The sequence below is a fragment of the Esox lucius genome, chromosome 11, assembly GCF_011004845.1.
Source record: "Esox lucius isolate fEsoLuc1 chromosome 11, fEsoLuc1.pri, whole genome shotgun sequence".
NCBI classification, from domain to species: Eukaryota; Metazoa; Chordata; class Actinopteri; order Esociformes; family Esocidae; genus Esox; species Esox lucius.
Window position 1 is genome coordinate 17,176,548 of NC_047579.1, and position 144,179 is coordinate 17,320,726.

At 41.6% G+C, this 144,179-nt stretch overlaps 3 protein-coding genes across 7 annotated transcripts; all 3 read left to right on the forward strand.

The window, feature by feature from the left end:
- Positions 1-14,188: 14,188 nt before the first annotated feature.
- Positions 14,189-40,179, forward strand: LOC105008852 (NLR family CARD domain-containing protein 3-like). Of its 3 annotated transcripts, XM_034295267.1 has the most exons (11): positions 14,189-14,284; positions 15,962-16,094; positions 17,223-17,365; positions 19,083-19,199; positions 19,709-19,793; positions 19,906-19,984; positions 27,927-29,919; positions 35,306-35,479; positions 39,207-39,380; positions 39,593-39,766; positions 39,862-40,179. In XM_034295267.1, the coding sequence occupies exons 3-11, from the start codon at positions 17,241-17,243 to the stop codon at positions 40,046-40,048; spliced, it is 3,108 nt and encodes a 1,035-aa protein (XP_034151158.1). In that variant the 5' UTR covers positions 14,189-14,284; positions 15,962-16,094; positions 17,223-17,240; the 3' UTR covers positions 40,049-40,179. The 3 variants fall into 3 exon arrangements, with proteins under 3 accessions (XP_034151158.1, XP_034151159.1, XP_034151160.1); XM_034295268.1 differs by lacking the exon at positions 17,223-17,365 and having other exon boundaries at positions 39,862-40,175; XM_034295269.1 differs by lacking the exons at positions 14,189-14,284; positions 15,962-16,094; positions 17,223-17,365 and adding an exon at positions 18,147-18,226 and having other exon boundaries at positions 39,862-40,175.
- Positions 40,180-42,971: 2,792 nt separating this feature from the next.
- Positions 42,972-47,379, forward strand: LOC117595150 (stonustoxin subunit beta-like). The gene is made up of 3 exons (XM_034294949.1): positions 42,972-42,981; positions 45,588-46,062; positions 47,367-47,379. Exons 1-3 carry the CDS (start codon positions 42,972-42,974, stop codon positions 47,377-47,379), a joined length of 498 nt encoding a protein of 165 aa, XP_034150840.1.
- Positions 47,380-59,998: 12,619 nt separating this feature from the next.
- Positions 59,999-99,093, forward strand: LOC105009479 (NLR family CARD domain-containing protein 3-like). 3 transcript variants are annotated; one of them, XM_034295607.1, is made up of 11 exons: positions 60,001-60,128; positions 61,554-61,711; positions 73,302-73,418; positions 74,909-75,025; positions 76,169-76,407; positions 76,565-78,362; positions 78,641-78,814; positions 81,891-82,064; positions 91,688-91,861; positions 97,087-97,133; positions 97,415-99,093. In XM_034295607.1, exons 2-11 carry the CDS (start codon positions 61,644-61,646, stop codon positions 97,966-97,968), a joined length of 3,462 nt encoding a protein of 1,153 aa, XP_034151498.1. In that variant the 5' UTR covers positions 60,001-60,128; positions 61,554-61,643; the 3' UTR covers positions 97,969-99,093. The 3 variants fall into 3 exon arrangements, with proteins under 3 accessions (XP_034151496.1, XP_034151497.1, XP_034151498.1); XM_034295605.1 differs by lacking the exons at positions 91,688-91,861; positions 97,087-97,133; positions 97,415-99,093 and adding an exon at positions 85,656-86,196 and having other exon boundaries at positions 59,999-60,128; XM_034295606.1 differs by lacking the exons at positions 91,688-91,861; positions 97,087-97,133; positions 97,415-99,093 and adding an exon at positions 82,194-82,506 and having other exon boundaries at positions 59,999-60,128.
- Positions 99,094-144,179: the final 45,086 nt, after the last annotated feature.

Below are 144,179 nucleotides of genomic sequence, written 5' to 3' on the forward strand. Positions count from 1 at the left end.
GGACAAAGTAAGTCAGTAGGGAGTTGGAGATTGATTAATCATGTGGCATTTGTAAGAAAAAGGAAAATATCTACTAAAAGGAAAGAAAATGGTTGCAAAGAAACACAAATAATAAGGATTTTTGTCAGTCATCACAAGGTGTTTTCCTTCTATTATCTTTTACTTATTGTGGTTTTCTTACTTTCAATTTCAAACTGTTTCATTGAGTCTTTGAAAATGGGATCTTTAAGTATGAATGGTGGTAGAGATCAGATTCTGAGAGCCGTGGTTAGAGTTTAGTAGACAAAACATTTTGGGAGGGGCAGTGTCCTACAGGAGACCCATAGTGATAGTGTTAATGAGATAACATGGGGTATGGAGTGGGAGGGGCAGTGTCCCACAGGAGACCCATAGTGATAGTGTTAATGAGATAACATGGGGTATGGAGTGGGAGGTTCAGTGTCCCACAGGAGACCCATAGTTATAGTGTTAATGAGATAACATGGGGTATGGAGTGGGAGGTTCAGTGTCCTACAGGAGACCCATAGTGATAGTGTTAATGAGATAACATGGGGTATGGAGTGGGAGGGGCTGTGTCCTACAGGAGACCCATAATGATAGTGTTAATGAGATAACATGGGGTATGGAGTGGGAGGGGCATTGTCCTACAGGAGACCCATAATGATAGTGTTAATGAGATAACATGGGGTATGGAGTGGGAGGGGCAGTGTTTTCTCATGACTCCAATGTGACTGTGGGTGTGGTGATTCTGTTTCCACCTGGTTTAGTCCTTAAGGAGACCTCCACCTGTGAGGTGTAGAAGGGTAGAGTGTTGGTGGTCCTGGTGGAGGTGTTTTTTCTTTCCAGTTTGTTAATGTCTCTGCTCCCTGTAAAGGGGCTGAAAGGGTCCAGCTGTTTGAGAACTGAGACAGGACCAGAGGGGTATACTACGAATGGAGTTCAACCTACTCAGATTTAACTCAGGTTTATCAAGGAAAGTCAGGGTTGACAAACTCTGATTGCCTAAAGTGGTGTTAAATGGTACTACATGATGTTTGTTAGTTGACTTTGTGTTAACTTACTGGAGTTTGTGCACATACCCCAAAAAGGGGTGCATTCAACAACACAGGCTGAGTTTTTCACAATGGCTCGTGCTCTGTATTCTTCCCCGGGAGAATGCAAGTTTATAATGTCAGGATATGAGGAGTTTAAAACAAAGATACAGACTAAATCTCACACTGTGGTGACCAACTAAGTCAGGGAGGCTTGTTGGCAGTACATTGCAGACAGAGTAAACTTGTAAGATCAGTGTTCTTGTAAAATATTCTCTATTTTATCTTACAGACTTATTTAATTTGTAGTATGATTGTGATGTAAAGTAGAGGACAAGTTAAATAGTCTATCTAAATATGTGAAAAATGCTAAGAATATTCAGTTATGGCCTGCACAATGGGCTACATCTCTGAAATTGACCCATTGCTCACTGTTAATGGTTTAAGATATAGGCTAATCCATAAAGCATCTAGGTTGTAGGGCTACCTGTATGAATTTAATGATCAAATACCTCAACATGAATGCTGTGAAATGACTTCCTATTCACATAACTCCCTCATGTTCTCTCAGGGGCTCTAATGGGATATGTGTATAGTCAATCACACCAATCTGGATTCCTATGGAAAACAATGTGTTCTGTATATGGCATATAGGTCCAGGCTATGCATATTAAAAATAGACCAAGTACTGTTTGTGAATCTATTGATATCGCATAAAAAGCATATTTTATCTTTAGAATGCTTAAATGCCAGAGAACAAATGCATCAGGCAGTTCAGTGAGAGCTTCCACCTTGTGAACTGCATGGCTTACAGTATTATTGCTCAGATCTTCAGCATCATCGTTGGAGTACATTAAATATCCACTGGCAAAATATGGCAAAGCAAGACACCCTGTTCATAAATGAGGGCATTACTCTGATGAGTGGCATTAGACACGTCTGGCCCTAAAAACAGGTTAATATATTGAATTCCCTCAGATGAGAATCGTTATCTTTATTAGAGAACATTATCAGGGTAAACTAAAGGAGTTACACAGTCTTTACACACCCTAACCCTGTGGAGTGAGCCTCTCACAATCCGTGCAGGAATGTCGATTGGGTCTTTCAAATGTGCCTTAATGTGGGCGGATGGGCGGTGCTTATGTTGGGTAACATCGAGTTAACCATGAAGATAACCTGCTCAGGGCAGTTTAGAGGTGCAGTGTAAATTGCCATTGCAGCATACCTCGGGTAAAATGTATTCACCTTTAGTAGTACGGGTTAATCGGGAAGTTACACCTGATGTCACTAACTAACCTGAATCTACCTTGATAAGCCAGTTACCTGGATTTGTAGTATACACCTCTGCTGCAGTATGACAGGGATTCTGGTTTTGTATTTGGGATGATTGGAACTGTACCACAGATTATACTGTGGAGAGAAACAGGGACGAGACTCATCCACAGTCGGGGGGGGGGGGGGTTAAAAAATCTGTTGGACCATCAATTAGTGGATGTGTGGAGGGACAGGAATCAGGGTGGTAGGAGATACACCATTACAGGACGGACATGAAAAAGAAAATCGATAGTTGGGAGGAATCTAACATTCATTCAGTAAAATGTTGCAAACTGAAGACCCAAAAAAACAAATGAAAATGATTAAAACATCCACAAAGAAATCAAAAAACATGTCGTGGAGGGCAGGGTTAGTGTGGTTACATAGGATTTATGTCAGTAGGGGTGTTGTAACAGGAGATACACGTGGGTAAAGGTTATGGAGGGTAGGGTTAGTGTTGTTACATAGGATTTATGTCAGTAGGGGTGTTGTAACAGGAGATACACGTGGGTAAAGGTTGTGGAGGGTAGGGTTAGTGTTGTTACATAGGATTTATGTCAGTAGGGGTGTTGTAACAGGAGATACACGTGGGTAAAGGTTGTGGAGGGTAGGGTTAGTGTTGTTACATAGGATTTATGTCAGTAGGGGTGTTGTAACAGGAGATACACGTGGGTAAAGGTTGTGGAGGGTAGGGTTAGTGTTGTTACATAGGATTTATGTCAGTAGGGGTGTTGTAACAGGAGATACACATGGGTAAAGGTTGTGGAGGGTAGGGTTAGTGTTGTTACATAGGATTTATGTCAGTAGGGGTGTTGTAACAGGAGATACACGTGGGTAAAGGTTGTGGAGGGTAGGGTTAGTGTTGTTACATAGGATTTATGTCAGTAGGGGTGTTGTAACAGGAGATACACGTGGGTAAAGGTTGTGGAGGGTAGGGTTAGTGTTGTTACATAGGATTTATGTCAGTAGGGGTGTTGTAACAGGAGATACACGTGGGTAAAGGTTGTGGAGGGTAGGGTTAGTGTTGTTACATAGGATTTATTTCAGTAGGGGTGTTGTAACAGGAGATACACGTGGGTAAAGGTTGTGGAGGGTAGGGTTAGTGTTGTTACATAGGATTTATGTCAGTAGGGGTGTTGTAACAGGAGATACACGTGGGTAAAGGCTGTGGAGGGTAGGGTTAGTGTTGTTACATAGGATTTATGTCAGTAGGGGTGTTGTAACAGGAGATACACGTGGGTAAAGGTTGTGGAGGGTAGGGTTAGTGTTGTTACATAGGATTTATTTCAGTAGGGGTGTTGTAACAGGAGATACACGTGGGTAAAGGTTGTGGAGGGTAGGGTTAGTGTTGTTACATAGGATTTATGTCAGTAGGGGTGTTGTAACAGGAGATACACGTGGGTAAAGGTTGTGGAGGGTAGGGTTAGTGTTGTTACATAGGATTTATTTCAGTAGGGGTGTTGTAACAGGAGATACACGTGGGTAAAGGTTGTGGAGGGTAGGGTTAGTGTTGTTACATAGGATTTATGTCAGTAGGGGTGTTGTAACAGGAGATACACGTGGGTAAAGGTTGTGGAGGGTAGGGTTAGTGTTGTTACATAGGATTTATGTCAGTAGGGGTGTTGTAACAGGAGATACACGTGGGTAAAGGTTGTGGAGGGTAGGGTTAGTGTTGTTACATAGGATTTATGTCAGTAGGGGTGTTGTAACAGGAGATACACGTGGGTAAAGGTTGTGGAGGGTAGGGTTAGTGTTGTTACATAGGATTTATTTCAGTAGGGGTGTTGTAACAGGAGATACACGTGGGTAAAGGTTGTGGAGGGTAGGGTTAGTGTTGTTACATAGGATTTATGTCAGTAGGGGTGTTGTAACAGGAGATACACGTGGGTAAAGGTTGTGGAGGGTAGGGTTAGTGTTGTTACATAGGATTTATTTCAGTAGGGGTGTTGTAACAGGAGATACACGTGGGTAAAGGTTGTGGAGGGTAGGGTTAGTGTTGTTACATAGGATTTATGTCAGTAGGGGTGTTGTAACAGGAGATACACGTGGGTAAAGGCTGTGGAGGGTAGGGTTAGTGTTGTTACATAGGATTTATGTCAGTAGGGGTGTTGTAACAGGAGATACACGTGGGTAAAGGTTGTGGAGGGTAGGGTTAGTGTTGTTACATAGGATTTATTTCAGTAGGGGTGTTGTAACAGGAGATACACGTGGGTAAAGGTTGTGGAGGGTAGGGTTAGTGTTGTTACATAGGATTTATGTCAGTAGGGGTGTTGTAACAGGAGATACACGTGGGTAAAGGTTGTGGAGGGTAGGGTTAGTGTTGTTACATAGGATTTATTTCAGTAGGGGTGTTGTAACAGGAGATACACGTGGGTAAAGGTTGTGGAGGGTAGGGTTAGTGTTGTTACATAGGATTTATGTCAGTAGGGGTGTTGTAACAGGAGATACACGTGGGTAAAGGTTGTGGAGGGTAGGGTTAGTGTTGTTACATAGGATTTATGTCAGTAGGGGTGTTGTAACAGGAGATACACGTGGGTAAAGGTTGTGGAGGGTAGGGTTAGTGTTGTTACATAGGATTTATGTCAGTAGGGGTGTTGTAACAGGAGATACACGTGGGTAAAGGTTGTGGAGGGTAGGGTTAGTGTTGTTACATAGGATTTATTTCAGTAGGGGTGTTGTAACAGGAGATACACGTGGGTAAAGGTTGTGGAGGGTAGGGTTAGTGTTGTTACATAGGATTTATGTCAGTAGGGGTGTTGTAACAGGAGATACACGTGGGTAAAGGTTGTGGAGGGTAGGGTTAGTGTTGTTACATAGGATTTATGTCAGTAGGGGTGTTGTAACAGGAGGTACACGTGGGTAAAGGTTGTGGAGGGTAGGGTTTGTGTTGTTACATAGGATTTATGTCAGTAGGGGTGTTGTAACAGGAGATACACGTGGGTAAAGGTTGTGGAGGGTAGGGTTTGTGTTGTTACATAGGATTTATGTCAGTAGGGGTGTTGTAACAGGGTTCTGGCAGGGTTCTCAGATCTGCCCCAGTGGTTTCTCAGACCATCATATATTTACAGTGGAGTACAGAATACCTCGTCGTACTGGTGTTTTGATGGTAAGTTGGTCCATGATGTGTCCTTTTGTGAGGCGTTCAGTGTTTTCTGGGACAGTTGGAGAGGAAGGTAAGCAGAGTCTAAAGCAGAGGTGGGAGTTCTTTTTAGCAGTACTCTGCCAATGGCAGAGCTCAGTGTTGGCCTAGGAGTTGAAGGGCAAGTGGACCCAGTTAGGGGCTTTTTTACAGGAAGAGGTGAAGGGGCTCATTAGATCTCGGTTCATAACCCTGAAGGACTTGGACGCTCTGACGGCTTTTTCCTTCAGTCTGGTGAGGAAATCAGCACAGCAGAATTAAATGTTCTGTGTCGTCCTTCTGGGTCACTTCTCATCCGGTGGAGATGAGGTCACTGACTGTGAATTTCTATGAGGACCTTTATGGTGACAGCAACACTGACCCTCAGTGTGTCCAGGAGATTCTACTGGATGGTCATATTTCACTTCTGGAACTGATGGCAGCAGTGCAGCAGCTTTTCCCAGACTTTACTCTGATGGTCTCTCTACTAGTACTCTGTCTTGTTTTGATGGCTGTTCCCGTGGATCCATGAAATTAAACCTGAAGTCATCAACTGTTATATGGATAACTGAACATTTTACATCTTCCAAAATCTGCCACCCCAGATGGGACTTTGCTGTGGAATATCTCCACGGCAACATTGTTTGCTATTCAACTCTGGCTGACTGTATAGAGGTCTTTCATGAAATCATGACATTATTTCACATTTACCTGATGAAGAGTAAACAGAACAATTCTATATATCATGGAATCACTTGTATATTAACTGGGTGTTAATTAATTAAACATTTAACCAGGTAAGCTGAGCCTAAGGCCTCATATTATTATTTTTCCAAACATTCTGTCTGTCTTTGATTCTTCCACATTTGATTTCTGAGAAGGAGAGGTTGATGAACAATATGGTTTGTATTTCTGTGTGTTGGTCAAGGACAGTGGGTGCATCTTCTTATCTGTACTCTTGTTCCGGCTCCACTACTGTTCCCATGATCAGTATAATGAGTGGATGGTGATTGCATATTGGGCGGCAGGGGGCGCTGGAAACACCCAGCACCTTGGGGCTGGCACCGGACGTAAGCCAGGCGTTGGCTGCACCAAGCTGGCCTGGGACTCTTCCTCTGGTGGCGAGAACCGGTACGGCGGGTCCCTGAAGCCCCACCAGTCCTCACTCCGCCCAACCTCCGGGAAGGCCTCTGGGGATGGTAGCCGCGCCTCGGGTTCCTCCAACCACCCCCACAGCACCCACCAAAAAAATTATTGGTGCTGACTCACGGAAGGTTGAGTATGTCGCCTTCGTCGTTGTGCAGGACTTTGAGGCACATTACTCCCCTTGGTATGTTGCCACATGTTGTGACTTGCATGGTTGTGAAACATGGGAACAGAGCGTTTGTTTAATATCCGTCTTTACTAGTACTCATCCACCATTTTCTTTTTTGATTCTTCCAGAACTATCTTTTAATAACTCTCTCTACTGGCACTTGTACATGGCCACTGAATACTTGCAATGCATAACAGTGAAAACAACACCACAGATATTGACAAATTCCTTGTGTGCCAAAACAAGGCCCTGTCCTAAAATACAATTAATAATAAATTAAATTATAAATTAATGGTAAATTAAAATATTTTATATTCAATAAGCTATATGTGAGGTTACCCAAGAGAATTTAGGTGAGAGGTATAAATCTGTATACTTTTGACAGAAGTTTGAATGGCCTGCACTGAATGGGTGTTTGAATGAGTGAACAAATGAATGTGTGTGTGTGCTCAATAAAGTGAATGATTGGGTTTTGTTTCTTATTACTACAAATTCACCGCTTGTGTTTTCTTTTGATCTGATGATAAGCCATAGCAATGGAAACATACCATACATTCCCTGTAATTATTAGACAATAAACCATTGACCTTGTTCAATATTTTGACCTTGTTCAGAATAGTGTTTTCAGAACTACATGATGAAATCTACTGACTAGAACACTATGCTATATCTATGCTGTATGCTGTATCTCACAAATGCCTTCCTACAAACTCTGACAACAGGTTGATGTCATTATTATGTCATTTCCTTTCCTGATCTGAGGTCACAGAATGGGTTGAGCATTTCATAAATGACATAATGACTCCCGACTGTAGAGAAGAATTCCTGCTTTATTATGAAGTTACTCATCCAAGTGTTGTTGGGATGATAGGATTTGGGGTTGTCATCCTCACCCACATCAAAGCAAACCTGCAGGCAAAAGACAGATGGACACATCAAGAGCATGAGTAGGCCTGGTGTTTATGTAAATGTAGCCATCATGATCCTCACAAGATGAAATGCAGAGCTGATGTTGTACAATGTAAATGTATTCTCTGTATTTCAGTGTAAAGCATCTCTGAGGACGCTACCTGCTGCGCTGGGGAGTGACATGTCACCATATCATGCTCTTTCCTCTGGCAGTCTGTTCAGAACTGGGAGGGGTTAACCAATACAATGGATTTAACCTAGATATTGTAGAGAAGTGGGGTGAGGGTTGGAGTGGAGGAGTGTGTTAGAAAGATAATGTCGTCGGAGACAAAGTCTTCCAGAGTAACCAGTGTATGTGTCCGTCCTTACCTGGTGCCCAGGACAGTACCCTTACCAGAACAACAACCTTACCTGAACAACACCCTTACCTGAACAACACCCTTACCTGAACAACACCCTTACCTCAACAACACCTTCACCTGAACAACACCCTTACCTGAACAACACCCTCACCTGAACAACTCCCTCACCTGAACAACGCCCTTACCTGAAAAACACCCTCACTTGAACAACACCCTCACCTGAACAACACCCTCACCTGAACAACACCCTTACCTGAACAACACCCTCACCTGAACAACACCCTCACCTGAACAACACCCTTACCTGAACAACACCCTCACCTGAACAACACCCTCACCTGAACAACACCCTCACCTCAACAACACCCTCACCTGAACAACAGCCTCACCTGAACAACACCCTTACCAGAACAACACCCTCACCTGAACAACACCCTCACCTGAACAACACCCTCACCTGAACAACACCCTCACCTGAGCAACACCCTCACCTGAACAACACCATTACCTGAACAACTCCCTCACCTGAACAACACCCTTACCTGAACAACTCCCTCACCTGAACAACACCCCCACCTGAACATCACCCTTACCTGAACAACACTGTTATGTCCCCAGTGCTTTCTTTTGCTCTGTGTTCGTATGTGGTTTTGTCCCTTTGTGTTCTATGTGGTGGTTGCAGGCTAATTGGCTTCCTGATCGCCGGTTGCAGCTGATTGGTCGGATTTGGGCTGATTGGAGAGCCCCTATTCCAGCTCGTCAGTGGTTGCAGCTGGTTTTGCCTGCTTATAAGCCACAGTTCTAGAGTCTCAGAGTCACACATGCTGTTGCTATCGGTCTGTGTTGCTGGCTAGAGGTAGAAAGAACATTTGTGATTTGTGATTAAGTGTATTGTGTGTTGTGGCAAGTGTCTGTGTTCAGTTTTAACCACATTGTGTGTTGTGGCAATTGTTTGTGTTAAAATCCTTTTCATTTGTTTCCAGGGGGAAGGGGAAAGCCATTGTGCTTTAGGCAAGAGGCCCTGGGGCATACTCCTCCTATAGCTTTACTCTGTCTAAAACCACTAGGTCAGACCTGGGGCCTACACCACCCATAGCTTTACTCTGTCTAAAACCACTAGGTCAGACCTGGGGCCTACACCACCCATAGCTTTACTCTGTCTAAAACCACTAGGTCAGACCTGGGGCCTACACCTCCCATAGCTTTACTCTGTCTAAAACCACTAGGTCAGACCTGGGGCATACACCACCCATAGCTTTACTCTGTCTAAAACCACTAGGTAAGACCTGGGGCCTACACCTCCCATAGCTTTACTCTGTCTAAAACCACTAGGTCAGACCTGGGAGGACCCCCACCTGTAGTTTGGTTAGAGCACCGGCGCAAGAGGTGCTAGTTAGGTAAGATCTTGGTTTGACAGGTAAGGTAGGTTTAGAGGGTTTGGGTTTACCTTTATGTTCTTTGCTTTGGTTCCGTCCAGCCCCTTTTCCCTGAATTAACGTTACGTTCATTAAATAGTCCTGAAAACGGTAGTCCTGTCTCTGTCATTCATTCTCGCACCCACGACCCCATACCCATTCTGTCAAGCCCTAGGGTGCTTTACGTGTAGCGGGGTGTTGCGCTCTCTCCTCCGGGAGGCGTGCGTAACAAACACCCTCACCTGAATAACACCCTCACCTGAACAACACCCTCACCTGAATAACACCCTCACCTGAACAACACCCTCACCTGAACAACCCCATTAACTGAACAACACCTCACCTGAACAACACCCTCACCTGAACAACCCCATTAACTGAACAACACCTCACCTGAACAACACCCTCACCTGAACAACACCCTCACCTGAACAACACCATTAACTGAACAACACCTCACCTGAACAACACCCTCACCTGAACAACACCCTCACCTGAATAACACCCTTACCTGAACAACACCCTCACCTGAACAACACCCTCACCTGAACAACACCCTCACCTGAGTAGAAGAAATCAAAGGCAGAGGAATGGGGAATTGAGGAACTGCAGCTAGCAATGTAAAGTAAATGGAAAACTGCTCTTTTAGGACTCTGTGGAAGACTCTTAAAAGAGCCTTTTGTTGTGCATGATGGAGATCATGGAGCCAGGTGTTGCCAAGGCGATGTACCCTCCTCCATGAAGTAGGAGGCAAAGTTCTCCAGCACGCGGATAACCTCCCGTTCTGTGTTGGTAGCACCCATCCTGGTCAAGTCCTGTAGAGCAGCACATCTCTCCAGCATACGGCTGTGAGTTGCAGGTCCACTTCTGGTGTTTATTCACATGAGGTTATGCAGGACACAGGTTACCTTCACAGATGCCTCTGTGTTTGCAGGGTGGGCTCCGATAACTCTATGGTACATCCACCACTGGGAAGTAGAAAGGCCAAAATGCCCTTGACCATCAGCCTGACTGAAGAGAACCGGTAGCTGAACACCCTCCAGGGAATGGTCACATTAGTGTTCTCCAGAGAGAAGAAGCTTTGTCTCCCACAAACACATAAGGCAGGGGTCCTCGGTGCTCTGCTCCAGTAATCAGACAATCTTCTGGGAGGTCCAGAGGGCCATCTCTGAGGGCCCGACGAAAGGCCAGGGTCCTGCTGTAGCAACTGATGTACACAACCTGGAACAGGTACTGGAATGTACAACAGACCAGAGGACAACAGAGGCGTAATTTCCACTATTTTTAGTGAATTTGGTACACATCCAGAGGAAAGGGAGCAATTTATTATGTTCAACATTGGCTGACTTGAATGCTGGCTTTTTTGCAGAAAGCCAGTATTTGACACATGGTTCAGGATCAAACTGTTCAAGTGATGAGCCCTCTATGCTGATCCTGATCAAGTCTTCCAAGGTTGACACATGGAGTGAACTGCGTACTTTTGATTTTATCCTGTTTTATAACTGAAAAGCCACGTTCGCACTGAGAAGCTGAAATTGGTAGGACAATCAATATCTCAGCTAGATGTAAAACATTCTGGAAATCTGAGCAGTAGGGCTCTTTTGTCAGTTGGATTTCCCACAAACTGCAAAAGGATTTATCTGAAAACTGTCCTTTTACAAGATTTTTCAGCAATCTCCATTTGGCTGGTACAGCACTGATGTTACATCCATTTTTCAGCAAGATGCCTTGATACCATTTCAGCAGCTTGTCAATTTCATTTTCTCCATAAGTGTGGACGTCGTCTGGCCAGGAATCATGACAAAAGACAGAAGCATTGAATGATCTCTGCCCCTTGCGTGTTTCTGTGCTGTGTGTTGTCTCAATTTCAAACCTAAAGTTCCTTTACTGTAATGTCTAGAGTTTCTTCACTGAGGTGGTTTAGTTCTTCACTGAAACCCGAGAGACCACAGCCTTTAAGTGGTATGTTCTGAAAGGAAATGCCCATGTTGTCAGATGAGGCTGCCTTTTTCTGCCTTCTATTTAGTTTTTCTCTTTGAGCTTCGTCCTGCTGCACGACATTCTCATGCTGAGAAACTTTGTGACTGAGAAATTCCTCCAACTTTCCATTCCTCACTGGTTTGTCCCTCATTCCCTCGATTGTACAAACACAGGTGTCAATTGATGCTACAGCCTGATAAGAATAAGTGAGTTCTTCTGAAGCACTGGACTCTTTGATATTTCACTAAACAGGTCATGGTGAAAGTGACAAAACGCCACAAAAGACACATTTTCCATTTGTTGCGAGATGCATTTTGCTCTTCCTCTAATTTCTGTATTTTTGGGTGATGTGACAAGGTGCTGCATGTGGATGTACACAGCTGTATATTGGCCCTGACCTACAGTGTGATCAGAAGCAAAAAAATACAGAAAGAGCCCAGTAAATGTGAGACAACCAGCGCTGGTTCTTCACTGCAGAAGGTGTTCGCATGGTGCAGCCTAACTCCATATCGATGGCTTTCAACTCACGCTTGCTTTTGGGGCTGAAATGGTATGTTTCCATAGCAGCTGTAGTTCCATAACATAGACATTATCTACCACTGGACTTCTGAACACCCAAAATGTGTCTCATTCCAGTCCTGTGGCAAACAGTGAAAAGAGAGAATGTGCCTGTTTCTCCCTTTAGGCATGTACCTACTCCACATGAGACACCATGTTAACCCATGTGCCTGTTTCTCCCCTTAGGCATGCATCTACTCCACATGAGACACCATGTTAACCCATGTGCCTGTTTCTCCCCTTAGGCATGCACCCACTCTACATGAGACACCATGTTAACCCATGTGCCTGTTTCTCCCCTTAGGCATGCATCTACTCCACATGAGACACCATGTTAACCCATGTGCCTGTTTCTCCCCTTAGGCATGCACCTACTCCACGTGAGACACCATGTTAACCCATGTGCCTGTTTCTCCCCTTAGGCATGCACCTACTCCACATGAGACACCATGTTAACCCATGTGCCTGTTTCTCCCCTTAGGCATGCACCTACTCCACATGAGACACCATGTTAACCCATGTGCCTGTTTCTCCCCTTAGGCATGCACCTACTCCACGTGAGACACCATGTTAACCCATGTGCCTGTTTCTCCCCTTAGGCATGCACCTACTCCACATGAGACACCATGTTAACCCATGTGCCTGTTTCTCCCCTTAGGCATGCACCTACTCCACGTGAGGCACCATGTTAACGCTGGTTAATCTGCTCCAAAGGCTGTCGTTTTCTCCTGCCACCAATCATGATCAGTTTGTTTAGCGTCACCAAATAAGCATTTTATTTTATCTAATACTCCAGGCCCACGGCAGGGTTCAAGCTCAGCTAAACCAATAAACCGGTTCACTGCAACACCTGAAGAAATGTGCCTGTAGTACACAATAACATTGTCCTTCCCAGAGACGTCTGTGCCACAGTCAGTGATATAGAGACATTTATCTGTTAGTGCTTTTTCTTTGATCTCCCCTGCCATTTTTAGCTCATTCCATTCTCTCATTTTATTACATGAACTCAATAAATGTGGTGATAGGGTACTCCTCTCAGGACAAGTAAAAAGTCATTTATATGCACATTTTTAAACCATAACGTGTACATTTATATTGTTGCCACTGGTGAGTTGAGCAAAAATGGCAGTCGCAAGTAAATATTTTCTGGTTGCAAATGTGATCCTTTTCGGCGCAGTCTGGAGCCCTGATTTGTGCACAGGCCTTGTAATGGATGTGCTTAAGCAGCCTACTGTATTTAACAAATAAATTAAAGCACAATATTTAGCAGAAGATAAGCCTTTTGGAGAAAGATGCTAGTGTGTCCTTAGGCTACGACAGACCACTTGTCTCTACGTTTAAAATTTGAGAACGTGAAAATAAAATGCAACATAGGTTAACAATGTAACAAAAGCATGTGGAAAGTAAACGTTAGTTGTCAGATCCTGCGGGTGATTTGGATAGGAAGTTGAGGGCCTACATGTCGGCTTGGATATAGACTACTGTACGTTTCAGATGCCTACTGGCTTCCATAATTATTTTTGAAATTATAGTTATTCAGTGGATTGTGATGAAAGAGTTTGCATTCCGACTTCACAGCGGCCTAAAGCTCTGTCATTCTCTTGTGCAAAAGTGATTCACCGATAGAACTAATCTTCTAGAGCAGTGATTCAGTATACCCAGTTCACTGAAAAGATTAGTTCAAAAAGAACGAATCGTTCATGATACACACATCACTGAACATAAGTACACTTCTGCGGCTTAAGAACACGTCATTAATCAGGCGTAGACCTTTTCTTAGGAGCTTTCTAAAGAAAACATTTAAGAAAAAACTTAGATTGATATTGGTGAATGATGCCCAATGTGATGAATATGTTGGATAAATCCAAGTCATGCACCACAGACAACACACAGTAGACACTCCGACTGTCTCTGAAGCCCAATGTTACAAGGCAAAAGCAGTATTCCGGTGTTTCAAAACACAGTAAAGCTTATAAACAATGCTTGATCTGAATTGTTTTATATATATATGGTACATGTGAGACACAGTGCTGCTCTTTTAAGGGTTACAAACAGAACCTGTACAATATGATTGTAGTGTGGTTACAGCAGGTGTTTGGTGCCATCTAGTGGATGGACGGATGTGTTTTTGGAAGACGGCTGAACTGAAATCGAAAGCAACTTTTTGTTTTTGTTTCAGGCTCCATTTTGAGATATCGCAGCAAAAAACACAAGGGAAGATACAATAATAACGTAACGTATTTGAAGGACAAATGATATTTTCTAAAGGACATAAAATTAGAGTGAGTACTGGAATTGAGATGTTGTTAGTACTTGAGCTTTAAAAGTTAATGATACTGTACCTGCTGATATCAGGAGACTAATAAATACTGTTGTGTACAGGAACATATTTCCTGAAAAATCACCAGCAAGGGCCTTGACGGTGCTTCCTCATACAACAAACAATGACCAGTAACTTACGTTGTGATTGTTTATGTTTGCGAATCATTTGGTCTCTGTTATGAGTAAACTTTTGGAGTAAGTTTGCCACAACGGTTGTAATCATAAAACCGGTAGTAAAGGGAGCACTTTTTTAGCGTGAGTAAAAAATGTTGATCTTCTTTAGGTGTTAAATGTTATTCCATAATTTCAAAGTTTTTATTCAATATGATTATATATTCTGTACAATATACAGTTATAAGACGGGTTTATTCTACAAAATACCCAATATGGTGCGTTACAATCTCCCCTATTGTGCATGGGTCTATTTATAGAGTCCAAGACAGTCACATGGACAGCTTCTAGCAGGTGTGTGGACAGGATGTGTGGGGCCCCTCAGTAACAGGCATCACCTCCTACCAACTGTCCTTTGATCAGAGTTATTGATACGTTTTCTCATAATCTATCTCACACAAACACAAACAAACACTACGAAAGGTGGAGAGGTTTTACTCAAGGCATGCTGTTGTGGCAATTTATGCTGCATCTCTATACTGCTCCGAAACAGGTTATCTTCATGGTTAACTCAATGTATAGGACAAATAATATTTTCTAAAGGACAGAAAATTAGAATGAGTACTCTTTAAGGGCCAATTTATTCGCTTTGAACTCTCAGTTCAGCTCCTTTCCATCATAATTAATCATAGCCTACAGTGGATGCTGTGATTATTTACAGTGCATACAGTCAATCAGCCTTTTTCCCTCCTACCTGGTTCTAAGCCAACCTCCCAGCACTCAGGGTAATGTCTGCCCAGACTCAGGGTCAGAGGTTGGATCTTTTTATGGCAAGTGCTTAAGGTTCCATAACCCGTCTCTGTGAAAGGGTTCCTCTGTCGACTCACATTTTTGACCCTATATTTAACTAAACCAGTAATTAAACCAAACCAGTATTTATCCTTATCTAACTAATGCTGACCTTCTGATAGTCCAGGTGTTATCCTCTTAGACTTTATCAGAGATCAGATCTTTTTATGGCAAGGAATTAAGTTTCTGTAATTCGTCTCAGAAACGATTTCATGGTCAACTCGCTTCTTTTCACCCTATCATATGCTATACCAAAATGAAGATAAACCAGTATTTATCCATGGTCAACTCACTTCATTTGACCCTATCATATGCTATATCAAAATTAAGATAAACCAGTATTTATCCATGGTCAACTCACTTCTTTTGATACTACCATTAACTAAACCAAATACTCCCCCTATATGAACAATTAGCCAGCCTTTTGACGCTCAAGGTCACTTCTCACTCTACCTTAGAGTTAACACTTGAGAAAATATACTTCCCTTTACCCTGTCTTAGAATAAACACCTCAGAGAGTTAATTAATTATTTACCCCACCTTAGAGTAAACACCTCAGAAAATGTGCTTACCTTTAACCTGTTTTAGAATAAGCACCTCAGAGAGTTAATTTATTACGTTTTTATGTCCCGCTAGAAGTTAATCCAAGCGTGTTGTTTTTCCATTTTATTGTCCAGGGAGTGAACATTTGCAGTGTCTGATTTGAGAACTACGAAGGATAGCGGTGAATCTGTCCCTCTTCTTCCTCCTCCGTCGGCGTATTGGTCAACAAATCAGCAGAAGGACAAAGGAATCACAGCAACTGCTGTAGTAAGTAGAGAAACAGTCAGTATTCAGTGATGAACGAACTTACAGAAATGCAAGCTGGTCAGACTGTATGAGCTACAGTGCAGCATGAACAAAAATATAAACAATTTAAACAGTAAATAAGGAAAAAACTACGTAGCATTGCAGATTGTCAGTGCGACCTTCTTCTACGGCGCACCAGCACAGGATTGTATTGTTGTAGGCTATAATTGAATAATTTTAATTGTTTTAACATATTTAGGCTAGATAGACTATTTTACGTGTCCATACATCTCAGTCATATTACAGATTAAAGAGTCTGTAATACAAAATAGAGAACGTACGACAGGAACACTGTTCTTACAAATGTACTGTCTGCAATGTGCTGCCAATGTCTCCCTGGCTTTGTTGGTCGCCACGGAGTTAGATTTAGCAGTTAACTTTTCTTTGAACTTCTCATATCCTGACATTATAAATGGGGAAAAGTACAGGGCATGAGACATTATGCAAAATCTCAGCCTGCATTTCCTAAAGCACCCATTTTAAGCAAATGCACAGAAACTCCAATTCAGTTCACACTGAATCAACTAAACAACATCTTCATCACCCTCATAGTACCGTTTAACACCAGTTTAAGCAATCAGAGTTTGTCAACCCTGACTTTCCTTAATAACCCCAAGTTAAATCTGAGTAGGTTAAACTCCCTTCGTAGTTCGGCCCTCTGGAGTTGTGTTCATGTTGGTTTTTGATGGTATGTGTTTACTCAAGTCAATTTGTCATGTGACTCATCTAGATATTGTGTGTCTCCGTAGTATTTGCAATATGAGGTTTGATCCAGGAAGTGTGTTTCCATTATGTTTACAGGTCTAAGCAGAGATTAGAGGGTCTAAGGCTCTAGAATATGTTTGTATGGAGAGAGAGAGAAGGGCACTGCCTCTAAAATGAGTCTCTCTAGGGAGAGAGAGAAGAGCACTGCCTCTAAAATGAGTCTCTCTAGGGAGAGAGAGAAGGGCACTGCCTGTAAAATGAGTCTCTCTAGGGAGAGAGAGAAGGGAACTGCCTCTAAAATGAGTCTCTCTAGGGAGAGAGAGAAGCATGATAGCAAAGCGTAGATGTGAGATCAAAATGTAAAGAATGATGTTTCCCCATCAGGGTTCAGCAAAGAAAAGTATGAAGAACCAAATTCAGCCGGAGAGACCAGCCTCCCCTGTACCCAGCTGTGTGTCCATGAAGAGTGACAAGTCTATGAATCATTCTACTGAGTTCAGAAAGGGAGACTTTTCTATTGAACAAAGGTAGGAAGAAGTCATGGGTCATGATCAGTGAATGTCAACATTATCTTATTTGTTTATTTGGTTCCCCATTATCTGACGCCATGACAACAGGTAGGGTCATGAGCTGTTCTGAGGCACAATGCCAATTAACAATGATGATGCTAACAGTTATGATGGTAAAAATGATTATAAATACCACCAGGTATGGTGTCATTTTCATTAATATGCATTAAATGAAGCTGGCATAATGGCAGTATAATGCATTATACACCAACAGGATTGGTGACAAAGCGCAGCCCTGGCGGAGGCCAACCCCCACCTGGACTGAGAACCCGAACACAGCTCTCACTTTGGATATACAGGGATTGGATTGCCCTCAAAAGGGACCTCCTCACCCCATACTCCCGCAGCACCTCCCACAGTATCTCCCGGGGGACCCGGCCATACGCCTTCTCCAGAACCACAAAACACATGTGGACTGGATGGCCATATTCCCAGGCCCCCTCCAGGATCCTTGCAAGAGTAAAGAGCTGGTCGGTTGTTCCGCGACCAGGACGGAATCCGCATTGTTCCTCTTCAATCTGAGGTTCGACTATCTGCCGAACCCTCCTTTCCAGTACCTTTGAGTAGACTTTCCCAGGGAGGCTGAGAAGTGTGATACCCCTGTAATTGGCACACACCCTCTGGTCCCCCTTTTTGAACAGGGAACCACCACCCCGGTCTGCCACTCCTTAGGCACTTTCCCCGACTCCCACACAAAGTTGAAGAGGCGTGTCATCAAAGACATCCCCCTCCACACCCAAAGCTTTCAACATTTCTGGACGGATCTCGTCAATCCCCGGAGCTTTGCCACAGCTAACTTATTGGTTCTCATTTGTGAATGTACGGATGATTGATGCAACTGTGTGGCGGCTCAGGTTGGGCTGAACTCTCTGCCCAGCCTCCTTCATACTTAATAAATTGTTCAGGACCTGGTCAACCACTGTGGCCCTGATCTCATCTGAGACAACTGTCCTTCCTTGTCCTCGTCTTCCTCCTCTTCCTCTCAGTCCTTGATCTCTAGATCTTGCTTCACCATAGACTTCCAATTTCCTCCAAAACAAGAGAGCTCATCTGTGGCCTCATAGTGTTAAAGCTGTGATTGTGCACGAATCAGCAACTAGTGTTTACACCTCTGAGGAGGGGGTGTTGCCACTTGGTGTATAGAGCTTGGCATTGTGATTGGTGTTGCTTTCCAAAGGGACTACAGAGATTTTCTTTTAACTGTTGTGCCAAATGTAGACGAATGTGTGTCGTGTTTTGCAAAAAGTGTGATACAAAATAAGAGACTGAGTGTAATGCAGGAATTGTGCTTGCAGTTTTGCAGACTTGGTTTAGGGATTTGGTACATGAGTTTCAGGTTTCGGTGATTGCGTTTCAAGTTCCAATTTTGGTGTGTAAACAATTGGGAAAAAACAAAAAAATTATCGGGTATGACTATATTAATGAACGTTATTTACATAGTTACCATTGACTGAATGTAATACTATTTATTTTGAACCAATGATGTTAGATGGACAAAACCAACATTAATTCTAATGGTATGAATTTCCCAACTTCAGTCCTAAATTTTTTGAATGTAAACAAGCTCGCAAGCCCCTTGCATTTACTTCTGTAAATGTTTCTTTAGTTTTAAGATCGATGTTTCCCCATCCTGGTTCAGTAAAGATACATAATGTTTGTCTCTGTTCTTTTGAAGCCCAATTCAGCGGAATAGACCAGTCTCCCCTGTACCCAGCTGTGTGTCCATGAAGAGTGACATGTCTATGGAGCCTCCTTTACACTTCAGAGAGGGAGACTTTTCTACTAATCAAAGGTAAGAAGTCATGGGTCATGGTCAGTGATTGTCAATATTTTCTCTTGTTTGTTTGGTTCCCCATTATCTGACGCCATGACAACAAGTAGGGTTGTGTTCTGCTCTGAGGCACAATGCCTAGTAACAATTATGATGGTAACAGTTATGATAAATACCACAATGTAGGGTGTTGTTTTTATTGAGAAGCATTAAATGAAGCTGGCATAATGGCAGTATAATGCATTATATTAATAAACCCACTAAAGTCTGAATAGGGTTGGTTTATTGTTACATATTTTGCATTATAGGCATTTGCGTTTCTTCATGTACACGCAGGCCCCTTTTTTGTATTAATTATTTTTGGCGTTGCCAACCAGTAAGTCTGAAGAACATGAGCTGCTTTTGATTCTTATTTGGTGAGTGGTGTTGATCTTGTCAAAGCCAGCAGAGGGAAGCACTGAGTCTATTGGCTGCTTTACATGTTATTTCATACGCTGTAAATTGTAGACGTAATGTAATTTTGTCCACAGAGACCAACAGGAGAGATCAGAGTCTGAGATTCTCAGTGGTCAATCTGTCCAGAGTCATCAAACAAACCTGTCCTCTATATTCAGTGTATGTGGTCCTCTTATGTACACTTGTTACTATTTACCACAAGTAAAGATCATCTGTGAGTCATTCACAAATGTGTTAATATTGTTCTGATATTTCATTAACTTTGATTCAGTCCGATGAGAAGGAGGAGAGCAGTGCCAAAGACGCGACGAACATGAACCAGAAGGAGCTTGCTGACACACTGGAGAGAAGTAAGACTTTATGATTGAATCTGTGTTGAATTAACATAGAAGAAAGAGAAGAGACAGATCTTACAATACTGTCAGCACCGTACACAGACCTTCCAAAGGGCATGTGCTGAATCTGAAAAAGTGGGCGGAGTTGTCGGCTCACACAGAAGGATGATGTTGGAGTGAGTGACAACATGTCACCAAGGCAGACGGACACTAGATAGTAAAGGGGCACTAGATAGTTAAGGGGCACTAGGTAGTAACGGGGCACTAGATAGTAAAGGGCCACTGGACAGTAAAGGGGCACTAGGTAGTAAAGGGCACTAGATAGTGAAGGGGCACTAGGTAGTAAAGGGCACTAGATAGTACAGGGCACTAGATAGTAAAGGGGCACTAGGTAGTAAAGGGCACTAAATAGTAAAGGGGCACTAGTTAGTAAAGGGCACTAAATATTTAAGGGGCACTAGATAGTAAAGGGGCACTAAATAGTAAAGGGGCACTAGATAGTAAAGGGGCACTAGATAGTAAAGGGCCACTAGATAGTAAAGGGGCACTAGATAGTAAAGGGCACTAGATATTTAAGGGGCACTAGATAGTAAAGGGCACTAGATATTTAAGGGGCACTAGATAGTAAAGGGCCACTAAATAGTAAAGGGGCACTAGATAGTAAAGGGGCACTAGGTAGTAAAGGGGCATTAGGTAGTAAAGGTCACTAGATAGTAAAGGGCCACTAGATAGTAAAGGGCCACTAGATAGTAAAGCAGCACTAGATAGTAAAGGGCCACTAGATAGTAAAGGGCCACTAGATAGTAAAGGGGCACTAAATAGTAAAGGGGCACTAGATAGTAAAGGGCACTAGATTTTTAAGGGGCACTAGATAGTAAAGGGCACTAGATATTTAAGGGGCACTAGATAGTAAAGGGGCACTAGATAGTAAAAGGGCACTAGATATTAAAAGGGCCACTAGATAGTAAAGGGGCACCAGATAGTAAAGGGGCACCAGATAGTAAAAGGGGCACTAGATAGTAAAGGGCCACTAGATAGTAAAGGGCCACTAGATAGTAAAGGGCCTCTAGATAGTAAAGGGCCACTAGATAGTAAAGGGCACTAGATAGTAAGTGGGCACTAGATAGTAAAGGCCACTAGATAGTAAAGGGCACTAGATAGTAAGTGGGCACTAGATAGTAAAGGCCACTAGATAGTAAAGGGCACTAGATAGTAAGTGGGCACTAGATAGTAAAGGCCACTAGATAGTAAAGGGCACTAGATAGTAAAGACAGTATTCAGGCACGTGAGACTTACCCGTGCACGTGCCTGAATACTGTCATTCTTTAAAGGAACATTCATATTCTCTGTGTTATTTATTAATTAATACAATACTGTAGGCATTTAAAAAGACAGTCAATATAATCTATGATATTTATTAATTAAGATGAGCTTGCTATGATTTGCCAACCTGATCTTAAATCTAATCTGATGAAGAGGTTTCTGTATTTGAGGGTATCGCTAAACATGGGAACCCAACACTCAATAAGATCTACACAGAGCTCTACATCACAGAGGGAGGAAAGGGAGAGGTCAGTAATGAGCATGAGGTGAGACAGATTGAGACAAGAATCAGGAAACAAGCAAGATCAGAGACGGCAATCAAATGTAATGACATCTTCATGCCCATATATATACAAGACAAACCTATCAGAACTGTTCTGAAAAATGGTCTCACTGGAATTGGAAAAACAGTATCTGTGCAGAAGTTCTGGACTTGGCTGAAGGAAAAACCTATCCGGATGTCCAATTTGTATTTTCCATGCCTCGTAAGGGGCTGAATTTAATGAAAGGGGAAGAAATCAGTTTAATTCAACTCCTCAATAATTTTTCAGTTAAGACCTAGAAAGCAAGAATCTTCAACTACAACAAATATAAAGTTCTGTTTATATTTGATGGTCTGGATGAATGCTGACTGCCTCTTAACTTCAAGAAACATTCAATAATCAAAGTTAAAGATACATTTGACAGATAGCGTTATTCTTTTTTTTTTCTATATCGTGATAATATCGTTATCGTAAATTATTTTGGCCACGATAATCGTGTAGTGGATATCTGATATTGTGACAGCTCTAATGCCTACACTCATTGGCGTTTGAGTTTCTAATTGAAATTAAACTGACATTTTGAAAGTGACACCCTCCTCCTTCCATGACTTTTCCTAAATAGGTGTATAATAAATTGTTTCCGTTGTCAGAATTATAAACTCACAAACTCACAACTATTTAGAGACTATTTACCTGTTTTTTTAATCCTGTTTTCCTACTTAATCCGCCCAAAGCGCACGCCACTTGGGGTTACCGGAGCAGGCGTAATCACCCCTCACTGAATGAATGACGTCAATGGATGTATGGTTGATACTCCCAGATAAAAGGGTCTTGATTGAATTTAAATGACCTTACAAAATAAATACTGTTTTTCAATAGAAGAGAAACAAAATATCAAACATCCTATCATCTGTCTATGAATTTGTGTTGATTATTTTACCAGAGATTCAGATTCTTATGTAATTAATCCAATGTATATACAAACAATCGTGAAATACATATGATAGTCTTGACTATTCAACAAATACATTTTTATTGGAACATAATACAAATTATGTCTTGACAATTCAACAATGTATTAGGCTACTCATGCCTTTTTTATTAGGAGAGTAACAAAATATCAAACATGGCCTAATCTGTATGAATTTGGCAGATTATTTTACAGAAGATTCAGCTTCATATGTAATTCATCAGTTGTATTACATTGAATATACATTTGCAACGATATCCTAAGTTTATCAAATGCACCCAATAACACAGTGTCATCCTGTGTTATTTTAGTATTTTTCTATAGGATGGGAGGAGCCTAATCGATGAGTGACCAGCCTTACCTAAAGCCTGACCGGGGAGGGGTTTTGTAGCCATTTCATATTTGTGAATAACAATGGTCAAGTGTCTGATCACCACGGCTAGAAAATGTAATGTGCTGGGGGTAATTCGGCAAAACCTACTTCATATTTGCCTTATTTAAATTGCCAACAACTATAAAAGCTGCTTCAGGGTGAGCAGTCCATTTATTACTCTGTATAGGTCCTCCAGTGCGTGCGTTTTATCCACCTGCGGGGTATATAGACTGCTGTGATTATAGCGGACCTGAATTCCAGCGGAAGGTAGAAGGGCTGTACCTTTACAGTCAGTAGCTCCAGGTCTGGTGAACAGTGTGTTGAAAGCACTGCAACATCCGTCTCCCAGCAAGAGTTGTAGACCCGTTTGCCTGACTTCAAAGTTCTGTCCTGCCAGTAGATAGAAAAGACAGCAGGGTTGATGCCTGACTCGGGCACTGTAGAATCCAACCAGGTCTTTACAAATGCAACCGCTCGCAATGTCCCACTGAAAGTTAATGCGTGCATGTAGTTTGTCCAATTCTTTGTCCAGTAGACAAGTCAGTGCAAAAACTAAGAGCTAAATAAATAAACAACAGGAAGAATAAAGAGGTAATCTGCAGTGTAACCCCCAAATGGTGTAGTGGATGTAAGTAATTAAGCAAAAGTAAGATGTTGGAAAACAAATAATATAAAAAGGCAATATGAAACTAGCAGTACATTTCCTGAAGAAAATGTGGTGTGCTTGCTAGCTTCCCAACAATTTGCCTCGATTGCAAATTCAGAATGCCGTTGAGAATTGCCACTTGTACCCACACAACTACTTATACGACTTTTACATACATTATGTACATTTCCTCTAAGTTTGTATATTTTCCACTGCAACTTCAGAATACATTATACTTGTACATTTCCTGTAAGTTTGTATATTTTCCACTGCACATTCAGAATAGCATTTGCATTAATTGCACATCCATACATTCCACTTGTACGTACATATACTTAATACGTTTTCTCCCCTCCTCTATATGCACTAATGGTTAGATGCAAACTGCAATTTGTTGTACTGTACTTGTACTGTTCAATGACAAAGTTGAATCTAATCTAATATCTGTTTAAAAAAGTATTTATGGTTCAAAATAGTGTTTACCTATCGAAAGGTCTGTATTTTTTTAAGCTTCAAGAGATACTATTGGTGATGGTTTTAGCATACATGACAGTTAAAGTTCATATGTGTTACAAACAACAGGTCATGTGTCTAGCTCGAACCGTTCAAATATACAGGCTAATAGTTATTTAATGCTCATTATCCTAAATAGCATATTTAAAATGTGTAGTGGGGATAGCTTAAACATGTAAAACAAAGTTTCTGTGTCTGTAGCTTGAATGGTTAAATAGATGCAGCCTAGTAGTTAGGTAACGCTAATTATCATAAATGAAATCAATAAACATTTCATTATTTGAACTGGGGATAGCTAAACTGGCGAAACAAAGTTGGTTTCCGGTCTGTAGCTCAAAATGACTCAAAAGATACAGCCTAATAGTTAATTAACGCTATTTACGGTAATTAACATCCAAAGATCATCAAACTTTTCTTCATATGAACTGGGGATAGCCTAAACATGTACAACAAAGTCGGACTTTACCAGAGATGTCAGTGACCTCTTCCTCTGCAGACACCAGTAAGCATCAACACCTTCCTCTCCATCCTTCTCCACCTACATATACACAATATATTAAAACATACTGTAATTAGTAGCATTGTTTTATAAATCCATAACACATAAAACAAAGGATTTACAGAACAGTCTTTCACATGTTGTTTGTGTCTAGATAGTCTTGTCTATTACATGGACACAAGCATCTGTGAAAGTGATACAGTAGTGGACAAAAACATAATATGACATCTTATAGGCACAATTTGGATTTAGTAATGAATAAACTATCCCAGCACAGTAACAGAGCCATACTGTAGAACTTAGAAATATATAAATATATATAACCACGTCAGACTGATGATGACTGTAACTGTTTCCTAATTTGTAGATTTATTTTACATTGATTTTAGATAGTTAGGTATAATCAGACTTGCTTTTTCTAAAAGATTATTTACATCATAGAGACAAACACATGATGCACACCTCATTTAATGAATTATATATGCAAAATGTCAGATGTAACATTTACTAGCAAGCCAGCACGGTGAAACAGAAAGTGAATTATCTCCCATTCTGGTTCAGTTTTTAGCTTGCGGCTACAGTACCTATTTTGTGTCTTTACTTTATACTGGTAACAAATGTAGCTGTTATCAACAAATTGCTGTGCACAAACAAATACTCACATATTAATTCAGATACTGAGTAAGTGGGTAGCTACACAGCAAGCAACACGCCAGTGGCCCACCGGCGGCCCACTAGCTTTTTGCCGTTGCGGCCACCGAGCGTTTCTGCAAAGCGTCCAGACAGCGGTTTTTTATAGCGTACCGCCGGTGGCCCGCATTCGTTACAATGCCTTCTAACAATCCCCTGATCAGTGGCTCACCAGCGGCCCGACGACGGCTAGCCGCTTTTATGCAATAAACCCAGCGGGGTGCCTCACGCCCCAATATTAGGTTTTATTTATAATAATCCTTTATAATAATTTTTCAAATGACAAGGAACTGAATAAAATCTAAATTTTTTAATTCAAATAGTGCAAGATGCATACAAAAAAAACATGCATTATACAGCAAGCATACAAAATAAACATGTGCAAATGAATTGAAATAAAAATGTTACAAAATCAAATGTGCAAGAAAACGTGTCCAGCAACAAATAGTAAAATTACAGTATTTGAATGTGAAAGTACCAAATAAACATAACACAATACAAAATAAACAAGGGCTAGAATGGCAGTAATATACATAAGTATGACCTAGCAGCAATCAATAGTTATTGAATATCATAGATACAACAGTGCAATAAGCTTATGAATGGTGGCATAACACTACAACTACTGTCAGAATTAAGAAAATTAGAAGTCTCTGGCTGGAAATGATTAACGTTAGAATAGTTAGCCGAAGTTGCACTGCGTAAGGGGACTTTGCTAGCTACAAAAGCAATGCCAAATAGTTTATGCTGCACCATTTTGCATTGATTGAGTGACCACCAGCAGTAGTTTCACTTTATGATAGCGATGACAATTATCTTATATAATCATCACCATCATGGGCGCACACACACTACGTTTTTAAGTTATACCGGCCCCAAAAGTGCCTCGGCCCACCGGACAAATGCCTGGTATGCCAGATTACCAGTCAAGGCCTGTTCAAAAGATACAGCCTATTAGTTAATTAACGCTATTTACGCTAATTAGCATACGTAAAATCTATAAAAAAAAATCATCACATGAACTGGGGATGGCTAAACGTGTAAAACTTAGTTGCTTTCGTGTCTGTAGCTCTAACAGTTCAAACGGTACAGCCTAATAGGTAATTAACGCTATTGGTCATTAGAGTTAGCATAAAGGGCTAACTTTGTGAAGTCATTGTTCAGTTGATTTTTGACATAGCAACTAGTTTCATTGTCAGCCCTGTTCAGAAATATGGCTGGCAAGTAAATACGATATATGGTTCAGGGGGGGGAAAAATTATCCTACTGGAGAACCCCTAATAAACAACTATAAGTGTATATTTTGTTATGTGGGCTACTGTAAATCATTATTTGAAATTGTTTACATGCATAGCATTAATGGGCACAAATATGGCTATTTGTGTTATTCATCCTTTGCAATTAATCATGTTTATCAAGTTTCCTTGCTTTATGCCTGTATATATAGCTAATCATGTGTAAATCCTCTGATCTTTAAGCAGATTTGCTTACAATTTGAGGGTTTTAGGTCGCAGCATCTTGATTGGGTTCAAGTCAGGACCTTAACTAGGCCACTTCAAAACCTTAACAACTGAACTTGAAGCAGATGGCATGTTTCGATTGCAGTCTGTCCAGACAATTAGCTTACCATGTATTCAGGGAACAGCACGTATCTCTGAGCAGTCCTAGAAACCCACCTAGTTTCTCCCTTCCACAACCTGCCTTGGTGAACTATCTTCATCACCAGCTGACATAAACAACAGCGATGGACACCCCTGTTAGGGTGACTACATGGATCGACTGTCACAACAACAAAAACAACTACAGGGTCTATAAAACAATAGTGGCTGTAAAACATCTGCAGCAGCCAACAGCATCACCAGGTCTTTTTGACTGGTGGATCTAAGACAGGGCTGGATGGAGGACAGGGGGTCTTGTCACCAGGGGTACCAGGTCTTTTTGACTGGTGGATCTAAGACAGGGCTGGGTGGAGGACAGGGGGTCTTGTCACCAGGGGTACCAGGTCTTTTTGACTGGTGGATCTAAGACAGGGCTGGATGGAGGACAGGGGGGCTTGTCACCAGGGGTGCTGATCACTTGTGTACGACTGTTTGAACTGGAATCACGTTGGTCTAATTGGAGATTTGACTCGACAGCCGCCCGTCTCCTTCACAGGCCTTCCTGAATTCTTCTCCCCCGTTCCTTCTCGATGTTCTCCCGGCTAGGGCCTTTTATCATTCTCTCCTTAACTTTTGTATCAGTCCATGAGACACACAAAGCAAATGGAGGAAAGGTGTATCAGTACTAAGTGAATCCATACCGTAGTTATCGAACATGAACCACGAAATGTATAGTGGAAAGGGAAAATGTTCACCTTGTGTTACAGCCTGAAATGAAAACACATAAAAGTCTGAGGGAGGAGAGAAAGGAGAGAGATGGGAGAAAGGGAGGGAATAAGGGAGAGATCTCTTCTAACTGCTTCCCAGAGAGACTCATTTTAGAGGAAGTTTCCCAACAACATGTCTCTCTAATGAGTCTCTCCAGACAGACATACATTAACCCACCTAAGATATTGTGTTATTTAAAGGGCTTTTAAATACCAGATAGTGTATATCTGTTTTAACATTCAAAGGTTGTCATTGAGTCTAAGATCATTTGAGAATTGTATCTTACTATTTTCATTCTCAACTTTTTCTTATAGGTCCAACTCTTCTGAGGTTCCAAAAAGAAATGAAGACTAAACTGAAAAAGAAGTATCAAATCCTGTGTGAAGGAACTGGACAGCATGTAAACCAAACTCTGTTAAAGGACATCTACACAGAGCTCTACATCACAGAGGGTGGAAGTAAAGGAGTTAATGAAGAACATGAGGTCAGACAGATCGAGATGGCGTCCAAAAGACAAACAAGACCAGAGACACCAATCACTTGCAATGACATCTTCAAGCCAATAAATCAACATCAGAAGCACAATGGGAGCCTGGCTCTGTTGATCAGAAAACCAACATCTACATCATTGAACCATGAAGACATGTTCTCAGACAGGACTAGCTCATCACAAGAGCATATGTCAGAATCACCTCTGGTAGATTTACATGGTCACGACAAACATTTGAAAAGGAAAGGTTTGAGAAACTTGACTAAAGGAATCGCTGGCATTGGAAAAACAGTTTGTGTGCAGAAGGTCATCCTTGACTGGGCAGAGGGAAAAGTGAATCAGGACATTCATTTTATATTTCCTCTTCCGTTTCGTGATTTAAACATGAAAAAGGACCAATGTAGTCTAATGCAACTTCTTACCCACTACTTCCCAGAGCTAAAAGCGATTGATAGTATTGAAGATGGTTTAACAAAAACTGTTTTTATTTTTGATGGTCTAGATGAGTGTCGACTTCCTCTAGACTTTAAAAACAATAAGAAGTGCTGTGATGTCACAGAACCAACCTCAGTGGACGTGTTGCTGACAAACCTTATCGAGGGGAATCTGCTTCCCTCTGCTCTCCTCTGGATAACCACACGACCTGCAGCAGCCAATCGGATCCCTCCTGAGTGTGTTGACCAAGTAACAGAGATACGAGGGTTCAATGAGCCACAGAAAGAGGAGTACTTCAGGAAGAAAATCACAGACCAGAATCTGGCCAATGAAATCATCAACCACATAAAAACATCCAGAAGCCTCCACATCATGTGTCACATACCAGTCTTCTGTTGGATATCAGCCACTGTCCTTGAGTCGATGCTGAAACAAACAAATAAGGATGAAATCCCCAAAACTCTGACTCAGATGTACGAACACTTCCTGCTCATCCAAACCAGTATGAAAAACAAAAAGTACAACAAATCCACTGAAACAAATCCAAAGGAACTGTCTCAGTCAGACAAAGACATGATCCTGAAGTTGTCAAAGCTGGCTTTCCAACAGCTTCAGAAGGGCATCCTGATCTTCTATGAGGAGGACCTGAGAGAGTGTGGCATTGATGTCAAAAAGGCATCAGAGTACTCAGCACTGTGTACAGAGATCTTTAAAGAAGAATCTGGGCTTTACCAAGAGAAGGTATTTTGCTTTGTTCATTTGAGTATTCAGGAGTTTCTAGCAGCAGTACATGCCTTAGAATCTTGTCTGGGTAAGGAGGAAAATGTCTTACAACATGTAGATTGTTTTATTAAAGCCTCACTCAAGTTTGATGATGATGACGATGATGAAGTGAGGAAGTCAGACAAGTTATCTGACTTGTACAGGAGAGCAGTAGACCAGGCCTTGAACAGTGATAATGGACACCTGGACCTGTTCCTCCGTTTCCTTCTGGGTCTCTCACTGGAGTCCAATCAGAATCTCTTACAAGGGGTTCTGACACAGACAGGAAGTACAACACAGAGCAATGAGGAAACAGTTAAGAGAACAGTAAAGTACCTGTCAGAGATGATCAGGATAGAATCCTCACCAGAAAGGATCATCAACTTGTTCCACTGTCTGAATGAACTTGGTGCCAACTCTCTAGTTGAAGAGATTCAGACCTTCCTACGATCAGGGACTGTTTCAAAAACAGTGCTTGAACCTCACCAATGTTCAGCTCTGGCCTACCTGTTACTGATGTCAGAGGAGATACTGGAGGAGTTTGACATGAAAATATACAAGACATCAAAGGAAGGTTATCTGAGGTTGCTGCCGGTAGTGAAAACCTGTAAGAGAGCAATGTAAGTCCTGGTAATGTTTTGATGTATACAGTTTTATAATGCTGGAGGCCTTGTACATCTGGTACATCATCTCCTGTTTCCAGACTGGATGACTGTAACCTCAGATCTTATTGCTTTAAGACTGGACAATGAGCTACATTATAAGTTAATTAACTTCAGATGCACATATTTATATACATATATGTTATCTAGGAGTTGCTCTTTTACAGTAAAACACACACACAATCTTGTTTTTATGTCCATATTGCAGCTAACAGTTATGCCTTAAATAAAATTTGCTAACCCTAACACTAACACTAACCCTAAAAGTATCCAAAGTTCTGAGAGTATGCATAATATTTTACTACAAACCTAACCCCTAAGCTGGAAATCTAATTTTCCATAGTGGGGACCTGCCACTATGAAAATCAGGGACCACATCCTTAAATATTTTATGCCTCAAAGTAAATCCTAACTTGCTGATTTTGAAGGAACTCTTTAAAACAATGGGCATGTAAGTCCTAAAATTAGGAATTTAACGCTAAAACCAGCTCCTAAATCTGTGAAAAGTTAACGGTAGTCAAGACTCATAAGTCAGTAAGACCAAATCACAAACTATCACAAACTAACTGCCGGCAATCCGCCTCGTAATCAGGACAACATGTTAGAAACATTTAATGATACTGAGCTTTTAAAAGGGTATTCTCTGCTTTTAAGAGGCCTCTCCTCCTGGTTATACTAGTGATCATATCCCTTGTGCGTCCCGAAAAGGAGGGGGTGTTGCTAATATTTATGACAGTAAATATAGATTTACTCTCAAACATATCACTGAGTTTCATTCTTTCGAATTTTTTCTCATGAAAGTTAACCAGGCCGATAAATCGTTTTACATAGCTACTATTTGTAGGCCCACCGGGCCATACACAATGTTCCTCAATGAGTTTCCAGAATTCTTGTCTAACCTTGTAGTCATGGCAGATAGTATTCAAATTTTGGGCGATTTCAATATTCTTGTGGAAAAGTCCAATGATCCTCTTCAAAAAGCCTTTGAAGCCATAATTTACTCAATGGGTTTCATCCAACATGTCTCAGGTCCAACACATTGCCAAAATCATACCTTAGATTTATTCCTTTCACGAGAAATAGATATTGTAGATTTAATAATTTACCCCCAAAATCCTGGATTATGGGATCACTGTCTTATTACATTTACCGTTAAAACAAGAAATCCACTTGCCCCCCAAACAATGAGTTTCAAAAGCCGTACTATAAATTCTCGGACTACAAATAAATTCCTTGATATTCTTACAAGTTCGCTCATTAACGACAGAGTAAATAAATCTGTAAACGATCAAATCGAGGATCTAAACTCAATACTGCGAAATACATTAGACACAGTTGCACCACTAAAAACAAAAGAAATACGCAACAAGAAACTTGCTCCCTGGTACACAGACAATACTAGAGCACTTAAGCAAGCCTCCAGAAAATTGGAGCAAAAGTGGCTCTCCACCAAGTTGGAAGTATTTAGACTCGCCTGGATAGACAGTACACTACAATACCGAAAATCACTCACGTCTGCTCGATCAGCTTATTTCTCCAACCTGATTGAGGCGAACAAAAACAATCCAAAATTTCTCTTTAATACAGTTGCGAAGTTAACAAAAAAGCAAAGCTTAGCAAGTGAAGTGGGTCTTCACTTTAGTTGTAATGAATACATTAACTACTTTGATGAAAAGATTGTCACCATTAGAAAACAAATAACTGACTCCTTAAATAGTTATGGTCCTCAAAATCTCAGTTGTCCAAAACATTTCCTGGGGACACTTGAATTTTTTGATACCGTATCGCTCGACACATTTACAAAATTTGTAATGAGTTCTAAACCCACAAACTCTCAGCTAGACCCGATTCCAACAACATTACTTAAGGAGCTATTTCCTGTGCTAGGTCAGCCAATGCTGAACATAAAAATTGCTCCCTTTCCTCCGGATGCATACCAAACTCACTAAAAATAGCGGATATTAAGCCTCTTCTAAAAAAATCTAATCTGGATCTCGACATATTAAACAATTATAGGCCATTATCGAACTGAATGCCTTCCTAAGGACAAATTATATTTATGAAATACTCCAGTCCGGTTTCAGATCCCATCATAGTACTGAGACTGCACTTGTGAAGGTAACAAATGACCTTCTAATGGCCTCAGACAAAGGTTCCGCATCCGTCCTGTTGCTTCTTGATCTTAGTGCTGCTTTTGACACTATTGATCACTCCCTTCTCTTAGAGAGACTGGAATCCCATATTGGGCTACGTGGACATGTTCTAGCCTGGTTTAAATCTTATTTATTTGAAAGATATCAGTTTGTTAGTGTGGATGGCATATCCTCTGACAAGTCAAAGGTATGCTTTGGAGTTCCTCAAGGCTCGGTTCTGGGCCCATTATTGTTCTCACTATATATGCTCCCTCTGGGCGATGTAATCCGAAATCACAATATTAAATTTCACTGTTATGCTGATGACACACAGTTATATATTTCAATGAAGCATGGAGAAGCCCCTAAATTAGCTACTTCAGAAGCATGCATTTCAGATATTAGGAAATGGATGACAGAGAATTTCTTGCTCTTAAACTCAACTAAAACAGAAATGCTTGTTTTAGGACCCAAAAAACAAAGAGCGTTGTTAGCAGATCTCACTGTGAACCTCGACGGCTGCATGGTCGTATCCCAAAAAACTGTAAAAAACCTTGGCGTTACCCTTGACACTGACCTCTCCTTTGAAGAACATATAAAATATGTCTCAAGAGTTGCTTATTCATCGAAACATCGCTTATTCATCGAAACATCGCAAAAATTTGAAACTTTCTAACAAAAACTGATGCAGAAAAATGTATCCCTGCTTTCGTTACTTCTAGATTAGATTACTGCAATGCTCTTCTCTCTGGTTACCCTGACAAATTAATTAGTAAACTTCAATTAGTTTTGCACACGGCTGGTTAGAATCCAAACTAGAACAAAAAAATTTGAACACATTACTCCTGTCCTGGCATCCTTACACTGGCTGCCTGTTAGGGTTAGGGCTGGTTTTAAGGTTTTACTCTTAACCTACAAATCAATACATGGACTTGCTCCTACTTACCTTGCTGAAATGATCCAGCCATACATACCTACACGTAACCTACGATCGCAAGATGCAGGCCTTTTAATTGTACCTATAATTTCTAAACAAACAGCTAGCGGCAGGGCCTTTTCTCATAGAGCTCCACTCCTGTGGTATGATCTGCCAATTAAGGTTAGAAATGCAAACTCAGTGCAAACTTTCAAGTGTCTACTAAAAACTCATCTCTACAGCACGGTTTATGATTAGGTGTAGCCTGGCCCGGGGGCGTGAAGGTGACCAGTAGGCTTGGTACTGTCCACCCTTGCTGTCTTGCCAGCTGGGCTCTCGTCGCCACTGGGATGCCCTCCCTCCAATGCCTTTCGGTGGAAGAGTCACTGTCTTGTTGTTGACTCTCTGTTGCGCACTTGTGCAATTGGGCTGTACGCTGCTAGCAATACTTGGCCCTCATTCAGGGGGGTTGCGGTTGGTGGGGTGTCCCTTTGGTTGATGCATGGCAATGTGGGTGGATTGATTTCCTGCCTGTTGGGCCCTGTCCGGGGCCTCCCCCGGGTAGGGCCACAGTGTCACCGGACCCCCCCGTCTCAGTTCCAAGGTGTTACGCTGCTATATTATTGTGCTGGGGGATATGAGGAATGCACTACTAACTTTTCTCAGTCTCCTCCAGTTTAAAATTTTAGGAGGAGATGAGGTCCTGGTCCACACCTGCGTATTACCTGGTTTGGGGGGCCCGTTGCTGTCCCTGTCCTTGTCCACCTGGTCATACTTCTGACCTAAAATCAAATAGACTCTGGATTTAGCCCAGAGAAATGTATTTATTATTCCAATTGGACTCTTAATATCTCACCCGGCACAGCCAGAAGAGGACTGGTCACCCCTCTGAGCCTGGGTCCTCTCTAGGTTTCTTCCTAAAATTCGACCTTTCTAGGGAGTTTTTCCTAGCCACTGAAATTCAACACTACTGTTGTTTGCTCCTTGGGGTTTAAGGCAGGTTGTCTCTGTAAAGCACTTTGTGACAACTGCTGTTGTAAAAAGGGCTTTATAAATACATTTGATTGATTGAAATTTGATTGATTTTAATCATAGTAGAGCCAGTCAGGGATGCAGTCACTTCACCAACAAACAGAAACATCCTAATAACACCAGAGATCAAGGTTGTGACAAAATAACTTGGCAGCAGGGAAAAGGCAGCTATGCAGCACAGACAAACTACGTATATCTCAATCATCTGTCAGTAGAATATTACATCAATTAAATGCCCTCCCCAGAACCAACATCGTTCAACAAATAATTAAATTTCCTCTAGATATTCGACAACTACAACAAAACAAAGCCAAATTCATGGTCATAACTTGACCACCTGGTGTAGTTGGTGCTATAGATGGAACATATAATTGCACAAATTATTGCACCATCAAAAGAAGAACAAGCATTTGTTTACGAGCTGCCAGACATGAAAGTGGCTGAAAATTAGATGAACATATTATGACTTGTCTGTATCATTCTTGGTTTCATGTTTAATCAGTAACACTTGGCCTACATTTTTATTTGAATATTTTTATTTCAATATGGCCTCATGACACACTCCTTCTACACTATTGCTATAATTAATTCACTGACATAGACCCCTCACCTGTCAGCCAGTTACTGAGGGAATATTAAGTACTGTAGGCTTGTTAGTGGAACATGACATCATCCATAGCAACGGGGTCAACCCCGCCCTTTCTCTTAGCTTAAGACTTCTCCCCATTTCTTAGTAAAAGTCTTAGCAGCTTAGTGAAAAGGTTTTAAGAGGAAACTCTTAGCTAGATACTTTTACTGCTGTTTAGGAGTCCTCCTAGTGGTAAGATAAAGTGTTTTGTGAATATGGCCCCAAGTTTATAAACCATTCAAACTAATATTCATGTCAGCAAAATCCTACTAGAACAGCTGAACTTTATTTGTGATTAATCAGAGTCACTTTAAATTATGGCAGGTGTGTAATGACTTCTATTTAACATGAGTTAAAGTGATTGGTTAATTCTGAACACAGCCACATCCCCAGTTATAAGAGGATGTGCACACTTATGCAACCAGTTTTCTTTACCCCTCAAAGATTTCAGTTTGTTTTTCAATTGATTTGTTCACGTTATAGGTCACATTAAAGGTGGGAAAAGTTCTGACATGATTTATCTTTGTCTCATTCTTTTACATCACAAAAACCAGGCATTTTTATATCCACTGTAGATGCTATTCTAATGTAATTCAGAACTGTTTCATTTCTGACATGACCATTATCTCTTTACAGACTGTCTAGTTGTGGAATCACTGAGGAAGACTGTGCTTCTCTGGTCTCAGCTGTGAAGTCAAACCCCTCAAATCTGAAAGACCTGGATCTGAGTTACAATCAGCTAGAGGATTCAGGAGTGATTCAGCTCTCTGCTATTCTGAAGGAGCCACAATGTAGACTGGAGACTCTGAAGTGAGTAATAGTAGTTCATTTTTATTTTTAATATGAGATGGTGATAATTAATATTATAATTAGTTATGGCCATTTGAGGCTTCATTACCGTTCTTCTAGCAGCAGGATATTATGCTAGCAGTGCTAACTCAGATTTTCCTTTTCAAAATAAAAGCCGTAACTGAACCCATTGACAACAGCAGATGTTTTTAGTCCCTTGTTGTAGTGTAACTCTGCTGTGGTATTATTATAATTAGTGATGGCCATTAAGGCTTTATTAGCATTATTTAAGGCAATATAGTTAACAATCTAGTCTGCTCATTTTATGTTTTTCTGTTCTTTTTCACAGACTAGATTAACTGTATTGCCATATACATTTATTGTGAAAACAAAAATCTGAGTGCTGCCAGCAAAACATCCTGCTGCTAAAATAATGCTAATAAAGCCTTAATGGCCATCACTAATTATAATAATACCACAGCAGAGTTACACTACAACAAGGGACTAAAAACATCTGCTGTTGTCAATGGGTGAACCTCCACCAGCCCTGAGTTCCCAGCAGGACAAAGTCCCCAACCACCTGGTACAGTCCAACAGAGGTGTTGCTAGGATCACAATACAGGTGCTGGTCATATAATTAGAATATCATCAAAAAGTTGATTTATTTCAGTAATTCCATTCAAAAAGTGAAGCTTGTATAATGTATACATTCATTCCACACAGACTGATATATTTCAAGTGTTGAAAAACCCAAATTCAGTATCTCAGAAAATTTGAATATTGTGAAAAGGTTCAATATTGAAGACACCTGGTGCCACACTCTAATCAGCTAATTAACTCAAAACACCTGCAAAGGCTTTTAAATGGTCTCTCAGTCTAGTTCTGTAGGCAACACAATCATGGGGAAGACTGCTGACTTGACAGCTGTCCAAAAGACGACCATTGACACCTTGCACAAGGAGGGCAAGACACAAAAGGTGATTGCTAAAGAGGCTGGCTGTCCAAGCACATTAATAGAGAGGCAAAGGGAAGGAAAAGATGTGGTAGAAAAAAGTGTACAAGCAATAGGGATAACTGCACCCTGGAGAGGATTGTGAAACAAAACCCATTCAAAAATGTGGGGGAGATTCACAAAGAGTGGACTGCAGCTGGAGTCAGTGCTTCAAGAACCACCACACACAGACGTATGCAAGACATGGGTTTCAGCTGTCGCATTCCTTGTGTCAAGCCACTCTTGAACAAGACAGAAGCGTCTCGCCTGGGCTAAAGACTAAAAGGACTGGACTGCTGCTGAGTGGTCCAGAGTTATGTTCTCTGATGAAAGAAAATGTTGCATTTCCTTTGGAAATCAAGGTCCCAGAGTCTGGAGGAAGAGAGGAGAGGCACAGAATCCATGTTGCCTGAAGTCCAGTGTAAAGTTTCCACAGTCAGTGATGGTTTGGAGTGCCATGTCATCTGCTGGTGTTGGTCCACTGTGTTTTCTGAGGTCCAAGGTCAACGCAGCTGTCTACCAGGAAGTTTTAGAGCACTTCATGCTTCCTGCTGCTGACCAACTTTATGGAGATGCAGATTTCATTTTCCAACAGGACTTGGCCCCTGCACACAGTGCCAAAGCTACCAGTACCTGGTTTAAGGACCATGGTATCCCTGTTCTTAATTGGCCAGCAAACTCGCCTGACCTTAACCCTTGTGATGGCAATTTCTAAAATCCAAATAGTTGTATGAAAATGGTAGGTAAGACAGGAGAAATCAATTGCGCAATAAACGGTTTTAATGAAACTTGCAAGGAGAAAGTATACAGGTTACAAAGTAACAGTGGATAGTTTCTGAATAAAAACAGGCAATCGACAGTATTTAAAGACAGGAGAGGGGTGTGACAAATCCTGGACATTCCAGATCAATCAGGACACATTCCCTTTGTTCTATCACACAAGTCAAATGCTATCTTCCCCCACCTTATCCTTCCTGCCATAATGTTTACTGTAGTGTTTACCCAAAGCTTCACACCAAGGACAGCTCTCCTTCCCGCCATAAATACCTTCTTCAACTTTAAGAGTTCTTACAGTATCTGGACAGACAATAGATGCCCTGGTGAGTTCAAACAGATAAGGAGATAAAGAGTAACCCTTTCATCAGCTGACACCAGTCAATGATGCCCCCTAAGCAAATGCCAGATCCCCCACATTCATCTACCTATCTAAACAGTGGGACTTTGTCCTTTAATCAGTGAGAATACATTGTATTAAGAAATTTCCACAACACCCTATAGAAAATCTATGGTGTATTGTGAAGAGGAAGATGCAATAATGCAGAAGAGCTGAAGGCCCCTATCAGAGCAACCTGGGCTCTCATAACACCTGAGCAGTGCCACAGACTGATCGACTCCATGCCACGCTGCATTGCTGCAGTAATTCAGGCAAAAGGAGCCCCAACTAAGTATTGAGTGCTGTACATGCTCATACTTTTCATGTTCATACTTTTTAGTGGGCCAACATTTCTAAAAATCCTTTTTTTGTATTGGTCTTAAGTAATATTCAAATTTTCAGAGATTCTGAATTTGGGATTTTCATTAGTTGTCAGTTATAATCATCACAATGAAAAGAAAAAACATTTGAAATATATCAGTCTGTGTGGAATGAATGTATACACTATAAAAGTTTCACTTTTTTAATGGAATTACTGAAATAAATAAACTTTTTTATTATATTCTAATTATATGACCAGCACCTGTATATTCGGGGCTTAGCCCACCCCCCCCCCCGCCAAGCCCGGGACAGAAAGTACAGGGTTTTGAGTGTTCATGCGGAAAATATTACCAATGATTCAGTCATCTTTTTGATCACCTGGCCACTTATTTTATGGCATTAAACTTTGAGTTCATGAAAATTACGTGATATATAACTAAGGAACGTAATCAGGTAAACTGCTCTGCAGTCTCAGGCAGCTAGTTTGCCTATATATTCATACCTTTGAACATACAGTGTCCAAACTCAACCACCAACGAAGGTCTACTACATCTGGGTTATTTAGACAATATTTTTGTTAGTGATAACATCTGAATCCATCAGCTAGTTCTTCTTTTTTGGACCATCGGTCCCAGAGTCTGAGGTAGTTAGACAAGGTCTGCCTTTCCATACAGCTGTGAGGGAGAGTGAATAACTATTACATAAATTCATGTGATAGTGTTTCGACTGTGTTAAATAGTGGATGTGTCCACAGAGAAAGACATTTCTGTGTGTGTGTGTGTGAGTGAAGGTTGTGCAGTGGTGTCTGTCTGGTTCTTAAATTCAGAATTTCCAAACATACTGATTGTAAGCTAATAGGCAATATAAACAACTAATCAATGTCTGAAACGGAACAGATTTTACTATAAAAATAATTTATTTTCCAGACCTACTTTCCAGGTTTATCAACCATTCAAACTAATCTTCATTTGAACCCTCTTTGGTCCAAAGATTCACCCCTCTTTTTCAGTTTTTTTATCATTCATGCTACTCCCCTCCTCACGCACACACTCTTTTGAATTCTATCATATATTTATTGACTGAAAACATTAATTATTTTCTGCAAAAGAACTTAAGTAGTTTCTTTTCTGAATAGGACTTTAAGTAGTTTCTTTATATATACTTTCATTCTAGTGTTGTTTATTGGCAATGTCAGTTTTGAAAGTGTGCACCAGTGTTACAATAATATAATCCATAGACTCTATTCTAAAGTTATTCTAAACAGTATAATAATATTTTTCCAGACTGTCAGGTTGTGGAATCACTGAGAAAGGTGGTGGTTCTCTGGTCTCAGCTCTGAAGTCAAACCCCTCACATCTGAAAGAGCTGGATCTGAGTAACAATGTCCTTAAGGATTCAGGAGTGAAGCTGCTCTCTGCTATGTTGGATGATCCACAATGTAGACTGGAGACTCTGAGGTGAGGAGGCTAGTAGTTTGTATTTGTCACACTAGTCCAGAACACCAAACTTTGTCTGTCTGGCTCATTTGGGGTGACCATGACTCATGACCAAGATTTGTACTAAACTAGAGACATTGAGGTCTGTAATGTACTATTTGTTAGTCATATACTGCATCCATTCTCTCTATTTACCTCCTGGTGGTGTTAAAGTTATGTTTAACTGTCCACAGGCTGTCATTCTGTGGAGTCACAAAGGAAGGCTGTGATTGGCTGGCTTCAGCTCTGATGTCAAACTCCTGCCACCTAAGAGAGCTTGACCTGAGTAACAATGACCTGGGGAATTCAGGAGTGAAGCGTCTCACTTCTGGACTGGGAAATCCACATTGTAAACTAGAAACACTGAGGTCAGTATTATGTTATTTTTAAGAAATATACAACTGATGTTTGCTCTTTTTACCTGCTGCTTAGTATTTATGAAATCATGATCAACTCTATGCAGGCTGTCAGGCTGTCTGGTCTCAGAGGAAGGCTGTGATTCTCTGGTCTCAGCTCTGAAGTCAAACCCCTCACACCTGAAAGAACTGGATCTTAGCTACAATCACCCAGGAGACTCAGGAGTCAGACTGCTCTCTGCTGGACTGGAGGATCCACACTGGAGACTGGAGAATCTCAAGTATGTCCTGTAGATGTTTTCTGAATCAGTAATGTGGTATTAAGTTGTCATGTTGTTTTGCATTATGTAATGTGTCAAATACAGACCTGTCTACTTGTACTTTTTTTTGGCATGAACACAGTTTCAAAATCAAAGTACACTGATGTGATGTCAAGCTGGGTAACTGTGAATTGGAGGAAAATGCAAATATTACTACACCATCAATGTTAATGAACTAGATGGAGCTCATTGACTAGCATGGAAATTGGTAGTTATTTCGGTTGGGTGGTAGTTAGTTCATTCTGGTGTTAATTTTGTGTTGGTTAGTTCAGCGTTCTTCACTTACGTGGAGGGAAACATCTGAGTGGTTAAGAGAGCTGTTCAGGTAATACTGTTCTTCACTGAATGTTTGATTTTGAAATTTTAGGAGGCCCATGTTATCAAAGTCTTTTAATAATCAAATGCATCAAATAACATCATGTCATTCTGAACCATGACATTTTTGTCTACGCAGTAGGCATTAAGACTAGAGACTAGCAGCAGTTCCAGACAATGTAGAAATGGGAATATGGATAGCATGAAAAAATCTTACATTTTATAAACATAAGTGTTGGAGTGTCTATAAATGTCTATAAATACATGTACATAGAAAGTGACCAGTGCAAATGAAGTTGCTGGTTGAGAAGCCTTATGGGCTGGGGTGAAAAAACTGTTTTTGAGTCTGAAAGTCCGTTCCTTGATACTCTAATAAGGTCTACCAGAAGGCAGCAGTGTGAACAGACCAGAGCCTGGGTGGGAATTACCACAATTGTTTGCCTTTCTCGTTCCAACATTGCATTGCTGTTATTGGTGGAAAAGAAATGTCATGTCCAGATCATTCCAGAATCACCTCAGATTTTTCTCTAATCTGGCGACAACTGATTGACTGGGTTCATTCAAGCTCTTCCCCCAGTACAAATTACTGCCAAAAAAACCAGACATTTGGAGGCACTTTAAATATCACGTACTGTAGACTCAAACAAGATGGAATGCAAAGTTTCCACTGGAAACCACAGCGTTTGCAACCACAAGTTGACGGAAAAATACTACAAACATTAAAACACATCTGAAAGTGCATTATCCCAAATTCCCAATATAAAGCCTATGCACAGGTAAAATCAGTGGTGTGGTGCCTGGAGAAGTGGGTATTTTCTAACTTCTCAACTACAGTATTTAAACATTTTTGAATATTCTGTTCCCTTGTTCTTACATTTCTAACTGTTATTGGTTAGTGGATGCCCACAATGTCATGTGTCCCTGGGACCAACCTAGACCCAGAACTCAGGGATGCCCACAATGACATGTGTTCCTGGGCCTACCCAGAGACCCAGAACTCAGGGATGCCCACAATGACATGTGTTCCTGGGCCTACCCAGAGACCCAGAACTCAGGGATGCCCACAATGACACGTTCCTGGGCCTACCCAGAGACCCAGAACTCAGGGATGCCCACAATGACATGTGTTCCTGGGCCTACCCAGAGACCCAGAACTCAGGGATGCCCACAATGACATGTGTTCCTGGGCCTACCCAGAGACCCAGAACTCAGGGATGCCCACAATGACATGTGTTCCTGGGCCTACCCAGAGACCCAGAACTCAGGGATGCCCACAATGACATGTGTTCCTGGGCCGACCCAGAGACCCAGAACTCAGGGATGCCCACAATGACATGTGTTCCTGGGCCTACCCAGAGACCCAGAACTCAGGGATGCCCACAATGACATGTGTTCCTGGGCCTACCCAGAGACCCAGAACTCAGGGATGCCCACAATGACATGTGTTGCTGGGCCTACCCAGAGACCCAGAACTCAGGGATGCCCACAATGACATGTTCCCGGGCCTACCCAGAGACCAGGAACTCAGGGATGCCCACAATGACATGTGTTCCTGGGCCTATCCAGAGACCCAGAACTCAGGGATGCCCACCAATGACATGTTATTGGGCCTACCCAGAGACCCAGAAATCCAGGATGCTCACAATGACATGTTCTTGGGCCTACCCAGAGACCCAGAACTCAGGGATGCCCACCAATGACTTGTTCCTGGGCCTACCCAGAGACCCAGAACTCAGGGATGCCCACAATGACATGTGTTCCTGGTCCTACCCAGAGACCCAGAACTCAGGGATGCCTACAATGGCATGTTTCCCTGGGACCACCCAGACCGTTCAGAGACCCAGATTTACGTATGTGTGTGTCCCTATATCAGTTATCCTAAGCTCCTATAACTTGTAGGTTGTTTAACACGAACCGTACAATAAGTCATAGTTTATTTTCTTTAATTTGGGTATTGAAAATCTATCACTGGTGGCCTTAGTAATCACAGGCTACTTTTGCGCGGGTAACACTTATTTGAGTGTGGGTGTTCATGATTGGGAACCTACATTTACATGAATGGGGTTTCTGCAACGTTTTGACAATGTTGGTGGTTGTAGAGCAAAACATCAAGCTGCTGCAAATTTAGTGTATGTGTGAAAAGCTACGCATATCTTGGTTTTATATACAATCATGTCAATACCCTTTAAAAAAAACCCATTTATTTTTCAACAAATGACAGAATAAGATAATGTCCTTAGATTTGGAGTTCAGATAAAGTCAAATCCTGGAAGATCATGGGTTATTGGATAAATTGGCATGACTGAATATCTGACAGACATTTAGTGTGTAATGTAGGGATGTAGCCCAACCATATTGAAGTAGAAAGCTACTTTGGAAACCCTTTCCAAAGGCACTGTACAAAACCCATAAGGTAAAATGCTAATTCTGTTTTCGGCCAGCTGTGTAAACTTAAACATTGATTGATCCCGCTAAAGTTGTCAGTTGGTTCTATTGCTATTTGTGTTCTAGTGGCTCTTAATATGAAAGTAATCTTAATCAGATTACGTTACTGAGTTTCAGTTACATTACTAACATAACAAATGTGGACAGGTAACTTGTAACTAACAGATTACATTTGAAAAGTAACCTACCCAACAACTACCCGTTTGGGGCAGTTGATGTAGGCTCTGGTATTATATGCAGTGTAGTATATGCTAATTTACTGAATAATATCGACTATGTGTACCTTACTAGTGATTTTTTCATGGTTGATTGTTTTCTGAAAGATAGGTTTCATGTTAGCTAGTAACTTTCAAGGACCTTTTGATGCTGTAATGTGTGACAGGTGGACAGACTGACACTCAGTCTCCTCATGGACACGATTACCCACGAGAAAACATCAGCCATAATTCAACGTACAACAACACTGATTACAGATTGTTTTGAAAAACTCAAATTGGCCCTAATTAATATTCCAGGCCAATCAATCGGTCAACTTCTAGTTTTTGTGGTTGTGTGATGGGAGGAGGGGTTGTGTGTGATGGGAGGAGGGGTTGTGTGTGGTGTGTGATGGGAGGAGGGGTTGTTTGTGATGGGAGGAGGGGTTGTTTGTGATGGGAGGAGGGGTTGTTTGTGATGGGAGGAGGGGTTGTGTGTGGTGTGTGATGGGAGGAGGGGTTGTTTGTGATGGGAGGAGGGGTTGTGTGTGGTGTGTGATGGGAGGAGGGGTTGTGTATGGTGTGTGATGGGAGGAGGGGTTGTGATTAAAATATAAAAATATTGACAATTTATATCACAATTTGAATCATAATTTGATCAATTGTCCAACCCTAGTGTGGTGTGTGTATGATGGGGATGGGTGTTCTGTGTGTGTGTGTGTGTGTGTGTGTGTAAGACAGGTTGTGTATCACTGAATGACAGTCTGCTCCTCTGCTTCTTCCACAGTGTGGATCATGGTGGAGAGTGGAGGTTGAAATCAGGACTGAAGAAATGTAAGTGATTTATTATACAGAACACATACAGCTGGAGTGTGTGTGTGTGTTTGCATGTCTGCATGTCACAGTTTGTGCATGTTTTTTTCATTCTGTGTGTGTGTGTTTTATCTGAGTGTCTTAACCTTTTCACGCATGAGTTTCCCTCAACGGTCCCCTAGCGTGAGTTTTTTTGCGTGTGATTTCAGTACTCATTCCAGAATGTGATTATGACTTCACAATACATTTAATCTGCAGCTTCCCAAAAACACCACTCTGCTTACTAGTTATGCATAATTTTTTATTTCAGTTACATTAGAAAACCTCTACCGGTACAAACTTTTAAATGTGTATTGAATAATTATTGACCAATCTTAAAAAGATCGTGGCGCAAAACATACTGAAACGCTTCACTTGTTGTATCAATAAAACATGCTAACTATAAGGCAATAGGTGGTGTGTACATCATTTATTTACGTAATTATTCAGAAGCTCTCAAAAGCTCACAAATTATGAATTCCAATTCTTGCATTTAGTAATGGTCAAATACGATCAGTGAAAAGATGATTTTTGAAGATTACGTTGAGCTTTTTTCCTGATGGGGACAACAAAAGTAGTGCTGTCATACTGTTTTAGTGTGACCTGTAATTCAGTGCAGCGAAAAAGAAGATTAATGACGGTTCTAAATGTGTCTTATTGTATTGAGCGGTAGAAGTAAAAAAAGTCTGACATTTTAGTTATGTAGTATCTGCATGATGTGTCACTTCTGAGCACTGGATCAAACTATTGTGCGGCAAAGGGCGGTGGGTCGCAATCATTTTAAACTTAGAGATGCGCTATTAAGTGTCTATATCCAGCACACGTGCTTTCATTGCGTGTTATAAATATTATTGAAATTACATAGTTATTTTTACCCTGATATATTGGGGAGGGAAAAATCATAGTTTTCCCAGGATGGCAAATCTGTCTGAAAGACTGTAAATGTAAATGACCATCAGGTCTCAGAGTTAGTCACCTTTCCTTATCTTTGGTTGATAAAAAAAAAAAGCATAGCGGTGCCCACAAACGGTTAACATAACTTCTAGAAATGTTTTACACAATGATTTTGACCAGTTGTCAGCTCTTCCAGGAAATGGTAAGATGCTCTACAGTAGTCACTAATATCATTTGGTTTTGTGTATCTTATTTATTTTAGAAAAATATAACTGCTAGTGTTGGCTGCCTGTTGGTACGTAAGTAACCCTTCTTGTCCCGATTTGAATGCTTGCTACCTGGTTAATATCATAGTGTGGTCTTCAAACAATTACAATGAGGAAATAAAGTTATAAACACTGTTTGAGCTAAATGTGAGTAAATAAAAGCGCGGTCTGACCAGCGATTGTAACATCACTCGTACCTAGACGTTCTAATGGTGCGTTCTAACAATACGTTCTAATGGTGCATTCTAAACTATACGTTCTAATTGTGCATTCTAAACAATACGTTCTGATGGTGCGTTCTAAACAATACGTTCTAATGGTGCATTCTAAACAATACGTTCTAATGGTGCGTTCTAAACAATACGTTCTAATGGTGCATTCTAAACAATACGTTCTAATTGTGCGTTCTAAACAATACGTTCTAATCACACTGGTGTTATCCTACACGTGAAAGGGTTGATATCCAGAACATGAGACATGCATGTGTGTGTATAATGAATGATGATGATGTGTAATATTGTGTCTTGGTCTCATCCATCAGATGTCTGTGATCTCACACTGGACCCAAACACAGTTATCAGAAACCTCTCTCTGTCTGAGGAGAACAGAAAGGTGTCATTGGGAGGAGGAGACCCGCAGTATCCTGATCTCCCAGAGAGATTTGAGTATGAGCCACCGATGTTGTGTAGAGAGGGTCTGTCTGGACGCTGTTACTGGGAGGTAGAGTGGAGGAGGGGAGGGGCTAGGATAGGAGTGACATATAAAGGAATCAACAGGAGAGGTGTTGACTGTTGTCTTGGAGACAATGACAAGTCCTGGAGTCTGGACTGTTATGGTGACAATTACTCTGCCTGCCACAATAACAATACAACTGACATACCTGTCACCTCCTCAGACTCCCACAGAGTAGGAGTGTATCTGGACTGGCCAGCCGGCACTCTATCCTTCTACAGGGTCTCCTCTGACACACTGACCCACCTGCACACATTCAACACCACATTCACTGAGCCCCTCTATCCAGGGTTTGGAGTTTATTATTCTGACTCCTCAGTGTCTCTGTGTCAGATGGTCCCTGTGTCAAACACAACATGATGTTTCACTCTAATCATGGTCATGTTCAGTAGGACACCGTAGTAAAACACTACAGTAACTCTCTAGTGAGTAAATATGACTAGAGACATTAACAGAATGAATCACCACACTGGTCTGTAAAAGCTTCTCATTTACAAATAATTAATCAGGTTGTTATTGTTTATCATTGGTGTTTGTAAATATCCCTGTCTGTAGAATGTTTATTTATTTCATTGTTGATAAACATTCCTGCTTCTGTAATTGAATTACCATGTCCCAGATTTGACAGAATAAATAAGTGTTTTAAAACAAATTATTCAAGATTGTGTTAAAAATACAACGTGTGTATGTGTTTGTGTGTGTGTGTGTGTGTGTGTGTGTGGGGGGGGTAAATACTTTACTAAACACCAAAGCCTCTCTTCCTTGTCCTTCATCTCTTCATCTTTCCCCTCCTCTCCTGTCTTCCTCTCATCCTCTCTTTTCTCTTACATTCCACCTCTCCTATCTTCCTGTTCTCCTTACTCAATCATTTCTCTTCCTGTCCTTCATCTATTCCTCTCCTCTTCCTCTCCTCCACTCTCTACCTCTTCTTTACATCCTCACCCCCATCTTCTTCATCTTCTCTTCCTCTCCCAATTTCAACCTCTCCTTTCTCATTCTCCACTCTTCCTCTCTTTTCTTCACCTCCTTCTCTCCTCCTGTACTCTGCCTCCTATTCTATTCTGGGCCTGGGGTCTATGAACATGGTGGGGATGTTTGTGGGGACGCTGGCAGCTAGACTGAGGGTTGAGTATATCTACTGTAAACTGGTTAGGAACCTGTTGGTGGGTATCTGGGTGTTCAGCTAGACTGAGGGTTGAGTATGTCTACTATAAACTGTTAGGAACCTGTTCATGGGTATCTGGGTGTTCAGCTAGACTGAGGGTTGAGTATGTCTACTATAAACTGGTTAGGAACCTGTTGGTGGGTATCTGGGTGTTCAGCTAGACTGAGGGTTGAGTATATCTATTATAAACTGGTTAGGGACCTGTTCATGGGTATCTGGGTGTTCAGCTAGACTGAGGGTTGAGTATGTCTACTATAAACTGGTTAGGAACCTGTTCATGGGTATCTGGGTGTATTGCTAGACTGAGTGTTGAGTATGTCTTCTATAAACTGGTTAGGAACCTGTTCATGGGTATCTGGGTGTTCAGCTAGACTGAGGGTTGGGTATGTCTCCTATTAACTGGTTATGAACCTGTTGGTGGGTATCTAGGGTGTTCAGCTAGACTGAGGGTTGAGTATGTCTACTATGAACTGGTTAGGAACCTGTTCATGGGTATCTGGGTGTTCAGCTAGACTAAGGGTTGAGTATGTCTACTATAAACTGTTTAGGAACCTGTTGGTGGGTATCTGGGTGTTCAGCTACACTGAGGGTTGAGTATGTCTACTATAAACTGTTAGGAACCTGTTCATGGGTATCTGGGTGTTCAGCTAGACTGAGGGTTGAGTATGTCTACTATAAACTGGTTAGGAACCTGTGGGTGGGTATCTGGGTGTTCAGCTAGACTGAGGGTTGAGTATGTCTACTATAAACTGTTAGGAACCTGTTCATGGGTATCTGGGTGTTCAGCTAGACTGAGGGTTGAGTATGTCTACTATAAACTGGTTAGGAACCTGTGGGTGGGTATCTGGGTGTTCAGCTAGACTGAGGGTTGAGTATGTCTACTATAAACTGGTTAGGAACCTGTTCATGGGTATCTGGGTGTTCAGCTAGACTGAGGGTTGAGTATGTCTACTATAAACTGGTTAGGAACCTGTTCATGGGTATCTGGGTGTTCAGCTAGACTGAGGGTTGAGTATGTCTACTATAAACTGGTTAGGAACCTGTGGGTGGGTATCTGGGTGTTCAGCTAGACTGAGGGTTGAGTATGTCTATTATAAACTGGTTAGGAACCTGTTCATGGGTATCTGGGTGTTCAGCTAGACTGAGGGTTGAGTATGTCTACTATAAACTGGTTAGGAACCTGTTCATGGGTATCTGGGTGTTCAGCTAGACTAAGGGTTGAGTATGTCTACTATAAACTGTTTAGAAACCTGTTCATGGGTATCTGGGTGTTCAGCTAGACTGAGGGTTGAGTATGTCTACTATAAACTGGTTAGGAACCTGTTCATGGGTATCTGGGTGTTCAGCTAGACTGAGGGTTGAGTATGTCTACTATAAACTGTTAGGAACCTGTTCATGGGTATCTGGGTGTTCAGCTAGACTGAGGGTTGAGTATGTCTACTATAAACTGGTTAGGAACCTGTTGGTGGGTATCTAGGGTGTTCAGCTAGACTGAGGGTTGAGTATGTCTACTATAAACTGGTTAGGAACCTGTTCATGGGTATCTGGGTGTTCAGCTAGACTAAGGGTTGAGTATGTCTACTATAAACTGTTTAGGAACCTGTTGGTGGGTATCTGGGTGTTCAGCTAGACTGAGGGTTGAGTATGTCTATTATAAACTGTTAGGAACCTGTTCATGGGTATCTGGGTGTTCAGCTAGACTGAGGGTTGAGTATGTCTACTATAAACTGGTTAGGAACCTGTGGGTGGGTATCTGGGTGTTCAGCTAGACTGAGGGTTGAGTATGTCTATTATAAACTGGTTAGGAACCTGTTCATGGGTATCTGGGTGTTCAGCTAGACTGAGGGTTGAGTATGTCTACTATAAACTGGTTAGGAACCTGTTCATGGGTATCTGGGTGTTCAGCTAGACTGAGGGTTGAGTATGTCTACTATAAACTGGTTAGGAACCTGTTCATGGGTATCTGGGTGTTCAGCTAGACTAAGGGTTGGGTATGTCTACTATTAACTGGTTATGAACCTGTTGGTGGGTATCTAGGGTGTTCAGTTAAACTGAGGGTTGAGTATGTCTACTATAAACTGGTTAGGAACCTGTTCATGGGTATCTGGGTGTTCAGCTAGACTAAAGGTTGAGTATGTCTACTGTAAACTGTTTAGGAACCTGTTGGTGGGTATCTGGGTGTTCAGCTAGACTGAGGGTTGAGTATGTCTATTATAAACTGGTTAGGAACCTGTTCATGGGTATCTGGGTGTTCAGCTAGACTGAGGGTTGAGTATGTCTCCTATAAACTGGTTAGGAACCTGTTGGTGGGTATCTGGGGTGTTCAGGGATTGTTGTGTTCAGTTACTGTGGAGGATGATTTGGTGTTGGGCTTTTAAATTGTGCTTGTATTTATTTTGGTTGGTTGTTTGTTGGTTGTTTCTCCTCTTCTCTTTCCTGTCCTCTGCGTCTCCTCTCTTCCTCTCCCCCTCTCCTCATCTTTCTCTCTGCTCCTCTTCCTGTTCTCCTCACCTCCTCTCCCCCGTGTCTTCCCTCCTGACTCACCTCTCATCCTGTCTCCCTCCCTCTCCTACTCTTTACCTCTTTCCCTCTGTTCCTCTCATCATCCATCTCCTCCTGATCTCCACTCTTCCTCTCCTCCACTCTCTCTCTTCCTCTCCCCCTCTCCTGTCTCCTCTTTCCTCCTCATCCTCACTGCTCTTCTATCTTTGTCTCTCCCTCTCCTCTCCTCATCTGTACTTCTCACCCTCACCTCCTTTCTTCCTCTCCTCCTCTCTTCCTGTCTTCCATGCTTCCTCTCTCCCTCTCCCCTATGCTCCGCTCTTCCTCCTTCTCTTCTCCTCTCTTCCTCTTCCTCCTTCTCGCCTCCTTTCCCTCCACTCTTCCTCTCCTTCCCTTTTCTTTCCCTCTCATCCTCTTTTTCTAAACCTTTCCTCTCCCAATGTCCACCTCCTCTGTAGCTCTCCTCTCTTTTCTTGCCTCCTCTTTCTCTCTCTTTCATTCTTTTCTCCTTTTCTCCTTTTTTCAACTCCTCATTTCCTTTCTTCCTACCCTCTGCTATTCTCTCCTTCTCTCCCTCTCCTTCTCAGCTTCTTGCTATTCTTTCTCCTCTTCCCTTCCTCTCCCTCTCCTCTCTTCCTGTCCTCCTCTTTTCCTCCTCCCTTCTGCTCCTCTTCCTATTCTCATCACTTCATCTCCACCTGTCTTCCCTTTTCCTGTCTCCCTCTATTCAGTTCCTCTCCTCATCTCCACTCTTCCTCTCCCCATCTCCTCCTCATCTCTACTCTTCCTCTCCCCACCTCTTCCTCATCTCCACTCTTCCTCTCCCAATCTCCTCCTCATCTCCACTCTTCCTCTCCCCATCTCCTCCTCATCTCCTCTCTTCCTCTCCCCATCTCCTCATCTCCCCATCTCCTCCTCATCTCCACTCTTCATCTCCCAATCTCCTCCTCATCTCCACTCTTCCTCTCCCCATCTCCTCCTCATCTCCACTCTTCATCTCCCAATCTCCTCCTCATCTCCTCTCTTCCTCTCCTCCACTCTTTCTTCCAGTTTATAACTGTGTCATTGTTGGTTGAAGTAGCTGACATTGTAAATGTGACTGAGTGGATACAGTACCTGTCTCTGTGAAGATGGTGACGGAGGTGTTGGGTGAAGGCAGAGGTAAACAGGGTGATGGTGGCACTGGAGTCGATAAAGGATGATGGATGGATGATTAAATGGTGAGGTGTCTGCAGTCCCATGTTAAATGGAGGCTGTGTCTCTGGGTGAATCAGTCACTTTACATGTTGTTCAGAAATGTTCAGATTTTCTGAAGGTTTCTTTTGGCCAACAGGTTGATGTAGTGGATTTTATCCTGATTTGGAGATGTTTATTCGGACAGTAAATATTATTAAGTTATCGGTTGGTATGCACTGTAAACTTGAATGCTCAAAATAATAAATTGCATTAAGTACTGAAAACATGAAATATGTTCAATAATTGTACTAACTTAACACTGTGCGTGCTTGTCACATTATGTCTCTTTTTGTGTTTCCTAAACTTCTTGACAACCAGACACCAACACATGAGAGCATACCATCTTAGTGCACCTTAATTTTTCAAGCCAAAATCACATACATCAAGTGTAAACTCTCTTTTAGTCAGTGGGGAGCTGCCAAAACTTTCCAAATTTGCACAGATTTACCTTGTAAATAACAAAATATTTGTTTCTTTGTTGTAATTTTGATTCATGGTATGTAGAACATCTTCGTTCCTATGAGTTAGAGTCCACACAAGAAAACCTGTCTATCCATCAACAATCAGAGCTCAACCATACTGTCACATTCTCTGCGTACAAGATTGGTTGTTTGCTGCTGTTGACTCCAAAGAGGTTCATACAAGTGAGACAGAGTAGAGACTACTCTGGTGAGTATGTTAAACTTTATTAATGCCAATTTAATTTTTCACGCTTTTATCACGGTATTATAATTTTATAATTTAAAAATGTCTCTTTGTTCATCAGTAAAATGGAAGCCGCAACCCCTGAACCCATGACACTTCACGCCATTCAGACTGACTGTGTACGGAAAGTGAAGCTTACCTCTCGGCCAGCCTCTGTGGAAGTGGTATTTAACAATTTGAAGGAACAGCTGGAATTAGACCCTGACTTCACCTTGCAATATGAAGACCCAGACTTCTCTAGTGGCCATTGAGGAGTTACCACAAAAAGCTGTTGTGCATGTCTTACTTTCTGAGGATAGCAGTTCAGCTCCATCTTCCAAATTACTTTCAGATGTGTCATCTCCAGATTGGCTCTGCTGGTGACCACCTGGTCCTTTTCCAGTTCCAACATTCTCATTTGATGTTGAGCTGAAGCTTAGAGAAGGGAATACTGACTCTAAAAGGAATGGAAGATAGCTTAAACTGACCAGAAACCAGAAGCATGACATTTTGAAGAAACTTGCATCTACTATATATGGCTTCAAGGTTTACCCAGGTGACCGAGAGATAGCAAGTGCAGCTGAGGCTCTTGTGACCAAACATCCCTGTCTTAAAGAAGCAGGATCTGACAATGGCTGGAATGGTTTGGAAGAACAGCATCAAGTTTAAAATGGTGTAAATGGTGTTAATGATTTAGAAGACTAAGCTTGCTTTTACACTTTCTTGTTTTGTTGTGTTCCAGTGGTTTATTCAGGTCAAGTGCACATATTTTACCTAATGTTAATGCTAGAACTCTTGGCACCCATTGATTAGTTAGAGTGAGAGGGAGGGTAAGAGAGTGAGAGGGTGGTGGAGAGTGAGAGAGGAAGAGGAGGGAGGGTAGGGGAGAGAGAGAGAGGAAGAGGGTGAGAGTGAGTGATGGAGGGTGTGGGAGAGAGAGGAAGATGAGGAAGGGTAGGGGAGAGTGGGTGAGGAAGAGGGAAGTGGGGGAGATCAAGATAATGTAATGTTCTGGAGTTATTAAGCAACATAATGGTTTGAGTGCTCTGTTTTATGAATTATTTAGATACAGTACCTTGGGATATCTGCAGTTAGTAATTAAAATATGAGTGCTCAGTTTTGTGGGTGATTTAGATACAGTACCTTGGGATAACTGCAGTTAATAAGTAACAGATTTGAGTGCACTGTTTTGTGGGTGATTTAGATACAGTACCTTTGGATATCTCCAGTTAATTAGTATCCAAATCACCCACAAAACACAGCACTCAAGTATGTTACCTACTAACTGCAGATATCCCAAGGTACTATATATAAATCACCCATAAAACAGAGCACTCTGTTACAGTACCTTGGGATATCTGCAGTTAATAAGTAACAGATTTGAGACCCCGGGGAAGACCTAGGACACGCTGGAGGGACTATGTCTCCCGGCTGGCCTGGGAACGCCTCGGTGTCCCCCCGGAAGAGCTGGAGGAAGTATCTGGGGAGAGGGAAGTCTGGGCATCTCTGCTTAGACTGCTGCCATCGCGACCCTCCACAGGATGCCGCCAGGGACACAGTCGAATGCCTTCTCCAAATCCACAAAACACATGTGGACTGGTTGGGCAAACTCCCATGAACCCTCCAACACCCCGTAGAGGGCATAGAGCTGGTCCAGTATTCCACAGCCAGGACGAAAACCACACTGTTCCTCCTGAATCCGAGGTTCTACAATCAGCCGTATTCTTCTCTCCAGAACCCTGGCATAGACTTTCCTGGGGCGGCTGAGAATTGTGATCCCCCTATAGTTGGAACAAACCCTCCAGTCCCCCTTCTTAAAAAGAGGGACCACCACCCCGGTCTGACTTCCCAGAGGCACTGTCCCCGACCGCCACGCGATGTTGCACAGGCGTGTCAACCAAGACAGCCCCACAACACCCAGAGACTTGATGTACTCAGGGCGGATGGACGAGTCCACCTCTGAGCCCTGTGACGGCGGGATTGAAGAGATCCTCCTTCCACCGCCCGACGACATCCCCAGACATCCTCTACTGTAAACAGCATTGGTAGGGCACTGTTTCCCTCTCCTGAGGCGCCGGACGGTTTGCCAGAATCTCTCCATGGCCTCACCGAACTCCTCCCAGGCCTGAGTTTTTGCCTCCACAACCACCCACGCTGCAGTCCGCTTGGCCTGCCGGTACCCGTCAGCTGCCTCAGGAGTCCCACAAGCCAACCAGGCCTGATAGGACTCCTTCTTCAGCTTGACGGCATCCCTTACTTCCGGTGTCCACCACCGGGTTCGGGGATTGCCGCCTCGACAGGCACCGGAGAGCTTACGGCCACAGCTCCGAGTGGCTGCTTCGACAATGGCGGTGGAGAACATGGTCCACTCGGACTCAATATCTCCAGCCTCCCTCGGGATCCAGTCGAAGCTCTGCCGGAGGTGGAAGTTAAAGATCTCTCTGACAGGAGACTCGGCCAGACGTTCCCAGCAGACCCTTACAGTACGCTTGGGCCTGCAGAGTCTGTCCAGCTTCCTCCCCCGCCATCGGATCCAACTCACCACCAGGTGGTGATCAGTTGACAGCTCCGCCCCTCTCTTCACCCGAGTGTCCAAGACATACGGCCGCAGGTCAGATGAGACGACAACAAAGTCGATCATTGACCTGCAGCCTAGGGTGTCCTGGTGCCACGTGCACTGATGGACACCCTTATGCATGAACATGGTGTTCGTTATGGACAAACTGTGACTAGCACAGAAGTCCAAGAACTGAACACCACTCGGGTTCAGATCAGGGGGGCCGTTCCTCCCAATCACGCCCCTCCAGGTGTCACTGTCGTTGCCCACGTGGGTGTTGAAGTCCCCCAGTAGAACGATAGAGTCCCCAGTCGGAGCACTTTCCAGCACCCCTCCCAGTGACTCCAAGAAGGTCGGGTACTCTGCACTGCCGTTCGGCCCGTAGGCACAAACAACAGTGAGAGACCTATCCCCGACCCGTAGGCGCAGGGAAACGACCCTCTCGTTCACCGGGGTAAACTCCAACACATGGTGGCAGAGCTGGGGAGCTATAAGCAAACCCACACCAGCCCGCCGCCTCTCACCATGGGCAACTCCAGAGTGGTGAAGAGTCCATCCTCTCTCAAGGAGTGTGGTTCCAGAGCCCAAGCCGTGCGTAGAGGTGATCCCGACTACCTCTAATCGGAACCTCTCAACCTCACACAGTAACTCAGGCTCCTTCCCCGCCAGCGAGGTGACGTTCCACGTCCCTAGAGCTAGTTTCCGTGTCCAGAGATCGGGTTGTCTAGGCCCCTGCCTTCGACTGCCACCCGATCCTCTTCGCACCGGCCCCTTATGGTCCCTCCTGTGGGTGGTGAGCCCACGTGAAGGCAGCCCCACGTCGCCCGTTCGGGCTGAGCCCGGCTGGGCCCCATGGGGGAAGCTTTTTTCCAATTTTTGAATCCAGAAGTGATAAAGGCGGGCTCTGATTTTACAGCAAATGGTGTGAGTTTGTCCTGGTAAATTCTCGTGCAATAAAAACACAAAACCTCCTTCTTCACTGCATCATAATGTAGCCAGGGAAAGTCCTTCTACCAGCACTCTTGGAAGGAGAGAGTTCTGTTAGACAGAACTTGAGTGTCAATACATTTTGGGTGTGGCTGATATAACTCTGTCCTCTGTCCCCTGACTTCAGTGTCTCTCAGCTCTCTGTCCCTGCTCTGAACACCCTAAAAGGAAAACAGTCACAATGTCACACAATGCGACAAGACTGCAGTTACTACAATCACCTTAAAACCTTCCTCTCATGATCAACCTACTAAAATCACCTCAACCTTCATATAACACCTACGTGCAAGTCTGCTGTGCTGGCTCTCCCTGCATCTCCCTCACCAGTGGTAGTTTCCAGCTGAACCTCATCTGATCTTTAATGTGAAAGCAGTGGAGATGATGAAGGTATAGAACAATACTGATGGGAATGTCAAAAACAAGCAAAAAACACAGACAGACAAACTCTTTTCTAGATGTGAGAGATGTGTAACGTTATTCGTTTTCAAGTTACATAGGTTAAGTTAATAGAAAAATCCTGTTCTTTTACAATCATCTTCAATACCATTTTTCGTGTCAAATCGCTTTTATCCATTTAGTTACTGGAAAGCCTGCCTTATTTTCGCCAGCCAACGTTGGCTAGTAATGTTAATAGCAACAACGTTTACCTAGCAAGAGTGTATAGGCTACTAGTTGAATCACAACATCAGCTTAAAGTCAACCACTTAGACAGAAAATATTATTATCCCCCTGGACGAAATTATTACCAACTCACATTCCCTTTCTTTTCTTCCCCATGAGAAAGAAATCTCTTAAATTGAGCTGATGCTGTCTTTTCATCTTAACCACTGACCAGTCGCCTCTCAACAGCTACAGACTCCCGCTTCCCAAGCACTCTGATCCTGAGCCGTTGAGGGGCGGGCCGGAGGCAAGACGCTGTGTTGCGCTTTCAAAATAAAAGCAAGCGAGTTACAGATTTCAAAATAAAATATTGTTCTCCTCCGCGGTATAATTTTTGGGTGGGACAAATGCGACTGTCTCCAATATTGGAGGGGACACGTCCCCCCCCCCCCCCCCCCCCCCGGTTCCTAAGCCCTTGCCCTCCAGTATATATGTTCTCTCTGCTCCCCTGGTCTTTGTGTGGTATTGTCTGGCCTTTTAGAGCATTGTTGGGCTACACCATTTTTGGGAATCATTAAATAACAGTTACCTGCACGTCTCCGTCGCTCTGCTCCTCATTCCATTCGAGCCTGACACTTACCCATGGTAGGATTTTGTTTTCGAACTACACAGTTTTTAATTTAATAATATATGCTAAATCCGCGTCTTTGAAAGCTGTTTGGTGGAGTCCAGGGTCAAGATCAAAGGTGCTTCATTTAGTTGTGTCAATATACTCTGGTCTGTTGTTGGAGCTGTTTAGTGGAGGTAGTGTCCAGTGTCTGGGACAGGGACCGAGGTGCTTCCTCCAGCCCCTGGAATGAAAACATTGAATGGTCTTAAAGGTGATTTGAGACTTCATCTTCATGGTCAGATTACCACACCTCTGGAATCTGGAATCAGGAGAAGAGCTTGTCCGTTCCATCAACAGTGTTGTTGGCCCCCTGCAGTCCATTCCGGTCGTAGGAGACCATGTAGTTCAGCAATTTGAAGACTACAGATTAGGCTGAGATTGTAAAGTATACTGTCAATCAAACCTGGCAAAGCTGATCCCTAAACGGCCTCGCCCCATTAGAGTAGCTGAATAAAAACAGATGTCTGTACCACTGTCAACGAGATTACAAAGGCATTCATTCTCTGTTCATTATATTGTTCTGCTCAGCACTTGAAAAGAGAGAGAGAAAGAGCTTGCACCCAAAAGTGCTCTGGATATCTTGAATTCCTCATTGACAAAGACATTAATGCAAGCACGCACGCGTACAGACACCCACACAGAGACAGACAGAGACACACACAGAGACACCCACAGACACCCACACAGAGACAGACAGAGACACACACAGAGACACCCACAGACACCCACACAGAGACAGACAGAGACACACACAGAGACACCCACAGAGACACACACAGAGACAGAAAGAGACACACACAGAGACACCCACAGAGACACACACAGAGACAGACAGAGACACACACAGAGACACCCACAGAGACACACACAGAGACAGACAGAGACACACACAGGGACACCCACAGACACCCACACAGAGACAGACAGAGACACACACAGGGACACCCACAGACACCCACACAGACACCCACAGAGAAATATACAGACACCCACACAGAGACACACACAGGGACCCACAGAGACACACAGACATTCACACAGACATCCACACAGACACCCACACAGACACCCACAGAGACACACACACAGACACACAGACACCCACAGAGACATACACAGACACCCACAGAGACACACACAGACTCCCACACAGGGACACACACACACACGGAGTACTGCAGCAGGCCAGCCTTTCTGCCTTACACAACAGACCGATGTTCAAAAGAGTTGAGTTTTAACACACTTCTATTGTATCAAAAACTGGTCTGTCCACTACTCTTTTCCACAGTTCATCATGACTAGTACAACAATACACTAACAAAAAACAAAACAAACTAACTAATAACCAAACAAACTAACAACCAAAACCACTCAGGACAAACAGAGTCTCCAGGTTCTTAACATAATACATCAAACAAACAAACAACCAAAACCCCACAGGAAAAACAGGGTCACCAAGTTCTTAATACAATTTAATACATCAACAAATATTAATTATTCCACAAACACCAGACATACTTCGCCTCCCCTTATCTCTACAAAGCCCTGTATATCACCCATTTCTCTGAAATACCCATTATCCAGCTTGATCCTCACTTTTGTCATTGCTTTAAAAAGTCATTCCACTATCATCTTCATTTTTTATTCTGCATGTCCTACTAAAATAAATGTATATTTTAGGCTGTCTTAACAGAAAGTTTAGCAGTTTTCATTTTGCACTAACATTTCTGGATAAGCAAAAAAAAGCAGCATTGATTACTTCCTGAAAAATCTAATTGAATGTTGCTAACAAATTGAATTGTGGTATAAATAAATTGTACATGTCAGAGCTGCTTCTAACCCATAAAAGAGCAGTGCTGCTTGTTCATGGGTTAGAAACAGGCCTTCTACAGTATGATTGTAGTGTGGTTACAGCAGGTGTTTGCTTACATCTAGTGGAAGGTAACAATACAACACTTATCAATGTGTGGTGTGGGAAGGCTATGAGGGGCCGTCAGGGACATTATTCAGAATTACCTCCCACAAACACATGTGAAATGCTCTTACATACACTATTGAAACACTCTCACATAAACTCATTTAGCTAATTGTGCAGTCTGTTGTCAATACCTTAAACCATTTCACATGGTAAAACACAATTTGCAGATCTCACTTGGACTTTTCAGCAAAACTCTGAACACATTCTCATTCTCAAAACACATTCTGCACTCTAATGTACGTCATCCATACTGGTAAACACAAGTGGCAACAATCAAATACCAATAGAGAACACATGTCATTGATTGGACACAACCACACAAAGTTGATTTAACATGTTTCAAATGATGTGACACAACCAATATAAGCCAGTAGATTTTGACTGGTTGCAGGTTCATATCAACAAAGAACAAGAATTACAGTATCACAGAGACAAAGGACAAGTTTGTGAGATGCAGGGTACAGTACTGTAAAAATAGGAGGAAAAAAGGAGGAGGAAGAACCCCCCAAAAAATGCAAAGAGCAAAGCAGAGTAGTCATTTCTGATAAATTTTGAGCTATGATAGAACATGTTTTCGTTCATCAAAAGACAATGCCGTAAAAATAGGACGTTTGTTTTGAGATTAAAAACGTACTTTTTAAGTCAGCAAACAATAGCCCAAAAAGTAGAAAACACATTGTTATATGTTTTAACAATGTGTTTTCATCTTTTTGGGCTATTGTCTCTCATCATTTGAATATTAAAATTAGCCATGTGTTGACGGTCACGACACGAAAATGTAACCAATGGAATTACTTATTTTGACACAGCTTTTTTGACACACATTTTTAGCCAATAAGTATTAAACTAACAAGGTAATGTGCCAAAAGGCGGACCTTTTTGTTATTTTCTCAAAAGGAGGACAAATGCGTGACAAGCTTAAGGCTGCACCTGCAGCCGGACTGTCCAGCCTAAACCCGGAGGAATGGCCAACCTATGCGACATATATAATATACATACAGTATTCCCCCAGCTATCCGCGGTTCCACATTCGCGAACTCATGTATCAGCGGAAATCCGCGGAAGAAGGACCAAATTCTAAAAACGCGCTAATTTCAGCCATCCAAGCGTCGATTGCATGAAGTCTTTCTATAAAAAAAACATAAAAACACATTGGTTTATGTATATTTAATGTATTTATGAGTGTTTTATATTTTCTGTACTATAATCATCCGTCGCCGTTTATAGTGACATGTTGAAAGACAAAGAAACAGAGATCTCATTCCAATCACAATGTTTTTACAATATTATCATGAAATAAGACGATGGAAAGGGTAATGTCCATTTTGTGTAATGATCTCATGCCAATCACAATGTTTTTACAATATTATCATGCAATAAGACCATGGAAACGGTAATGGGGCATTTTGTGTAGTGTTACTGGGTGTTAGGGAGTAATTTTTAAGGGTGCGTCACTTTACCGCCATTTCCCACATCCGCTAGGGTTCGCAATATAATAACGAGGGATAAATACGGGGGATATACTGTATAATATGATTATAGTTAAATATATATTTTTAACCAGAACCTTGTCAAATGCGAAAACAGTCGGGCAGCCTTTCAGTAGTGTATATAAGAGCGTTTCACTTGTATGTATGAGCTTTCAGTAGTGTATATATGAGCTTTTCACTTGTATGTGTGAGAGCGTTTCAGTTGTGTATATAAGAGCGTTTCACTTGTATGTGTGAGTGCGTTTCAGTAGTGTATATACGAGCGTTTCACTTGTATGTGTGAGAGCGTTTCACTTGTATTTGTGAGAGCGAATAATCTTCCAGTTGTTTATGTGAGAGTGTTTCACATGTGCTTGTGAGAGGTAATTCTGAATAATGTCCCTGACGGCCCCTCATAGAAGGCGGCTGTACTGAAATCGAAAGTAATTATTGTTGGTCCAGGATTCATATTTAGACATCGCGGGAAGGGGGAAGATACAACAATAACGTAGGTATTTCAAGGACAATGGTCTTCTAAAGGACAGAACGTGATAATTAATTTTGGAAGTGAGATATTATTTGTCAGTACTTGTGCTTTAAAAGTTTATGATTATAATGATGATAACAGCAGACGAATAAATACTGTCGTGTACAGGAACATATTCCCTGCTAAAACATGAGAAAAGGCCCTTGCGCCGCTTTCTCATACAACAAATAATGACCAGTAACCAGGCTGACGACGTCCCCGTTTTTGGTGGCTTGTCGCTCTGAGTTAGAGACCGCAAATTCAAATAATATTTTTTTAGAGACCGGGAAGCAGAGTCTACTGGTTGGAGACTCAATCGCGCTGTGCTTGTTTTTGGCTAAGAGGGGGCTGCTCGCTATAGTTGCTTCATTCACTCCTTTGCTAGTTACTTGCTCAAGCTAGTTTTTGAGGAAACTGCTGTGGGAAACACGGACCGAAGCAAGCAAGTGTCAATTGAATCCACAATATCACCACAAACGTCTTTTCGAGACAGGTTTCAATCGTTTTAAATACTATCTAGTGATGTTATAATGTCACAATTTATTATTATTTAATAGATAGATGATCTGCTCCATAAGGTTTAAAATAAGTTATTCTAGCTAACGTTAGGTATGTAGAGGTAAGCTAGCTTGGTTAAAAAAACGTTCACATAAAACACATGCATTGGACGGGCTATTTTGAAAATATGATCATATTAAACTAATGCAACTATGAGAATATGTATTTGTAGATTACAATGTTAATGATTTGACATATTGTGAAAATATATGTAGAAATATTCATGGATAACATTAGCATAATATTTACTGTTAGAGTGGAGAGGAAGGAGATTGAGGAGGAAAGGGAAATATATGACAACAGAGCCTGCCATTTTATTATAATAAACAATGTTTTTGAGATAAAATACAAAAATGAGAAAAGCATTTGGAATCTGTTAACCAAAGCATTTTATCTAATAGTGTGCTATTTATTATAAAAAATTGGAGAGGAAGGAGAAGAGAGTGAGAAGGAACAATTAAGGGAGTAAAAAGATTGAAATGAGGAGAGTGTAGAAGATGATGGGGAAAGTTAAAGAGAAGGAAATGAAGAAAGAGAAGGAAGATGAGTGAACAAAAGAGAAAGATTGTAGTAGAAGAAAAAGTATTGTCTCTGTTTTTCAATTTTTCTCATGTTCTCTTCTGGTCTTATTCTGCCAAGACAACCAGGACCACTGAATGGCTGTTCAGATTAGACAGTTCAGACTTTCCTGTGGTGTTTCAGACATGTATGTGGTGTACCAAGTAAACAGAGTGTTTCTTTATGTTTTCTAAGTGAATCATTTGGTCTTTGTTATTAGTAAAATGTTTAATAGCAGAAAAGTTAAGACAAAACGGGTGTACTGCTAAGCGAGGTGACTTGTTTATCCAGGTAACTTCTCTGTTCTTTGGATGCCCAATTCAGCAGGAGACCAGCCTCCTCTGTACCCAGCTGTGTGTCCACGAAGAGTGCTGGGTGTTCATGACCAAGGACCAATCTATGGATCGTCATATTAGGTTCAGAGAAGGATACTTTTCTACTGAACAAAGGTAGGAAGAAGTCATGGGTCTTGGTCAGTGATTGTCAACATTGTCTCTTATTTGTTTATTTGGACCCCCAAATATCTGCCATGACAACAGAGCTGTTCTGAGGCATGATGCCAATTAACAATTATGATAAATAATCTCAGTAAAGGTATGGTTTCATCTTTACTGAGATGCATAAAATGAAGCTGGTTTTAATGGCAGTATAATGCATTATATTAATAACCCACTAAAGTCAAAATACGGTTGGTTTATTGTTAAATATTAAGACTTATGGACATTTGCTTTTCTTTATGAACAAGTAGGCCAGTTTTCTGTATTACATTTGCATTCCCGGTGTGGCCAACCAGTAAGGCTGTAGAACATGAATGGAATGCCATATAAGTCAATATGAAGTAAATAAATATGGCTATGACATAAATCCTTAAAAAAATTAATTAAGCAGTTAATATATATATAAATTGGTTTTTGTTTCAAATTAATGTTTTTCAAAGGATAACTTTAATATATTTCAGGGTACTTTTATTTAATGATTTATATAAAGGGACTTGTATTTCATAATGACACATTAATTTCTTAATGACACATTTTCACCTGGTATATTCAAATGAATAAGGCGTGATTATCTCACAGTTATATCTCACAGCAATACCATCCAGCTGCAGCCACGCAGACTCGGCTGGCTAAAACTTACTTCCATATCGTCATTTCCTGACCCACTTTTCGCTATTTCAAACGGTTGTCACTTGAGTAACCTTAGTAACGTTTGGTCAATTCCACAGTTGTTTACCATTTCATACTTTCCCTTACATCTACCTCATGATAAAACTAGTTAAAACAATTACACCTTTTACATATAGCGGCACAATTAAGCAAATTATTATCGAAATTGCGATACTAGTAGTTAATATAGGATGGCTTCTGTCACTTGGACAGTGGTGTAGTGGAGCCCGGAGAAGTGGGTATACTGTAATCAGGGGCTTAGAATTAGGGGGGACGGGGTGACTCCCCCCCAATATTACAGACAGGTCAATGTGACCCTCCTGGAAATGAGTGAAAATCCTGGAATTTAGCTAATGACTCATAATTGTATCTTAATTTAGTTACTTGGTGTTTGGTAATGAAGGGCGTCAGCTTTGCATCAGCATGTCATCATGTAGACTTTTCACAAACTATTTTACAGTATTTCTAAGCTACAAAACACTAAATTTGAAGCAATTCTTATCAAATACAAATGACGAAATTATTTTTTGTATTTGAAATACATATTTGAAATGCATCTATCATAAATACTGCCCACCCCTGTCTAACACCATGTAGATACATTGGAAACCAAGTCTTAGAACTACCCTAACCTACCCAGTTTCTTGCATCCCAACCAGAGGTTCTGTATTGTGAAGCTTTGCCCATAGGGGCTTCGCTCCTATTGGTTTACCCCTCTGCCAGCTCTGCCAGCAGCTTCCCCACCCTGTGTGCGTTTGGTGGGGATCTTCTGAGGAAGGGGTACGCGCTGCAGTTCCACTGCCAGCCTCCCCCGTTCTCGTGGGGTTGTAGAGACCGTTATGGAGTCTCCTTCGAAGGTCGCTGCCCTACAGGAGGAGATTGCTGACCTTATGGAAAAGGAGGCGGTGTCCCTAGTTCTGCTGGGGCGGAGGGAGAAGGGGCTATACTCCCCTTTCTTCCGGGTGCCCAAGAAGACGGGGGCATGAGGCCGATTCTAGACTTGCGCATTTTGAACAAATGCGTGTCAAAAAGGCCGTTTCGCATGCTCATGACGAAACGTCTCCTGGAGTGTGTGCACCCCGGTGATTTTTGCGTCAGCATCGACCTGAAGGACACCTACTTCCATGTTCCTGTTCTACCATGCCACAGGAAGTTCCTGCGATTTTCCTTTCAGGGCCAGGTGTACGAGTACATGCGCATTCGGTTCGGGTACGCGTTGGCCCCCAGCCTCTGCCTGGATTCGGTGCATCACCGGTGATGGTGGGTCAAGGTCCCGAGCTCTCTGGAGTCGGATCTGGCGTTCTTGAGGGACCTGCGCACTCTTCTAAGTGGGTATAGTGCCTTCCTCCTCTCCTAGTGTATTCTCCCTGTCATGTCTGGGGTGCGATCGGAGGGGCTGTCGCTCATACTGGTCGCCCCTTTTTGCCCGGGTGCCCAGTGGTTTTCAAAGGCGGCCCAGTGGGGACGCCGTGGCCGATCCTTTACCGCCACGGGGCGCCACTGCGGGCTCCGAGGACTGACTGCGGCCGCCGAAGACTGACTGATAAGGTGGTCGCGACCATTCAGGGCGCGAGGGTGGCCTCAACGTCAGCTAGCTATACCAGCCGTTGGGTTATCTTTGCCCGCTGGTGTGAGGATGCGGGGGTTGACCCCCTCTGTTGTGACGTGGGCAGTGTCCTATTGTTCCTGCAACGTTTGTTTGAGCAGCAAAGGTCTCCTGGCACGCTTACGGTGTACACGTGGGCAATCTCAGCGTGTCATGAGGGTTTCAATGGAGTGTCTGTATTTAGCCTTGGTGAAACTGTTTCTGGCCGGGTCCCGCAGTCTCCGACCAGTGACCCGGCGGACGTTGCCACAGTGGGATTTGGCTTTGGTTCTGGAGGCGCTGTGTGATGCACTGTTCGAACCGATTGATCAGGTACCGTTGAAGATGCTGTCCTTTAAAACGTCGCTTCTGTTGGCTCTGACTTCTGCTAAGAGGGTCAGTGACCTTTGTGCGCTGTCGACGCAGCCTGGCTGTCTCGCCATCAACGGCGATTGTAGCAGGGCTGCGTTGCGCCCTAACCCAGCCTTTCTGCCCAAGGTGATCAAGGCGTCGTTTCGTTCCATGAAGATGGTGTTGTGGGCGTTTTCTCCTCCTCCCCGTGAGGAGAGGTTGAATAGTTTGTGTCCAGTGTGCGATTTTGGCACAGTAAGTGCTGCGCATGGCCACGGTGCAGACCCCGCCCCAGCTCTTTGTGTGTCACGGTGGCCCCAAGATGGGCCAGCCGCTGTCGAAATAGTGCCTGTCTCACTGGTCGTGTGAAGAGATTGATCTGGCCTACCAGTCACGTGGCACTCCTGCGCCTAGGGGGTTTGGGGCCCACTCCACACGTGGGGCGGCGGACTCTGCCGCTCTGTTTGGTGGCGTGGGGTTGGAGGACATTTGTGCTGCCGCGTCTTGGAGGATGGGGTCGCCTTTTGTCCGTTTTTACTTGCGTGACATGGCTGCTGGCACGCTGGCTCACTCTGTGCTCAGTGTGGCTGAGTCTGGGGTGTAAGTTGGGTCCGTTGAGCTATTGGGACTGTGCATTTAACATGGGTCCGTCCGTTGCTCCGGTGTGCCTGTGGGGTTGTGTATAGGACGCTCACATTGTGTGTGTCTACTTGTGCGCCGAGTCCGGGTTTCAGTGTGTTCTCTGGGCTGGCCTCGGATGCTCCGATTCAGTCGAGGCTGATTGGGGAGGTACCGGATGGGTTTGTGCCGTATGTACATTTGTTTGGGGCTGTGTGTCAGTGTGCAAACGTATGTGCTTGGTGTGAGCGGGATGGAAGCGGCTAGATGTCGTGGTTATTTCACGCCTGTGCCGTGCTGTTTGGCACTTATCTCATTGGTGAGGTAGGTGACCGGCAGGGCTTTCATCTTGGGCTTGCTCGCTTTTCCCTAAACCAATAGGAGCGAAGCACCTATGGGCAAAGCTTCACGATATAGAACGATGGTTACTTTCGTAACTCCTGTTCTATGAGTTCAGCGTCACCCATAGGGTTCATGCCCTGACCGGTCACTGACTTCTTTTCTCGTGAAGAAAGGTATGTTGGGAGACAGATTGGGGTATGGCGACCTCTTTTATAGCCATGGGGCAGATGGCCATGAGAGGTGTGATTTGCATATTTACATTTTCAGCACCTGCCTATTGGCAGAGGGGTAAACCAATAGGAGTGAAGCCCCTATGGGCGACGCTCCACTCGTAGAACTGGAGTTACAATAGTAACCATTGTTTTTGGACTTTATAGTAAATCTTTCACTTACTTTACTGTCTTTAGGTTTGGCCAATCATTGGTGTCTATGAAGAACAAAAAACAAACAATATTCTCAATAATTTACAGTGAATGTGCAAATAAGATGACCAGTATACCACACAACAAGATTGCAATATTATATTACATTTGCAAGCTATATATAATCCACTCTTGGCCATATGAAAGCTTTAAGGTTTTAAATAAGAAGTCTAGCTAACTGGCTACCAGTCCTGATGTCTGCTTCCCTACCCGCATTTTCCAATTGAACTAGGTACCATTTCCAAAACAAAAAAATAGTCAACAGTAAAGTTAGCTAGAAAACGTTAACTAGCTACGGCAGTTAACGTGGGAGTACTGCCAAACCGCAACATTGACTAATTGATACTGATATACTGTATGATACAGTCTGTAACAATGGAGGTACCAAGTCCTTTATCATGGAGGATCCGGTTGCTTTCAGAATCATTCTAAATCAGGAAGTGCACCAGAAGAGCTAGCAATTTGCTGCTCGACTACATTTATTTGGTTTGACAAACTACAAAGTTTTTGATGACTTCGTTTCATAATGTATTTTGGAAGTAACATTAAGCCTATGGGAAAAAAAACTGAATATTCTGGCCGGAAATATTTCACAGAAGTGAAGTAGCACAAGGTTCTAAATAACCAGCCAATCAGAGCTATGTCATACGTTGGTCTCTGGCACATTATTTATTGGTCATTTTTTTAAAGTTGCATTTGTAATAATTATGCTACTGGCTTTTGTATGCTACTTTTTGCGTGCTTTATCTACCACAAAAATAATGTAAAGTACACGTTTGCTGTACTACATTCATACACCTCAGTAAGAAGTCAGTATGTGCTATGCCCGTGCATTGACAAGCATATACAGTGGATATAAAAAGTCTACACACCCCTGTTAAAATGCCAGGTTTTTGTGATGTAAAAGAATGAGACAAAGATAAATCATGTCAGAACTTTTTCCACTTTTAATGTGACCTATAATGTGAACAATTCAATTGAAAAATTGTAATTTTCAAGGGGGTAAAATGAAAAATAAAAACTTTACAATAACCTGGTTGCATATGTGTGCACACCCTCTTATAAGTGGGGATGTGTCTGTGTTCAGAATTAACCAATCACATTTAAACTCATGTTAAATAGAAGTCAAATATATTCTCTTGCCGACTTGCTGTTAAGCTTCACCGATCTTTCAAACTCAATGTTGATCGCTGTAGAAACACCTGGGGTCAATGTGGTTTAAATACACAGACTACACCAGCCACCTATGGTGTTGTAAAAACATTAAATGTACCACTCACTGGTTATTGATCATCTGTTGTACAAACATGTCGTAACATCGATTGCTTGTGGGATTAAACATTCCAGAACCATGGTGCCCTTTTGTTGAACAGCAAACATTCTACTACATATTGTAACATATTTTGCCTTGGGAATTTAACATTCCTGAACCCTGGTGCCCTATTGTTAAACATCGGACTTATCGTAACATTGAATGTCTTGTAAATTTTGCGCCCCCAGAAACCTCAAGCCCTATTGTTAGGGATCAGAGCCACCATAAATTACATACCACACACCCCCATGCCATATTTCATGCCTCGGACATGCATACGTCATACAGGAAGTAACAACCCCTAACATACATCACCATCCCCCGGAACACAAATTTGTTTCACATGTTTATACCATCCTATCTCAAAACTCTTAAGGCCATACCAATTTTTCTTCATACGTTGACAAGCTCATCTGTTAAGACTAAACATTTTATTCCTTGCTGACTTTCTTTTAGTCCTACACTCATTCCATAGACATAGACAGTACTTCCATATACACTTACCTAAAGGATTATTAGGAACACCATACTAATACTGTGTTTGACCCCTTTTCGCCTTCAGAACTGCCTTATTTCTACGTGGCATTGATTCAACACGGTGCTGAAAGCAATCTTTAGAAATGTTGGCCCATATTGATAGGATAGCATCTTGCAGTTGATGGAGATGCACATCCAGGGCACGAAGCTCCCGTTCCACCACATCCCAAAGATGCTCTATTGCGTTGTGATCTGGTGACTGTGGGGGCCATTTTAGTGCAGTGAACTCATTGTCATGTTCAAGAAACCAATTTGAAATGATTCGAGCTTTGTGACATGGTGCATTATCCAGCTGGTAGTAGCCATCAGAGGATGGGTACATGGTGGTCATAAAGGGGTGGACATGGTCAGAAACAATGCTCAGGTAGGCCGTGGCATTTAAACGATGCCCAATTGGCACTAAGGGGCCTAATGTGTGCCAAGAAGACATCCCCCACACCATTACACCACCACCACCAGCCTGCACAGTGGTAACAAGGCATGATGGATCCATGTTCTCATTCTGTTTACGCCAAATTCTGACTCTACCATCTGAATGTCTCAACAGAAATTGAGACTCATCAGACCAGGCAACATTCTTCTAGTCAACAAGGCATTTTCACCTACCGGACTGCCGCATACTGGATGTTTTTCTCTTTTCACACCATTCTTTGTAAACCCTAGAAATGGTTGTGCGTGAAAATCCCAGTAACTGAGCAGATTGTGAAATACTCAGACCGGCCCGTCTGGCACCAACAACCATGCCACGCTCAAAATTGCTTAAATCACCTTTCTTTCCCATTCTGACATTCAGTTTGGAGTTCAGGAGATTGTCTTGGCCAGGACCACACCCCTAAATGCATTGAAGCAACTGCCATGTGATTGGTTGATTAGATAATTGCATTAATGAGAAATTGAACAGGTGTTTCTAATAATCCTTTAGGTGAGTGTACATACAGACAGAACTTCCATACACATACAGTGGGGAGGACAAGTATTTGATACACTGCAGATTTTTCAGGTTTTCCCACAAAGCATGTAGAAGTCTGTAATGTTTATCATAGGTACTCTTCAACTGTGAGTGACGGAATATAAAACAGAAATCCAGAAAATCACATTTTTAAGTAATTAGCATTTTATTGCATGACTTAAGTGTTTGATACATCAGAAAAGCAGAACTTAATATTTGGTACAAAAACCTTTGTTTGCAATTACAGAGATCATACATTTCCTGTAGTTCTTGATCAGGTTTGCACACACTGCAGCAGGGATTTTGGCCCACTCCTCCATACAGACCTTCTCCAGATTCTTCAGGTTTCAGGGCTGTCGCTGGGAAATAGACTTTCAGCTCCCTCCAAAGATTTTCTATTGGGTTCAGGTCTGGAGACTGGCTAGGCCACTCCAGGACCTTGAGATGCTTCTTACGGAGCCACTCCTTAGTTGCCCTGGCTGTGTGTTTTGGGTCATTGTCATGCTGGAAGACCCAGCCACGACCCATCTTCACTGCTCTTACTGAGGGAAGTAGGTTGTTGGCCAAGATCTCGCGATACATGGTCCCATCCATCCTCCCCTCAATACAGAGCAGTCGTCCTGTCCACTTTGCCGAAAAGCATCCCCAAAGAATAATGTTTCTACCTCCATGCTTCACGGTTGGGATGATGTTGTTGGGGTTGTACTCATTCTTCTTCTTCCTCCAAACATGGCGAGTGGAGTTTAGACCAAAAAGCTCTATTTTTGTCTCATCAGACCACATGACCTTCTCCCATTCGTCCTCTGGATCATCCAGATGGTCATTGGCAATCAGACGGGCCAGACGGACGCTGGCTTGAGCAGGGGGACCTTGCGTGCGCTTCAGGATTTTTATCCATGACAGCGTAGTGTGTTACTAATGGTTTTCTTTTAGACTGTGGTCCCAGCTCTCTTCAGGTCATTGACCAGGTCCTGCCGTGTAGTTCTGGGCTGATCCCTCACCTTCCTCATGATCATTTATTCCCCACGAGGTGAGATCTTGCATGGAGCCCCAGACTGAGGGAGATTGACCATCATCTTGACCAAAAGTTGTTGCCTTCTCACCAAGCTGCTTGCCTATTGTCCTGTAGCCCATCCCAGCCTTGAGCAGGTCTACAATTTTATCCCTGATCTCTGGTCTTGGCCATCGTGGAGAGGTTGGAGTCTCTTTGATTGTGTGGACAAGTGTCCTTTATACAGGTAACAAGTTCAAACAGGTGCTGTTAATACAGCTAATGAGTGGAGAACAGAAGGGCTTCTTAAAGAAAAACTAACAGGTCTGTGAGAGCCTGAATTCTTACTGGTTGGTTGGTGATCAAATACCTATGTCATGCAATAAAATGCAAATTCATTATTTAAAAATCATACAATGTGATTTTCTGTATTTTTGTTTTAGATTCTGTCTCTCACAGTTGAAATGTACCTATGATAAAAAAATACAGACTTTTACATGCTTTGTAAGTGGGAATACCTGCGAAATCGGCAGTGTATCAAATACTTGTTCTCCCCACTGTATAGACAGTACTTCCATAGAGATATAAACAGTACTTCCAAAGACATAGACATATAGACAGTACTTCCATAGGCATATAGACAGTACTTCCATGGACTTATAGACCGTAGTTCCAAAGACATATAGACAGTACTTGTCTTTCTCGCTAATATTCAACAAATCATATTTTCTACAGTAATAGGTAATAAGTTGAATCCAAGTCAATGCCCTTTTTCACGTTTGCCTTAGAAAGACACCTGTAGTAAGAGGATTTGGAGTCTGGCTTGACATCCTGATCTCTCCCACAAGGCAAATTTTATAATAAAAGCAGTACATACATATTTTGTAAACTAAGTTTTAATGGCCAGCATCCATACCTTATTCAGAACGGCTGGTGGTTAGACTACCTGCTCTCCTGGACATTATTGCCTGTTGCACCTCCAATGGTGCCTAAAGACCAGGATCATAAACAGTTTGTGGGCGCCGGTTCTTCACACTCATCCTGGTACATCTTTATCTTAATTGTGAACATAATAAACAGAGTAATCTGTAAACTAGTTGGTATTCAAGCAATTGGCTAACCAAGAATCAAGGCAAATTAGTCCATTTAGGTTATATCAGTATCTGAAGCAACGACTGTATGGACTGAATTTAATAAATACATAATGTATTGGTAGCTACGGACCGGCTGCACTTTTGCACGTTTACCTTGATTAATTAATAAAATGCATGTTACTGGTACCATTTGTTATTACTAACAATTGGGTATGAGACTTACTTAATTGGCAAACATTAGGTTACTGTACTGTTATTTAGCAAAACAATTGCTAACTCAACACACACGTAGCTACATTAGGATTGTAGCACGCTTCTGTATCTAACATTTTGCCATCACTCATGTCCAGACAGTCATGTTAATTTATTTTACATACAACAAACATCTAGATAGCTAACATACATATAATATGAACGTAATGATGTTCATTTTACAAAGCAACTTTACCTAAAGCTCTTACCTGAATCAAATGGATGTGCAAACCAGGATGTCCTGAGGTCAAGTCCTGTAGATGCTTTTCTGGGAGTCAGACATCACCTGCTTCTGAACAATGAGCAACGACAATGTTTTCTTTTGTAGCCTAGTGACCTTTCCATCCACCAGAAATGTTTGGGCTTTTCTCGTATATTCAAATTTAGTGATTAAGTGCTGCTGTTGCTTTGGTCTGAAAATGTGAGATAACCACACCCTATTCATTTGTATGTACCAGATGAAAATGTGTCATTATGAAATAAATGTGTCTTATGAAATACAAGTCTCTCGAAATAAATAAATGTGGAATTATGAAATAAAAGTCCCCTGAAATAAATAATATCAGTCCTTTGAAAAACAAAATTCTTAAACAAAAACCTATTAATTTATATATTCACTCATTTAGATATGTATTGCCTCATTTACGCGAGCCTCTACCAGAGGAGACTTGATAATACCTCACAGACCTTCGGTCAGACGGTCCTGTCTGTCCGGGGTGGGAACCTGTGCAATAGTCTTCCTCTAACACTAAGAGAATGTACTACATATAGCTTGTTTTAAGTCCAGTTGAAGAAATGGCTATGGGAAAATCAAAGTTGCACACATTAGTATGTATGTTTTACCCTTTTTAAATTGTTTTACTTTGTAATGTGTATATGGATTAGTGTTTGTGAAGTTGCATGTAGTCTTGTGTGAATATTGTATATAGGATTTAGCTGATTTATGAACTGACTGTAGATGTAAATTGTATTTTGCAATGTTTTTGTGAACTGTGTGATCCTAGCCTGTGGGACTACGGATGGATATTAGCCCTTGGCTATAATCCGGCATGTTTACATGCATGTACTCCATGTCTTGTTCATTAACATGCACTGTCCCAATCAAATAAAACTTTATTTGCCAGTTGCTCCCTTTAGGTTTTGGATAGCCAAGACCTGTGATCCTTATTTCACAGATTAAGGCTATCCTAACTTAAATTCTTTATTGTTTTTTGGTTATGACTATATTCATTATTTATTATTATTTCATTACATTATTTCTTGCATTTCCTGTGTTGCCACCAAGTAAGGCTGGAGAACATGAGTAGCATTAATTTCTTCGTAAAGCCTAGTGCACACTTCCCGCTCGCTAACGGTACAAAATGATACGCTCCCATTCATTTCCAATGAGAGTCTGCTAATCACGGCAACAGTGAGCGGAGCTACTCTGGGAGATAAAATCTCCCGACGGCAGCGACAGTTCAGAGTTAACGACTGTTTACTTTATGCAAATTTTCAGCAAGCGGGCAGTGACGAAATACGTCGACTTCCAATGGCAAGGCAGATGTTCTCTTGTCCCTTGTCTTTTCTACTCGCTAACTTAAAACTCGCACACAAGAGAAAACAATGGATGAGAAACTCATTATTGTGGTGTCTGGTTTCCCCATTATTTATGATGCTTGTCTGGCTACATACAGAGATATAATTCTAAATATGGATGCATGGAAGAAGGTTTCAGAGATCATTAGGATTACGAGTGAGTGAACGGCTACAAGCATAACATAGAACATGGTCAGTGATTGTAATTTGCAGTTTGAACATTGTCAAATCATTGACTTGGCATTGTGTTGATACGTAATACATTTTAGTAGTGGAGTCACACAAATAATACATACTTATTAGTAATTGAGGAGACTGTTGTGTCCCCTGTACTGGTTGACTAGTTGTAGCTGGCATTAATTAGGAAGACACGCCCCGTCTGAGCAGGCAGTGTACATGCCAGGGTGGGCTCAGCGACAGCTTGCCAGAGATTGAACACTTTGTGAGTTGAGTGAGCTGTCAGTGTGAATGCAGCATAACTGGTAAATGGCGTTGGTCTCATCTCAGCCTAGCAAGTAGAGCTACTGGCTCTAGTTGCTCCACCACATGCATATTTCACAGGTTTAGGTAATCCCAATTTAAAATGTTTCATCATTTATCGGCTATGACTATATTTATTAAGTTAATTTGCATAGTTACCATTGACTGAATGTCATAATTTATCTTTTGAACCAATGAAGTTAGAGTGACAAAAGCAACATTATTTCCAGTGGTATGAATTTCCCAACTTCAGTCTAAAATGTTTTTAATGTAAACAAGCTTACAAGCTCTAGTTTTAAGGAAGATGTTTCCCCATCAGGGTTCAGTAAAGATAAATAATGTTTGTCTGTGTTCATTTGAAGCCCAATTCAGCAGGAGAGACCAGCCTCCCCTGTACCCAGCTGTGTGTCCATGAAGAGTCACAAGTCTATGGATCGTCCTGTTAATTTCAGGGAGGGAGTCTTTTCTACTGAACAAAGGTAGGAACAAGTCATGGGACATGATCAGTGATTGTCAACATTGTCTCTTATTTGTTTCTCTGGTTGCCCATTATCTGACGCCATGACAACAGATAGGGTCATGAGGTGTTCTGAAGTATGAGGCCTACTAACAATTATGATCGTAACCATTATGATAAACACCACAATGTATGGTGTCATCTTTATTGAGATGCATTAAATGAAGCTGGTAAAATGCCAGTATAATGTATTCTATTAATACACCCACCAAAGACAAAATAGATTTGGTCTTTTATTATATGTTAAACATTTTGGGCATTTACATTTCTTCATATATGAGCAGGCTTGTTTTTTTGTATTAAATATGCATCTTCGGTGTTGCCAACCAGTAAGGCTGGAGAACATGAGCAGCATTAGTTTCTTTGTAAAGCTTAGAGCACACTTCTTGCTCGCTAATGCTACAAAGAGATACGCTTCCATTTATTTCCAATGAGATTCAGCTAATCACGGCAACAGTGGGTGGCGCTACACTGGGAGATAAAATCTCCCGACGGCAGCGACAGTTGAGAGTTAACGACTGTTTAACTTTATGCATGGCAGTGACAAAATACGTCGACTTCCAATGGCAAGGCAGATGTTCTCTTGTCCCTTGTCTTTTCTACTCGCTAACTTAAAACTTGCACACAAGAGAAAACAATGGATGAGAAACTCATTATTGTGGTGTCTGGTTTCCCCATTATTTATGATGCTTGTCTGGCTACATACAGAGATATAATTCTAAATATGGATGCATGGAAGAAGGTTTCAGAGATCATTAGGATTACGAGTGAATGAACGGCTACAAGCATAACATAGAACATGGTCAGTGATTGTAATTTGCAGTTTGAACATTGTCAAGTCATTGACTTGGCATTGTGTTGATACGTAATACATTTTAGTAGTGGAGTCACACAAATAATACATACTTATTAGTAATTGAGGAGACTGTTGTGTCCCCTGTACTGGTTGACTAGTTGTAGCTGGCATTAATTAGGAAGACACGCCCCGTCTGAGCAGGCAGTGTACATGCCAGGGTGGGCTCAGCGACAGCTTGCCAGAGATTGAACACTTTGTGAGTTGAGTGAGCTGTCAGTGTGAATGCAGCATAACTGGTAAATGGCGTTGGTCTCATCTCAGCCTAGCAAGTAGAGCTACTGGCTCTAGTTGCTCCACCACATGCATATTTCACAGGTTTAGGTAATCCCAATTTAAAATGTTTCATCATTTATCGGCTATGACTATATTTATTAAGTTAATTTGCATAGTTACCATTGACTGAATGTCATAATTTATCTTTTGAACCAATGATGTTGGAGGGACAAAAGCAACATTATTTCCAGTGGTATGAATTTCCCATCTTCAGTCTGAAATGTTTTTAATGTAAACAAGCTTACAAGCTCTAGTTTTAAGGAAGATGTTTCCCCATCAGGGTTCAGTTAAGATAAATAATGTTTGTCTTTGTTCTTTTGAAGCCCAATTCAGCAGGAGAGACCAGCCTCCCCTGTACCCAGCTGTGTGTCCATGAAGAGTCACAAGTCTATGAATCGTCCTGTTAATTTCAGGGAGGGAGTCTTTTCTACTGATCAAAGGTAGGAACAAGTCATGGGACATGATCAGTGATTGTCAACATTGTCTCTTATTTGTTTCTCTGGTTGGCCATTATCTGACGCCATGACAACAGATAGGGTCATGAGGTGTTCTGAAGTATGATGCCTATTAACAATTAAGATGGTAACAATTATGATAAACACCACAAGGTATGGTGTCATCTTTATTGAGATGCATTTATTGAAGCTGGTAAAATGATAGTATAATGCATTCTAGTAATATAGCCACCATAATCAACATAAGTTTGGTTTATTGTTACTTATTCAGTATTATTTTTTTTTGTTTTTTTGTATTATTAATGCATTTCTGGTGTTGCCAACCTGTACGGCTGGAGAACGTCAGCTGCCTTAGGTTCTTTGTAACAAGTGAGTGGTGTTGGTCTTGTCTCAGCCAGCAGAGGGAGCTACTGGCTCTAGTTGCTGCTTCACGTGCTATCCCAAGAGTGGTTATGACTACATTTACTAACACAATTTGCATAGTTTCCATTGACTGAATGTAATACTTTATCTTTTGAACCAATAAAATTAGAGGAACAAACCTTGTTTCTAATTTCCAACTTCAGTCTTAAATATTTCTCATGTCAACAAGTTGGCCACCCACATTTACTTCTTGTTTTAAGATAGATGTTTCCCCCTCACGGTCCAACGTAGATAAGTTATGTTTGTCTCTGCTCTTTGTAGCCCAATCTATGACTAAACCTATTAAGTTTGCTGATGAAAGGTACAGTATGTTCAGCTCTAGGATATACAGCACATTGCAAAAGTATTCAGAGCCCTGACCAATTTTCTTGAATAACAAATGGTGAATTGAAATGTTGTTGTATGTTGGGAAATATTTGTAAGGAAAAAAGAAAACTGTTGCTTGCACAGGTATTCAACACCCAAATGTTAATATTTCATTCAAATTGCCTAGTACATCACTCCATTTTACAAACGTCTTCTAGCACCCTCTTTATCCTCTATAGTGGATGGTCAACTCTGACAGAGGATCAGTCCAGGTGTAATTAACTATCTCTATTGTTCTGTGTCTTTATCCTCTATAGTGGATGGTCAACTCTGACAGAGGATCAGTCCAGGTGTAATTAACTATTTCTATTGATCTCTCTGTGTCTTTATCCTTTATAGTGGATGGTCAACTCTGACAGAGGATCAGTCCAGGTGTTCAGTGTGTGAGCTGGCTCTGAGGGATCCAGTCTCTATTAACTGTGGACACAGGTTCTGCAGACAGTGTATCACGAGATACTGGGAGCAGCCTGCTTCGTCAGGAGAATATGTCTGTCCTCAGTGTAGAAAGAGATCCAGAACAAGACCTGTACTACAGCAGCTGAGTGAACCCAGTGAGGATGATAGAGGCTCTGAGAACAGTAAGACTATTTGCACACTTCATGTGTTCATACTTAAGTATTTCAATGCGATTTTAATGCAGGTAACTACATGCATTAGGTAATATGTTTTAAAAGACAAACCTTACATTTTGTTAACCATTTTGTCTGAAACAGATTGTTTAATTTTCTCTTACAGTGGATGAAAGCCTGCATAGAATTCTAGAGAATTATAAAGCCAGACTAAAAACGAGGTATGAATGTGTGACAGAAGGCAATGTGAAGACAGGCAATCGGACTCCCCTCAACAGTATTTACACAGAGCTCTACATCACAGAGGGAGAAAGTAAAGGGGTTAACTGTGAACATGAGGTTTGGCAGCTAGAGACAGCATCCAGAATGCCAACCCCACACGACACAGCAATCCACTGCAATGACATCTTCAAACCTTTACCCGGCCAAGAGAAACCAATCAGAACTGTTCTTACAAAGGGCATTGCTGGTATCGGAAAAACTGTCTCTGTGCAGAAATTCATCCTAGACTGGGCTGAAGGCAAGGCAAACCAAGATGTGGATGTCATATTTGTGCTTCCTTTCAGGGAACTCAACTTGATCAGAGATCACCAGTACAGTTTGCTCAGACTTCTGAATGACTTCAACACAGATCTGGACAAACACAGCGTGAAGAAACTTGTTGCCTGTAAATCAATGTTTATCTTCGATGGTCTGGATGAAAGCAGACTTCCACTGGAATTTCACTGTAACAAAGTCATATCTGATGTAACACAGACATCATCTGTAGATGTTCTGATGACAAACCTCATCAAGGGAAATCTACTTCCCTCTGCTCTCCTCTGGATAACTACCAGACCTGCAGCAGCCAATCAGATCCCTTCTGATTGTGTTGACCAGGTGACAGAGGTGAGAGGGTTCAATCACCCACAGAAAGAGGAGTACTTCAGGAAGAGATTCAGTGATGAGGACCTGGCCAGCAAAATCATCTCACACATAAAGACATCAAGGAGCCTCCACATCATGTGTCACATACCAGTGTTCTGTTGGATTTTGTCTATAGTCTTTGAGCACATGTTGACTAAAGATAGGAGAGGAGAGATGCCCAAGACACTGACTGAGATGTTTACGCATTTCCTGTTCATTCAGACCAGCCACAAGTACCAGAAGTATCACGAAGGAGATGAGATGGAAGAGGAGCTGATGAAGTCAGATAAGGATGTTCTTCTCAAGTTGGGGAAGCTGGCGTTTGAACATCTGGAGAAGGGCAATCTCATCTTCTATGAAGAAGACCTGAAAGAGTGTGGCATCGATCTCAGAGAGGCTTCAGTGAACTCAGGAATATGCACAGAAATCTTCAAAGAAGAGTCAGTGTTATTTCAGAGAATGGTGTACTGCTTTGTGCATCTGAGCATTCAGGAATTCCTCTCAGCTGTCTACATCTACCATTGTTTCACAACCCAGAACATGGATGCACTGAAGCCCTTCCTTAAGAGAAAGACTAAAGCTTCATCTGAAGATCTAACCTTACATGAGCTGCTAAAGAGTACCGTGGATAAAGCCTTGGAGAGCAAGAACGGACACCTGGACCTTTTTGTCCGCTTCCTTCATGGCCTCTCATTGGAGTCTAATCAGAAACTCCTACGAGGTCTGGTGACACAGACAGAAAGCTGTCCAGAGAGCATCCAGAAAATGGTGAGATCCCTAAAGGTGATGCAGAAGAAGAACGTCTCCCCTGAGAGGTGCATCAATCTCTTCCACTGTCTGATAGAGATGAAAGACCATTCAGTACAGGAGGAAATCCAAAAATACTTGAAGTCAGACAACCGTTCCAAAATCCTCACACTTGCTCAGTGTTCAGCCCTGGCCTTCATGATGCAGATATCAGAGGATGTTCTGGAGGAGTTTGATTTGAAGAAGTACAAGACATCACAGGAGGGTCGTAGGAGACTGCTCCCAGCTGTCAGAGGATGCAGAAAGGCTCTGTAAGTATTCATTTTAAATATCACTCACACAAATCTATTTTATTTGGTAAAGAATAAAATGTTGTTAAATATAGTTTCTACTTAAATTCCCAAAATGATTTTTTATTTTTTTTTATTCATAAAAATACATGACTACACCATGTATGCGTGGTGTACACTTCATGGTGAAGGCAGGAAAACACAGTTGCCTGAATGGGCGTGGTCTGAATAGGAGTGGCCTGTGTGGGCATGGCGCGAATAGAGTAACATTATAATACGTGTTTGCTCTTTATTGACAGACTCGCTGGCTGTAATATCACAGCTGATGTGTGTGAAGTGATATCCTCAGCTCTCGTCTCAAACCCCTCCCACCTGACAGTGATGGATCTGAGTGACAATATACTGAAGGATTCTGGACTGAAGATGCTCTCTGATGGACTGGGGCATCCTCACTGTAAACTGGAGACTCTGAGGTCAGTATTCCTGTAGTTATACTGCTCTTGAATGCAACCAATGTCAACACTACTGTTGTTTGCTCCTTAGGGTTTAAGGCCGGGTGTTTTATGAAAGCACTTTGTGACAATTGCTGATGTAAAAAGGGCATTATAAATTCATTTGATTGTTTGATTGAAACAATAGCCTAGGGCTCTATGGAAAAGAGTAAGTAGTTCTAGTGGCTTGCTTGCCCAGTGAAGAAGATATTTTATAAATGTGATGGATGGGTGGACTGGGGCCGGAAACTTTCTCTCAAAAAATACAATAATAGAATATAGTTAGATAAAAAGATATTTTCCCAATTTAGTTAAGATTTTTTGAAAGCCTAACATATAATCATATTGTAGTGGAACTGAGGTTTTTCTGAGTGTTTCAGGTAGGAATGAATAAGGGGGTTCATAGATAATCCTTATTCATTTAGTAGCCCAGTGATGTAGTGGGGCAACGCAGGTATCCTTTGTTTATCCATTTTATTTCAGAAGCCATTGTCCAGACACTCACTTTAATGACCACTGATACGTATCAAAGTTGTTTAGTGGAGTTACAGTGCCTTGCGAAAGTTTTCGCCCCCCTTGAACTTTTCGACCTTCTGCCACATTTCAGGCTTCAAACATAAAGATATAAAACTGTAATTTTTTGTGAAGAATCAACAACAAGTGGGACACAATCATGTTAATATATTGTAGCGCCACCTTTTGCTGCGATTACAGCTGGAAGTCGCTTGGGGTATGTCTCTATCTGTTTTGCACATCGAGAGACTTAAATCTTTGCCCATTCCTCCTTGCAAAACAGCTCGAGCTCAGTGAGGTTGGATGGAGAGCGTTTGTGAACAGCAGTTTTCAGTTCTTTCCACAGATTCTCGATTGGATTCAGGTCTGGACTTTGACTTGGCCATTCTAGCACCTGGATATGTTTATTTGTGAGCCATTCCATTGTAGATTTACTTTATGTTTTGGATCATTGTCTTGTTGGAAGACAAATCTCTGTCCCAGTCTCAGGTCTTTTGCAGACTCCATCAGGTTTCCTTCCAGAATGGTCCTGTATTTGGCTCCATCCATCTTCCCATCAATTTTAACCATCTTCCCTGTCCCTGCTGAAGAAAAGCAGGCTCAAACCATGATGCTGCCACCACCATGTTTGACAGTGGGGATGGTGTGTTCAGGGTGATGAGCTGTGTTGCTTTTACGCCAAACATAACGTTTTGCTTCGATTTTGATTTCATCTGACCAGAGCACCTTCTTCCACATGTTTGGTGTGTCTCCCATGTGGCTTGTGGCAAACTTTAAACAACACTTTTTATGGATATCTTTAAGAAATGGCTTTCTTCTTGCCACTCTTCCATAAAGGCCAGATTTGTGCAGTATACAACTGATTGTTGTCCTATGGACAGAGTCTCCCACCTCAGCTGTAGATCTCTGCAGTTCATCCAGAGTGATCATGGGCCTCTTGGCTGCATCTCTGATCAGTCTTCTCCTTGTATGAGCTGAAAGTTTGGAGGGACGGCCGGGTCTTTCGCAAGGCACTGTATATGCGGTATCAATGAATAAGACACAAGGAACATAAAGCTGAAGAATTTTACTCCATCTTTTAATCTGTGATGGCAATTTCTAAAATCCAAATAGTTCTATGAAAATGGTAGGTAAGACAGGAGAAATCAATCACGCAATAAACAGTTTTAATTTTGCTTGCAAGGAGAAAGTATACAGGTTACAAGGTAACAGTGGATTGTCTCTAAATAAAAACATCATTTCGACAGTATTTATTACATAGGAAAAGGGGTGTGGTAAGATGCTGCCATCTGTCTTATGTCAATCAAACACATTCCCTTTGTTCTATCACACAAGTCAAATGCTATCTTCCCCCACCTTATCCTTCCTGCCATAATGTTTACTGTTGTGTTTACCCAAAGGGCCAACTGACCTTACTGCCCCCTGTTGTATCTTCTCCTATCCTGTCCTAAAACCCATTGATCTGCATCTGGACAGACAATAGATGCCCCCTATGCAAATACCAGATCCCCCACATTCCTCTACCTATCTAAACAGTGGGACTCAGTCCTTTACTCAGTGAGAATACATTGTATAAAGACATTTCCACAACAAATATCACCACAGTGGAGGGGTTTCATAGACAGAGATGGAAATATCACCACAGTGGAGGGGTTTCATAGACAGAGATGGAAATGTCATCACAGTAGAGGGGTTTCATTGACAGAGATGGAAATGTCATCACAGTGGAGGGGTTTCATTGACAGAGATGGAAATGTCATCACAGTTTCATAGAGATGGAAATATCACCACAGTGGAGGGGTTTAATAAACAGAGATGGACATGTGCAACATGCATTGGAGGGGTTTCATGGACGGAGATGGAAATGTCACTCAGGGAGAACTGACAATGTAACAGCCATGACTTGGATAATGCCCAGAACCACTAGACAAAGTTGGTAAATGTATACCCACTTCTTCAAGCATGTGATTGAGAAATGTTGTTAAACTCGTTGCAGGCAATCAAGCTGTCTGCTCACATAGAAAGTCTGTGGTTCTCTGTTCTCAGCTCTGAAGCCAAACCCCTCACTCCTGAAAGAACTGGATCTGAGTAACAATGATCTGAATGATACAGGTCCATTATATTGTTACTATTGCACTGTTTCCTTTTGAAGACATCCATTCTCCTTTACCATCCCATCTCCTCTACCGTGAGGGTCACATAGGGACTTGAACATCCAAATCCACCACATTTCCAAAACGAAACAGATTTTACTTGACAATAGGTTGACTTAATCTAATAATAGTTACGGTCCTACTTTCCAGGTTTATCAACCATTCAAGCTGATCTTAAGTTAAACCTCCAGATGTCCACAGATCTACCCCTCGTTCTCAGTTATAATCCTTTCTGCTACTCCCCTCCTCACACAATATTCTATAAGGGAAGTAACATTCTAGTGTCATGTATTGGCTATTTTCATTTTGAAAGTACTTATTGACATTGCGGTGATGTATTGTATTGAGGCAATTCTAAAGTTATTCTAAACAGTATAATAATCTCTATCCAGACTGTCAGGTTGTGGAATCACTGAGGAAGGCTGCTCTTCTCTGGTCTCTGCTCTGATGTCAAACCCCTCACACCTGAAAGAGCTGGATCTGAGTAACAATGACCTGAAGGATACAAGAGTGAAGCAGCTCTCTGCTTTGCTGAAGAATCCACAATGTAAACTGGAGACTCTGAGGTGAGTAATAAACAACAACAGAACTGACAACACAATAATAAACATGACAACAAACAGAGGGTTAATAGAACAAAAGGGGAATACAATACATCTTTTGTGTTCCCACCTCCACCTGCTCTGAGCTGCCAGCAGGTCCAAGCCTCCATCCCTGGTAAAGACCAAACCCCATCAGATATCACGGCATTAGTAGTCTGCAAAAAAAGCTTCTGATCACATCTCCACTTCCCGCCATATGCAAATACATGTCCATTCCAATACCACGGAAAATAAGGAGTTGAAACAATGTGGAGCACAAACAAACCAATGATATCCTAGAAGACTTGCAGCTACGATGCATGCTGAAAAACACCTGTTAACACACTGCAAATTGTAGAAAATATTAATAGGATAGACACAGAGTTGGGAAGTAAAAGGATATAGGATATACACAGAGTATGTAACGGAATAAAACAATCGGTAACTGGAATCCGTTAAATTATCAACTAAAAGATTGTACTCGGATTACAGATACTTTTGAAACAATGTATGATTACATTTGGATTACTTCAATTGAAAAATATTATGTGTGCGAAATACGACATGTTGCATGCGTGATTTTGTTTTTAAATGCTTTACTAATTGCGCGCCTCAGTTGTGTGTGATCATCATGTGAGCTAAGGTGGGCGGTTTTGTTGGTTGGGTGGCTGATAAAAACAGAGTGTATCTACGATAATATTAGCCGACCCATATAACAATGTGATTTAGTTCTCTACTATCAACACATTTCTGAGAACGTGATGATACGTGAAAAGATTTTTTCAAGTTTTAATGTTTATTTGTCAAATGCAACGAACAACACAGCAGAAGAGTTACATTGAACAACTCAGACAGGAAATGTTTAGAAGATTAGGCAACTATTTGTTAGATACCTGTAACATTACCCTGCCTTCAAGATAAAACATTGTGGAATTAATCATGATATTTCAGGAGAAAAGGTGTGTTGGGAAGCACTCTGCCAAAGAATGATTGCATTTGATGTAGCCAACTGAACTCCGTCCATACAGGTTGTGTGATGGTAATTTCATCGATCAGAACTCATTAATAAGGAAGTACAGAGACGAAATTTTCTTGGCACAATTTAACAGTTTTATTATTATTTGCAAATAAGAGAGACGCGTCAAATGCCATAATGTTTACTACTGTGTTTACCTAAAGGGGCCAACTAATTTTACTTTCCCCCCAAGGACCACATTCCTGAGGAACAGAAGACTGGCACCCTTCTTTGTTTAGGCAGGAGGACATGGCCCTAATACCTAATAATCCTCTGATATTATACAGACATGTGTGTCACAATCAAAGTAAAGATTTACATACCAGCCAATGGAAAGACAGACATATCTCATTTTGAATCTCTGACAATTGCGTTCATTGGTTATCATTGGCTGCTTACGACATTGACTTTAAGCTAAGAGTGCAGGTGTACAATCACAGTTTATTGCTTTCATTTATGTTTTTTTAAATCCATGGCATGTTAGCCCTAATAATCGCAGGTTATGTGCGCTAGAGTAAAACTTATTTGTTTGCAAATGTTCACGGTTGCAAACGTGCATTTGCATGCCTGGGGTTTCTGCAACGTTTTGATGACGTTGGTGGTTGTGGAGAAAAACATCGGACTACTGTTGATTTAGTGTACATGCGAAAAGCTTCCGTATATCTTGATTTTTATATACAATAATGTCAATGCCCTTTTTGAGAAATTGCCATTTATTGCCAAAAGGTCTTGGTTATAGGCTATTCCTATTTGTTTTGTAATGCCTCTTAATATTAAAGTAATCTAAAAGTAATTAAAAGTAATTAGATTATGTTACTGAGATTGAGTAATCAAAATGTTACGTTAGTGATTACAAATGTGGACAGGTAACTGTTACTGATTACATTTAAAAAGTAACCAACCCAACCCTGGATGTACATTATACACGGATCTCTTTAATTTTGTTTATATTGTAGGCAAATTGTTAATGATTTCTGAAAGTGACAGGAGAGTGTGAGAGTGGGACAAAATAACATTGACTATCTACATGATCTGCACAATACATGATGCGCACAACAACCGGGAGCTGTTATAATTAATTTTTAATTTATTATGAAGAATCGGCACATCAAATAGGCCTATCCAAGGGCGTAGGAGCTGGGGGGATGGAGGGGACATGTACGTCTCCGTCGCGACCAAATCTTACATTCTCATTCATTCTTTAATGACGAGCAGTGTGTGTAGGCTGGCTAAGTGGATTACTGTAGCCACATGTTTAAGTTTTGTTTTCACAGTAAGTACATCATGTTTAAACGTCAATAGATTTTCATAGCTATGGAACAAACGAATGTGATAAAATATAAGCTTTCTTCTGGCTTAAAAATAGCTAGCTAGCTATCTTTACTTTCAAGTTTACACCAACAAATGTTACAGTGGCTTGCTTGCTAGATAACACTGTAGTTCCTATGGCTGTGTGAAAAAGTCATAGTGAATTATTTGAAAGGAAGAACACCTGCTAAAATGATTTGCACAATCTCTGTCTTAGTCTGCACCATAGGGTTTGCAAGTAGCTAACTACCACCAGTCAAGAGTGGATTTAAGTATAGCTACGGTTCTTGGTTACAATCTACACACAAAAGCTGGCAAGTTTTTTTTCTTCAGTTTATGTTTTGAATCATTTAGATATAGCTAAAGTGTGTTCAATATTTTAAGAATTTGGTTCATGCTATGTATGATCATGGCATGAAAGTGATAAACATGAACAAACAGAAAGAGGCAACCAACCAACCGTTAAATTATTGATAAGTGCCACGCCATCAAGTAAATCAATCAGAGTCATTGAATTGAATCTCTGATAGCAGGACAGCAGCTGAATTTAGGATTGTACACTATGGGTTTACTTCATTCAGTAGAGCGAGGGAGAAAGAGGCCACAAACCAATGGGTAAGATAGTAAGAGGTAGTAATTCAAGGCGGTCTGTAGGAGTAGATTGGAAAACTTAAAGCTGGACTAACGTGCCTGACAGATGTTACCAACATCATTGTAGTATTAGTCATTTTACAAATGCACTCTGGTTACATTATCATCTATCTGAAATGCCTTTCCAGCTGAAAAGTCCCACCATGCAAAGAATCACACAAGTTATAATTTACCAATGCTAGTTATGACTATTGCAGGTTGAGAAAATCACTACTTTTTTCAAGTCAAACTGGAATTTTCACACTGAATGCTTGAGTCCTATCAACACCCGCAAGGCATTGGTACAGAAAGCATATCATTGTTTGGGGTAACTATCTACAGTATTTGCTACAACCTTTCCAGACATAATGAGTATTGCAAGTTAGTGTTTTGGAAAACATTATCACCCCCAGGAAATTAAGCATCTGCACCTATTCAAACAATATTGCCATCAATATTAAATTTACTGAGTGTAGCTACTCTAGGGGTTGAGCTACCAAACGCTAACGTTTGGTAGCTCAAGATTGGTATACATGGGATTACATAAAATCTAGAGCGTTCTGTCACGGACCTAGTTGACAAGCTCCCATGGACGTGTCCTAACACCACTGGATTAACTGCAGAGGCTTTCAAATCAGTCTTCCCCAACGACACATCTTACTGGCACAGTACCGGGGCTAGACCAAAGGCATCAACTTCAGTGGGGACTTGGTCTGACGACATACGCCGCAGAGGCAAATCCAGCAAGAAATCAAATAAGAACTCACACTGCAAAACAGGTACGATCCAATGACTCGGAATGAAATGTGTGTAAATGAACCTATGAGAGCTAACCACAACACTAGCATTAGCGCTAACCAAAACCAAAGAAATAGCCCTAAAACCACTGATAGGACGATGGCAAGAAGAAACTATGCTAACTCCATATTTGATAAACCAGATACTAACTTGATTGGTGACGATATAACCAAGCATATCAGAATGGCAAAGACTGAAATCCTAACCATGGCTGACATATCGCTCAGAGAGCTAACAGAAGTGTTTTACTACTAAGTACTACTATTAGCCGGCTGTCTTCCCTTCAAACTTCCCAAAATATTCCTCTACTTTGTGGGTTGTGAACAGTTTTCAACCAAAGCAGTGTTTTCAGAATGCTCACATAGAAAGGATCAATGATGCCTGCAATTAACTAAAACAACTAGAACGATTGTTTCAGTAGAGTACAGTAAGGCCATGCAATATTTTGTTTGCAATATGTATGCAATACTTTTTGTAACATGGGAGTAGTGAACCAGTTAATATTCATGCACAAACATGGATTAAACAAAATATTTAAAAAATGATACGCAATAGAGCATGCTGGGAAATCTGAAAATGAATGGGGTGGTTTAAAGTGGTACTTATGAGCTTAGGCCCCATGTTTTAGGATTAAAGTAGGCCATCAAAATAAGGCATTTGTGACCCGCGATATCCTTAGGACCAAAATTGGATGAATTTAACATACATGTTTCTGTCATTAACACAATTGATCAAAAACCCTAGAAGAAACAGTTGGACATATTAAAGCTTCCACATGTTGCCTTGACACACTGCCTTCAGACTTAATTTTTTTTTTTTTAACTCTATAACAGTGGATCTACAGCAAATAATTAATAGCTCTCTGCAGTCAGGCATTTTCCCAACGTCTCTAAAGACCACTGCCATTAACACTAGAACTGCCAAATGCCTATGCCAATTGGCGTTTGAGTTTGTAATAAAAATAAAACTGCCATTTTGAAAGCTACACCCTCCTCCTTCCATGACTTTTCCTAAAATAGGCGTTTATTACATTGTTCTGTTGTCTGAAATATAGGCTACTCATCACACGTTACCAATTTTCAATAGGAGATTCAGCTTATTGTATACGCTAATTCACCAAATGTGAATACTGTTTTTGGCGGAATGCATAAGCGGAGCCGGCCAAGAAGAGCAAATGTCTCTTACTGAGCGACTGAGTTAGTGAGTGACTGACTGACTGAGTCCCCCTTGTTAAATAGCGTAGTGCTTTGAGAAAAGGACCTGTAAACTATAGGTCCAGCGTTCTTATCAAATATCAAATGTACAGCTCTGTGGTGTATTGGTTAACGACACAGCCTTCCACGTCAGGGGGCCGGGTTCGAATCTCGAGTGGGCAACACTTTCTATTGCAGGCCGGCTAAACTAAGATTGCCTGGTTTCTTGTTATTTTAGGGGAAAAAGAGAAACTAAATCGCACACATATCCTATCGACTCTCTTTTAATTTTCTCTGCTTATTTTACTGAAGATTAAGATCCTACAAATGTATTAGACTAAATAATTATTCACTAAGTGAAATACCAAGGATATTATTTAGCAGTCACCAGTCACCAATTCAAAGTTATTTGCCTTAGAGGGGCTTGTGGTTTACCCTGGCCGCGTTAGCAGTCGTACTGAAAACTCATTATGCAAGATGCAACAGCCAATCAGGGCACGCCTGCCCCTATATAGGACCCGTGAGCCCAGAGAACACCCTCCCTTTTTTATTCCGCAAGCGCTTGCTGAGTTACTATTGATTATTCTCTTCCGCCTGAGAATTTTTGTTGTCAATATTCATCAGCCCGATGTCTCCGCCATGAAGAAAATTGTAGCTGCTGCCTGTCGTTGCACTGACCTGGTGCCGGAAATGCTTGGAGATGACGCTGGAGCCCCTACTCAGGGAAGGAATCAGGATTTTAGCCTATCTAAATGATCTCATTTTAGCACTTTCCCTGGAGCTGGACAGAGTACACACTTTCCGAGTGGTGTCCCTTCTCATGCGATTAGGGCTCGCTGTGAATTGGTAATAGAGCGCTCCGGGACCAGCCCAGCAGGTTTCTTACCAGGGTCTGGTCATGGACATGCGCACGATGAGAGCAAGCATTTTGGACACTTGGGCTCTCGATTTACTCTCTGCCCTCAACCTGTGCCGCCCACCCTGCAGGCATTCAGTTCGGGCCTTCATGTCCCTCTTGGGCATGATAGCAGCAGCGCACTGCAGTTCTCCCTCTGGGTCTACTGCACATGCGCAGCCTGCGGGCCTGGTTCGCTCACCAACGGGTCGACCCTTGTGCGCCATCGGAACTAGACCTTATCTCTGCCATTACACCTATGGGGGGACCTGGAATATTAGAGAAACCCCATGGTGCTCTCTCAGGGCGCACCCCTGGGCTGCTGGAACTGGACGCAGTCCTACTGGTGCTGACGCACTTCTCTGACCTGGTTAGGAGACGCAATGTTCTGATTTGTCTGCGCCCTAAGGTGCTGAGCGCTCTCTCTGAGCCTGCGTTCGAGCCCTTGCAGCAGTGTTCTCTTAAGCTGCTCTCCCTTAAGACTGTCTTGCCCCTTGCTTTATGGTCTGCTAAGCGAGTGAGCAATCTCCGTGCGCACTCTGTGCACCCAGGCTCTCTGGCTATCAGAGAGGAATTAAGCTGCGCTATGCTGAGACCTAACCCGCCCTTCGTGCCTAAGGTTATCACCAGCTCTTTTCGATCTAGAGTTATCGAATTACAGGCCTTCTTCACTCCTCCGCTTGTGTGTGAGGAGGACGAGAGGCTCCACCATCTATGCCCGGTACACGCTCTCGCTCTGTATGTGTTGCGCACCAAGTCTATAAGTCTGACTCCTCAGGTCTATAAGTCTGACTCCTCAGGTCTATAAGTCTGACTCCCCAGGTCTATCAGTGTGACTCCCCAGGTCTATCAGTGTGACTGCCCAGGTCTATCAGTGTGACTGCCCAGGTCTATCAGTGTGACTGCCCAGGTCTATCAGTGTGACTGCCCAGGTCTATCAGTGTGACTGCCCAGGTCTATCAGTGTGACTGCCCAGGTCTTATCAGTGTGACTGCCCAGGTCTATCAGTGTGACTGCCCAGGTCTATCAGTGTGACTGCCCAGGTCTATCAGTGTGACTCCCCAGGTCTTATCAGTGTGACTCCCCAGGTCTTATCAGTGTGACTCCCCAGGTCTTATCAGTGTGACTCCCCAGGTCTTATCAGTGTGACTCCCCAGGTCTTATCAGTGTGACTGCCCAGGTCTTATCAGTGTGACTGCCCAGGTCTTATCAGTGTGACTGCCCAGGTCTATCAGTCTGACTGCCCAGGTCTATCAGTCTGACTGCCCAGGTCTATCAGTCTGACTGCCCAGGTCTATCAGTCTGACTGCCCAGGTCTATCAGTCTGACTGCCCAGGTCTATCAGTGTGTTAGTTATATGTTGTGCTTTGTGTGAAACGGATACATTTTCTTAGCCTTTTCGCTTGAGACCAACATTTATTTTTCCATTGGGTGGCTTATGTGTTCATAGGCCTGCCCTTGGGGAGGATTTTCATCTTTAACGCATACGATCATCCGTTCTCTGACTTGGTCAGCTATCAGGGATGTTTCGTCTTGGGGTTTTAGGGGACGGTTTCTTAACTGAACCCTGTGAGTCATGTCTGACATGGAGTACATCCTTGGCTCGCTCGCTCCGCCGTGAACCACTAGGAGCTAAAGCCCCTATAGGGGCCGGTTATATGAGTGGAGCTCCGCCCCCTAGTGGGAATGTTACTCCGGTTATATGAGTTGAACACCGCCCCCCTAGAGGGAATGTAACTCCGGTTATATGAGTGGAACTCCGCCCCCTAGTCAGACACAACTCAAACACAATTTATAGCGTTTAGTTCACAATGGCAAACAAAATCCGACGATTTGACGCCCTGACAGCATTGCAGATGCTGCAAGATTTAGATAAGATGGAGTCAGATGGAGGATCAGAAATCGATCATGAAAATGACGAGTCGGTTGCTGGGTCTTAATCTGATTCAGATATTGATCCACCAATGCCTGAGCCTCCTCGCAAAAAATGTAAACGAACCAACGGCAACCCCAAATGCCACTGCGAGATAGGAGTCTGGAAGAGACGGCATGATTTGGGTAAAATTTATTTTAGCAATTGTGTTCCTACAAATAGGCTGTAGCCTATGTGTTATTCATTGTTTGAAATGTATTGTGATTTTCAAGCAACCGCGCTTTAGGCTTATGTAGACTATTCATGTGTATATCCTTTGATTGTCTCAAACTAGTCGATAATGTCTCTTATTTTACCTTCAAAATGAATACTAAATACTAAAAGATTTACGTTTGAATAAATGAAGTAATTAAAATTTTTACATTTGTACGGCCTAATAAAATAATTAAAATACTATAGCCTGTGTTCTTAAAAACAATCGTTGTGTATTCTTATAAATCGTTGTGTATTCTTTTTATTATTTTTTTTTTTCAGATGATAAAACCTTAAATACAAACACATTCCTATATTTTTTTAATTAATTTACCATCTAAAACCAACTAATTCTGTAATTCATAATTTTCTAGACTATTCTGTATAGTTTGATGACGACCCAGTAGATGAACTGATGCTCTGACTGGATGGTGATGCTGTAGAGGAGAATGAGTATGCTAATAGGGACAATCTGTATGCTAATGACGCCAAACGGCATTCGGCTCTGGCGGTTATAGGTCTCACGTTCAACAGTCATATCAAAGCGGTCACCAAAACAGCATTCTATCATCTTAAAAATTTAGCCAGAATCAAGGGCTTGGTCTCCTAAAGACCAAGAAAAGCTCATCCATGCTTTTATCTCTGGTAGAGTTTTATCTATTGTAATGGCCTAACTAGACTCCCCAAAAAGACTGTAAAACAGCTGCAGGTCATTCAGAATGCTGCTGCTAGAATGTTAACCAGGACCAAGAGAACAGAGCACATCACTCCGGTTCTTAAATCTTTGCACTGGCTTCCTGTCAGTTACAGAATACATTTTAAAGTGGTGCTTTTAGTCTATGAATTACTGAATGGTTAGGCCCTGAATACATTTCTGATATATTTGGTATAAACCGAGCAGGGCTCTTAGATCCGTGAACTCAGGTCAGCTAGTAGAGCCCAGAGTTCAAGATAAACATGGTGAAGCTGCGGTTCTGCTGCACACAACTGGAATAAACTACCAGAAGAGCTTAGACGTGCCCCAAATGTATACATTTCTTAATCCAGGTTAAAACTGGTTAAAAATGTAACCACACTTTTTAGCCTACAGCTTTTATAGCTTCATATGTTTTTATTTTGTTTTTACTCTTTCTATTTTCTTATTCTATGTTTGACTATTGTTTGATCATTATGGTCCTTATTTAAGGTGGTTAGAGTCCCCTTGTTTTACTGATGTGTTCATTCTAGTATTGCTCTTCTGTAAAATATACAAAATGTAGACTCGTGGGCCAATGGTGCTTGAACTGTATGTTATAGCAGTGTTTTCTATATTTGTATGTTCAGGGTTGATGTAGGATTGAGAATTTCACTTTATCCATATAGTTGAGGCCGGGTTATTAAGAATTGAGGGCGGTTGCAGGTGAAGAAACAGCTGACCCGCCCATACACCATTACTGTCTTGGGTGTTTATGTGGAGGTGTGACATTAATAACTGAATCACCAAAAAATGTAACGGTTATCAATTAGGAAATAAATGCAACAGATTTTATTGAGCCCTACTCAAAGAAGATTTTAATGTCAGATGCATCTTGTGACATCCTACTTGAAAGTGCTGAGACTTTGTAAATGTAAGCAGTTTGTGAACTAATGATCGATTTTGTGCAGGCTGTCAGGCTGTCTGGTCACAAAGGAAGGCTGTGCTTCTCTGGTCTCAGCTCTGAAGTCAAACCCCTCACATCTGAAAGAACTGGATCTGAGCTACAATCACCCAGGAGAATCAGGAGTCAGACTGCTCTCTGCTGGACTGGAGGATCCACACTGGAGACTGAAGAAACTCAAGTAAGTCCTCTAGATGTTTTCTCTGTCAACAATCAGTAATCTGGTGTTAGTTGTCATGTTGTTTTGCATCATGAAATATGAGTCTAATACAGACCTGCCTACCTGTACTCATTTTGTGTAGCATGAACACAGTTTCAAAGTCAAAGTACACTGACATTATCAAGCTGGATAATTGTCAATTCAAGGAAAACATATATTCATTGTAATTATTTAAATATGACTGCGCCATCAATGTTAATATGTCCAGACATCAGCTGGTATGTCTTTGTTTTCACTTACCAATAACCACACAAACCACATATATCATACATATACAATATTGTTTGATACATTTACAGGAAAGATATGCTGCTTTAAAAATTGATAATCTGCTCTACTTAGTTTGGAGAAAAGAGACTTGAAAGATTCACACTTGCCAGAGACCTGATCTTTGTTTACACCCATTAAACATAGTTCACACACTCTTAGGCCTTTAAAGATTTGGCTTAATCACACACACCTGGATGAATGACCGGTCAATCAGGTAGATTATTATCAAACTACAGTAAGTGACTTTCTCACATTTATGAAGACTATGCAAACATAATAGCTAAGCATAATCACACACAAGCTAGAAACCAGGAGATGTTAGTTAGCTGGTAAGTTAAAGTTGTTACCTAGCTAGCTAAAGTTAACAGTAACGTGAGTTATTGTGCAAACATAAGAGCTAGGCGTAATCACACACAAGCTAGAAACCAGGAAATGTTAGCTAGCTGGTAAGTTATTGTCGTTACCTAGCTAGCTAATGTTAACAGTAACGTCAGTAGCTATAGCTAGATAACTAGCAATACAAATGACAGTCAACTTTTTGAAAATGAATTATCTATAGGTAGTTAGCAAACGTTACACTTACCCTTATACCTGTAGGAATGTTTTGTGGCAGACTGAAAAAATTATATATCCTCTGATTGCATACAAAGTCCTTTGTTGTTTGCGTTTAGTCTGTTGACCTTGTTTACAATTTTTTCGCTTCTGTTCACACTCTGTTCAATACTCCAAGAATCTATGCAACTTTGATTGTCGCTATCATAACTGCCATGGTTTTCCTTTTCTTGTAAATGTAATCCGTGGACAGTTGTTTTCTATAAGAGGAGCTAGCGTTATCTTTCCACCATTGGCACTGCAATGAACTGCCTCAAATTTGCCTGAACGTTTTGAGGGAGGATACAGACATATCATTGTGGGGACAAACTCCCTGCATCCCAAACCAACCAGGGAGGATACAGACATAGTCACTGTGGAGACAAACTCCCTGCATCTCAAACCAACCAGGGAGGATACAGACATAGTCACTCTGGGGAAAAAATCCCTGCATCCCAAACCAACCAGGGAGGACACAGACAATCACTGTGGAGACAAACTCCCTGCATCTCAAACCAACCAGGGAGGACACAGACATAATCACTGTGGAGACAAACTCCCTGCATCTCAAACCAACCAGGGAGGATACAGACATAGTCACTGTGGGGACAAACTCCCTGCATCTCAAACCAACCAGGGAGGACACAGACATAGTCACTGTGGGGCCAAGTACCCTGCATCCCAAACCTCCTTCCCTGGCCTGACCATCACCCACACACCCAAAGCTCATGATATTCCTCTCTCCGTGTTCATGTTCAAAAAAATATATAATATTCATAAGACTCTTAACCATCAATATTTACACAATCTGATATCACTGTGTTGTTGTTCTTACAACATCATAATTAATGTTGCTCCAGGACCATCATTGCAACTGACCTGTAGAAAGTTGGTTACCCCAGTCCAAAGACAGAATATTCCCCTGTCTCCCACCATTTGACCTAACCCTAACCTCAGAGACACCTGTGCCTAAACCTAACCTCAATGGTACCTGTGCCTAAACCTAACCTCAATGGTACCTGTGCATAAACCTAACCTCAGTTGTGCCAACATTAATTATGATGTCGTCGGATATGAGATCAGTCATCTATATTTGCAGGTCTCTCTGGGCGGGCGGGCACCTCTGACCTGGCTAGGGATAAGACAATGTGGGCGAGCGTTTCCTCCGACATGTTGGCTCACATTGATATCCTGATTAAGAGAGGAGGTGTAAAAGAAGCGGAAAGGTTTCTTTAATATTGAACACATGTTTTTATACATTAGGAGGATGCAGGAACACACTTTGGAGTGGAAATGGCAAATTTGGATGTGTGCTCTCCCAACCACCTCTATGTCTAGCCCTAAAGTGATATACAAGCAGCATGGTATGGTTGGTGATCTACAGTATGAACTGGAATAACTAGTTATTTTGGGAGGGGAAAAACACCACTTCTATGTATTTTATTATTTGCTCCATACCAGACAATGTGCATCTATTTTGTATTCAAACTCTCAGGAAACTCACACAGCTAAAGAAATCATTGCTATGTGCAGGCAACCCCAGCTAATTCTCCATCAGATGGCACTTCGGTGTTTCCTGATTCATCACCCCGTCAAAGTGTGGACTAGTTTTTATAGACAGCAAATGGACATCTGTTCCTGTGTTATGACAAGTCATTCAACTACTCAAAATGTCTACAAATTGCAGCACACTGTTCATATGAACAGTGAAACAGTGTTAGTTTTACATTGACCCTCTGTTTTAGGTTTCCACTTCCACTGTACCCTTTTAAAATAATGTGTGTTCTTTTATCACATGTGGCTTTAGCTCCATAGCGGTGGAAAAACTCAGCAGCAGGAGGAACTTTGTGTCCAATATTATTATGTATAGTATATTTTCTAATTGCATTGATGAGGAAGGGGTGGACAGAATGTTCTATAATCACTGAACTGAGTCAAATGGACAGTCCCTTTTGTTACAAGTTCAGTAAGGTTTTCTGCAAATATAATTACAATACAGATTTTTTCTTCCAATGTAATGTTTTTATTGTATGAATGCTTATATAATATCTTGGCAAGGATGCAATTTAAAAATAGATTTTTAATCTCAAGGAACCTTTTCTGGTTAAATACATTAAAACTTATTGGAAACTATTATTGAGGAAGCCTATTTGAAAACTTTGTTGTCTTTTTCTTGAACACTCTAACTATTTTACCTGTAGGAAAAGGTATACTATTGGAATAACCATGTGTGTGTGTAAATGTAACATTAGTAATTAGTTTGAATGTAACATTTGAAAGTAGTGTAATGGTTAGTTGTGCAGATTGGTTGCCATGACATGACAAATCAATCAGCTAATAGAGAACTGTTATTTCAAGACTCAATATATGCCCATGTTTTGTAAGCTGTTTTACCACAGATTTACTTGGCGATTGTTACATCTGATTTTGAGTTGGTTCTGTTCCACAGCTAACTAGCTAAATAATAACACACTGTCAGTTGTATGTATCAGCTTTCCAGCTAGCTTCATCTTTGCCTCTTCGATATCTAACATAAAGTGGATATAAAAAGTCTACACACCCCTGTGCCAGGGTTTTGTGTTGTAAAAGAATGAGACAAAGATAAATCATTTCAGAACTTTTTCCAGTCTTAATGTGACCTATAATGTGAACAATTCAATTGAAAAACAAACTGAAATCTTCAAGGGGGGAAAATTACAAATAAAAACCTTACAATAACCTGGTTGCATAAGTGCGCACACCCTCTTATAACTGGGGATTTGGCTGTGTTCAGAATTGACCAGTCACATTCAAACTTAAATTGAAATCATTACAAATCTGCCATCATTTAAAGTGACTCTGATTATTCACAAATAAAGTTAAGCTGTTCTTGTAGGATTTTCCGGACATTTCCTTAGTTGTATCTCAGAGCAAAAGCCATCGTCCGCAGAGAGCTTCCAAATCATCAGAGGAATCTCACTGTTCAAAGGAGAAGGGTACAAAAGAATTTCCAAACCATTAGATATATCATGGAACACATTGAAGACAGTCATCATCAAGTAGAGAAAATATGGCACAACAGAGACTTTACCAAGAACTGGACGTCCCTTCAAGTTGATGAAAAGACGAGGGGAAAACTGGTCAGGGAGGCTTCCTAGAGGCCTACAGCAACATTAAAGAAACTGCTGGAATTTCTGGCAAGTACTGGCTGTGTGCTACATGTGACAACAATCTCCCGTATTCTTCATGTGAATGGGCTACGGGGTAGGGTGGCAAGACGGGAGCCTTTTCTTGCAAAGAAAAACATCCAATCCCGGCTGAAGTTTGCAAAAACAAACATCAAGTGTCCCAAAAGCACGTGGGAAAATGTGTTATGGTCTGATGAAACCAAGGTTGAACATTTTGGCCATAATTCCAAAAGGTATATTTGGCGCAAAAACAACACTGCACATCACCCAAAGAACACCATACCCACAGTGAAGCATGGTGGTGGCAGCATCATGTTTTGGGGCTGTTTTTCTTCAGCTGGAACCGGGGCCTTAGTCAGGGTGGAGGGAATAATGAACATTTCCAAATACCAAGCAATTCTGGCACAGAACCTTCAGGGGTCCGTTAGAAAGCTGAAGCTGAAGAGGAAGTTCAGCTTTCAGCACGACAACAACCCAAAGCACACATCCAAATCCACAAAAGCATTGCTTCACCAGAATGGCCCAGCCAGGGCCCAGACCTGAATCCAATTGAACATCTTTGGGGTGATCTGAAGAGGGAAGTGCACAGGAGATGTCCTCGCAATCTGACAGATTTGGAGCGCTTTTGCAAAGAAGAGTGGGCAAATATGTGCCATGCTAATTGACTCATACTCAAAAAGACTGAGTACTGTAATAAAATCAAAAGGTGCTTCAACAGTATTAGTTTAAGGGTGTGCACACTTATGCAACCAGGTTATTGTGATTTTTTTTTTTCCTCATAGGTTTCAGTTTGTTTTTCAGTTGAATTGTTCACGTTATAGGTCACATTAAAGGTGGACAAAGTTCTGACATGATTTATCGTAGTCATTCTTTTACATCACAAGAACCTGGCATTTTAACAGGGGTGTGTAGACTTTTTATATCCACTGTAAGTATACTGCTTTTTGCCGGCTGAGTGTTAAGAGCGAATTTGCATGTGCAAAGATTGAGGAGTTTCCAGAAATATCAAGAGCTGACTTCTTATGACTGGTTAAAATCTTTTATATTGTGACTTCCCTGTACTGGTCTTTTACTTTTCATCATTACAAAGAGGCCTTTTCGTGCAGTGACAGGTTGTGTGTCACTGAATGACAGTCTGCTCCTCTGCTTCTTCCACAGAATGGATCATGGTGGAGAGTGGAGGTTGAAAACAGGACCGAAGAAATGTAAGTGATTTATTATATAGAACACATATACAGATGGTGTATGTGTTCACGGGGATACATGCCTGTGTATGGGTTTGTGCATATTGGTTTCAATATGCTTGTGTGTGTTCACATGTGTGTGTTTACATGTGTGTGTGTTCATGTGAGTGTGTTCACGTGTGTGGGGGTCACATGTATTTATTTATGATTGTGTAAGGTTGTGCATATTTGTTTCATTCTGCATGTGTGTATAATATGAATGATGATGATGTGTAATATTGTGTCTTGGTCTCATCCATCAGATGTCTGTGATCTCACACTGGACCCAAACACAGTAAACAGATACCTCTCTCTGTCTGAGGAGAACAGAAAGGTGACAAGGAGGAGAGAGGAGCAGCCGTATCCTGATCACCCAGAGAGATTTGACCACTGGCCACTGATGTTGTGCATAGAGGGTCTGTCTAGACGCTGTTACTGGGAGGTAGAGTGGAGTGGGAGAGGGGCTCTGATAGGAGTGACATATAAAGGAATCAACAGGAAAGGAAGGGGTGTTGACTGTTGGCTTGGTAACAATGATAAGTCCTGGAGTCTGGACTGTGTTGGTAACAGTTACTCTGTCAGGCACAATAATAAGAAAACTGTCATACCTGTCACCTCCTCAGACTCCCACAGAGTAGGAGTGTATCTGGACTGGCCAGCCGGCATTCTGTCCTTCTACAGTGTCTCCTCTGACACACTGACCGACCTGCACACATTCAACACCACATTCACTGAGCCCCTCTATCCAGGGTTTAGGGTTTATTCTGACTCCTCAGTGTCTCTGTGTCAGATGGTCCCTTTGTCAAACACAACATGATGTTTCACTCTAATCATGGTCTTGTTCAGTAGGACACAACAAAGTAAAACACTGACAATAACTCTCTAGTAGTGAGTAAATATATCATATGATTGTAAATATTCCTGATTAATTCTGCATGTAGTGCAATGAGTAGTGCAATGAGAACTCTGTCGAGGAGGAGTGGAAGTGTATTTGACGAAGAGTCTCCAACAGACCCTTGGTGATATTAATCAGAGGTGTTAAACTGACTGGAATGTAATGAAATTCATGATGTTTTAGACATTTATGTGTAGTGTTTACTGCTCCCCATGAAAAGCTGAATGGTCTAATATGTGGGCCATTTCAGCACTGTCTTTAATAACACAAATGTTTAACTCTTCCAAATGTGTTACGGTCAATCTCAGGCAATTGTATTTATTCTTTACAATAATAAATATAAGATGGTTGCATTTTTCTCAGTCAAATGTTTGCCTGCTACAACCTTAAGTAGCTACGTTATAGTAAGCCTAAACAAAAACTGTTTACGGTTATACAGTATTGTGACTTTTTCTGGTGGATTTTTGAAGTACGCATCTGTGCATGGTAATACAAGCTTAATCAAAACCCCTTAGGCAGTAAAAGAGTAGGGGTTTCCACTATAAAGGATTAATTGATTACCATATCCTTATTTATCCATTATTCTGCAAATTAACTGTAATAAATTGAGGTTTTAGACTAGGCCTAAATTTGCTTTGGACTTCATGGATTCCACGGATAGAAGATGATCAAGGTCAGCATGCCCTGTTCTTAGAAGTGACTTTGGCCACAACCAAGGTGCCAGGCCTCAAACCCATCTTATCTATGACCCAACTACAGATGGCTCGAAGGTGAATTTGCCTGTGTCTCTATCTTGCATTTGGGCAGGACAGAAACCATGGGTAGCTCAGATCAGGAGGTCTGTTAACTCTGACCAAGAACTATGTTTGCCATGACAGTGTAGGGTTCTATCTTGTTTTTTGATTAGTATGAAAACTTGTTTTTGTATGTATCTTATAGCACAAGATAATATTTTTGGGGGCTGACAAGGAGGGGTATAAAGAGGTGAAAGTTGTTAGATTCTGTCCAAGTTTGATCCATGACCAAGATAAATGCAACCAGAAGTCAGGGGAGAGCCATCTTTATTCAGCATGAGTCTATGATGTTGACCTTCCATTTCTCATTTCTATCTCTTCCATAATTACAGAGGCAACACAGTCTTTTATGCCACTATACATAGGAGGCGGTTAATGATTGTAGCCAACCATTACACAGTCTATTATCATGGTATGTTCCTACCTGCCCTAGGCTCAGAAGGGTGAGCACTCCTCTTCTGGCTGTGCCAGGTGAACATATTAAGAGTAGACATTGTAATAATTAATAAATGCATGTGGGCTGAATCCAGAGTCTGTTTAAACCTTGTCCAGGTCGGAAGCATGAGCATTTATCATACCATTTTTTAAATGATGGCTAAAACACAATTGAAAAATAAGTTGTGTATTTTTGTGAATAAAAACAAGCAACAGGAATGAACATTGGGTAACAGGAATTAGCACAGAGTGACAGGATTGAGTGCCTGTGTGAGAATAACTTGTCACACAACTTCCTTCTAATAAACTAAGATTAAATAGCAGTAATTATATTTGGCAATACCTTAGTCTAAATAGCCTCCCCCTCTTCTTTCTATTCTTGAGACTGATTGTGCTGTTCTGTAAGGGGAGTACAACACATGGTACGAGATCTTCAGTTTCTTGGCAATTCCTTGCATTTCTCTATTTCTCAGAGAATTGATTGATGAGTTTCAAAAGAACGTTTTTTGTTTCTGAGCATTTTAAACTAGTAATCAAACGCACAATTGCTCATTCCCAAGATCAGGACTCTGGGTCTTAACACCTCCCATTGCAACTGGATCCTGGAAATCCTGACGAGCAGCCCCCCAGGTGGTGAGAATGTGCAACCTCACCTCCTCTGCACTGACCCTGAGCATCGAAACCCCTCAGGGCTACATACTGAGTCCCCTCCTGTACTCCATGTTCACCATGACTGTGTGGCCACACACAGCTACAATGTCATCCTTAAGTTTGCGGCCGACACCACCATCCTGGGTCTCATGTACAACAATGATGAGACCAAATACAGAGAGGAGGTAAGTGACTTGGCAACATGGTGCCAGGACAACAACTTCTCTCTCAAGTCTCGTGGACATAAGGAAATGCCAGGTTCTTGTGATGTAAAAGAATGAGACAAAGATAAATCATGTCAGACATTTTTTCACCTTTATTGTGACCTATAACGTGAACAATTCAATTCATTAACAAACTGTAATCTTTGAGGGAAAAAAATAAAAATTCACAATAACTTGGTGTGCACACCCTTAAACTAATACGTTGTTGAAGCACCTTTTGATTTTATTTCTGCACTCTAGTCTTTTTGGGTAGGAGTCTATTAGCATGGCACATTTTGACGTGGCAATATTTGCCCATGCTTCTTTGCAAAAGCACTCCAAATCTGTACACATCCCTCCTCAGATCACCCCACAGATGTTCCATTGGATTCAGGTCTGGGCTCTGGCTGGGCCATTCCAAAACATTAATCTTCTTCTGGTGAAGCCGTTTTCTTTTTTGTATTTGGATGTGTGCTTTGGGTCGTTATCATGTTGAAAGTTGAACTTCCTGTTCATCTTCAGCTTTCTAACGGACTCCTGAAGGTTTTGTGCCAAAATTGCCTGGTATTTGGAACTGTTCATAATTCCCTCCACCCTGACCAAGGCCCCGGTTCCAGCTGAATTAAAACAGTCTCAAAGCATAATGCTGCCACCACCATGCTTCACTGTGGGTATGGTGTTCTTTGGGTGATGTCCAGTGTTGTTTTTGTGCCAAACATACATTTTGAAATTATTGCCAAAAAGTTCAACCTTGGTTTCATCAGACAATAACACATTTTCCCACGTGCTTTTGGGGGACTTGACTTTTTGCAAACTTCAGCTGGGCTTGGATGTTTTTTTTTGTAAGAAAAGGCTTCCATCTTGCCGCCCTTTCCCATAGAGATTGTTGTCACATGTAGCGCACAGCCAGTACTTTCCAGAAATTCCTGCAGTTCCTTTAAATGTTGCTGTAGGCCTCTTGGAAGCCTCCCTGACAAGTTTTCTTCTCGTCTTTTCATCAATTTCAGAGGGACATCCAGTTCTTGGTAATGTCTCTGCTGTGCCATATTTATTTGATGATGACTGTGTTCCATGGTATATCTTTTGCTTTCAAACTAGTCTTTCGAAGCACTTCATGATTGTGGGGGTGAGTGCAACCGGTCTGAAGTCATTCAGTCTAGACACGGTCGACTTCTTCACCACTGGCACAATGGTTGCGGTCTTGAAGCACGTTGGGACAACAGCCTGGGCCAATAATATGTTGAAAATGTCAGTAAAAACCTCGGCCAGCTGCCCAGCACATGCTCTGACCACACGCCGGGGATGCCATCAGGGCCAGCAGCTTTGCATTCTTTCACCCAGCTCAGTGCAGACGACACTTCCGCGGTGGACTGTCTGAGGGGGGTGACATCTGGGGGGAGTTCAGCTTCAATGGCTGGCTCTTCACTGTCCCTGTCGAAGTGTGCATAAAACCTGTTTAACTCATTGGTGAAGGAGACGTCGCTGGCTGTGGGGGAAGGGTATTTGGCTGATAGTCAGTGATGGCTTGGATGCCCTGCCACATGCGTCAGGATTCAGAGTTGTTGTAGAAGTGCTCCTCAATCCCCAGTTTGTGGTCATTTTCAGCCATCTTTTGGTTGGGGAAGGTCTTTATTCATTTATGGGTGCAATAATCCATAATACATGTGAGTGGATTTTGTCCATTTTGTTCGCCAGTGACCATATGTTAGCATGGAAAAGGCTATGTAGTGAAGGCTGCCATCTTGGTTGAGATATCATAGAACAGTGTTGCTGGTTGAGAAGCATTATGGCCTGAGAACACTGTGAATTTAGAAGTGCGTGCCCTGATGCTCCAGTAGCGTCTACCACACGGCAGAAGTGTGAACAGACCATTGCCTGGGTGGCTGTAGTCTTTGTTGATGTTCCGTGCTTTCCTAATGCATCATGTCTGGTAGATGCCTTGCATGGATGCCATTTCCTAATGTACAGATTAATTTTTTACAGAAACACATTTCCTGCAAAAAATTTGGACAGGCCTCATTGTGTTTTCATGAAGCAAATAATGACCAGTAAGTTATCGGCTGTGACGATATGAGTGCAATGTGCAATGTGTGCGTAAAAATGAGGCACTGAAAAAAAGGTGACAAAATCACCAAAACAGTTAAACACTTTATCCAGAGACGAAAAAACACCTCACGTCGGACAAGAACCAATAAAGCGTGCTGCACTGTGACTAACAGAACCAATACATACTGAACTAATGAAAGCAGGTGGGTCTGCTGCCTTCACTCCCCGGTCGGTGGTTAGAACACTGGCAAGATGGAGCACCGGAGAGGAAGAGGAGCTGTGGTACTCTGCCACCCCCCAAAAAAAAAAAAAAAAAACCCCGACCAGCACCAGCACATGATTAAAGATAATGCCTCTTTTCACACTCAGAGAGGCAGTCAGTGTGCTCATGATAAAAGGCGTCTCAGATATCCTGGTGACAGGTTAAAGCGGCGTACCCCGCTAATTGACACTGCCTCAGTAGCTCTGCCTCAGTATCAGGGATATTTGCAAGTTCCATATCGTTATGCACTGTGACTAACAGATCCAATACATACTGAACTAATGAAAACACTTGTGGTGCCACATGGACAGTCTCACCGCAGCTCCTGAACTGGCATAGCAATTTACGTCCGTTCCTGGGCCAAAATGGAAGGCATTGTAGGTTTTCAAAAAGTGAACTTGGTTTCTGGTGTGAGTACAGTGTGGTTTTAGAAAAGGGAAAAAGAAAAAAGGAGTAGTGGAAAAGGGAAGATGAAACAGGAGTTCTACCCATGTGTGTTTTTGATGGGTATGTGTTTATTCATGTCAATGTGTCATTTTCAGTTTGTTTCCTATCTAGATATTGTGTGTTTATAGTCTACAGTCTTGATCCAGGAAGTGTGTTTCCATGATGTGTTTACAGGTCTAAGCAGAGAGAGGAGAGGGTCTAAGCCTCTAAAATGAGTCTCTCCAAGGAGAGAGAGAAGGGCACTGCCTCTATAATGAGTCTCTCTAAGCAGAGAGAGAAGGGCACTGCCTCTATAATGAGTCTCTCCAAGCAGAGAGAGAAGGGCACTGCCTCTATAATGAGTCTCTCCAAGCAGAGAGAGAAGGGCTCTGCCTCTATAATGAGTCAGTCTGTAAATCATGACAGCCGTGCCAAGATGTGTGAACATTTTAAGATGAATGTGTCACGTTGTAGGCAGGAGGACACAGGCACAGAGGTTCAGGAACAGATTCAGTTGAATAACACAACTCAAGAACACAACACCCTGCATAGAACATATGCAGAGCACATTACCCTTTACAATCTAGTGCCCTTTACTATCTAGTGCCCTTTACTATCTAGTGCCCCTTTACTATCTAGTGCCCTTTACTATCTAGTGCCCCTTTACTATCTAGTGCCCCTTTACTATCTAGTGCCCCTTTACTATCTAGTGCCCTTTACTATCTAGTGCCCTTTACTATCTAGTGCCCTTTACTATCTAGTGCCCTTTACTATCTAGTGCCCTTTACTATCTAGTGCCCTTTACTATCTAGTGCCCCTTTACTATCTAGTGCCCCTTTACTATCTAGTGCCCCTTTACTATCTAGTGCCCTTTACTATCTAGTGCCCTTTCCAGTTGACATGTGCCTGTCTGTCTTGGTGACGTGCGTCCTGCACACCGACGGGCATGCGTCCTCTGTCTTTTTTACCCGCGTCACTCAACCTGATGGGCATGCGTTTTTTTACACCCGTCACACAAAGGACCCAGGACCCCATATTCCCGAAGCACCCTCCACAGGATGCCGCGAGGGACACAGTTGAATACCCTCTCCAAATCCACAAAACACATGTGGACTGGTTGGGCAAACTCCCATGAACCCTCCAGCACCCTGTAGAGGGTATAGAGCTGGTCCAATGTTCCATGGCCCGGACAAAAACCACACTGTTCCTCCTGAATCCGAGGTTCTACTATCGGCCGTATTCTCCTCTCCAGTACCCTGGCATAGACTTTCCCGGGGAGGCTGAGAAGTGTGATCCCCCTGTAGTTGGAACACACCCTCCGGTCCCCCTTCTTAAAAAGAGGGACCACCACCCCGGTCTGCCATCCCAGAGGCACTGTTCCCGACCGCCACGCGATGTTGCACAGGCGTGTCAACCAAGACAGCCCCACAACATCCAGAGACTTGAGGTACTCAGGGCGGATCTCATCCACCCCCGGTGCCTTGCCACCGAGGAGTTTCTTGACTACCTCTGTGACTTCAGCCCGGGTGATGGACGAGTCCTCCTCTGAGCCCTCATCCTCTGCTTCCTCAATGGAAGACGTGACGGCGGGATTGAGGAGATCCTCAAAGTACTCCTTCCACCGCCCAACGACATCCCCAGTTGAGGTCAACAGCTGCCGACCTCTACTGTAAACAGCGTTGGTAGGGCACTGTTTCCCTCCATAACCACCCGGCTGCAGTCCACTTGGCCTGCCGGTACCCGTCAGCTGCCTCAGGAGTCCCACAAGCCAACCAGGCCTGATAGATTCAGCTTGACGGCATCCCTTACCTCCGGTGTCCACCACCGGGTTCGGGGATTGCTGCCTCGACAGGCACCGGAGACCTTACGGCCACAGCTCCGAGCGGCCGCTTCGACAATGGCGGTGGAGAACATGGTCCACTCGGACTCAATATCTCCAGCCTCCCTCAGGATCCAGTCAAAGCTCTGAGGTGGGAGTTAAAGATCTCTCTGACAGGAGACTCGGCCAGACGTTCTCAGCAGACCCTTACAGTACTCCCCATGAGATATGTTGGATAAATCCAAGTCATGCACCACAGGCAACAAACAGAAGACACTCCAACTGTCTCTATTACCAGGCAAATGCAGTATTCTGATGTTTCAAAACACAGTAAAGCTTATAAACAATGCTTGATCTGAATTGTTTTATATATACATTGTACATGTGAGAGACAGTGCTGCTCTTTTATGGGTTAGAAACAGAACCTGTACAGTATGATTGTAGTGCGGTTACAGCAGGTGTTTCCTGAAGTCTAGTGGAAGGTAACAATACAACACGTGTCAACATGTGGCACGGGAAGACGGCTGAACTGAAATCGAAAGTAACTTTTTTCTTTGGTCCAGGCTCCATTTTCAGACATCGCAGCAAAAAACACAAGGGAACATACAACATTAACGTAAGTACTTGAAGGACAAATAATGTGAGATATTGTTATTACTTGAGCTTTCAAAGTTAATGATGCTGTAACTGCTGATATCAAGAGACGAATAAAGGAACATGTACAGGAACATATTTCCTGATAAAACACGAGCAAAGGCCCTGATGGCGTAACCTCATACAACAAATAATCACTAGTAACTTATGTTGTGCTTGTTTATGTTTTCTAAGTGAATCATTTGGTCTCCGTTATGAGTAAACTTAAGGAATAATTTGTGACATCGGGTCTAACTTCTTGATTATCCCCTTGTCTGATTCTGTCCACCATAAGACAGATGAGAACTTTATTAGCATGAGTAGAACATTTTCATCTTCTTTACTGTAGATCTTAGATGTTCTTCCATAATTAAAGTTTTTATTGTATATGATTATATAATCTATACAATATACACAGTTATAAGACAGGTTTATTCTACAAAATACCCTACATGGTACGTAACAATCTCCCCTATTGTGCATGGGTCTATTAATAGAGTCCAAGACAGTCACATGGACATCTCCTAGCAAGATGTTTAGACAGGATGTGTGGGGCCCATCAGTTACAGGCATCACCTCCTACCAACTGAGTTATTGATACGTTTCTCATGCCTATAATCTCTCTCACACACACAGCCACAGCCACTACGAAAGGTGGAGAGGTTTTACCCAAGGTATGCTGTCATGGCAATTTATGATGCACCTCTAAACTGCTCCGAGCAGGTTATCTTCATAGTTAACTCAATCTTGTTGGGGAAAATGCTGGCACATTTGGAAGACCCACGGATTACAATAGGCTCAGTCTGCAGGACGAGGGTGTTTAGAGACCATGTAACTCCTGTAGTTTACCCAGATGATGTTTTCTATGAAAAATATTGATTCTCTTCTGAGGGAATTCAGTATCTTTGCTGGCTTCTCTGGCCTGGTTTAACTAGATTCTGACCCGTTTTAGATTAATTCCAAATAGTCAATGAATTAATGTAATAAATGTATTTAATATATAGAGAGAGTATTACAATTACAGTACAAGTATCCAAGATAAAAGTTCTCCGGAGATTGAAAATGCAACAGAGAGCTTTCCCAAACTCCACTCTGGTTTGTACAGTTGTGCTCATAGGTTTGCATACCTTGGCAGAAATTGTGAAATTCAGGCATTGATTTAGAAAATATGACTGATCATGCAGAAAAACTGTCTTTTATTTAAGGATAGTGATCATATGAAGTAATTTATTATCACATAGTTGTCTGGCTCCTTTTAAAATCATAATGATAATGGAAACCACTCAAATGGTTCAGATCAAAAGTTTACATGTCCTTGAATGTTTGGCCAAGGTGACACACACACACACACACGTGAAAATGAATGAAGTAAATTTCCCACACCTGTGGCTTTTTAAATTGCAATTAGTGTCTGTGTATAAATAGTCAATGAATGTGTTAGCTCTTACGTGGATGCACTGAGCTGAGCCATGGGAAGCAAAATAAAACTGTCAAAAGACCTGTGTAACAAGGTAATGTAACTTTATAAATATGGAAAAGGATATAAAAAGATATCCAAAGCCTTGCAAATGCCAGTCAGTACTGTTCAATCACTTATTAAGAAGTGGAAAATTCGGGGGTTCCGTGATACCAAGCCAAGGTCAGATACACCAAGTAAGATTTCAGCCAAAACTGTGAGAATAATTGTTCGGGATACAAAAAAAACCTCACAGGTAACCTCAGGAGAAATACAGGCTGCTCTCGAAAAAGACTGTGTTTTTTTCTAGGAGCACAATATGATGAACAATAATTAGCTACATGTTCGAGTTGCCAGAAAGAAGCCTTTACAGTGCCAGTGCCATAAAAAGGCCTGGTTACAAAATGCCCGACAACACCTTGACATGCTTCACAGCATCTGGCACACTGTAATTTGGAGAGACGAGACCAAAAGAGAGCTTTATGGTCGCAACCCTAAGCACTATGTTTGGAGGGGGTCAATAAGGCCTATAGTGAAAAGAATACCATCCCCACTGTAAAATATGGTGGTGGCTCACTGATATTTGGGGGTGGGGGGGGTGGGTGAGCGCTAAAGGCACAGAGAATCTTATGAAGATTGATGGCAAGATCAATTATGCATGTTATCAGAAAATACTGGCAGGCAATTTCCATTCTTCTGCATGAAAGCTTTGAATGGGACTCTCTTAGACTTTCAAGCAGGACAATGACCCTAAGCACAAGGCCAAGTTGACCCTCCAATGGTTACAGCAGAAAAAGATAAAGCTATTGGAGTGGCCATCACAGTATCCTGACCTTAATGTCATCGATTGAAATCATCATTGAAATATATAAGGCAATTTAGCTAACAATCTAGTGTGATGGTAATTTCTAAAGTTCAAACAGTTCTATGAAAATGGTAGGTAAGACAGGAGAAATCTGTTGCACAATAAACGGTTTAATATACTTGCAAGGAGAGAGTACGCAGGTTACAAAGTAACAGTGAATAGTCTCTAAATAATTGGGAAGTACATTCAATACTTATAGAGAAATGGATGGGGGTAGGAATCCACATGGTCGTACCATAAAACCAACTATGTTCCTTATCCATCCTGTTGTGTATCTTCCTCTATCCTGTCCTAAAACCCATTGATCTGTATCTACCCCCGTCCTGCTGGAGCTTTATGTTTACCTCAACACCTCATACTTCCTTTCCCACAGCACAACCAACATTCCTTTTCTCATCTAAACAGTTGGGGCTCGTTTAATCAGTAAGAATACATTGTAAAAGAAATTTCCCTGACAATCCGCCCTATATCATGAAATGTCATGTAGTGGTCACATGCAACTTTTAACCAATTTTATTCCTAAAACATGAAACATCAACTCACTAACCTTTAAACACAATCATTAAACAAGACAAAAATATACCACAAACAGACAATAGGGCAATAGTGGCTAAGGCAGTAGCCAATAACTTGTATAATGTCATCCCCCAGGGACCAATCATAGAAGATAACCCTGAGAATGGGTCCCACCCATGAACTGTATTAAGTTCCTCTATTCCTTTATTAGTTTCTTGGACTAAATTAGTTACCTTTTGTGATGCATTTGAAATGTATGTACAACACTCAGATCCCACCACCTTACAGACACCGCCCTGGGAAGCCAAAATCATATCTAGGGCCATTCTATTCTGCAGAGCAACTGAACGGGTTTCACTCAGCTCCATACCTATTGCTGCAATTGTGTCACTTGTCAAATTCATCTGTTTCTCCAACACTTTGGACAGAGCCATTATCTCTTCCTGTGAGGTGTATGTGCCATATCCTGGGATCAACACACTGAATATATCTTGAGTTCTAGTAAGTGTTTGCTTATGGCGAGATTGGGATTGATGTAAGGCAGTCATTTCCCTGTGGTCAGCCCGCCTAATCAAAGGGACCAAGTATGCCATGTAGCATACTCCACCTGCGTCTCTAGGGATGCAAAACGTCGTCAAACTATGCTCAATCGTTTGTGCTGGTTTGTGCTAGGGGTGTAACTACATCGATGTATCGATTTATATTCCTATAATCCAACTACATCGATCTGTGCTCAGCAAGTTGGCCTTCTGGGCGATATATATCGATCTAACGTTGTTTTAAAATGTAATCAATCGATTGTATCGATACTAGGAAATAACCCATTGGATTTAAGCACGTCAGACTTTATAGGAATGTTTGTTCTTAGCACTTTTAATGATAAAGGCGATAAACGTTACTCGATTCAGTCTGCCTATCCGTGACGTCATCGCCCCGGGCCAGCAGCAGCGCAAAGACAACAAAACATAGCATGGCAGATGGCAGAGGAGAAGCCGACGAGCGAGAAATTATCAAGCCACCATTGCGGTCCAGTGTGTGGAAAGTGTTGGTTGCACTTCATTTTTGATATTAATACTGTATTTGTATTATTTCTATGTTGAAAAACAACAGCAAAAGTAGCAGGTAAACCTACTGTTAATTCAACCTGAAGAAATGTTAGTTGCACTTTATTTTTGATAGTAATATAGTAGTATTTTTATGTTGAAAAACAAAAGCACAAGTAGCAGGTAAACCTACTTTTGAAATGTTGGTTGCACTTACTGTACTTTTATTGAAAATGTATTGAATATTGAAAATGAGAGCAGAACATTTTAACTTCCTGTTAATTCAACCTAAAGTGTTGGTTGCACTTTATTCAAATAAAATGTGAATGCATTTGCCATTAATTGTTGTTTACTTGTTTGTTTATATCCATAATTAATTGATACCTGATTCCCTTACAAGAAACAACAGGAATCTAGGAAACTTCACCTGCACTGTCCAGTATCCAGGTATTTATTTCAGTCAAACGGGTTGAATTTTTGGCTGAAAAGATACTGAATCGATCGTTTCGGATCGTATCGTTCTAAATGAACCATTATTGGCCTTGAATCGTATCGACAACCACGAATCGTGATATGAATCGAATCGTGGTTAAAATTAATCATTACACCCCTAGTTTGTGCTGTAAAAAGTTTTGTTTGTGCTGTTTCGGTTTTTGAGATAGGGTAAAATAATAAAATAATATTTTTAGGTCAATCTGAGGTCACTCAGCCCCCCCACATGCTCCAAATTCACCCAAAATAGTCTCATTCATTGTGCTCCGTTTGTGCCGGTAAAAGTTTCGTTTGTGCTGCATTGGGATGATTTAATAGAACATCATGCAACTTCTTATCAGTGTTTTTTGTAGTCCTGTAGTGTTTAATATAAACGTCATGTTGTTCGGATATTAGGCCTATGTCACTCTTTTATTTCTGCCACTCTCTCTCTCTGAGCAAAATGGATTTGTGTGCATGTGCCATCAATTTGTAGTTTAAATGTAACATCACAATTTGTTGACTAAACAATTATCTTCACTTCAGTGTCTCCTGATTGTATTTTATTTTAATTTATAAAATTATTTTTGTTGAACATTTTGTATGTCATACACTCTTGTTTTCCTACTCCTGTTAGGAGAAGTAGTGTGCTATTTTAAGTTTGCACTCAAGTCTATTATTTTGTGTGGTATCTTTTGAAGACGGATTGTATTAAGTGTTTTTAAGTTTTTATAGGTATTTTTTTTGTGGTTAATGGAATGTTCGATAGTACATAATTAAATTTGAAAAGATAAATCATTTTGACTTAATTGAGTCATGAGATTCCACATACATAATAATAGTAGTAGTAGTAGTAGTAATTAAATTATATATACACACAGAAACATAAATACACACACAGTAGCCTACCAGTGTTTTAAAAAGTGTTTCTCAAAATGTTATGTTCTCTTATGCTCACTAAGGCTATATTTATTTTATCAAAAATACAGTAAAATTGTGAAATATTATTCCAATAATACTGCAGTTTTATATGTGAATATATAGTAAAGTGTTATTCCTGTAATCAAAGCAGATTTTTAACATCATTAGTTCAGTTCAATAGCTAGCCTACTGATGTTATCAATTTGATGCTCAAGAAACATTATAAATTTTGAAAAGAGTTGTTCTTTTCTTCTTCTGAAAACCAATATATACAACAATTCAAAGATTTTGGTTAAGTAATGTAGCCTATATAAAAAATAATAGCAAGGATGTAATAAATTAATAAAAGGTTGATCAACATTGATCAAAATTAAGAACCTTTCTTAACTGAGCACCAATAATAATTGAGCATACAATCAACATTTTACTATGATTTCTAATGAATCATGTGAAATTGAAAACTGGAGCAGGTCTAATGATACAGAAAATTCTGCTTTTACATCACAGGAATAAATGACATTGTAATTATACATATAATATATAACCGAAAATAGATACAAAATAGCAAATAGCTTGTAGTAATATTTCACAATATCAGTATGTTCAATAAAAAGCCATAGTGAGGTTAAGAGACATATAGGCCTATAGCCTTTACAATACACACGTGTATAAACACAGCAAACCGATTATGGTGCGTGTATTTGTGACAATTTTTATATTATTAACAAAACACAGCATACAGTCAGTAAAAACACTTACCTTGAAGTTTATGTTGCATCCACACATCCTGTGATCCGCATCAGTTCGTTAAAAGTTGAAAACGCACAGGATAACAGTAACCTATAAGTGAATATTGTCATTTGGTTTGCCGATTCTTTAGGTCTTACCTTGTTACTTCAACTAGCCTACTGTTAAAAAAAAGTGGGCTGGTGCACCGTCTATAATTCTCATTCAGTGTCTTTCCCATTCAGTTAGTTGTGCACAAACGGAGCACAAACAAACGAGAATTTCGAGCGTGTGGGGGGGCTGGTGACGTCATCAACAATAATTTAATGTCTAATATTTTAAAACCCAACGCAGCACAAACGAAAATTTTACCGGCACAGACCAGCACAAACGAAGCACAAACGAACGAGACTATTTTGTGTGAATTTGGAGCATGTGGGGGGGCTGAGTGACCTCAGATTGACCTAAAAATATTATGTTAATATCTAAAACACCGAAGCAGCACAAACAAAACCTTTTACAGCACAAACGGAGCACAAACGATTGAGCATAGTTTGACAACGTTTTGCGTTGGGGGGGGCAACTTCACGCAGGTGTATTGGTGGCCAAGTCTGGGCACAATCACGCAAACTGAGCTTCTCAGGTATCAAGGGAGTAGAACAGTCATGCAAATTGATGGTCATTTAATCTATGTTCACGTATGTTTCCCATGGGATAGAGTTAACCACTGCATCAATACGAATAGAGAAACCTGAGGGTAAGGGAGTACAGGTCCTACCTGTTCTGATTCTATCCTCCTTAGTGCGACAGTCTGTCTGCACCAGGGTCATTTGTATCCATACAATTAAGCCACCTTTTCCTATTTGCTCAGTGTAGGTTAACCTAAATATTTTGAATATGTTTATCCCCATAGGACGACGGTGCTTATTAAATTCTACTATCACCATATAGACCAAATCCATGTTAGCCTCACTCTGCCGGTCAGGAATGGCTGACGGGGTATAACAGTCCTTATCTGGTGGCGTCATTTGTGCTGCCACATCCGTCCAACCATATGCCTGCCAGTCTGCTACTGAAAATGGGATAGGGGTTAACATAGGAGAACGTGAAGATGTTGGTATGTGTTGACAGATCCAGCAATCAGTCATGTTCTTGTGCTTTGCATAGTCAACCATTATCCTAAGGGCTATGTTGTCTGGCTCTAACAGTCAACCATTATCCTAAGGGCTATGTTGTCTGGCTCTAACAGTGCTCTCCTTACTCTACTTGGTTCTGGACGACGTGGTGCAGGAGTAGGAACTACAGTAGTACGTGCAACTGTTAAGGGACATATCATAGCGGGTCTACCTTTAGGGAAGTCGGGTGATCTGCAAGGGGTGGTACCCTCATTGGTACTGAAACATCAGTAATCCTGGATTACCCCTAGAGGTTTGGAAATGTTAACAGTACAATAAACATTATCATAACTTCTCCACCTATTCACATGGTTGGGAAAATGGTGTGAGGGGAACATAGAGTTCCCTCCTGTATTCAGGTGAGTCCAATACCACTCATTATCCTTCAACACTGGGCTTGTCAGTACATAGCAATCCCCATCCGGGGGGCAGTTCATCATGTCACAAGAGATTAACAAAGTCTGTTCGAAATCAGACCCTGTCTGTATCTGTGGTTCGGGCCTCTTCTCATGGTGTACAAATGTCTCTTTCCTTGCTTCATTAGGTGTCATATTTACAATCTGTCCATGATCATCACAGTGTGGTTTGGAAATCCACACTATCGGTAGGATGATGATAATACTCAAAATCAGCAGGCACCCGATGGTACATCTCCGGATCTCCTGAAGGGGTTCCATGGTCCTTGTCTCTCTGGCTCCATGGTTGCAGGATGTGTTGGACTTGTTAGTTACTAGCACCACAACCCACGCCGCCCTTAGGTAACTTCAGTTTACCTATTTTTTCACCGTATCTTCTAATGCTGGAGCCTTCTTACAGTGCGTGGCGTGGACCCAGGTACCTCGTTCAGCAACTTTGACCGCAGACTGAGTGACCAGTTGAACTTGGTATGGACCCAACCAGCGTGGCTTGCTTCAGTGTTTTCTCTTGCAGTCCTCGATGACTACCCAGTCCCCAGGCTTGATGTCGTGCAGCGGGCCTTCAATGGGAGTTGGAAGAGCAGCTTTCACACTCCTGTAGCGTGTCGTCGACCCCAGGTTCCTCTTTCAGCTACCTGGACAGCAGATAAGATGTACCTGGTATGGATCCAATCAGCATGGCATGATGTTGTGCAGTAGATCTTTCCACGCCCCCGTAAACGTTGTCCAGAACCGGAGCTTTCCTTCGCCTCCATCCTCTCGGCCGGAGGTTGCCTTCTCCATCACATTGCAGAATCATCAGGACTAGAATTACTTCTAATCAAATATTAAACAAACTGAACAGTAACACGCCCATGAAATTAGTTATTTTTGCTAAACCAACTCTAAGTTCAACTCTTTTTCATTATAGATAATCATTTCATACAGCACCCCCCCCCCCCCCCCCCCCCCGCTTTCACGACTGAGTCAACAGAAAAAGTGAAAGCAGAACCAGTATAGGACTGACATGAAAAAGAAAATCTATAGTTGGGAGGAATCTAACATTCATTCAGTAAAACGTCGCAAACTGAATATGTAAACCAAAACAAATGTGAAAATAAGAAAAACACCCACAAAGGAAATCAAAAAAACAATTGTACCACACGGTCGCTCGTGTGAAGGAACCCCCAAAGTAGCATATCAAAATTTGCATTTCCACAGGCAACGGCCAAACTAAGTTGAGACCAACAAACATCATGACTCAATTTGCCTCCTAAAGTCTAGGGAATTTACTCAACTGTAGATGTATGTCCATGTCATTCAAAATAGTGGCGGTCAGCCAAAATAGCTACTTTCATTTACATGTCATGCAAAGACATCAAATTTGTTCTAGCAATTAACAATGTTGGATGACTTAAGGTCTCCACCCTTACAACAATTTGATTCGATATCATAAATGTAAACATTAAAGCTATTGAGAGGAACATTTATTTCGCTTTCACTTAATGTTTTGATCATCCCAAAACTAAACACACTAATGTAGGGGAAATTACCACGGGTGAGAACAGGCTGAACACTACAAAAACGTGACATGGTCTTCAGACTGCCTGGAGTAAAATAAGTCATGCCTACAACCTAGTCAATCTCCTACGTTAACTAAAAGTTCAGAGTTATAACTCTACCCAGCTAATATCGTTGCAGTTCGCAAAAAAAAATCGCTTATCTTATCAACACAGCAACAGTAGGGGGAAAAACTCATTAAGTGAACCCCATGATACCCCAGACTTGAACTCTAAACGCAGACACATCAATCAACCCCATGTGTCAGTTTACCAGGCTAGAATTTAAAACGCCAGTAACGAGCATCAGGCGTAGGTCCGAGAACACAAGTATTATCCCAGGTATCATTGTAAATACAAACTAAGTGAAACTACATCAATAAACCAAACCCAATTTAAAATAGGACGTCTAATTTCATGGGTTTATTTATTCAGGGAATGAATCGGCTGTAGCTATTTTACCCTCTTTTGCAGGCTATGACTATATTGGCTGCGAATCCTGTCTTCACGGAAAACAGCGTGTTATCTTAATATTAAAAGACTTTGGCCATTTTACTCCATACAAGGAAAGAGAAAACACTATTTGAACCCCTCATTACGAAACCACGAGACCATAGTTTACCAAATTAGAGAAGCATCATTATACCAATATCCAAGTTATCCCTCTAATGAAATTTAGGACAATATTGTCGTATACAATCCTAAGGTAGCAGGCAAACACCTTCACGTGTGCCAGCCACCAACACAACACTAGAAGGCAAATTTCAATTTTGCAATTTCAGCACAAAGGCAAAAGCCGAAAGAGTAGGCCTCACCAAAGAACCACAACAACGACGCAATGAACACGTTCACACAAATGTACACCAAACAACGCAAAACCTTGCAATTTCAAACCTTCCAAGGTAATAACAACCTTGAACAAATACACAAATATTCCACCAAGGAACATACAATGCAGCCAATCGGAACCCCCGTGCACAGGGATTACCAAAATGGACAAATGCATTTAGTAGGTGTCGACCACAAACAGATAATGACAAATGCCCGTGACTCGGGTCATAATCACATACAGAAAAAACACACTCGGCACGCGCATACACAACGTCAGTAGCATAACTGATTAAATCCATAAGCTGACCAACAATTGCGGCAATTTACAGGAGCAATCCCTACTCCTTTCTACAGGCACTGAAAGGATGAGGTCCAATCTCAACTGCATATTTAAGTCCAACCTAAATTGCAGATTTTCAAGGAGTCCAACTGCTTAACATCCTGCACTAAATCGCAACGCAATAGGTTAGCTGCATAGGAATGGTTGTCAGGACATGGAACAAAAACATTTGTAAATACAGGTGCTATAACTAAAATACACCAAAAATAACTTCTAGTTACCATACTTTCTCCAATCCATCTATCAGCTTCCACAAACCCATCAAATCTGACATACAAAAACCAACCAGATAGTTTACTAAAGCATATGAAAACTGTATTAAGGAATGATCTCACCGGTTGATGCTCCCTCTGGTCCCCTGTCTGACCGTCCGCACACCTCCCTCAGGCGGTTCAGCGTTCCTGCGTGTTCCCGTTGGATCGTTCATGGCGAGGCCAAAGAGAAACCGAAACTGTCTCTATTCTTGCTGGAATAATACGTCTGTAGAGCCGTTGTCTTGATTCGCACAGGCATCTTCCCAAATCCAATGTCCAGTCGAATGTCTTGTGGTAGCTTCATTAATTCAAACGTAGCGGTCAAAGTCTCTTCCTACGGGTCTGTAGTCTTCTTTGTTCTCAGTCGCTGCAAACACTGGAGATTACAGATGTGTACACCTGGTGTGTACAACTCCCCAGTTTTGGGACTTTTCTTGACATGCGTAGACACGCTCAACACTTCCAAAGCGGAGCAGAAACGGCCTCCAGACGGCCCACAGCATTTCCACGTTCACAATGAAAAGGTCCAAAGAAGCTTGGCCTCCAGCGGAGTTGGCTATGTAGACTGTACGACTCCAACGATGCAGTGCCGCCGGGTGTGATGGGACTATGTAGACACAGCGATCAGTCCAGCTGAACTCCGCGGGGGGGTGACGGGCGATCAGAGGAGAACAAGCCATCTAACCTGAGCAAAAAAAATAACTACAACACAGATCAATAGACCACACACAAACTTTCCTAAAGCTTCCATCAGTCACCACGTTCTACATACTGCAGCCTAAGCCGTCCAAACAACCTTATAGTATACCTTCTGAAACATCCATACGACAACTCGGCCATATGCCCAGCAGGCCACGCATCCATCACCGAATGAAAACGCCTGTCACCGGAAAACCTAATAACACTCAAAGAAACATTTGTTCACATGTCCAAACACCCGAAACCCTAGGTAACTAATTCATTTATCGTTTTAGTTGGTTCTGTCACGGCCTATGTTCCCAATTTACCCAGTAAATCTAGTTTACCCCAATCAACGTGCCCAGCATGCGTTGATGAGCTCGTCAGCCCGTAAGTGAGATATTATAAAAGGTCCAACCTTTTAACTGCAGACTTTTAACTATAAAGTCTAACTTTAACTGCAGATTTGAATGGTCCAACCTTTACTGCAGATTTTAAACCGCGGTCTAACCGCTAACCGTATTGTGTTCATAACCTCCAAATTACATTTCCGCAGGAAACCTGTATTGGCACGAGTCACAGCTCCAGTCAGGTACTCTTTCTCAACCCCTCAAAGGATAGCCTATTTTGGGGGATAATAGAGTCCCAGAGATTTCTCTCTGGCCGTGCACGGTAAACCTGTTGTGGAAAAAGACTCGAACCGAGCAGGATTAGGATCCCGGACATGCCCACAAAATGTGATGGTAATTTCTAAAGTTCAAACAGTTCTATGAAAATGGTAGGAAAGACAGGAGAAATCAATTGCACAATAAACGGTTTAATATACTTGCAAGGAGAGAGTACGCATTGGGAAATACATTCAATGCTTATAGAGAAATGGATGGGGGTAGGAATCCACATGGTCGTACCATAAAACCACCTATGTTCCTTATCCATCCTGTTGTGTATCTTCCCCTATCCTGTCCTAAAACCCATTGATCTGTATCTACCACCGTCCTGCTGGAGCTTTATGTTTACCTCAACACCTCATACTTCCTTTTCCATTACACAGTCCATTATCCTCCCATAAATGGTTATCCTACAAAAGACCCTTGTATGGTATGTTCCAACCTATGGTCAATGGGTCTATTCACAGAGTCTATGACAGGCACATGGACAGCTCCTACCAGGAGGTATGACCAGGATGTATGGAGCCTATCAGTAACAAGCATCAAATCTTATCTATTGTCCTTTATTCAGAGTTCAGCACTTATGCATTGTGTTAAGTTCCTCATACCCATATTCTCTCAAGTGAAATCCTTGGGACATGGCACGTGACCTCTACACAGTAATTTAGAAAGTTATAAAGCAAAAATATACATAAAACGTAAACTAGCAGCAAATCCAATGAGTGTAGAAATAGGGAATATGGACAATATGGAGAAAAATACTAAATATTATAATTATTTGTGTAATATGCCTATGAATGGTACGCCTTCCTGGGAAGGTGTTCCGGTCCCGTCCCACCGGGAGGAGACCCCGGGGAAGACCTAGGACACGCTGGAGTGACTATGTCTCCCGGCTGGCCTGGGAACGCCTCGGTGTCCCCCCGGAAGAGCTGGAGGAAGTGTCTGGGGAGAGGGAAGTCTGGGCATCTCTGCTTAGACTGCTGCCCCCGCGACCCGGCCCCAGATGAAGCAGAAGAAGATGTATGTATGTAATGGTACAATAAAATATGCTAATGAACATTGAATGAACATAGAAAGTCATCAGAGCATTTGAAATGTTCATGTGTCAATATGATCATTGATCAGTGTTGCTGGTTGAGAAGCCTTATGGCCTGAGGAAAAAAGCTGTTTGTGAGTCTGGAAGTCTGTGCCCTGATGCTCCGGTATAGTCTACCAGACGGCAGAAGTGTGAACAGACCATAACTTGGGTGGCCGTTGTCTGCCGTACCAGGCAGTAATGCAGCCAGAGAGGATGCTTTCAATGGTGCTCCTGTAAAAGTTGGTGAGAGTTTTTCCAACATGCCAAGTTTCTTGAGTCTCCTCAGGAAGTATTGTCACTTTTGGGCAGTTTTTCTGCTGATTCTGTTTGCCTGGACCAAGTGAGGTCATCTAGTCTAGTGTTGAATGCTGAGCTGTTACCCTTTTCCAGGTGGGAGAGGGCGGTGTGTGTTGTCATGACGATGGCATCATCCGTAGATATATTGGGGCGGTGTGCAAATTGAACGGGGTCCAAGGTGTCAGGAAGGGTGGAGCAGATGTTGGTTCTGACCAGCCGCTCGAAGCACTTCATGATGATGGAGGTCATTCAGACAGGTGATGGAAGTTCTTTGGTACAGGGACAGTAGGTCTGTTTGAAGCAGGTGGGGACTGCAGACAGAGTCAGGAAGATGTTGAATAAAGAGGTGAATACCTCTGCTATCTGATCGGTTCAGCACCTGGAATGACTTCCAAAGCTTCTCTCTTAACAACTCTCCTCACATCAGCCGTGGGACAGAGTGCAGTCGTCCTGGTCTTCAGTGGTGTGGGTCGTTTCAAACCGTGTATAGAAGGTGTTGAGCTCATTGGGGAGGGAGGCGGCAGGCTGGGCAGCATTGTTATTTCTCCCTTTATAGTCTGTGATGTGTCTCAGTCCAAAACACATGCGTCTGGGGTCAGAGCTGTGGTAGTTAGACACTCTAATTTATCCCTGTAGTCTCTTTTTCCACCTCTGATAGCCTTCCGTAGGTCATATCTGGACCTCTTCAGAGCCTCCAGGTTCCCGGAACTATAGGCAAAGGACCGTGCTCTGAGCTTAGCACAGGCATTATCATTAACCCAGGGCTTTTGGTTGGGGAACATCCTCACATTTGCCCTCGGGACGGCATCGTCAATGCCCTTGGAGATATATGCTGAGACAGAGTCTGTGTATTCATTGATTTCCTCATCAGCATAGAACATCTGCCAATCTGTTGTTTCAAAGCAGTCCTGGAGAGTGGTAATGGATTCCTCATTCCAGCGTTGAACATCAGTTTTTCCTGTTTTAAATGTTGTCTGAAGTGTTCAGAGGGGAATGAATGTCCGCCTTAAAAAAGGCATGGCTGGGAAGGGTTTGTAACTATTCCGTAGTTGTATTTAACAATGGCCGAGTGTCTGATCCCCACAGGTAGGAAATATAATGTCCTGGTGGTTTTTTGGCAAAACCTTCCTCTTATTTGCCTTGTTGAAGTCACCAACAACAATATAAGCATGCCGCTGGGATGACATGTTCAACTAACCTTCTGTTAATTATCAGTTCTCAGTTTTAACCCTCTGAGTACTACGCTTAAAATGTTTGGGTGTCACTACTATATTTGGGCTTATAAACAATACGTAATGTAAATCGATCATTGTGTATTTGGCATCAAATTATTCCAAATTACCTCAGCTAATATAAGCATGAATGTTCATGTTCTTATAAGGTAGTGTTTTAGGGACAAATGCACAATAAAGTAAATAATTTCATAAGCAAAATCAGATTTTTTCTATGTATCATTGAATTCTGACCAAAACACACCCATACGGAGTGATACTCCTAATACAAATGTTCTGTGCAAACACAATACACATTTGTGTAAGAAAAAGCGAATGTGAACTGAAAAATTAAATAATTTGCCTTTGTCCAACATGTTTTTGACACCATTTTTTATTGAAATCAGCCCAAAAACCCTTGTGGAACTGTTCTACCATTCCAAAAACACTTTTCAAACCATTTTCTTGCACGAAAATGCATTATATCACAATAAATGTGTACAGAACCATGAAATTAGTCATCTTTTGTGCAAGCAGTCCAATATGTTTATGACAGCCATAATTATGTCACTATCCTTGAAATCAGACCACAAACAGCCTTGTGGAACTGTTCTGCCATTCCAAAAACACTTTTCAAACCCTTATTCTTACACAAATATGCATTGTATCACAATAAAAGTGAACAGAACAATTAAATAATTCACCTTATGTTCATACAGAACAATATGATTATGACACCCATAATTATTTTTCTATTTATGATTGAATTCAGACCTCACACAGCAATGTGGAACAGTTCTCCCATTCCAAATACGCAAAGCAGACAATATCTATAATGATCACATTTGTATTACATTATTTCATGATAAATAGGTTATTATATGTTACTCACCAGACTGTTCTTGCGTTAGCATTAGCCTATTATTAGCATTCGTCCTTTGTTGTCCGGTAACTCAGCTATCCAGCATTTGATAACCGTAACGGACTATGGCTACATTTAGTAAAAGTGTTTTTACGTTTTAATAATACTTATAAAACTGTTGAAAACACAAATCCTTTCTTTGTCTTTTCGACAAGTGTTGAGATAAATGTAGTTTAAATAATGCTGATTTAATAACCATGTATTCTTATGTTTTTGTTTTATTAAATTGTATGCTGCAGCCAGGTTAGGGAAATATGATTGAATACATTAACCATAAAAAGTGTACATTACACTCAGCCACACTCACTCAGACTTTACACCTGGCTCAGATAGAGAGACAGGATTAAAACCCCACAATTAACATACAAATGAAACTGCCTCCTATACAGCACAAAGAGACCTTCTGTCTCCAGCCCCCTGATGTTCTAGTCTAGGTTAGGACAATAGAATGTAAATTACTGTAACCTGGTTAAGATTTCACACCTGTATGCAAAGAACCTGTTGAACTATGACGGAGAGTTAGAGCATGTCCGTCTTCATTGGATTGGATTCGTCCAACATGTCACCATGTCAACAAAGAACCAATAAGTATGGGTTTTACTCACGAGAGTGAAAAGTAACCGCCCCTGTGGCGGGAGTATTAAAACCAATATTAGATCTTTTTTCGGCGCGAATATTTTGTGGAAGCTCGAGGGTTGAGCAAATATTTGACCGCTGCAGTGTATTTCATGTATTTTGACTTATCAATTCTTATTAATAAATCTTTATGCTAAATTTCAATTTGGACCGGAGCCTCGTCCTTCTTCAGAAACTCTGATACACGTAAAATTCTTAACACAAGTTAGCGTTACGCAAGGACACAAGGCTAAAACGTTCGCTAATGCTAAGTTAGCATGCTAGCTAAGCTGACATACTGCTACAACCTCTTCTACAGTCAGAATGAGCAAATGAAGAAAACAAAACTTAATGTCCCACCCAGCAACCTTATGATTGGATCAAATACGCAACAGATACCTTCCCCAGATTGGGTAAAATAAACTATTCTGCATAGCAACAGCCTTCCATTGGATGCTGTCACCCAACAGCCCATCCATTTGTCAGGTGCACAAGGGTTTGGTTTCATTTAGACAGCATGACGACAACAAGGAAATGTGCCAAGTAAACACAAAGCGCATCTCCGTTGTCATCGGACTCTCGTTAAAACAGCAAAGAAAACAGAATCGCTCTATTACAAACCGTTTTGAAATAATGCAATACTATGTAATTGTTATGCAAATACGCCCCAGGCGTGGGCGCTACCGCCTAATCCGTCCTCAGGGGTGACGGTACCAAGCGTTGTTGGTTATTTCACACTTCCCCTGTGATCTTTTTATTTAGATTTTACATCTTTGGAATGATGTTTTTACAACAAGAAATTCAGTTTACAGGCGTAACTTGACCCACTGCAAGGTCATTTAACTTCCACCCTGGCATATGACACGTGTCCTAAGTCTGGAACGGTCCTATAGACCAATCCTCCGACAGAGGAACTTTTTATGTTGCCACCCGGCGGTTCCTATCGCTCAACAATATGTATAGTCGTGCTTATTTAGAACAGGTTCTCTCACCGAGCCTGAGGTACTGAAATTCACCCCTGTCGTACTTGTGCTGCCTCTAATTAGTCTTTAGTACCCCTTTTAGTCTGTTTACTGTCTGGTGCTCTCCAATCTGTAGGTCTTTCCCAGCCGTATCTCACTATTCCCAATCAGCCTTTTTCCCTCCTACCTGGTTCTAAGCCAACCTCCCAGCACTCAGGGTAATGTCTGCCCAGACTCAGTGTCAGAGGTTGGATCTTTTTATGGGAAGTGCTTAAGGTTCCATAACCCGTCTCTGTGAGCGGTTCCTCTGTAGACTCACATCTTTTGACCCTATATTTAACTAAACCTGTATTTAAGCCAAACCAGTATTTATCCTTATCGAACACACTCACCAACGATGGCATCTACCCCTTTCTCTCTGCTGCTCCCGAAACCCTCAGCTCACTTCCTGTACTCTGCTCTGTTTCTCATCAGGGTCCTCTAGACCATTAATTACCCCGTGTAGGTCCTCTAGCGTGTGCTTTTATCCGTCTGTGGGGGTATGTAGACTGCTGTTATAATAATGTGGTTGAATTTCCACAGAAGGTAGGGGGACCGTGCTTTTATAGTTAGGAGCTCCAGGTCTGGTGAACAGTATGTTGAAAGTACTGCAACATCCGAGCTCCAGCGAGAGTTAACCATAATGTAGACACCTTTACATTTGCCAGGCTCCAAAGTTCTGTCCTACCGGCAGATGGAAGAACCAGCTGGGGTAATGGCCAAGTCATGGCTGGACACCATAGGGTCCAGCCAGGTCTCTTCAAACACTATGTCCCGCTAGAAGTTAATCCAAGCATGTTATTTGTCCACTTTATTGTCCAGGGAGTGAACATTTGCGAGTAAAATGCTTGGTAACAGTGTATTGCAGTATCTTGTCCAATATCTACATAGGATACCGGCACGTTTGCCTCTATCATTTCTCCTCCTGATGACATATTGGTAAACAAATCAGCAGAAGGACAAAGGAATCACAGCAACTGCTGTGGTAAGTAGAGAAGCAGTCAGTAGTGATGAACGAGTGATGAACGAGCTTCCAGTAGTGCTAGTTACTGTATGAGCGACAATGCTGGATGTACAAAAATATAAACAATATAAACAGTAAATAAGCAAAAAACTACGACAAATGTACTGTCTGCAATGTGCTGCCAATGTCTCCCTGGCTTTGTTAGTCGTCACGGAGTTAGCTTTAGCCGTTAACTTTTCTTTAAACTTGTCATATCCTGACATTATAAATGGGGAGAGAGAGAAGGGCACTGCCTGTAAAATGAGTCTTTCTAGGGAGAGAGAGAAGGGCACTGCCTCTAAAATGAGTCTCTCTAGGGAGAGAGAGAAGGGTACTGCCTCTAAAATGAGTCTCTCTAGGGAGAGAGAGAACCATGATATCAAAGCCTAGATGTGAGATCAAAATGTGAAGAATGATGTTTCCCCATCAGGGTTCAGCAAAGAAAAGTATGAAGAACCAAATTCACCAGGAGAGACCAGCCTCCCCTGTACCCAGCTGTGTGTCCATGAAGAGTGACAAGTCTATGAATCATTCTACTGAGTTCAGAAAGGGAGACTTTTCTATTGAACAAAGGTAAGAAGAAGTCATGGATCATGATCAGTGATTGTCAACATTGTCTCTTATTTGTTTATCTGGTTCCCCATTATCTGACGCCATGACAACAGGTAGGGTTGTGAGCTGTTCTGAGGCAAGATGCCTACTAACAATTATGATGGTACAAATTATGATAAATACCACAAGAAAGGGTGTCATCTCTTTTAAGATGCATTAAATTAATTTGGTATAATCGCGATATAATGTATTATATTATTAAACCCACCAATGTCAAAATAGTGGTGGTTAATTGTTACATATTTATCATTATAGGCATATGGATTGCTTCATATATAAGGTGGCCTGTTTTTTGTATTAAATTAGCATTTCCGGTGTTGCCAACTAGTAAGGCTGGAGAACATGAGCTGCTTTAGGTACATTGTAACAAGTGAGTGGTGTTGGTCTCTTCTCAGCCAGCAGAGGGAGCTACTGGCTCTATTTGCTGCTCCACATGCTTATTTGACATGTTTACACAATCCTAACTTAATATTGTTAATCGTTTATTGGGTATGACAATATAAATTCATGTTATTTGCATAGTTACCATTCATTGAATGTAATAATTTATCATTTGAACCAATGAAGTTAGAGGGACGAAACCAGCATTATTTCTAATGGCATGAATTTCCCAACTTCAATCTTAAATGTTTTTAATGTAACCAAGATGGCGAGCCATTTTCTAGTTTCAAGAAAACATTTTCCCCATCAGGGTTCAGTGTAGATAAATAATGTTTGTCACTGTTCTTTTGAAGCCTAATTCAGCAAGAGAGACCAGCCTTCCCTGTACCCAGCTGTGTGTCCATGAAGAGTGGCAAGTCTATGAATCATTCTTCTGAGTTCAGAAAGGGAGACTTTTCTATTGAACAAAGGTAAGAAGAAGTCATGGATCATGATCAGTGATTGTCAACATTGTCTCTTATTTGTTTATCTGGTTCCCCATTATCTGACGCCATGACAACAGGTAGGGTTGTGAGCTGTTCTGAGGCAAGATGCCTACTAACAATTATGATGGTACAAATTATGATAAATACCACAAGAAAGGGTGTCATCTCTTTTAAGATGCATTAAATTAATTTGGTATAATCGCAATATAATGTATTATATTATTAAACCCACCAATGTCAAAATAGTGGTGGTTAATTGTTACATATTTATCATTTGAGGGATATGGATTGCTTCATATATAAGGTGGCCTGTTTTTTGTATTAAATTAGCATTTCCGGTGTTGCCAACTAGTAAGGCTGGAGAACATGAGCTGCTTTAGGTACATTGTAACAAGTGAGTGGTGTTGGTCTCTTCTCAGCCAGCAGAGGGAGCTACTGGCTCTATTTGCTGCTCCACATGCTTATTTGACATGTTTACACAATCCTAACTTAATATTGTTAATCGTTTATTGGGTATGACAATATAAATTCATGTTATTTGCATAGTTACCATTCATTGAATGTAATAATTTATCATTTGAACCAATGAAGTTAGAGGGACGAAACCAGCATTATTTCTAATGGCATGAATTTCCCAACTTCAATCTTAAATGTTTTTAATGTAACCAAGATGGCGAGCCCCCCACATTTACTTCTGTAAATGTATTTTCTAGTTTCAAGAAAACATTTTCCCCATCAGGGTTCAGTGTAGATAAATAATGTTTGTCACTGTTCTTTTGAAGCCTAATTCAGCAAGAGAGACCAGCCTTCCCTGTACCCAGCTGTGTGTCCATGAAGAGTGACAAGTCTATGAATCATTCTACTGAGTTCAGAAAGGGAGACTTTTCTATTGAACAAAGGTAAGAAGAAGTCATGGATCATGATCAGTGATTGTCAACAGTGTCTCTTATTTGTTTATCTGGTTCCCCATTATCTGACGCCATGACAACAGGTAGGGTTGTGAGCTGTTCTGAGGCAAGATGCCTACTAACAATTATGATGGTACAAATTATGTTAAATACCACAAGAAAGGGTGTCATCTCTTTTAAGATGCATTAAATTAATTTGGTATAATCGCAATATAATGTATTATATTATTAAACCCACCAATGTCAAAATAGTGGTGGTTAATTGTTACATATTTATCATTATAGGCATATGGATTGCTTCATATATAAGGTGGCCTGTTTTTTGTATTAAATTAGCATTTCCGGTGTTGCCAACTAGTAAGGCTGGAGAACATGAGCTGCTTTAGGTACATTGTAACAAGTGAGTGGTGTTGGTCTCTTCTCAGCCAGCAGAGAGAGACACTGTGTCTATTGGCTGCTTCACATGTTATTTCACACACTGTAAAGTTAAGATGTAATTTCATGTTTTGTCCACAGAGACCAACAGGAGAGATCAAAGTCAGAGATTCTCAGTGGTCAATATCTCCAGAGTCATCAAACAGTCCTGTCCTCCAGATACAGTGTATGTGGTCCTGTTATGTACACTTGTTACTGTTTACCACAAGTAAAGATCAACTGTGAATAGTTCATGAATTTGTTAATTTTGTTCTGATATTTCATTAACTTTGATTCAGTCTGATGAGAAGAAGGAGAGCAGTGCCAAAGACAAGAAGAACCTTGCTGACACACTGGAGAAAAGTAAGACTTAATGGTTGAATCTGTGTTTAATAACTTAAAATGGAGGAAAGAAAGAGAAGAGACAGAGATCATACAACACTGTCAGAGATAGTCTAGATAGTAAAGGGGCACTACATAGTAAAGGGGCCCTAGATAGTAAAGGGGCACTAGATAGTGAAGGGGCACTAGATTGTGAAGGGGCACTAGATAGTGAAGGGCCACTAGATAGTAAAGGGCACTAGATAGTAAAGGGGCACTAGATAGTAAAGGGGCACTAGATAGTAAAGGGGCACTAGATAGTAAAGGGTCACTAGATAGTAAAGGGCACTAGATAGTAAAGGGGCATTAGATAGTAAAAGGGTCACTAGATAGCAAAGGGCACTAGATAGTAAAGGGGCACTAGATAGTAAAGGGCACTAGATAGTAAAGGGGCACTAGATAGTAAAAGGGTCACTAGATAGTAAAGGGTCACTAGATAGTAAAGGGGCACTAGATAGTAAAGGGGTACTAGATAGTAAAGGGCCACTAGATAGTAAAGGGCACTAGATAGTAAAGGGGCACTAGATAGTAAAGGGGCACTAGATAGTAAAGGGGTACTAGATAGTAAAGGGCCACTAGATAGTAAAGGGCACTAGATAGTAAAGGGGCACTAGATAGTAAAGGGGTACTAGATAGTAAAGGGCCACTAGATAGTAAAGGGCACTAGATAGTAAAGGGTCACTAGATAGTAAAGGGTCACTAGATAGTAAAGGGCCACTAGATAGTAAAGGGGCACTAGATAGTAAAGGGCACTAGATAGTAAAGGGTCACTAGATAGTAAAGGGGCACTAGATAGTAAAGGGCACTAGATAGTAAAGGGGCATTAGATAGTAAAGGGTCACTAGATAGTAAAGGACACTAGATAGTAAAGGGCACTAGATAGTAAAGGGTCACTAGATAGTAAAGGGCACTAGATAGTAAAGGGCACTAGATAGTAAAGGGTCATGTGCTCTGCACTGGTTGAGACTTACCCGTGCACGTGCCAAAATACTGTCATTCTTTAAAGGAACATTCATATTCTCTGTGTTATTTATTAATTAATACAATACTGTAGGCATTTAAAGAGACATAGTTAATATCATCTGTGATATTTATTAAGATGAGCTTGCTATGATTTGCCAACATGATCTCAAATCTAACCTGAAGAAGAGGTTTTTGTATTTGAGTATCACTAAACAAGGGAACCCAACACTCAATAAGATCTACACAGAGCTCTACATCACAGAGGGTGGAAAAGGAGAGGTCAATAATAAACATGAGGTGAGACAGATTGAGACAAGAACCAGGAAACAATCAAGATCAGAGACAGCAACCAAATGTAATGACATCTTCAAACCTATATTTGGACAAGACAAAATGGTGTCACTGGAATTTGAATAACAATCTCTGTGCAGAAGTTCATTCTGGACTGGGTTGAAGGCAAAACCAATCAGGACGTCCACTTTGTTTATCCCAGCCTTGTAGGGTACTGAATTTAATGAAAGGGGAAGAACTCAGTTTCACTCAACTCCTGAGTAATTTTTAAATTGAGACCAAGAAAGCAACAATCTCCAACTACAACAAATATAAAGTTCTGTTTATATCTGATGGTCAGGATGAGTGCTGACTGCCCCTTAACTTCAAGAAACACATAGTAATCAAAGATAAAGATGAATTTGACAGATAGCATTATTATTTTGTTCACATTTTCTATAGATATTGTGATAATATTGTTGTCGTGAATTATTTTGGCCACGATAATCCTATGGTGGATATTTGGCATTTGAGTTTTTAATTGAAATAAAACTGCCATTTTGAAAGCTACACCCTCTGCGTTTATTACATTGTTTCCGTTGTCAGAATTCTAAACTTACAAACTCAAAACTATTTAGAGACTATTTACAGCTTTTTTTATCCTATTTTCCTACTTAATCCACCAAAAGCACACGCCACTTGGCGTTGGTACCGGAGCAGGCGCTAATCACCCCTCACTGAATGAATGACATCAATAGTTGAATGGGCTAGACTCCCAGAAAGATCAGAGCTTTGATTGAATTTTAATAAACTTACAAAATAAAAACAAATGAAAGCCTCAACAATGTATCATGTTACTGTTTTTCAATAGAAGAGAAACAAAATGTCAAACATCCAATCATCTGTCTATGAATTTGTGTTGATTATTTTACCGAAGATTCAGATTCTTATGTAATTCATCAAATGTATATACAGACGATAGTGAATTACAACAGATTTAAGAGGATTTAACAAATACATTTTTATTGGAACATAATACAAAATATATCTAGACAATTCAACAATATATTAGGCTACACATACCTTTTTTTATTAGGAGTGTAACAAAATATCAAACATGGCCTAATATCTGTCTATGAATTTGGCTAATTATTGTACATAAGATTCATCAGTTGTATAAAACTGAATGAACATAACAAAACAAAACATACTTCATAGTTGCCTTATTTAAATCACCAACAACTATAAAAGCTGCTTCAGGGTGAGCAGTCCATTTATTACTCTGTATAGGTCCTCCAGTGCGTGCGTTTTATCCGCCTGCGGAGTATATAGACTGCGGTGATTATAGTGGACCTGAATTCCAGCGGAATGTAAAAGGGCTGTACCTTTACAGTCAGTATCTCCAGGTCTGGTGAACAGTGTGTTGAAAGCACTGCAACATCCGTTCCCAAGCAAGAGTTGTAGACCCGTTTGCCTGACTTCAAAATTCTGTCCTGCCAGTAGATAGAAAAGACAGCAGGGTTGATGCCAAATGCTAGCATAAAACAGTTCACAATGTCCTGCTGAAAGTTAATCCGTGCTTGTAGTTTGTAATTTTTTTGTCCAGGGATTAGACATTTGTGAGTAAAATGCTCAGTAATGGCGGATTGGAGTATCTTGTCCAATATCTACAATGGATATAAAAAGTCTACAAACCCCTGTTAAAATGGCAGGTGTTTGTGATGTAAAGAAATAAGACAAAGATAAATCATGCCAGACCTATTTACACCTTTAATGTGACCTATAACGTGAACAATTCAATTGAAAAACAAATTGAAATCTTTGTTTCCACTGAGGTGGAAAAATAATAAACTGTTTGAATAAGGGTGCACACCCTTAAACTAATACTGAAGCACCTTTTGATTTTATTTCTGCACTCTAGTCTTTTTGGGTAGGAGTCTATTAGCGTTGCACATCTTGACATGGCAATATTTGCCCACTCTTATTTGCAAAAGCACTCCAAATCTGTCAGATTGCGAGGACATCTCCTGTACACAGCCCTCTTCAGATCACTCCACAGATGTTTAATTGGATTGAGGTCTGGGCTCTGGCCGGGCCTTTCCAAAATGTTCATTTTCTTCTGGTGAAGCCATGCTTTTGTGGATTTGGATGTGTGCTTTGGGTCATTGTCATGCTGAAAGGTGAACTTCCTCTTCATCTTCAGCTTCAGCTTTCTAACTGATGCCTGAAGGTCTGAAGATTCCTGCAGTTCCTTTAATGTTCCTGTAGGCCTCTTGGAAGTCTCCCTGACCAGTTTTCCTCTCGTCTTTTCATCAATTTTTGAGGGACGTCCAGTTCTTGGGAATTTCTCTGTTGTGCCATATTTTCTCCACTTGATAATGACTGTCTTCATTGTGTTCCATGGTATATCTAATGCTTTGGAAATTCTTTTGTACCCTTCTCCTGACTGATATCTTTCAACAATGAGATCCCTCTCTGCAGACCATGGCTTTTGCTCTAAAATGTCAGGAAAATCCTACTAGAACAGCTGAACTTCATTTGTGATTAATCAGAGTCACTTTAAATGATGGCAGGTGTGTAATGACTTCTATTTAACATGAGTTTGAATGTGATTGGTTAATTCTGGACACAGCCACATCCCCAGATATGCTCTTAATAGCATTTTCACAGGGTTGTGTAGACTTTTTATATCCACTGTATATAACAACATACTATAATTAGTAGCATTGTTTCATAAATCCATGACACATAAAACAAAGGATTTACAGAACAATCTTTCACATGTTGCTTGTTTCTAGATAGTCTTGTCTATTACATGGACACAAGCATCTGTGAAAGTGATACAGTTGTGGACAAAAACATAATATGACATCTTATAGGCACAATTTGGATTTAGTAATGAATAAACTACCCCAGCACAGTACCAGAGCCATACTGTAGAACTTAGAAATATATAAATATATATAACCACGTCAGACTGAAGATGACTGGGTAACACTTTACAATAAGGATACAGTAATAATGATTATTAAATGCATTAATTGACATAGATTCATGACTTATTAATGCATCTATAGAGCCTTGATTATGTGTGCATGTGTTAATAGACATATTAACTAAGTATTAGTTAACTGTTGGAACACATATCAACAAACATTAACAAATATATGAAAACATAGTGTAAACTAATAGTTAACTAATGCATCTACAAATAATGAACTGTTTGTGGTTGTGTCAATAAACATGTTACCAAATGAATAGGTAACTAGTAAAAGACATGTTAAAAAACATCTATCAATAAATCAATATACCATACCATACCATCTTCTTCCGCTTATCCGGGGCCGGGTCGCGGGGGCAGCAGTCTAAGCAGGGATGCCCAGACTTTCCTCTCCCCAGACACTTCCTCTAGCTCTTCCGGGGGGACACCGAGGCGTTCCCAGGCCAGCCGGGAGACATAGTCCCTCCAGCGTGTCCTAGGTCTTCCCCGGGGTCTCCTCCCGGTGGGACGGGACCGGAACACCTTCCCAGGAAGGCGTTCCGGAGGCATCCGAAAAAGATGCCCAAGCCACCTCAGCTGACCCCTCTCGATGTGGAGGAGCAGCGGCTCTACTCTGAGCTCCTCCCGGGTGACCGAGCTTCTCACCCTATCTCTAAGGGATCGCCCAGCCACCCTGCGGAGAAAGCTCATTTCGGCCGCCTGTATCCGGGATCTTGTCCTTTCGGTCATGACCCAAAGCTCATGACCACATGTGAGAGTAGGAACGTAGATTGACCGGTAAATCGAGAGCTTCGCTTTGCGGCTCAGCTCTTTCTTCACCACGACGGGTCAGACTAAGAGCGGTTCAAAAACCCCTTAATGATGAAAAATAATTTGTGTCCTGTGACGTCGCCCGGCATGGCGCAGCCGGGGCCCCACCCTGGAGCCAGACCCGGGGTTGGGGCTTGTTCACGAGCGCCTGGTGGCCGGGCCTTTCCCCATGGGGCCCGGCCGGGCCCAGCCCAAACGAGCGACATGGGGCCGCCCTCCCGTGGGCTCACCACCCACAGGAGGGACCATAAGGGGCCGGTGCAGAGAGGATCGGGCAGCAGTCGAAGGCGGGGGCCTAGACAACCCGATCCCTGGACACGGAAACTAGCTCTAGGGACGTGGAACTTCACCTCGCTGGCGGGGAAGGAGCCTGAGATCGTGCGTGAGGTTGAGAGGTTCCGACTAGAGGTAGTCGGGATCACCTCTACGCAAGGCTTGGGCTCCGGAACCACACTCCTTGAGAGAGGATGGAGTGGGTTTGCTTATAGCTCCCCAGCTCTGCCGCCATGTGTTGGAGTTTACCCCGGTGAACGAGAGGGTCGTTTCCCTGTGCCTACGGGTCGGGGATAGGTCTCTCACTGTTGTTTGTGCCTACGGGCCGAACGGCAGTGCAGAGTACCCGACCTTCTTGGAGTCTCTGGGAGGGGTACTGGAAAGTGCTCCGACTGGGGACTCTATCGTTCTACTGGGGGACTTCAACGCCCACGTGGGCAACGACAGTGACACCTGGAGGGGCGTGATTGGGAGGAACGGCCCCCCTGATCTGAACCCGAGCGGTGTTCAGTTCTTGGACTTCTGTGCTAGTCACAGTTTGTCCATAACGAACACCATGTTCAAGCATAAGGGTGTCCATCAGTGCACGTGGCACCAGGACACCCTAGGCCGCAGGTCGATGATCGACTTTGTTGTCGTTTCATCTGACCTGCGGCCGTATGTCTTGGACACTCGGGTGAAGAGAGGGGCGGAGCTGTCAACTGATCACCACCTGGTTGTGAGTTGGATCCGATGGCGGGGGAGGAAGCTGGACAGACTCGGCAGGCCCAAGCGTACTGTAAGGGTCTGCTGGGAACGTCTGGCAGAGTCTCCTGTCAGAGAGATCTTTAATTCCCACCTCCGGCAGAGCTTCGACTGGATCCCGAGGGAGGCTGGAGATATTGAGTCCGAGTGGACCATGTTCTCCACCGCCATTGTCGAAGCGGCCGCTCGGAGCTGTGGCCGTAAGGTCTCCGGTGCCTGTCGAGGCAGCAATCCCCGAACCCGGTGGTGGACACCGGAGGTAAGGGATGCCGTCAAGCTGAAGAAGGAGTCCTATCAGGCCTGGTTGGCTTGTGGGACTCCTGAGGCAGCTGACGGGTACCGACAGGCCAAGCGAACTGCAGCCCGGGTGGTTGTGGAGGCAAAAACTCGGGCCTGGGAGGAGTTTGGTGAGGCAATGGAGAAGGACTATCGGCTGGCCTCGAAGAGATTCTGGCAAACCATCCGGCGCCTCAGGAGAGGGAAACAGTGCCCTACCAACGCTGTTTACAGTAGAGGTGGGCAGCTGTTGACCTCAACTGGGGATGTCGTCGGGCGGTGGAAGGAGTACTTCGAGGATCTCCTCAATCCCGCCGTCACGTCTTCCATTGAGGAAGCAGAGGATGAGGGCTCAGAGGTGGACTCGTCCATCACCCGGGCTGAAGTCACAGAGGAAACTCCTCGGTGGCAAGGCACCGGGGGTGGATGAGATCCGCCCTGAGTACCTCAAGTCTCTGGATGTTGTGGGGCTGTCTTTGGCTGACACGCCTGTGCAACATCACGTGGCGGTCGGGAACAGTGCCTCTGGGATGGCAGACCGGGGTGGTGGTCCCTCTTTTTAAGAAGGGGGACCGGAGGGTGTGTTCCAACTATAGGGGGATCACACTTCTCAGCCTCCCCAGGAAAGTCTATGCCAGGGTTCTGGAGAGGAGAATACGGCTGATAGTAGAACCTCGGATTCAGGAGGAACAGTGTGGTTTTCGTCCAGGCCGTGGAACACTGGACCAGCTCTATACCCTCTACAGGGTGATGGAGGGTTCATGGGAGTTTGCCCAACCAATCCACATGTGTTTTGTGGATTTGGAGAAGGCATTCGACTGTGTCCCTCGCGGCATCCTGTGGAGGGTGCTTTGGGAATATGGGGTCATGGGTCCCTTGCTAAGGGCTGTCAGGTCCCTGTACGACCGAAGCAGGAGCTTGGTCCGCATTGCCGGCAGTAAGTCAGACTTGTTCCCTGTGCATGTTGGACTCCGGCAGGTGTTTTATTTGTAGCCACTTGACTAACTTCAGGGTCCTTTTTTTGTTGGGTTTAATTTTTTTCTTTAATAGCATCTCCACTGTTTACTATTTATTATTAATATAACTGGTTATATATTTTTTTTATGAAAAACTTTTCGATCTCTTACCTAGCTGATCTTTCTCGGCACTATACCATTCAAATTAATTACATCACTTCCCGACAAACTCCCGCTCATACAAGTGTCGTCTATGTTCCAAAAAAGTGCGGCCTACTACTCGAACGCTCTCGTTTTGTCCTTGTGCTGGCATCTGCGTACGTATCAACGAGTTGCACACACATACCTACGGAACAAACTTGAGCATGGAGGTCAATAAGTTTAATCACAATCGCCCGCAGACAAGGCAGAAAAAGCGAGGTTTGGAGGATTTGGCCGAAAATGCAGGTAATTCTGACGGTAGCATCAACTTGCCTGCAGCTTAAGTTTGCGAGGCTTTCCAGTTTGTCGTAAAATTATGTTAAACATTTTTGTGATCAAAGTTGTCTTAGCATCAATTGTGATGTACATATATATTACAATTGTATGAAATCCCATTATGTCAAGATAATGTTCCATTAACTACCACGAATATATATGCTATATACATATATAGTATCTCACAAAATTGAGTACACCCCTCACATTTTTGTAAACATTTGATTATATCTTTTCAACACTGAAGAAATGACACTTTGCCACAATGTAAAGTAGTGAGTGTACAGCTTGTGTAATGGAGTTCACCAGAGCTTCACAGGTTGCCACTGGAGTCCTCTTCCCCTCCTCCATGATGACATCACAGAGCTTGTGGATGTTAGAGACCTTGCGATCCTCCACCTTCCGTTTGAGGATGCCCCACAGATGCTCAATAGGGTTAAGGTCTGGAGACATACTTGGCCAGTCCATCACCTTTACCCTCAGCTTCTTTAGCAAGGCAGTGGTCATCTTGGAGTGGTGTTTAGGGTAATTATCATGTTGGAATCCATGGTTCCCTCAATGAACTGTAGCTCCCCGGTGCCAGCAGCACTCATGCAGCCCCAGACCATGACACTCCCACCACCATGCTTGACTGTAGACAAGACACACTTGTCTTTGTACTCCTCACCTGGTTGCTGCCACACACGCTCGACACCATCTGAACCAAATACGTTTATCTGGGTCTCATCAGACCACAGGACATGGTTCCAGTAATCCATGTCTTTAGTCTATTTGTCTTCAGCAAACTGTTTGCAGGCTTTCTCGTGCATCATCTTTAGAAGAGGCTTCCTTCTGGGAAAACAGCCATGCAGACCAATTTCATGCAGTGTACGGCGTATGGTCTGAGCACTGACAGGCTGATCCCCCACTCCCTTCAACCTCTGCAGCAATGCTGGCAGCACTTATACGTTTATTTCCCAAAGACAACCTCTGGGTATGGCGCTGAGCCGTGCACTCAAATTTTTTGGTCGACCATGGTGAGGCCTGTTCTGAGTGGAACCTGTCCTGTTAAACTGCTGTATGGTATTGGCCACCGTGTTGCAGCTCAGTTTTAGGGTCTTGGCAATCTTCTTATAACCTAGGCCATCTTTATGTAGAGCAACAATTAGGTTTTTGCATTGAGGTGCCATGATGAACTTCCAGTGACCCGGGAGTGTGAGGGCGATAACACCAAATTGAACACACCTGCTCCTCATTCACACCTGAGACCTTGTAACACAAATGAGTCACATGACCCCAGGGAGGGAAAATGGCTAATTGGACCCAATTTACTTAGGGGTGTACTCACTTTTGTTGCCAGCGGTTTAGACATTAATGGCTTCATGTTGAGTTATTTTGAGGGGACAACAAATTTACACTGTTATACAAGCTGTACACTCACTACTTTACATGGTAGCAAAGTGTCATTTCTTTAGTTTTGTCACATGAAATGATATAATCAAATATTTGCAAAAATGTGAGGGGTGTACTCACTTTTGTGAGATACTGTATATGTATATAAGCTTCTTACTCTGCATTGTGGCAATGTCCTGACGATTACCCTCTCGGTGGAACATCAGTGGTTTAAAAAACAGCCTGGTTGAGGTCACAACATTTGACTATATAAAATATATATGCAGGTACACAGGCTGCAGCAGCACCCACCTTCCATGCAGTATTGGCTAAATCAAAAGCTGTAGTGGAATTGTGGAAGCTGAAGGCACACAACCTGCAGGAGAAAGTGCAAGACCTTACAAATGAGAGAGATTTTCTGAGAGCTCAGCTGGCAGGCAGTGAGTTTTTTATTCATTAAATATTGTTTTGTTATGATGTACAAAATTAATAACCAATTTCACAATGAATGAAACCAGTTGTCCAAATTTTGATGTAGCGTTCAAAATGTGTAAGTGAGTTTGGTCTCTTTTAGCAAAGAACACGGAGAGTTCGTTTTTGACTGACTCAAAGAAAGAATCAACCGTCAAGGACTCAGAGTCATCATCTGACTCAGACTCGTCAGATTCCTCCGAATCCTCCAATTCTGATTCTTCCTCTGAAGACAGTATTCCAAGAAGGGGAGGAAAGAAAAGAAGAGAAAGAAGAAATCTATGAAGGGAAAAGATGCTGGGACAAGCCGACAAAGGGGTATATCTCAAGTTAAAAAAAAGTTATATGCAAGCCATACACATTTTAAAACGTACACTTTTTTAACAACTCTCTCTCTTGTTTCAGTTGGCAGCCCTGCAGAGGTTGTGGCAAGATACAAAAATGTTTTTAACATTTTTTGTAAGGGTAAAAGCATGTCAGGTGCATTTAAAAAGTATGGCGTGGACCGAAACACCATTGTTCTTACTGCACCAATTGCAGAGTTGGCCATTGCGGCACCTAACAAGTACAGCGCCCTCCTGGAAACTTGCAGTGTTTGCGAATAGGTGCAAGAAAGCTGTAGATGAGGATGCCGAAATTTTGGCTGCTGTCAAGAACATGAAGAGAGAAAGGACATTTTAGTTTAAGCAATTGATAAATATAGGGCACAATTATTTGTTTTCATCTATTATTTTCCAGGACCATTATTTATTTCAGATTCAATGCTCATGCCCTATTTTCTTGTTTGTTGATGTTGTTCTGTTGTAATAAAAAAAAAAGAAATCTGTCTGTCTGATAAGTACTTCACTAATACTTAATCGATTTATAACCATTTGCAAGTTCTATTAAGCAATTAATTAACAAATAAATAGTTGTGACTTTACAATAAGGATTACAAATGTACTTAACTAATACTTAATTTTCAGTACTTAATAGTTTATACCCATTTGCAAGATTTACTCAGCAATTAATAAACAAATGAATAGTCATGACTTTACAATAAGGATTACAAATGTACTTAACTAATACGTAATTATCAGTACTTAATAGTTTATAACCATTTGCAAGTTCTATTAAGCAATTAATAAACAAATAAATAGTTGTGACTTTACAATAAGGATTACAAATGTACTTAACTAATACTTAATTATCAGTACTTAATAGTTTATACCTATTTGCAAGCTTTATTCAGCAATTAATAAATGAATGAATAGTAATGACTTTACAATAAGGATAACACATTACCTTAACTAATTATGAATTATCAGTATGTAACAGTTCATAATCATCTAAAAGCATTAATAAACTTGAAGATAACTAAGAAATAGATGAGTTAAGCATTACAGACACATTTTAAATACAATACAATTCTACTTTACAGTCATTAGCATGAATACATGAGATCTGCATTTTTGCACAAAATACAATAAAAAGCATCAGACATTTGGGTAATATTACTTTGGAGTTAATGAAATGCATTTTTTTGTGAGAACAATCAAGCATGTTTAAAATATATATACATAATAGATTCTTGAAACAGCAGAATTATACATGTGATAATTAAGCAATACATTAGGAGTGTAACACATGAGTTCTTGAACATCATGACATATCAAGAAGAAATAATACACAGGATTGACAACAGCTATTATTGTTCATGATGGACACAAGAAAAAGCAAGTAAGTAAGCAACAGGTCACTGAGTAACAAGTAAGGTAATGTTCACGAAGGACAAAAGCCTCGCTTCTGTGACTGGACAGTATTCATCAACAAATGACAGTAGTTGGGGGAAAGGTGTTGTTTGTTAAAGGAATTAGGGTTATTCTATATGTTGCCTTCTAAGAAATGACTTCATTTGAACTGATTATGTTCAATAATAAGCATTTAACTGTTTTCGCTATGATGAAGGACACCAAATCATAAATCTGTAGTTGCATTATGTCATCATGAAATCATTTAAATTCATGTATGAATTCATGTTTGCTATTGGGCCATTCAACAGTTAACAAGATATAATCATGTTTATTAACACATGCACACCAATGATAACTTGAATCAATTAAGATTTGGATTGCAATATATTGATTTATTGATAGATGTTTTTTAACATGTCTTTTACTAGTTACCTATTCATTTGGTAACATGTTTATTGACACAACCACACACAGTTCATTATTTGTAGATGCATTAATTAACTATTAGTTTACTCTATGTTTTCATGTATTAGGTACTGTTTGTTGATATGTGTTCCAACAGTTAACTAATACTTAGACTCTGACACTTTTCTATGACATTAAACCTTCAGTTCATGAAAATAACATAATATATAACTAAGGAACATAATCAGGTAAATTACGCAGCTAGTTTGCCTATATATTCAGAACTTTGAACATACCATGTCCAAACTCAACCACCAACGAAAGTCTACTACATCTGGGTTATTAAGACAATATTTTGGTTGGGGATAACATGGTCTGAATCCATCAGCTAGTTCTTCTTTTTTGGACCATCGGTCCCAGAGTCTGAGGAAGTTAGGTCTGCCTTTCCATCCAGCTGTGAGTGAGAGTGAATCACTATTACATAAATTAATGTGATAGTGTATCGACTGTGTTAAATAGTGGATGTGTCCATGGAGAAAGACATTTCTGAGCCCATATTATGACAAATGGTTTCATAATTTCTTTATTTGAAATATTCATGGACTTTAAATTATTTCACCTGTGTATTGGGTTACTGTGAAGCTCACTGCTGCCTGTAGGATCAGAAATGTTTTAGGTAGTGTGTGAGATTGTAGTGTTCAGAGTAACGAATACTACTGACCAGTCAGGTTGTTGTGGTTCAAGGCTCATAGCACACAGTTTATTAATAAGGTACTGGGATCAGGCAAAAATAGTAAACAGTTCAAACAGCCAAGATAGAGAACTCAGGGTGTTCAGGTCAAGGCAAAGGGACAAGACGGCAGTCAAGCAGGGTAATCCAGGACACAGACAGATTGGTCAAAAGTCACAGGTAAAAATACAGACAAGGATTAGGTAGAGACTGGTTGGGAAAAACTATTAGCAAAACATGGCACACAGATAGACTAGGATGATAAAGATTTCAAACCACAGGCTTAGTATGTATGGAAAACAATACCTCACAAAGAGTGGTGAACTGAGGTAGAACTGAATCTGGGGTGTGTGTAACGTTCAGGAGTGTGTGTGTGAGTGTGTGTGTGTGAGTGAGTGAAGGTTGTGCAGTGGTGTCTGTCTGGATCTTACATTCAGAGTTTCCAAACATACTGAATGTAAGCTAATAGGCAATATAAAGAACTAATCAATGTCTGAAAGGGAACAGATTTTACAATACAAATAATTTCACTTTCTCAGACCTACTTTCCAGGTTTATCAGTCATTCAAACTAATCTTCATTTGAACCTTCTTTGGTCCATTGATTCACCCCTCTTTTACAGTTTTTTTAATCATTCATGCTACTCCCCTCCTCACACACACAGACATAGACACTCTTCTGACATCTATCATATATTTATTGGCTGACAACATTGATTCCTTTCTGCATAGGACCTTAAGTAGTTTCTTATATAAACTTTAATTCTAGTGTTGTTTATTGGCAATGTCAGTTTTGAAAGTGTTCACTAGTGTTAAGATGATGTAATCCATAGACTCTATTCTAAAAAGTGATCTATTTGAAGATTTGTGCTAAACTGGAGACAGTGAGATCAGTAATGTACTATTTGTTAATCATATACTGCAGCCATTTTCTCCATTTACCTCCTACTGGGGTTAGTAAAGTCATGATTAACTGTCCACAGGCTGTCATTCTGCTGGAGTCACAGAGGTAGGCAGTGATTGGCTGGCCTCAGCTCTGATGTCAAGCTCGTGCCACCGTAGAGAGCTTGATCTGAGTAACAATGACCTGGGGAATTCAGGAGTGAAGCATCTCTCTTCTGGACTGGGAAATCCACATTGTAAACTGGAAACACTGAGGTCAGTATTATGTTCTTTTTAAGAAATATACTACTAATCTTTTCTCTTTTCAGCTGCTGCTGGTTTTTATGAAATCATGATATACTCTATGCAGGTTGTCAGGCTGTCTGGTCACAGAGGAAGGCTGTGCTTCTCTGGTATCAGCTCTGAAGTCAAACCCCTCACACCTGAAAAAAATGGATCTGAGCTACAATCACCCAGAGGACTCAGGAGTCAGACTGCTCTCTGCTGGACTGGAGGATCCACACTGGAGACTGGAGAAACTCAAGTATGTCCTGTAGATGTTTTCTGAATCAGTAATGTGGTATTAAGTTGTCATGTTGTTTTGCATTATGTAATATGTCAAATACAGACCTGCCTACCTGTACTCTTGTTTAGCATGAACACAGTTTCAGTGTCAAAGTACACTGATGTGATATCAAGCTGGGTAACTGTGAATTGGAAGAAAATGCAAATATTACTACACCATCAATGTTTGTATGTTTAGACATCTGCTTGTCTGTCTTTGTTTTCATTTGTAATAAGCACAATATTAAAATGTATAATCCTGAACAACTGTATTTGTTTAGCCTGTTTAAATTGACTACATCTGCTATGGTATTAAGTGTTGCTCATTGACTAGCATGGAAATTGGTAGTTATTTTAGTATGATAGTAGTTCAGTGTAGTTGTTGTTATTTCAATGTGGTGATAGTTCAGTGTGGTGGTAGTTAGTTCAGTGTGGTGGTAGTTATTTCAGTGTGGTGGTAGTTAGTTCAGTGTGTTGGTAGTTAGTTCAGTGTGTTGGTGGTTAGTTCAGTGTGTTGGTAGTTAATTCAGTGTGTTGGTAGTTTATTCAGTGTCGGTAGTTGGTTCAGTGTTGTGGTAGTTTATTCAGTGTTGTGGTAGTTTATTCAGTGGTGGTAGTTAGTTCAGTGTGGTGGTAGTTAGTTCAGTGTGGTGATAATTCAGTTGGTTGGTTGGTTAGTTTGGTCGGGGGGTAGTTTGGTCGGTCGGGTGGTAGTTAGTTCATTGTGGTGTTAATTTGGTGTAGGTTATTTCAGTGTTCTTCACTGTGTGGAGGGAAACATCTGATTGGCTAAGAGAGAGCTGTTCAGGTAATACTCTTCTTCACTGAATGTTTGACATCGAAATGTTAGGAGGCCCATGTTAACAAAGTCTTTTATTAATCAAATAACATAGCATTATTCTGAACAATGATTCTTGTCTATGCAGTAGGTATTAAGAATACATAAAGCAAAAAAAATAAAAAGAAACATAACTATAGAAACTAGCAGCAATTCCAGACAATGTAGAAATGGGAATATGGACAGCATGAAAAAATCTAGAATTGTATAAACATAAGTGTTGGGAGTGTCTATAAATGGATACATTGAATGTACATAGAAAGTGACCAGTGCATATGAAGTTGTTGGTTGAGAAGCCTTGGGCTGGGGTGAAATGTTTTTTGAGTCTGAAAGTCTGTCCCTTGATGCTGTAATAAGGTCTACCAGAAAGCAGCAGTGTGAACAGACCAGAGCCTGGGTGGGAATTAACACAATTGTTTACCTTTCTCGTTCCAACGTTGCAATTGTATTATTTGAGCAAAAGAAATGTCATGTCCAGGTCATTCCAGAATCACCTCAGATTTTTCTCTAATCTGGCTGCAACGGATTGATTGGGTTCATTAAGGCTCTTCCTCCAGTAGAAATTACTGCTAGAAAAAAATAAATACATTTGGAGGCACTTTAAATATCACGTACTGTACTCAAACAAGATGGAATGCAACGTTTCCACTGGATTCAGGAGTGAAGCTGCTCTCTGCTATGCTGGATGATCCACAATGTAGACTGGAGACTCTGAGGTGAGGATTTGTCACACTAGTATTGGTCAGACTAGTCCAGAACCCAAAGCTTGGTCTGTCTGGCTCATTTGGGGTGCGTTTGCAACCACAAGTTGATGGAAAAATACCACAAACATTAAATCTGAAAGTGCATCATCCCTGATTCCCAATATAAAGCCCATGCACAGGTAAAATCAGTGGTGTGGTGACTGGAGAAGTGGGTATTTCCTAACTTCTCAAGTACCGTATCTAAAATGTTTTCAATATTCTGTTCCCTTGTTCTTACATTTCCAACTGTTATTGGTTAGTGGATGCCCACAATGTCATGTGTCCCTGGGACCAACCTAGACCCAGAACTCAGCGATGCCCACAATGGCCCTCATTTATCATTCTTGCGTAGAAACGGGTGTATATGTTGGCGTAAGAGTTTGCTTACACTCCTCTCACCGCCTGATTTATGAAGCTGTGCGTACCTTTAGAATCCAGGTGTACGCAATACCTGACCGCAGATAAATGCTGCGGCTGAAAACGATCGTCATTAGAATAACACGCCCCTATATTTTCAAGTCTCCGCTTCCCCCACGCCCTCATTTTACGCCATGGACACACGGAAGACGGCAAAAAAGAGAAACTTTTCTGACGTGGAGATTGAGACGATCACCAGAGAAATAAATAAAAGTGTTTTATTTGGCAGTTTAAAAAGCGGAATAAAAGATGATGTGATGTGGAGGACCATTCATTCACATGAATAATTGCATGACAATTTGTAATATTCGTCTTATTATTTTGATATTCATTATTAATGACGTTTATTGTTATACGAAGAAGAATGTCGTTATGATTATTTATATTATTATTATTATTATTTAAAAGAAGAAGAACGTCATTTTTATTATTTTGTCAGTCTGAATTATAGTTTGGTCATTAAAAGCCTTTTATTACTGAATCCAGTCCATGCACAACTGCCGGGCCTAACCCTGAAACGTCATGTAAAGCGCACAGGCTCGTATCTGAAGGAATACATATAAATCAAATGCTTTGGTAAAGTCACACAAATTAAACATTGAAGTCCATGTTGCACAAAAATAAACACTGAAGTTTGTAATTATTATGTTGTTTGTTTTACAGTGGGTCATAATATATCATATCTTTTAGTTTGTCAGTGCGTGAGGATTCCGCAATAACTCAAAACGTGCGTACACCACCTCCTGAGCTGGCGTAGGATTTGAGAGTGCCGTACGCCAACGTCCATATTGATAAATCTCAAAGTTACCGTGGTTTTGGGTGTACGCCAGGTGTACGCTGGAAATTTGGTGTATGCACTTTTGATAAATGAGGGCCAATGACATGTGTTCCTGGGCCTATCCAGAGACCCAGAACTCAGGGATGCTGACAATGACATGTGTTCCTGGGCCTACCCAGAGACCCAGAACTCAGGGATACCCACAATGACATGTTCCTGGGCCTACCCAGAGACCCAGAACTCAGTGATGCCTACAATGGCATGTTTCCCTGGGACCACCCAGACCGTTCAGAGACCCAGAACTCAGGGATGTAAAGTCTGGTAACTTTGATTTACGTATGTGTGTGTCCCTATATCATTTATCCTAAGCTCCTATAACTTGTAGGTTGTTTAACATGAACAACTTGTAGGTTGTACAATAAGTCACAGTATGTTTCTTTAATTTCTTTAATTTGCGTATTGAAAATCCATCACTGGTGGCCTTAATAATCACAGGTTACCTTTGCGCGGGTAAAGCTTATTTGAGTGTGGGTGTTCATAATTGGGAACCTGTATTCACATGAATGGGGTTTCTGCAACGTTTTGACAATGTTGGTGGTTGTGGAGCAAAACATCAAGCTGCTGCAAATTTTGTGTATGTGTGAAAAGCTACGCATATCTTGATTTAAATATACAATGATGTCAAAAAAATGGTGGCTTGCCCACTTCAGGTTGGTGGAGAGTGCCTGCCTCAAGTGGAGGAGTTTAAGTATCTAGGGGTCTTGTTCACGAGTGAGGGAAGGATGGAACGGGAGATTGACAGACGGATCGGTGCAGCTTTTGCAGTAATGCAGTCGATGTATCGGTCTGTCGTGGTGAAGAAAGAGCTGAGCCGCAAGGTGAAGCTCTCGATTTACCGGTCAATCTACGTTTCAACTTTCACCTATGGTCATGAGCTTTGGGTCATGACCGAAAGGA

What these genes read in the sequence shown, in the direction of transcription:
- LOC105008852 (XM_034295267.1), top strand. Translation starts at nt 17,241, where the DNA reads ATGAAGAACCAAATTCAGCCGGAGAGACCAGCCTCCCCTGTACCCAGC. An exon ending in GACTTTTCTACTAATCAAAG is followed by an intron (nt 19,200 to 19,708) that starts GTAAGAAGTCAT and finishes TTTTGTCCACAG; the next exon opens with AGACCAACAGGAGAGATCAG. An exon ending in TGCTGACACACTGGAGAGAA is followed by an intron (nt 19,985 to 27,926) that starts GTAAGACTTTAT and finishes TTTTTCTTATAG; the next exon opens with GTCCAACTCTTCTGAGGTTC.
- LOC105009479 (XM_034295607.1), top strand. Translation starts at nt 61,644, where the DNA reads ATGACCAAGGACCAATCTATGGATCGTCATATTAGGTTCAGAGAAGGA. An exon ending in GTCTTTTCTACTGAACAAAG is followed by an intron (nt 73,419 to 74,908) that starts GTAGGAACAAGT and finishes GTTCTTTTGAAG; the next exon opens with CCCAATTCAGCAGGAGAGAC. An exon ending in AGAGGATGCAGAAAGGCTCT is followed by an intron (nt 78,363 to 78,640) that starts GTAAGTATTCAT and finishes CTTTATTGACAG; the next exon opens with ACTCGCTGGCTGTAATATCA.